The 142,348-nt window shown below is 42.3% G+C and overlaps 9 protein-coding genes and 1 long non-coding RNA gene across 15 annotated transcripts in view; 6 read left to right on the forward strand and 4 right to left on the reverse strand.

Annotated features, from left to right (window-relative positions):
* Positions 1-486: 486 nt before the first annotated feature.
* On the forward strand, positions 487-7,484 carry vsig8b (V-set and immunoglobulin domain containing 8b). The gene is made up of 10 exons (XM_053420060.1): positions 487-542; positions 658-729; positions 1,118-1,282; positions 1,618-1,697; positions 3,263-3,432; positions 3,581-3,782; positions 4,036-4,188; positions 4,276-4,398; positions 4,543-4,681; positions 5,611-7,484. Exons 4-10 carry the CDS (start codon positions 1,625-1,627, stop codon positions 5,831-5,833), a joined length of 1,083 nt encoding a protein of 360 aa, XP_053276035.1. The 5' UTR covers positions 487-542; positions 658-729; positions 1,118-1,282; positions 1,618-1,624; the 3' UTR covers positions 5,834-7,484.
* A 1,054-nt stretch (positions 7,485-8,538) lies between these two features.
* LOC128437797 (uncharacterized) lies at positions 8,539-10,329 on the forward strand. Its single transcript, XM_053420062.1, has 2 exons — positions 8,539-8,758; positions 8,932-10,329. The coding sequence occupies exon 2, from the start codon at positions 9,147-9,149 to the stop codon at positions 10,128-10,130; it is 984 nt and encodes a 327-aa protein (XP_053276037.1). The 5' UTR covers positions 8,539-8,758; positions 8,932-9,146; the 3' UTR covers positions 10,131-10,329.
* Positions 10,330-15,328: 4,999 nt separating this feature from the next.
* On the reverse strand, positions 15,329-48,290 carry dock5 (dedicator of cytokinesis 5). 2 transcript variants are annotated; one of them, XM_053420057.1, is made up of 51 exons: positions 48,104-48,290; positions 40,915-40,998; positions 40,647-40,687; positions 40,479-40,534; positions 40,112-40,208; positions 39,809-39,957; positions 39,530-39,665; positions 39,263-39,420; positions 37,781-37,862; positions 36,828-36,957; positions 36,091-36,163; positions 33,949-34,091; positions 33,661-33,786; positions 33,414-33,538; positions 32,170-32,268; positions 31,869-31,941; positions 31,641-31,744; positions 31,215-31,395; positions 30,804-30,901; positions 30,365-30,454; positions 28,969-29,069; positions 28,693-28,827; positions 28,480-28,591; positions 27,998-28,068; positions 27,652-27,758; positions 27,334-27,470; positions 25,421-25,516; positions 25,133-25,231; positions 24,303-24,473; positions 24,065-24,165; positions 23,922-23,980; positions 23,522-23,676; positions 23,333-23,418; positions 22,785-22,941; positions 22,661-22,701; positions 22,490-22,580; positions 22,250-22,369; positions 21,551-21,640; positions 20,962-21,066; positions 20,574-20,715; positions 20,132-20,213; positions 19,934-20,018; positions 19,690-19,776; positions 19,422-19,598; positions 18,224-18,307; positions 18,009-18,146; positions 17,603-17,775; positions 17,287-17,410; positions 17,007-17,157; positions 16,690-16,808; positions 15,329-16,563 (listed from the first exon to the last, which is right to left on the reverse strand). In XM_053420057.1, exons 1-51 carry the CDS (start codon positions 48,144-48,146, stop codon positions 16,462-16,464), a joined length of 5,586 nt encoding a protein of 1,861 aa, XP_053276032.1. In that variant the 5' UTR covers positions 48,147-48,290; the 3' UTR covers positions 15,329-16,461. The 2 variants fall into 2 exon arrangements, 1 of the variants encoding a protein (XP_053276032.1); XR_008338264.1 differs by lacking the exons at positions 15,329-16,563; positions 16,690-16,808; positions 17,603-17,775 and having other exon boundaries at positions 17,019-17,157.
* Positions 48,291-56,302: 8,012 nt separating this feature from the next.
* Positions 56,303-58,901, reverse strand: LOC128438421 (neurofilament light polypeptide). The gene is made up of 4 exons (XM_053420995.1): positions 57,750-58,901; positions 57,503-57,627; positions 56,984-57,408; positions 56,303-56,904 (listed from the first exon to the last, which is right to left on the reverse strand). Exons 1-4 carry the CDS (start codon positions 58,884-58,886, stop codon positions 56,717-56,719), a joined length of 1,875 nt encoding a protein of 624 aa, XP_053276970.1. The 5' UTR covers positions 58,887-58,901; the 3' UTR covers positions 56,303-56,716.
* Positions 58,902-60,139: 1,238 nt separating this feature from the next.
* On the forward strand, positions 60,140-104,685 carry cabin1 (calcineurin binding protein 1). Of its 4 annotated transcripts, none has more exons than XM_053420512.1 (39): positions 60,140-60,319; positions 61,343-61,401; positions 61,561-61,653; positions 61,757-61,870; positions 62,489-62,623; positions 62,768-62,948; positions 63,058-63,187; positions 63,304-63,453; positions 63,686-63,993; positions 64,120-64,297; positions 64,389-64,522; positions 64,607-64,824; positions 65,411-65,483; positions 65,710-65,897; positions 66,026-66,163; positions 66,436-66,624; positions 66,712-66,954; positions 67,068-67,221; positions 67,303-67,418; positions 67,616-67,777; positions 69,224-69,430; positions 70,285-70,430; positions 71,164-71,425; positions 71,673-71,843; positions 72,137-72,226; positions 73,198-73,358; positions 73,454-73,665; positions 75,886-75,951; positions 76,641-76,820; positions 78,431-78,816; positions 81,039-81,152; positions 90,684-90,847; positions 90,936-91,032; positions 91,144-91,818; positions 95,447-95,521; positions 99,274-99,532; positions 101,890-102,048; positions 102,142-102,344; positions 102,452-104,685. In XM_053420512.1, the coding sequence occupies exons 2-39, from the start codon at positions 61,399-61,401 to the stop codon at positions 102,635-102,637; spliced, it is 6,720 nt and encodes a 2,239-aa protein (XP_053276487.1). In that variant the 5' UTR covers positions 60,140-60,319; positions 61,343-61,398; the 3' UTR covers positions 102,638-104,685. The 4 variants fall into 4 exon arrangements, with proteins under 4 accessions (XP_053276487.1, XP_053276488.1, XP_053276489.1 ...); XM_053420513.1 differs by having other exon boundaries at positions 102,479-104,685; XM_053420514.1 differs by lacking the exon at positions 75,886-75,951.
* Positions 76,531-78,542, reverse strand: LOC128438115 (uncharacterized). The gene is made up of 2 exons (XR_008338288.1): positions 78,421-78,542; positions 76,531-76,808 (listed from the first exon to the last, which is right to left on the reverse strand). It is a non-coding gene; the product is annotated as an uncharacterized LOC128438115 (long non-coding RNA).
* Positions 104,686-108,543: 3,858 nt separating the features above from the next.
* Positions 108,544-111,262, forward strand: tbx16 (T-box transcription factor 16). The gene is made up of 9 exons (XM_053421556.1): positions 108,544-108,559; positions 108,692-108,848; positions 108,958-109,060; positions 109,573-109,737; positions 109,900-110,046; positions 110,136-110,206; positions 110,349-110,437; positions 110,519-110,732; positions 110,821-111,262. Exons 1-9 carry the CDS (start codon positions 108,544-108,546, stop codon positions 111,260-111,262), a joined length of 1,404 nt encoding a protein of 467 aa, XP_053277531.1.
* Positions 111,263-124,310: 13,048 nt separating this feature from the next.
* Positions 124,311-129,400, forward strand: LOC128438166 (gastrula zinc finger protein XlCGF57.1). Its single transcript, XM_053420605.1, has 2 exons — positions 124,311-124,766; positions 126,857-129,400. Exons 1-2 carry the CDS (start codon positions 124,481-124,483, stop codon positions 128,104-128,106), a joined length of 1,536 nt encoding a protein of 511 aa, XP_053276580.1. The 5' UTR covers positions 124,311-124,480; the 3' UTR covers positions 128,107-129,400.
* A 4,413-nt stretch (positions 129,401-133,813) lies between these two features.
* LOC128437968 (zinc finger protein OZF-like) lies at positions 133,814-139,377 on the forward strand. Its single transcript, XM_053420289.1, has 2 exons — positions 133,814-134,108; positions 137,674-139,377. Exons 1-2 carry the CDS (start codon positions 133,814-133,816, stop codon positions 138,744-138,746), a joined length of 1,368 nt encoding a protein of 455 aa, XP_053276264.1. The 3' UTR covers positions 138,747-139,377.
* Positions 139,378-140,400: 1,023 nt separating this feature from the next.
* The window catches only part of klhl22 (kelch-like family member 22), a 7,417-nt gene continuing 5,469 nt past the window's right edge, over positions 140,401-142,348 (reverse strand). For both annotated transcript variants that reach the window (XM_053420604.1, XM_053420603.1), the window contains exon 7: positions 140,401-142,348. This exon is cut by the window's right edge and continues 484 nt beyond it. The gene's annotated coding sequence lies outside the window, so the exon portion shown is untranslated.

The raw sequence follows: 142,348 nt of genomic DNA on the forward strand, positions 1-142,348 counted from the left end.
ACTGCAAATCAACGCTCTCTTCATGTTGGTAAATCATTCGTAAGCGTGAGCTGGTTCAGATTACTCGCCGTTTGGGGATTTGTATGATGAGCTTAATCATCCAATAAAAACTCTATATTTACAGCCTGGACGTTTCGGAAGTTGCAGCAGTCGCAGTAGAAGCGCTACACTTTGCAGCAGTGATGACACCAAAGTACAAATACACAACTCATTGACAGTGGTTGAATGTAACTAAGTACATTTGCTTAGTTACTGTAATTCAGTAAAATGTTCATGTATCTGTACTTTAATTGTTCTACTTTACTCAATGATTCGATGCATTGCGTTGCGTGTTCACATTACTTTCTTTTATGTATATTTTAAATAATTAATATAATAATTATGAGAGATGTAAATCAGTCCACTGATCTAATCAGAGCAGACAGGGAACATTAGACCCCGCCTCCTGCAGCAAGGTCACTGGTGAAGAAGAAGAAAGACTTGAAATGGATTTGGAAGAGTCACTGATGTAATGGAGCTGTACATTAGGCCACACCCAGCAAGTACGTTTACCTTTAATAACGTATATTTACTCAAGTAAAAAGGTAAATGAGTTACTTTTGTCCGTTTATTGTGCTTTTATATCAGTAAAATATTTGGCTACTTCTTCCATCACAGCTTGCTTCCCGATCTGACTCTGAGCAGCAGCAGTGTGTTGTCCTGGGTGTGTGAGGAGGGTGTGTCGTTAAGGTGTGTAGGGGGAGGGGCTTAGCAGGAGAAAAGGAACAATTTGTTTTCATTCACACAGAACTGGCTCATCTGTTCATCTTCCCTTAAAGCATTCCATTACATTCTAACTAAATTACAGCAAAACACAGTCATTGTTGTGCACAGAACGCTCAGACATGTTGACCAGTATTTTTTTTTAAAGTAGTGCAGCAACATAGTTGATGAACTACTCAACAATGGAAGGTAATCATTAATCTCATCAACTACTGTACACAAGTGTGTGAGTAGAAAACACAACCCCGGTTACCTTAAACTCTTTGTTTTAGTTTCGTTTCCTTTCCTTTTTTAAAATATAAAAGAATGAACATGTTTTCGACCCACATACCTAAGTTTCTTAATGCCATTACAGGAGCTTTGACATGTTTCCAACTCTAGGAGTGGCCAACACACGCACTATGGACAGACAGGGTGTGGCCATAGTAACTGCTGCTGAGTTTCACTTGAGAGCAAAATAGGAAGCAGTGCTGAAACACTCAGGAGTTACGTTTGCTTTGGACTCTCTCTTCTTTTGAAGGTAAGTCTGAGCTGTTTTATATTTTCTCTTTAAGCCTCCATCGCTCCACAGAAGTACACTTGATTTTCACTGTTGTTTGTACTTAGAGAATAAACTAGTGCTGCTGCTTGTTTCACATTGACAGTCACTTTACTGTCTCTAAATCCAGATAAGAGCAGTAATTCTTCTACACCAACATGCATGTTAGAGTTAAGGTAAACAACTCTATTAGAGATGTATACAGTAGAGATCTTTTCTCTTAATGTAATTAGAGTTGAAATAAGAGCATTCAAAGACAGTCAATCAAAGGATGTTGTGTGAATATTGTCTTCACTTCACGTTTTGTTAACTCTCAGGTTCACAATGGAGCCTGTATTCACAAGTATGAGGCTAAAGGTGGCCGTGCTGTGGATTCTAACAACTCTGCTGAAGACAAGTGAGTCTAATAGCGTTTCTCGGCTTCTCTTTTTCCGCTTTCTGATAAGTGAAGGGCCAGGCAAACATCATATCTGACACGTGTTTGATTGGCCCTTTCTTTACCAGTTGACTGCTTTTATCAGTGTGACCTAAATATTCTGAACATGGAGCGTAGAAAATAGCCGACGTCTGATTCGACGATCTGACAGTAACAATACTGAGTAGATTACATTGCAGACGCTCCATGAACCATGAATACATAATGTGTGTGGCAGGCAGGGCCCCCCTGCATAACATTTATATATCTGTTGCTGCTGCAACAGATTCAAGCTGCTGTGTGCATTTGTTGAGTCAGACCCGAACAGTCTTTACAGTCACCGGTAGGGAAATTAGTGTTGGGCCGCCATCCAAGCTGCCGGGTTTAATATATGAAGAACATAAAAACAGAGGTAGAATTAAATCAAATGCATGCAGCTGAGAGAAAATAAACACTGTGCATAGAGACTACACTCAAAACTCTGATCGTGTTCCACAAAAACTTCCTAAACCCTAATTTTGCACGTCCTCCTCATCGTATCAGAGGTTTACTGCTGGCCATTACGAGCCTGGATTGACTTCCAACAGTAAATTGAGAGGGAAGTGTTCTGCACCTGTCGTCTGGGCCAATGAGGAAGTGCACGGGATTTGAACACTTTTAGCCTTTAACATTAAGCTCAGTGACTGTGCTGGCTGCCAAGTTAGCTTAACTGCCGCTCCACTTCTTCACTTGGATCACAGCGTTTTTGTCCCTGAGGGGTCTTTCACTGTGTAAACATTTGACTGACTAATTTGAGCTTTTTTCAGCCTCCCTTCATCACATCTGCCACTTAAAGGAATTTCGAAAATACCTGCTTTGTTTTTGCAGCAGTGACATTAAAGTGCACAGTGGATTTAATGATGAGCTGTGTCAAAAGAGGGTCTCATCTGTTTTATCATCACGCTCCATTTAGATGTTTAGCGAACGTAAATCATCTAAATGGGAAGGAGATGACATTTTCTGAGACATTAAATGGCAATTTTGCCAAGATAAATAACTCGTGCTGAAACGTGTTGCTGCGTTATAATAATCGGCGCAGAGCTCTCACTACAATTGTCGGGCCATCAGGGATAATGACAAATCTGTGGCCATAAAGAGTGAGTCAGCAGGGCGTGTGTCACCTCAGAGACAGCTTTAAACTGCCACTCGTCAAGTGCGCTTCTCATGTTTGCTCATCTACTCACTTTTCTCCATCATTTCCCATTCATATTTTTGGGAGAATTAATGAGCCTCCAGAGATTTAACACTTAACACTTTTTTTGCCAAATATCCCACTTTCCCTGTTCTTCCTGTAAGTCCTCAGTTTGACTTAAAGGGCCGATTAGACTCAGATCACCACTCCTACTCCACCCTGAGAGTGTTGCATTTGAGAGTGAAATTAGTTTCGTTCTGTTGTTGTTGTTGTTCCTTTATTTGCCTGGGAAGATGATTATGAACACCACAGGAAGGAATGCTTCTAGTATGTTATCAAATAAACAAATCTGATCAAAATGTTTCTGTCCCTTCAGATGTGATGGAGGCGCTGGACATAACATCCTCAGGGCCACAAACCATTCAACAGCCCCTGGGCGTGACAGTCACCCTGGGGTGCACCTACACCCCCAGCCCCCAAGACACTGGTGACTTGGACATCGAGTGGTCCGACCTCAGCCCGGACATGACGCAGAAAGACCAACTGGTAGGTTTACCTTAGAGGACACGGAGGTAATTAGACATAAGCTTTCAGTAAACAACCAAGAGTGAGGCTTTCATTGTTTTTTACCTTTGGGCATTGTATGTGGAAAAACCTGCTTTGAAGATTACTCAATACACTCTTTGCATCTCAGATGATGTCCTATACAGGGGGTCATACGCACTACTACGGCGACCCCAGCAACTCCAAAAGGATCCGCTTCATAGGGGACCCCAAGGTGGGGGACGCCTCCGTCTCCATCTCGAACGTGTTGCCCTCAGACACAGGCACCTACCAGTGTAAAGTCAAGAAAGCGCCGGGTGTCGACACACGGAAAGTCACACTGGTGGTAATGGGTGAGGAGAAATACCTGAATTCCAGTTCTACCTGCTCATTCTCTCAGTCCTCTTATTCTTCCATCAGACGTTGCTCTCACCTGCTCGGAATGTCCCTTCTAGTTTCTCAGTCGGTGATCACACCTTTTGTCTCCTTTGCCGAAACCAGCCTCATTCTGCTCTTCCCCCCCCCCCCCCCCCCCACCCTCCAAGAAAAACACATCTAAATAAAAGGTTTTGTGCCATGTGTTTATATTGTTTCCTTCCTCTATAGTTCCCCCCTCAGTGCCAAAGTGTTGGGTTGATGGTGGAGAGGAGAAAGGGGGTCCTGTCTCCCTCCGCTGTGCAGATTCTCGAGGATCCAGTCCTCTCACTTATACGTGGACGAGAGAGAGCGGGGGTGCAATACCAGTCGATTCAACCCAAAGTAAGGAAAGAGCTCTTAAAAACACGTAAAGGCTTTTTCCATTAGCAGACATTCATGATGCTGAATTCACTCTCTTCTCTCCTTCAGACCAGCAGTCTGGGGAGCTGTTGATAAGAAACCACACAGAAAGCAACGTTGGAACTTATGTTTGTGAGGTGAAAAACGCTGTGGGCAAAGAACAGTGTAAATATGAGCTGCATGCATACAACCGTAAGTCTATAAAAACATCAACTCATTTCACTTTCAAGTTCGTATCCTGGAGGAAGTTTGTTTTCCTCTTTCTGCTGAACTTTGAGTGTCAGCTGCATGTGGTTAAATCACATGTACAGTCAGCTTCAATGTCATCTCTTGCAGCAACCAATAAGGCGGGTGTGATAGCCGGGGCGGTGATCGGGGCTCTGCTGCTGCTGCTGCTCCTGCTGCTTCTCATCTGGCTCCTGATCTGCTGCTGCCACAAGCGTCGCTATGAGAAGGAGGTGGCCAATGAAATAAGGTGCAGTTTTTAACTATTTCAAACAGTGCCTACTCTTAACCTGCCTGTTTGGAGAGCACTGTTCGCTTGTCCTATAAAAATCGCTCCAGATTAGCAATTATTCCTTGTCATTAGTGAGTCCCCATCAAACTGTTCCACAATACACTGTCACTTCTAATCGTTTGTGTGCTGGATGTTCTGTGCAGAGCTTTTTATAAACAGTCTGTGGTGCAGAGTGAAGTTAGAAAACGTTGTGTTCATCCTTCCTGGTTTGTCTGCAGGGGAGATTTTATAGTTAATGTTCTTCATCAAATTTTAAACTGAATTTCCTGTTTTATTGTTCACATGAGTGGTTTATATATACGTTTGAATGATTTACTGAACTGGTGTTATTTTTTAGCTCATTATATGTCAGCTATCTCAGAGGTCTGTTAATCAACTGACACAATCTTCAGACCAAAGTTCACAGCTCTCCAAAATAAATGTTTTGTAAATGCGCTCATAAAGCATTGCAGCAACGAAACGAATGTGGAGCTTTTACTTTGAAGACAAATTGCAAAAACAGGGACACATTCTGTTGTCATGACAGAGATCAGCTCATGGTTTGAACCAGTTGTCCCCTGCAGCTGTAGTTTAACAGAGGACGTAGAGGAAGACGTGTCCACAGACTGATGGCACACTTCCCTACCCCCCACTGACTTCGACAGAGAGCTGATCGCCTGTTTGTTTAATTTTGTTAATAATGAACTTTACATGGGACCAAATGGCACCACATTTTGACAACGCTCTTCCCATGACCACTAAGAAAACGTATGTGGAGTGTGAAGCCGATAAAATTAAAGTTTTGCGAGACATGCGTTCCACATACAGACAGATGTATTGTAGTAGGTAGATAATAATCCAGATTCAAAGGGTTAACAGATTGATGCCTGATTGACTTGTCTCTGCAGGGAGGACGTCCAGGCCCCAGACAGCCGACCCACCAGCAGGAACTCCAGCTTACGCTCAGTCATGGGGTACCGCACTCACCCCGGGGTGGTCTACAGCTCCGTGAGGAGCAACCTGCCCAAAAGCAGTGCAAAGAGAGGCATTGATGGGATGTTATCACCGGCCACTGCAGGACACAAATCTGCTGAGCTCCAGTACGACCATAAATATGGGTACCCTGTGTAGCTGCACAGACTTCCTGTCTTTGGTAGAAAGCTGAAGAAGAGACTTGTAAAGATTATTAAGGTGCCTTGTAATGAATGTAAAGTATGTCTGTGACAAATTGTGCAATACAATATATTTAACTGGAGAACAATGGGAGTGTTGGTATACAGCTACTGGGTACTCTTGCCTCAGCCTTTCGACAAATATAAATCTGCAACTGGTTGAACTTTCATGCTGATCTGATTTTACGCACAACAACACAAATGTAAAAGCCACTCAACTGTAACACAACAGCAGTGAGCGACAACGCATGTTGACAAAGACAATGGACAGTCCATGCGTCCTTTTCGGGAGCTCCAAGCACCTGTGCCCTAACACCTTAAATAGACAAGCATCCATATTTTAGCGGTGAATGACTTCAATGGGTTTTCCCAAATGAGAGCTCACTTGGCCACAGTGTCTAACTCTGCATGTTTCATTGTCGACACGTGTGGCTTTGTAGTTGTGTGATGGCTTTTACAATCGTGTTTTGCGTCAGTGCACTTGTGTGAGAAGTCTCGGCCACTGCCTTTGTATATAAGAATAGTTCTAATAATTCAAAGTCATTGTTACACTGATTATTAATTAAGCTAAAACCGTTGTGAATGTACACATTAAGAGACTTGTATTATTTTATTTTTTTCTATCATGTTGATGAAGCTCAATTCGTTGAGCACTTTTTTAAATAAGATAAATAAGAACAAAACTCAGTGGAACAAAGTTTGAAAGATGCAGGATGTGAGAGCTGTGACAACTTTTTTTAGCATCATAATAAAATCATACGATTTGTTTTGACATGCAAAATAAAGACAAAAAACAATTATCAATGTGATCAAATACGACTTAATTAAAGAGGATCCAAAAGTAGTAAACTGGATACTGACGGAGATGTTACTGATTATAATAAATTACTGAGCTACTCACGAGTCAGACTCCTGGCAGGCGCTGAAATCAATTTTTCATGTGATTTTCATTCTTGTGTGAATTTTCCCTCTGGAAGTTTTCTGCCGAACAAATTGCTGTACACTTGCTATGTTTGCGTTGTGTGTTTGCAGCCGGTAAACTAGTCATCAGACTAACAGCTGGTAGTTCAGTCACTAACCACCAGCACGGGGCCTGCAGCCTCGCCTCGCTTCAAAAGAGCCTGCGTTGGCCTGAGTCCCTCTTCAAACTGTGTGTTGAATTAATAAGAGCTGCTGGGAGGTGTTAAGGTTGATGGGCCTCCAGTGATAAAGTTCTGCCCAGGCCCTTTATTAAGGGCAGGGGCCGGTCGAGGGTGGGCATTTATTCGGAAACAGTGTTAATATTTCATAGGATTACAAATAATAAGAATCATCAAGGTTTTAAATATTTCACTTGCATGCTTCTCTTTTAAAGTAGCTTTACTTTAGAGCCACACAACCACACACACACAGCACTCACAAGTACTGTATCTGCCTCTGCTGTGTTTGTCTTGTCAGTCACTCTCTGTGTGCACATGCATGTCAACATCTGTATCTGTCTCATTGCTCAATTCAATCCCAAGCCTTTATTTCCACTGTTTTTATTCTACATTGGACTTTTTTTTTAAATCGTGTCCAGTCTAACATGTGTTCTACTGTTGAATGTACAAATAAAAGTGTTTGTAATACCAGTTTAATACCATTTTGTGAAAACTGCAAACATGAAATGTAATTCCTTTCTATATGTTCTAAAACAAACTGCTCTTGGCTGGAAAAACCGCCCAGACGACACTTTGTTGGATTTCAGAGAAAGTTCTGCCTTCTAAGAAACTTAACATAAAAAGACGGCTGCCAGACAAATATTTGTAATTAATTATTGTTTTATCTATTTCTCCAGTCCATGCATGGATTAAAGGGAAAGACTTGCATGTGCAGAAGGCTTTTGTTCACAGAGAACTGGTCGTGGACACATACACTCTGCAGAGGGAGCAAAGGCTCGCACTGAAGATATGAGTCTCACTGACTGAGCATTCACATCTAGACTCTGAAAGCTCCTGCATGAAAAATAACCTTTCTGTTAGTTTGCAAAAAGGAAAAATACGGCTTTGAAATTTGACGATTCATACTCTTGACTAAGTCAAGGTTCGGGATGAAAACTCAAGGACAAGGACCTTGGAAAGACACGGTCAATGTAATTAAGGTCCTGTTTTGACAAGATAGTTGTGTCCTAAATCATGGGAGAAAGAGGAAATATAAATTACACGGAAAGTGGACGTGGTCTTAAATGTCTGTCGACTAAGTTTGTGTCCTCCACAGCACAAACTACAGTGATAAGGTTCTGCATTAGTGAAGCTCCTGAAGGTGATTCAAAGGTGAGTTGCTTTCCTTATCAGGTAAATACATGCGTGCGTGTGTTTTTGTGTGTGTGTGTGTATGTGTGCATGTGCGGGTGTGGGTGTGTGGGTGTGGGTGTGTGGGTGTGGGTGTTGGTGTGTGGGTGTGGGTGGTGCGGTTTAGCGTTTTTTAATATGCGACCGAGCTGCAGGAATAAGCATTTGCATGTGTTATGCTGCACAGAACAACATACTGTACAGTAAAGTCACTGAATATCCATAATGGGCACATGTCCTGCCCACCTCATGTCACCTAATGCAAATAAAGCTCCACCACTACCTGCTTTCGTAACTGATGCAAATTTTCCCATATTCTCATGTATATATATCCCAGTCAAGGAACGCTGAAATCCGACGGCTTCTCCTTGCTGTGTGCATCCTAAAGCCGTCTCCAGGCTAGACGTAATGCTCGGATAAACAAAAGGAAACAGAGGATTCTTCAGCTGAAGCCAGAGATATTGAGTCAGATAGCACATTGAGGCGACTCGCAGGCAAAAGAATGTAAGCAGAAACCATGAGTAGGATTCAGAGGGAGAGAAATCGCCATCCAACCCAGGGGAGCTTTGTTTGAGGTAAAATGACAGATGTTTCTGACTCTTAACTTCTTCACAGATTAGCTGCACATTGCATGTGACCACCCAAATGGTGGGTTTCACTGTATGTTTTCACCAAAATAGATTTTATCGAGCCCATTTGGTTATGTTGTGTGTATTATAAAAGCTGAATGTGTGAATCTTCTCCCCAGGCCTCAATGACAAACTGCGACTGATTCCATTCTGTGGAAGAAACCACGAATCGTCTGGTTTGGAGTATTCACGAATAATTTCAAGCCTCTTCTCTGAAAACAGCAAAATAAAACTCTCCCCACACACTCTGAGGCGGTGCGGTGCACTGGTTTAAAGATTGATTTATTCTCCTAAAAGTTTCATTTCAGATATCTTCAGAGTGAAGATTATTATTATGTTGGGGACAAGTAAATTGGTGATCTGGGTGATGACAGGTCTATTTGCTGTCACCACTGTTTTCTTCAATGTTTACATCTTCTTGATGAGTCTATTGAGATACAGGCAGAAAAAGCAGTGGAGTCCCAGTGAAACCATCATCATGGCTCTGTCCGTGGCCAACGTGGCCCACCAGGTGGTCTGTTACATCTGGATGACCATGGATGAGGTGGACAGCAAGTGTCTCATCCCTCCAAAGCCCTACACCATCGTTCTGCTCATCATCTTCAGCCTCAAGTTCACCATCATGTGGGACACCAGCTTCCTCACCTTCTACTACAGCACCAAGCTGGTGAACACGCCCAACGCCTGCTACACGCACATCCAGACCACCATCCTCAAGCACGTAACCTTGGCAGTTTTCCTCATCGTGCTCTGCGGCCTGGGTACCTGTATGCCAATGTTTGTGGTGTTCCACGCTGACAACCAAACCAAGACGAACAAAGATTGCGGCATTTTGGTGCCCGACACCCAGCCTGGCAAGATTTACGAAGTCATCTATCTGCTCTTTTCTGACGTGTTCCCAGGGTTGCTCATGGCGAAATGCTGCATCTCCATCTCTTTGCACCTGGCCATCCACCTCCGTAACATGAAAGCCAGCAGCAACGGAGCCCACCGCCCAAAACTGGGCTCTCAGATGAGAGTGATCCAGATGGCTTTATCTCTAGTGGCCATCTTCACTGTCTTCCTTGTGGTCGACCTGTACGTGAACTACCAGATAGCTGTGAACCACGAGAGCGCCATCGGGCTCACGCTCTTTTTCACATCCATCTACACGACCGGCACTGCCATGGTGCTGATCTACGGGAAAAAGACTATGTGGAAACCTCTGATTCACGACTTCAACATGTGCCTGGATATATTTCCTTGTCTGTCTTGTCTGAAGGTGCCTGAAGGAAAAGCTACACCCATAAATGAAGCTACACCCAGCGCTCCTGCATAAGTAGAAAAGTGAAGTGAGGAAAATGTGTTTTGCAATCAGTCTTTGCAATATTTTTTTTCATCTTTTGTGCTCGCAGTTTGACCCTGTCCTTACCGTCACCATCTCTTTACAATCTTCTTAAACCAACAAGCTTTTTTAGCTGGGTACCTGCCTCATCGTCCAAATCATGAGCTCATCTCACTACACCTTTGAATATCCCTATTTCACGAGAGCAAATACTAGTCAGACCTGCAAAATAGCTCCCCGAGCATTGCTTCCTGGACATGATGTAACTCTATACCCATCTCAAAACTTTGAAAAATACATGTGACTGTGGTGAGAGTACAAAGCATATCAATAAAACAAGAACTAATCCACAACCTGAATTCCTTTTTTTCACTTTTGCATCACTTTTAAAGTATTGAGTCAGGTTGCACGTGGTTAAAGCTGCTCTATGGGGATAGAGTGTGTGTGTTTGTTACTGGAAGGCACCAGCCATGAACTTGACAAAGGGAAAACCCTTAAAGTCAGTTCCTTATCTTGTGTATCTGCTCAATGGTCCTGAACAGAGGTCTTTGTGTGCGTCTCGTTCGACTGCTTCCAGGTGTGACTGTGTGTAACTGTACCTGTGTGGGTGTGTGTGTGTTTGACTGGGTGTGAAGCTGGGCGTTCCTAGAAAGTGCACTTAGTGGCCGGCAACCCTTACCCCGAGTAAAAAGAGGTCTAGAAAGACGCAGCAGACCTCTTTGCAATGCTCCATTAGTTCACACCCTCTGGCACCACCTAGTGAGGTTCAAAGCAGAGATACGACAGTGCAGCTAATCCCACTCCACACAGGGGCTCAGGATCCCTCCAGCTGCTCAATGGACAAAGTGAGAAAAGGCATATTTTCCTTTGATGCAGGGGAGTTAAGTCGCGCCAAGGCCTCGGCTTCAACTACTATCTGTCTCTGTGTGTGTGGGAGGGAGCTGGCTTTAGCGTGACAGGGGGGAGAACAGTTCATTATGACTAAATAGTGGCCAATATGGATGCAATACTCATGAGGGAATATTTCATTTCGAGAAGTATTAGTATCATTACCTCTGCAACAAAAGTTATGTTTTCATCACTGTTGGTCTGTTTGTTTATCAGCAAAATCTACTAAATCGATTTAAAAAAAATCTTGGTGGAAGGACGGGACATGAACCAAGAAAAACAATCATTAAATCCAGAGAAAGGGGCAAGTTCAGAAATCATTTATCCCTTTTTACAATATTTACAATTATCACTGACTTCCCAGGTAAAAATTAATGAATCTTCATGGGGAAAAAAATCATATTGAGGGGACTGGTAACTTTTGAACAGTTGTGGAGGTATGCGCTCTCCCATTATAGTTTGTAGAAAAACAAGTAAAAGTCCTTCATTCAGAACTCTTCAGTTCAGAAGTATTATCTGCAAAATGTACTTTTTTCAATTAAGTGGGACCATGATTCACAAAATAAGCATCATACTTTAAACTACCTATTAAGAAAATATAGTGCTGTTATACAGTTTTTCACAATTGTTAACACACGTTTTTCAAAACAATAACGGCTTTCTCAAAACTGCACACAGACAACTGAAAACCTCACACACAAAATGCAAAACCTGACACTCCCTTTGCAAGATGACTCTTTGCCATCAAAACTGTTAACTGTTCACAAAATGGAACTCGTGTTTTCATTTGGTACACACAGCCATATTTTCAAATGACACACACATACCAATCATTGAGTGCACACAACTAAGCATTTGCTTGCACACTACCAAGCATTTACAGCACACTGAAGTGCAAAATTGAAAACACAATTATCGAAATGGAACACACCATATGAATGACAATGACTCTGGAGAATGAGCCATTTCTCCTTTTGTCAAATGTCTCAGTGTAGGCCTACTTTTTTCATAGTCAAACATAAAACAGCACACAAATATGCAGCATAAAAAGGTTTATTTTGGTACACACAGAGAACAGTATTGTAAACCGGCCTGCTCAACCCCCCCCCCCCCCTTCACAAAAATGACAGTTTTTCACGATTGTTAACACACGTTTTCAAAACAATAACGGCTTTCTCAAAACTGCACACAGTAAACTAAAAACCTCACACACAAAATGCTGACAGGCCTCGACACTCACGTCGCCACAAGCCTCCTCCATGGCCTGGAGCAGTGGGACCCGGTCCTGTGGGTTCCGTTCATATACCTTCCACCTCCAAGCTGAAAATAATTCCTCAATGGGATTCAGGAAAGGAGAATAAGGTGGAAGGTATAGAACGGAAAAAATGTGGGTGGTCCTGGAACCACTCACGCACTTGAGCAGCCCGGTGGAAGCTCACATCGTCCCAGATGACAATGTGATCGATCCGCTGTGGGTCATCTACCTGGCCAGGTGGTACCAGCAGGTCATGCAGGCCAGCGTTATAGGCCCCTAGGTGGGCATGATGGTGCAAGACCCCATGGGGATTCATTGCAGCACACATTGTGATGTTCCCACCACGCTGGCCAGGGACCTCAACAATGGCCCGCTGGCCAATGACGTTTCTGCCCCGTCGCCTCCTCTTCACCAGGTTGAATCCTACCTCATCAATAAAAATGTACTGGTACAACACATCAGCTGTGTCATGCTCCTGGATCCGCTGACACAGACAGCATGAGAATGCAAGTTACAGTATGGACACAGAGAGGTCAACACAGTGGGCTACAGTGAGACACTCTAGAAAAGGAACAATATTGGATTACAGGTACAATACATGCATGTGTCAGTGCTGAATGTATGGTACTTACAAGCACAAACTCTTGCCGTAACTCCTTCATGCCTGTGTTCCGTTCTAATGGGAACCTGAACACTTGTTTCATCCACATGGCATTTCTATGAAGAACACGGTCCAATGTAGAGAGGCTGAGGGTCTGGACGTTTTGTAAATGTAGCACGGTCAGCCAGGATCCTATTTTTTATTTGTCTGAGTGGGATAGAGTTGTTCTCACGAACCATATCTACAATTTCAGTCTCCTGTTCGGCTGTGTTAATGCGGTGAAATTGCTGAACAGACCTGAATGTTTAGAGATTTGAGTATTTGTGTGTTGTAGGTTGATGCTTTGAGATTTTATTTGAGAAGTGTGTGCAACAACTGAACATTGTGTGTAGTGTTTTGACCACAAGGTGATGTGTAATTGACATCAGAGTGTAAAGAAGGAAAGTCAGAGTCTAATGCAGATAAGGGAGTGTGAAGTAGTGCCAAATTGGGTCGAGCGATTGGTACATGAAGTGAAGGTTGTGCAAATTGTGCAGAATTGAAGTGAGAAGTGAGGCTGTCTCCTCCTAGACTTCTGCAGAAACCGACCTGTTTTTGCAACCAGTGGAGTAGCCCTCCACTGGTCGTTTGAGAGAATACAGGTTTCAGGCACCTGCACATTGGCTTCACTTTCCAGACCTTTACATCCATTTTTATACACCTCTACTCACCAGATAAATCTGAGTAGTTGTGATGTAACAAATTAATTCGTATTATTTCAGTTGTATTTATTGTGTATTTGTTGCTTTCTTTTCTCTCAGTGGACATTGGATAATTTGACCCACTCGGGCTTAAAACATCTCGGACTAAATACTGGTTTGACAGAACAGTTAACAACTCAAAGACGTCTGAGAGGTAATAAGGACCAAGCGCTTCTTTTTCACGAGGGTTCACGTGCCAAAAAGGTTTGGATGCGCTGGTTTCATCTCAGTGCATCGTACTGTATTTCATGTTTTTATGTGAAAGCTTAATCTGGAGAGTAGCTGTCAGATATAAACGTAGTGGAGTAGAAAGTACAGTATTTCCCTCTGGATTTTAGTGGGGTAACACAGCTATATAAAAACTGCACTTAGGTATATGAGAGTTCGCAACAATCTGCAGGAAGGAGAATTGCTTTCCATAAGGGCTGTTTGAAGGTGATGCAAAGTGTGTGATGTAAACAATACACACTGGACATATACAGTAAAAGTGTCACCAGCCTATTGTCGGTTAAAGGGAAGCTGGAGCGACGTGAGAAATAAAATTGAAGGAAGGAAGCTGTAGTGATTGATGGCCCCAGATTATTTACGGCATGAAGTTGTAAACATATCAACAGTATGGAGATTGTTTCCATGGAGACGTTCCCGAGCATCCAGCTGAAGCAACGCGGCTCTCGCTTCTCGGGGGAACATCACTTGTAATTCAAGTCATTGCTCCTGAGACGTGTGCGAAGAGCAATATCCCGTCGCTCACAATCTGACAGGAAGGAACAGGCAATTAACAATCCAGATTAGCAAGAGCAGCACCCATCAAACAACTCCTGTAAACATCTCGTAAACTCCTCCTTCTGCACAGCTTCCCCAGATAATGTGTCTTTAGCTCGTGCATCAGAGCTGGAGGCCTCGTTTTCCTGCACCTCGTTGTTTTTGAAATACATAAATCAGCAGTTTTCATGGCAGCGTGTTGGATGTTTGGAGCTTGAAAATGTAATTTGTTTGTGCCATCAACAGCATCAAAATAACTGTTTCCATGTGGGAACACAGAGTTGTCTGTTTACTCCTTATGACAGGATTGTACTTAAGAGACGCCTTTCCAAAATGATCGATGACACCAAATCACAGGAGACACAGGTCTTTCAACACGTCTTTATTTTTGTTCAGTCAACAACGTTTGTTCATAAAAAGGAATCATAAAAAAGGATCACTATATATCTCTTGAGGCATTTTATGTCTAATGTTTCTTAAATCCTTGATCAGAAATTGTGTACTGTACAAAAACAGTTAATCCCTTGAATAGCAATTTAAAAAATCTAAAAAATAAACCTATATTATCATAATTGAAATTTCAATCTGATCATTTTCAGAACATGCATAGATTTGGCACTGTTAAGTCATATACAAATTTTTGAAAAATATCAGCAGTGCACATTAGAGCCATTTGCTGAAATTAGACCTAAGTTACTCTGGATACAAATAAACCATCGGTATCCACACTACGTGTGCAAAGATAATGGAGACATTAAAATTCAATGAATAGCAATAATTTAAATTTCAATAATGAACTGATAAAAAAAAAGAAAATGGAGGAACTCCTGAAATATAAAACTACAGTGAACTTCGAAGACACTTTTACAGCGGTTCCCATTGGTTAGAGGACCAGTTCGACATTTCCCTTCCTTACACAGAGTTACATGAGTAGATTGATGTAGATTGATACCTATACCTATTTAATGTCTGCATATAAAATACATAGCTGGATGTGACAGCCTGTAAACTTAGCTTAGCATAAAGACCAGAACTCTTTATCATACAGAAGAAAAATCATCTACTGGCGCTGATTAATTACACCTTTTTGTAAAAATATCAGGTTGTGGATTTAGAGTTGGGTGGTTATGTTCGGATCTAATTCAGTTACATTTTTTTTATACAGTTTCCCTCCATTTCCAGGCTAAGCTAAGCTGACCTGTTGCTAGCTCCAGCTCTGCATTTATCATACACATATGAGAGTGGTATCCATCTAACTCTTGACAGGAAAGGAAACAAAGATGTTTCCCGAAAATGGCGAACTATTCCTTTAAGGAGAAATGAACTTCCACTGAACATCAACATCAATGTGACGCAGTGGAGAAGCATCAGTTACAGTATTCAGTTGATCATAAACATCGCAACACAGTTCGTACCACATTCAATAATGCCATCCAGTGTTTTTGAAACATCGCGCTTTAGAAAAATTCTGCTTGATCATAATGTGACTCAACGTCATCATCAAACACAAAAGAGACAAATATCAGTTACATTCTGTGCATTGTATTCCCTGCTCTCGAACAAGTTTAACACGTGTCTACCGCAGCTTTATCCTGTTCAATATGGAATGCCAGTGAACAGAGAGTGGGGGGGAAATAAGTCATCCAGTGTCACTCCAACACATAAAAACTAAACAATACATGGCAACATTGGTCGTGCCTTTTCCCTGCGAGTGTTAACAACACCATGGCAACTTTCTTCCAGAATAAAAACATCTAATCAATGTCTCATTATCTCTTAAAATGCAAACTGAATCCAAGGCTGGAGTGACCTCGTGCTCCCGACATCTTTGTTCTATTTTTGCCCGTAAATATCTTTCCTCGCGGCTTCGAAAACAAAACAGCTAAAACTCGACAACAAAGCACTGCTTGGAATTATAACCGACTTGCATCAGAAAGATTTTCTGCTGAGACTCCTGCGCGCAGCCCACGTAGACGTTCCAGCATCTGTACACTGCTGTGGCATTTCCTCAGTGCACTTTCACCACTGCCAAATCATAGCATTAGTGACACTTTCGTACTTTGAGACGTAGGTGTCTCCTTACTGCGGGGTGGGGTCATACGCCGGGAACATGGACTTCCGCGTCTTCGGAGGAGGTGGCGGTGGCTTGCTCTCAATTTTCATCGGCAGCGGAGGAGTAAACTGTGGGGGGAAAAAAGAGTTTAAGTTAGGACTTCAAATAAAGAATAAAAAAATGAATATTTTAACGTTTACCCGCCATTAAATATGCAATAGTGTGGCGGTGCTATTTTCTGCCAGCAGATGTACCTCTGAAGAGAACCTTGTGCTGTCAATCTCGTGTGGGTGTTTCTTCGGAGGCATGGGTGGGGGGGTCCCTGGGGTGTCGAAGGTATTGGTATCACTGTCGCTGAGAAGTGACGAAAAGCCTAACACATGGGAGTGAGGAAACAAAAGCTTTTCAAACAGCATGCATCTGTGAATATGCCCGTGTGTGTGTGTTTGTGTGTGTGTAGACCAGAATGTGATTACACAACGTTGGCAGGCATGATATCCCTCCTTTTCTGTGTGTGAGGTGTAATTCTTGAGAGTGATGCAGTGTGTGTGTTTGTCACAAGAGTACGTACTGGAGCTGCGTGGTGTGTGCGGTGTGTTCGGGGAGGCAGGTAGCGGGCTGAGAGGGATAGAGATGCTGAGCTTGGACGAAACCCCCTGGAACAGCGAGAGTGGAAGACGTTTGTCTCCAAACTGTAAGCTCTTGGGCCTCTCTGGAGGCGTCTGGAATAAAAGTAGGAAAACAAAGATATGAGCATCCATGCTATTCCCCCATTCACAAATAAATCACAGAAACATTTAAGATGACAAGTGTTCTTATTTAAAAAATTGCTCCTGCACATAAGGTTTTACCTCATCAGTGTCGGACTGCCTCTCCAGTAAGACCTGAGATTTGCTCACACTCCACTCCTTCCTGTTCTTTCGAGCAATCCTGTTGTCCTCCTCAGAGCGGGACAGGATGGAGGCCCTGCGATTGCTGGGACGGGACAACAAGGCACTGCTTGTGAATAATCAGACATAAGAGAATCAGAAAGACAAACAATGCTTCAGTGATAGATGTAAGTCGTCTCTTATAGGGAGGGCAACACAGGCACACAATATGAAAAGCAGACAGGTAGAGAGGTAGACTAAAGGAGCAGGGAGAGGATAAACTGATGCGGGGACTGACTCTTGGGAGGAAATGCCGGAGGGTCCGTCTGAGGATGCAGAGCCGCTGGAGAGGCCTGAGGAGGCGGAGGAGAGGGTAGAAATAGTGGACATGCGGCGCAGGGTGGAGGACAGGATGTAGGGCATCACCACTGAGCCCACGCGGCTCTTCTTCTTTTCAGCGAGCGAACAGGGCTGGGACACACAAATGGGATTAAGCATCATCAGGGAATCTTGGCAGGGGAGGAGCACAGTGACAGGCAAAAGCACAGGTCACACCAGGCTGGCTAAAGGAAGATTTATGGTCTCGGGCTAATATAATGTACACTCCGCTTTGAATGAGAAGAATTTGATAGGAAGGCAACAGGGCCAATATCTAAAGTTGGCACCCTTTTTACATTAAATTGAGTTTGGAGTTGGCAACACACCAAGGTTATGACGCCATAGTGCTTCTCCACTTTCTCCCGAAGGTCTTGGAAGCAGGTAACCATTCGGTTGTGTAAGGGCTTCAGCTGCTCCGTCGTCTTCTCCCCATGGATGCGAATCCCATCTGCCAACAGAGGGATCTGGAGGGGGGGGGACATAAGTGTCATAAACCGCCTTCTGCTTCTGGGTCAAGGGCTGCGATGGTGGAGGGATTTACCTGCAGAGCGATGAGCTGTTTAAGGATCTCAATACTCTCGTGTTCCTCTGGATGCTCTTGCATGTAGGTGTCTGTGAAGAACGCCTACAAGAGGATAGAAAAACAGGATGAATAGGTTTCGAAAAAAACAGGCTTTAAACAAATATCGCCACAAACAACAATGAACAGGTTGACACAGCATGACAGAGAGGCCACAGTGGTTCCCTTAGGCATAAAACTCTGTAACAGGCCTGAAGCCAGGTTCAAGTCATGAAGAGGAGATCAAACATTTATATTATGTTTGCAGTTGTATGATTTAGCTTTGTTCTTTAATAGCAGTTTATGGTTTTCCACATTAATAATTTAAACGAACTGTGCCCACAGCCAAAACCTGATTTAGTAAACAGCTACACCCTGCAGAGGCACAGTGACATCATTTTTGTGGTTGATGGTTGTGACAAGGGGGTTATACTTCATCTGTGGTTATTTATTTGTTTGTCTGTTAACAGGAGTACACAAACAACTACTGGACTGACGAAGGATCTAGTATGGGTGAGGGGAGAAGCCATTTACAGTTCTGGATCAGGGGGCGGATCCAGGCTTTTTTTATTCACTTTTTTTACAATTGTGATTTCGTGAACAACATCAAAATCCAAATCTAGTGAATTTAAATGTGTTTTCATAGGGAGACTGGGCTTGAGGTGCCCTCTTGACTGAGAGTCATTCTAGTTTCATCTACATATATTTGTAATTTAGCGGGATTAGGCAAACACTACGAGACAGATTACCACGCAACTTGTTGGATGTGGTATGGGTCTGGGAGGAATTATCAAATGTTGGTGCGAAACCAGATAACGGAATTATTGTCCAGTTTCATGGACATCGGGAGATAGAGCTTCTTTTTGACATTGTCACTTATTTCCTATGAAATAATTCATATATTTTACAGAAATTGTTCTTACAATTAGAGAAGCCTTATTTATCAGTGTGAGCAATTTGGTGCAGCTTGATTGAATCTAAGGGCAATGTTGGGCCTTGGTCGAGGTATGTGCTCTTCTGAGTGTAATTCTAGGTTCTCTATCATTCTGAATGACGCATTTTAAATAATGGTCTTTTTCACATTCGTTAGCTCAGAGGATACAAGAAGGCCTTATCCCAATGACACGACCTGATTAAATAACAGACAAAGAAAAATTCACATTGAAGACATAAATCAGACCTTCTCATAGTTGGAGAAGCCGCCCATGACTGCTGGGTCAACGATGCCGCTGAGCATCATGGACAGTGGGTTGATGGACAGTGAGCGATCGCAGGCTTGCTGCTGCACCAGGTTACTCAGCTTTTCATTAGCCATCTCCATTGTTTCGATGGCGTTCTCCAGAGGACTGATCTCCTCCTGCCCATCAGGAGAGTCACATAAAGAATGATGTGAGTTAGAGGAATGTTTACTATGAAAATAGAGTCTGAGCATTGAGTCTGCCTCTTACCACTGACACAGATTTGACTTCAAACCATTTGAGAATCCCTGGGAAGCGATAGGCAGTTATGTAAGTTGTTCTCTCAATCCACATGGTCTGTTGGGCAGAATATCAATAAAACAATAAAGGCTGACATTTTAACATCTTTAATCTTCAGGGGTGAGGTATTTGCAAACACAGGGGGGGTTTATGCTCTTTTGTATATTTACATGTATAAGCCTCGTTTCCTAAAAGTTAACTAAAAAGGGCTCACCGCAAATTCATTGTCTGGGTCCTTTTCACCTTTCCGGAAGGGCCTTGAATACTGGAACTTGTCCACTTCATTGGTTCTGTAATAGCTGCGAGAGAACAGCGAAGAACAGCAATGAGTTAGTGGTTAGACCACAGAACTATAAATCCCATGGTGCATTCACGAGAAAATAAATTAGCCTTTAAGTGTTCTGTTACGCACTTTAATATCTGCTCTGGAACCCCCTTGTCTTTAAACTGCAGCGGCACAGTGAGAACAGGCTTGACAGTAAAGCACTGGATATCTGGGAATTTCAACTAAGGACAAGAGCAGTAATAGTGTGGATGTAGAGATAGAGACAGGTCTCACTGGATCCGATTTTCTTAAATCTGTAAGTGTGAAACAAGCCCAGAGCCATGTTAGAAGCTTTGTGAGGCTAAAATTGGGCACAGCGATGCTTTGAGCTACATACTAATATCACACAGACAAAACTTAAATACTCATGTTAAACAGTAGTAATATTTTTCATGTTCATCATCTTAATAAAGCATATTAGGACGCTAATTAGCAAACCTCACTGCCATCCCTGGAGCCAAGTTGTTAACATCGCTTAAAATATGGAATATTAAATAGCTTTTATGTGTGGCTAATTAATTAAGGATACGCTGTCCAGGGGAGTTGATGATGTTGTCTCCAGGGGGCGCTGTGCTGGTCATCCGGACTGCGATTGGGAACTGAGAGAGCAACTTCAAGCTGAAGTCTTCAAGCCACTCGTACTCTTTGCCTCGGAAGATGAACATCTTGTTCTGCAGCGGAAACATTTCATCTTATTTTCCCTGATATATGAGAGGTACGTCAGTGCAGCTTCTTGACAGGCCTGTTTTAAGTCTGACATTCTCTTGTGTCATCAAAAAGCCAATAACCTTTATCTGCATTATTGCAAATTGTCCAGAGAAATGCTTCAAAATGCCAGCTCACTGCATAAGCACAGGCATATTGAGGTCTCTCTAAGTCTCTATTTATTGAAATACAGCAGGTAATCACTTTCTTACCCGGAGGAAGGAAGGGAATCCGAGGCCATAATATCCTACAGCAAAGTACTCTGGCTGTGGCCGCATCGCATGCATTATGTTCTCATAGAACTGGGCTTGTTGTTTCTGTGACAGGGAACAGAGAAGATGAGCTGCATTATTGGACATATACACTTATTGGACTTGAAATTAGTCTTTTACTAATTACAAAAATGTTTATTAATTACGAACAAACAGATTCACAATTAATTAATTCAAATAGCAATAGCAATGTATGACAACTGCCATTTCATTTTGTCAAGTGTTGGAGCACAATCATAGCAAAGACTTAAATACATAATAGATTCTAACTCAGAAAATGAGACAATAGGCAAACACAAATTTGTTTCTTGTCCGCTTCCTCTAACCAATTGTGCAGAATTCTCATCCACTATTAATCATCTGACCAATTTCTATAGTGCTAACAAGGAACCAACAATAAAAACCACCTCCATTGAAGATCTTTTCATGTCATTTCATACAGCTGCCTTGTTACGAGGCATTTTAATGTTTTAGGGATGAAAGTATTTTTTGTTTGCGTGGCTGAATTGCAGCGCGTGCATCCTCTTACCAGAAGCTGGCTGAGCTCCATGAAGTCAAACATGTGGGTCTCGTGCATCTTGGCCAGCTGCTTGCCCAGCTCAATGGCCTTCTCCCACATCTGACAAGACATGTACAAGGCTCAGTTAAAAGGGGGACATAAAATATGAACACAAACACACAGGAGCACAAGTTGAACTTTGGCACTTGTCTCTTATGGTTGTCCTCTGAGCTCACAGCTTAGAGGGGGAAACTGTTGATGTGGATGTTGCAGCCAGAGAAGAATCCTTAACACTTACACAACTAGAATGACACTCAGAGCATATACTCTCACCAAGGATCATTGGCCACTTATCACCATATTGTATACACATCAGATACATAAACCATGTACACATATATTTTCTGCAAACTCTCCAGATTAAAGGCAGGAAAAGTATCCTGATATAGGTGAAAGGAACAAACCAAAGGATAAAAATGCGGGTAAATTATATATCTCAAAATATCAAAGAACTAATTTGAAAATCCATGACATGAGACACTTAAAAACTGAAATGTACAGGGACATAGTGCAAATGTGTCATGGCTACTTTAAAGTAACTGGATAAAGATCACTCCCCTAAAAATAATAATTTTGATTCAGAAAACATTGATAATTATCTGCATCCAAAATAAATCTCTGTAAGTGTTCTTTCAACAGCAGATCACAGACAAGGCAGTGGACACTCACCTTGCCCTTGTCAAAGTAACAAATGATCTCCTGGAAGAGCCGCTCTTTCAGCTCCTGTTGGGTCCACACACGGTCCCCATCTCGAGGGATGAGGTGAGATGCACAGGGTTTGTCAGACCACTGAGGAGGCAAATCAATTCACTTAGAATGTATCACTCACTGAACATTTAGAAACATGGTGATATAAGCACAGGTGAAACAGCTTAAGCTAACAAAAAAATACTGTGATGTGTAAGAGACCTCCAGTATTTCGGCGTGTAGTAGCAGAGTGTAGGATGCCTCTGTGTAATTCTCACAGTCCAGGTGCAGATCTCTCAGCTTGTACAAGTACCTGATCACATGAGTACATAAGTACATCATTCAGAAAAAGTTCGGCCCTGAAACCACGAACCCTGTCTCTGTATAACTCACCGGATGTAAATGTCCTCCCTCTTTTTCTCTTTGTAGAAGTTCTACAGAAAAAAATAATAAATATCTACTTTCTGAAAACTGCTTAATGTACATGTACAAACTGCGAACATAATTCGGAGCATACCAGCACATTGACAGTGCAGCTCATTCGGTGCTCTGTACTTTCATCATGTGTGATGGTGCGGTACGCCAGGAGATTCTCCAGCAGGCTGCTGAGCAGCAGAGCCAGCTCCTCCCCCGACTGTGACAGGTATCTGTGGCGTCTGCAGTGCTCCAGTAACCTGCACATATAAACAAATGTCCTTCACAACTAATCCTCAGCTGTAATGGGCTATTTTTATTTTATCAGTTCCCCAAAGCCTTCCTTTGAATCTGACCAGAAAACTAAAACCTGTTTTTGCAGTTGTCTGGGACCGACAAATTCTGTCCTCAAGAGTTTTCTATTGATTAGAGGTTGTTTACAATTCCAGTAGACCATCTTGTCCTTCTGGCTCCTTGTGGACTTTCTAAAAAAACTCAATCAGAAAACCTGCTCTGTGTTTCATAAGCAATCCTATGTGAATTTCCTTTTACACAGTATTGAAGAGTGTTTTATCGGTGTGCTGCATTACTTGATGAAGTCTAAGCGTAAAATTAATATTTTTGTCTTGTTGATCTGCTCCTGAGCCTTACGTTTTTTCCAGCAGGACTTTGTACTGCTCGTCCCCTTGACCTCCTTCCACCTCTTGATCCAGCTTTGTTATCAGTTCATTCTCAAACTGCAAAGACAAGAAGGTGATTTAAAGAAAAACACAAACACAGCATTATAAAAACAAAGGTCTTATTTATCCAGGAGAAGTGTGGCTTTTCAGAGCTTTTTACCGTCTCAAATGTCCGTCCGGGGTTGAAGTTGTGCTCACACTGCATCATATCAAAGAAGATGGGGATGGTAGCTTTCCTCAGTTCAGGCTGAGGCACCAGTGTGACCGCAAGGATGGGCCCGACCATGGCTGGGATGAACTTCATTTTGTGGGGGCCTGGGGACAACAGAACATTATCACACCAAAATATCATAGCATGATTTGAGAAGGCAATAAGCTGCATCTGCGTCATTCAACAAACACAGGCCAAATCTAATAATATAGTAAACAAAACAACAATACACTGTGAAAATGACAAAAAAAAAATATTGTCCTGTTTTTCCACTTGATATGTACCGAATAAACAATCCCACTAACTCTGTGATGATAGTAGCTTTATCAGATGGTGCAAAAACACTCACCGAGATTGTACCACATGTCTCTTATTTTAAACCCAAAAGTCTTCCTCATGTCTCCATATCTGTGGTAAAATGAAATGAAAGAGCTGTACATTACAGTTTCTGATATTACAATAATCTTTTTGATGAGCTGGGAGTCGACTCACTTGTTCAGTATCTTATTCCGCTTCTCCTGAGAGAAGGATTCCAGCTGCAGTGTCTTGTGGGTGAGGAATGCCACAGTCAAATGAAAGTAGTTATTCCAAAGCTGCGAGGGGGAAGCAGGGTTTTCAAATATTAATGACATGATTACCGTCTCATAATATTGGCTTTTGATTTTGTGTTGAATAAGAAATGTGACCTCTACTCAGAGGAGGGAGAGAGGAGGGAGGAGAGGCGACGCACCTGTAGTTCGAAATGTGCCTGGTCCAAGAAGTACATGTTGAGGACGTCCGAGTACTGGTCGATGGCCCTGAGGAAGACCTGCATCTGCACCAGGTTCATGATCATCCAGTCAGCCGGGAAGACGTTTCCCATGAGGTCTTTAAACATGATGAATGTCTCCATGAGAAAGTCCTGAGGGCAGAGAGGAAGCTTTACTGCAAGTGTGCACTCTCGCTTTGAAAGAACTACAATAATATCTGAAAGATAAGTAATTGAACCAAACTAAAGCCTCTTTTCCACTGGTCTAAAAACCCACTAACATCTGGCTTCTGTCTGCAATGAGAATGGATACAATCAGCATTTACTCCAGAGTCAAATGACCCTGAAATGACACAGGTTTTTAATCGGCTGCGGCTCCGATCGGCAGTGATGGAAACAACCGGGTGAACATGCTAATTTGACAGCGAGGAGAAAGCTCCTCATTTTTTGGTGCATTGGGGATGTTGAACATGGTGCACTGGGGGGAAACAAACTTAAAGGCAGGCATCTCTGCTGTTAACTCTAATCACCTTTTTTAACGGGTTAACCTACATTTAAAAAACCTGTCTATTTTGGTGTATACGAGGCCTAAGCAAATCCACAGCAGTGCTGCAACATGTCAGGCACACACAATGCTCCTTAATGGAAGCCTTACAGACATCCTCATCATGTCACCCCAATCCACTGAGTAAAATATCTGTAATCAATATTCTCTTAAGGAGCAGTAAGCGACATGGGTGGTTTAATGCCTGTTATTGATGAGATCTTTCAGCGGGAGCTGTAGGCAACAGGGGAGCAACAGGGACACTTACTATGATATCCTGTCTCGTCTTGAAGGTGCTGATGTAGTGGGCGTAATGCATGTCATCCATTTGCTTCAGGATGGCGGTCATGCAGGCGAGATAGTGACCCTGCCAAAGAGAAGTCCACTATCACTCACACAGTAAAATATCAGTTAACAAAAAAATTCACCCCAGCACATTCTTTGTTGCTTTTAGTGTATTGTTTTAGGTGATTTCACACTCATTAATGCTAAGATAAAGGCTGAGGTTGCAATCGTCAAGGATTTATTTCGACTCCAACATCACACTGGGTCTTACAATGAGAAGGGACGACCTGTCCATGCTGATGACTGTGCGATTAACCCTGCGAAGAAGCCGCTCCATTATCAGCTGAACGTGCCCTCTGGTTGGACCCTGCAAAGACAGAGAGCGCCTCAGGTACAGTTGAAACATGGTGGCACAGATATGTTATACGGCGCTGTCGCTATTAAAGGACCCAATTCAGCCAAATTACAAAACCCCTATTTTGCTCCTTTATTTTTAGTGCTGGCTTTATTTGCCAAGGTCAGTGCATACAGTGGAGGGGAATGGAATTTCTTTTGTGATGGTCTGAGATCTGACAAAAATACAGCAACATGTCTTCCTACAAAGACTGTCCAAATTACTATAGATAACCCTAGTTCTTCAGGTGAAATGGAAACAATCAAATTACAAAAAATGAAACTACAACCATTTAAATAATTGATTATTAAAAAAATGTCATCATCTACATGGCAACGCACCATTAATTATCTAGACTGTGGCGACCTGTGACTGTTTCATTATGAAAAGAAATACGGCAGATGTTGTAAGCCTCCTCCAACCAGTGCAGTTTCCGTCTCCATCAATTTTTATTTCCAGATTCATATCAGGTCATTATGACCTTAACCTTTGCCACTGAAATCTAATCGGTTCATCAGTTCAAGTTGAACAAATTTCCTCAAGGCAGTCTGATCACATTCAAGAGGCCCAATCATGTTTTGTCTTTTTGTCAAAATCTAATCAGTTGGTCGTTGAGTGCAAGTTAATATGGTTGCAAAAATGTGAAAACATTTACTAAATGCGTTCCAGAGATATGGCATTCACTAGGCTAAAAATGTGCTAAAGGCTAAAAATGTGCTAGGTTAGGTCACCTTTGACCACCAAATCTAAATCAGAGCATTCTTGAGTCCAAGTGAATATTTGTGCTGAGGAAAGTCCATTTGGGCATTCCTGAAATATTGTATTCACAATCAAGTGAGGTCATGGGACCTTGATCATTTGACCTTCATACTTAAATCAGTTCATCTTTGAGTCAAAGTGATATGTTTAAGAAACGATTTCCTCCGGCCACAGGCTGTCGCGGAGGCATAACACATTTGTTTACACTTCTCATTGTAACAAATAAGATCTCCGTGTTTTGCTCAGTTGCTGCATTGTATAGCTGTGTGCAGGGCTATTTGCAGAGAAAATTATAAAGTTGTTACTGTCAACACAGTCTGACCTCATATTGTGCGCGCAACTGCAAATGGCAGGCAATGCACCCGAGAGCTTGTCTTTCAAACCTTAGTCTATGTACCTATCAGTGGTTGCCTGTGAGTGACGTTCGTGCGGAAAGGCAGACCACCCTCTAATTAGTGTACTTAATGAGGACTTTCCCTGAGCTAAATTACAGTAAGGTAAATATCTTTGGGTTTGGACTGACAAAAGTTTTTAATTGGAATTTGTTTAAGTAAGGTCTCCTCTCGAGATTCAATGCCTTCATCGTATTGTGGTGGTGAAAACAGATGAAAACCCGCGTAAATAATACAAAAATCAGTGGGAAGGGGCTAAACAGTGCAGCCCAGAAGTTTTCTACCCCTCCAGGGGAGACCCAGTGAAGCTCCCAGGCATGATGGGATATGTAATTTGAAAGGGACAGCTCTCTGGATCTGCCCCAGGAATTCCTTTCAGCTGAATGTGCCTTGAAAACCTCCATATAGATGCCAGAATCACCTCAACTGGCTCCTTTCCATAATAACCTGCGGCTTTGCTACCACTTCCCCACTGATTCCTAATCTCATTAGTTTATCTCTGCCAACTTGTGCATGAAACCCATTTTTCTGATTTGCATCCAAAACCTCAATGGGATTTTTCTCCCCCTGTAATTTGAGTGTAATGAACCTTTAAAGTTATTATCTTTGCGTGTCTGAAAGTGAATTTGTTCTCCTTACCACGTCCTTGCGGTCAAGGTTGTCCAACACTGTGCTGAGCAGCTGGACGCAGGCCTCGTGGTCGGGTTTACACGAGTGGTCGTCCAGCTGCCCACTCAGCTGGTCAGTGACAAGTGGCAGGAGTACATCTCGACAATCTGCCGCAAAGGAGTGGAGAAGAAAAAGAAAAAACAGAGCTTGTTGGATCAAACATCACATTTTCTGTTAATGGAGCTGACTTGACAAACAGGTACGTAGGTGTAATGTGGAGCAACGCATTGTTCCCTTCATCTTGTATGAAATGTCATTATGTGGTTTTTGAGCCTCGAGGACTCCTACCTGGCTGCCTGAAAAGGTCACTCTCCACCATTTTACACATGCAGCCCAGCTTCTGACGCACGAGCTGCGAGTCTGGAATGCTCTCGATGAACTTTGCTAGGAGAACGCTGTTTAAGGAAATGAAAGAAAGGACCCAAAAGAGCAGTGGGGACATTTTTTTATGTTATTCACATTTCACATCTGGTAATTATTGTCATAGAGGACTAATGAGCAACACACATTATGGGTTAACTCTACGGCGTCAAGAAAGGAGAAGCATAACCCCTTAACTCTAAAAAGAATATGATTATTTGCACTGAGGCAGGCAATTATCATTTCCTGCTGTGCAAACCCTCTGGAGACTTACCTGAGCTCCACGGGATCAAACGCAGACTGGATGTCATTAATGATGCTGGGGAGGTATTTTAATATTGCCCCCTGAAAAAACAAAGAATCAGGTCTCATCAGGCTGGAGCGTAGTGATGTTGTTTATTCTCTTGTAAACAAGCTTTTCCTCGACTTACAGAAGCTGCCAACGGGGAGCCTACACTCATACTGCAGTTAATTTGTAAAACTTTTCAGTAATTTGTCCATAAAACAGTGCCACAGATTTTCACAGCTTGACTGATGAAGTCCATGAAATTTATATGCAGCACTGAAAGATGATGAGACTGAAGATTAAAGCATCTTTATAGTGTCTGACTGAGCCGCAATTTAGTCTTATTCTCAAGACTAAAACACAAAAGAAAATGTAGTGAAATGTTTATCAGATAAATTACAAGAATCAAACTAATAAGAGACATAAGCAGTTCCTGGAAACACTAACTACTCAGCTGTGATTCAATTTACCTTTATCTTCACTCCCTCATCAAGAGGTCTGTCCATGAGAGTGTTGAAAGACAAGAAAAGGGTGCGAATGGAGTTGAGGAAAGCATCCCCATCTTCACTGTTCCCATAGAATCTGAGAATCAAGGGCAGGATTTGGATCACAAGAAGCAAGCCTTTGAATATGAGAATGCAAAGTGGATTATTTTTTTCTTTTATGACAATGTCTCTTGATACCTGAGATAGAGGACCCGGGACTGTACAATAAACCTGAAGAGGTATTTTAGAGCTTTGAGTGCCATGTAGAGCCTCTCTGTCAGGGCAGGCAACTCGGCATGGCTCACGTAGTAGTTAAGCACCTTAGTTAGCTTCCTGAAAAGGTAAATGAGTCAAGTATTAACGTCCTCTGGTAATTTCTGGCGTGGGTGGAGAAGAAGCGCAAATGGAGTACTAAAAATAAACAGCATGCAGGTGCATAAGCCATCAAAGGTGGAAAAGAGAGGGGAGACTCACATGTAAGCCAAAGTGGCACTGAAGTGCTTGTTGATGTAGGTTTCCAAGACTGGATTGAAGTGCTGGAATTTGATGTCTCCAATAAGTGTGATTATAAATACCTGGTAATAAAAAAAGAGAAGGAAACAAAATGAGAAACTGGTGCAAGTTGACACATGTACAGAACTCTATATTACTGGTTCCAGATGTTTCTTATCTAAAATACCTAGAATGATATCTTATTCACGTATTTCATGTTCATGTATTTGTAGTCAAACCTTAACATGTAGGATATGCATGATGTAAGCCTTTAATACTGTTTAAAGTTCTAATCTTTACACAGTCTGTGTCACATAAAGATTATTATTCTTATTGCAAAGAAGTCACGAATGAGTACTTTGAATCTTCCGCTGTTGCCATGGTAATCAACATCCAAATAGTATTTCAATGTTGCATGTTTCATTTATAAGTAATATCACATATGCATTGCCCAACATACCTCAATTGCCAATGAAATGAGAAACAGTAATTCAACATTATTCATTATACATCTACAGGAATTATTATTAGTTGTTTTCAGACAAGGACCTTTTTTATCTACGTGATAGCTTTGTGAGGTGCAGTTGTCATCTAACGTTACCAGCACTGACACAAAACACTCACATGCTTACAAGCTGTAACAGTGCAAGAGAGGAGTCAACTAACTGTAGGAAAAAAAATAACAACCCCTAGAAAGTTAAAATGAAACTGCCATATGTGAAATCTATAAGTTTGGCACTTCAATGAAAAATTGTAGGCAAGCCGCCTTACAACTTCAGAAGTGCTGCAAGCTAACAAAGTAAAATAATATTCAGGTCAGTTCTAATGTGTTGTTCAACCATGTACAAAGCCAAATGTGGTTTAAGAGGTGGCTACTGATGTTTTCATTTATTTTTGTGGTTAGCGCTGATTGCAATTGTTTATCAAAAATGTGTCATGATCGTTTATTTAAATGTAATGTTAATTAATGGCTTTTTCAGAACAAAAGTCATGGCTGATATGATGTACGAGGATTGTACCTGTTACAGCTGTAAATGACTGTATGTATACTTATAATGGTGTTTGCTTTTTAACATTTGTTCCCACATTTTTGTCAATGCAGGAGACCTATCAACATCTGGCAAAGGGACTGGAGAAAAGGTTAGCCTTTCATTTACATTCGTAGGAATGCTTATTAATTGTCCCAATTAAAGAATTCAATAAAGTGTTTGTAAAATATTTTCTCATATGTTTTTGTGGCACAATTCAGTTTCATATCCCTGTGACCCTTTGGACAAATGTTGTGACCCTTTGTGGGGTTGTGTCATGCCGTCCTGTCTTGGACACTTGTGCACTGCATAATAAAATTGATCACACAATGGCTTCACCACAAACTAACCAATGCATTGAAGACCAGGTGGTCATAGGTGTCCTTCTCTGAGGTCTCCATCATTATGTTGAACAGGGCATCCAGAGTGTCCTGGAGAAACTGTGGACAAAACAGAAGCATGTCACATAACTCCCATTATAGAAGACATTTTACATAATTTATTAAATCGATCAGAATGTTATCTAAGCTGTTTTCACACATGGATTCTGGAGAATCGCCGCAAAATTTGGTATGGACTTTCTCAATGTGAATCCTAAGTTTTTTTTTACCAGAGTTTTACTAGTGGTGCTGGCAAGAGAAATTCCAAAGAAAGTCTGGAGTCTTTTAATTAGACATTTGTGTTCTTGCATACAGCCCCTCCAGAGAATTTTCGGATATTTCCGGAGTTGCGTGCATGTCTGAAAGCAGCTGCACTTAGTGCAGTATTTGTGACACAATGGTAACTCACTTTCACTATCTCCCCACCCTCGACCTCCATCAGTCTCTGAAGAATCTGGTCCAGATCTCCGGGGTTAGACCTCCAGTTTAACAGGCCGAGAAGATCAACTGGGAAAATAAAAAAAATCCACAATCAGAATAAATTCTGCAGTAGTAACAGCTCATGTGCTACAACATCAGTTAGAGATAATTGTGTTAAAAGCGGATTAGATTCGCGTCAATCAACTTTCCATATATCAGCAAAATATTTGCAACAAATAATTTAAATAATTTAAAATATGATCTGAGGGGAGGAAACAATGAGGCCAGTGCACCTCAATCCGCTGCTGTAGAATTAGTTTCATCTCTTAAAAACTGTGACATGACATCTTTTAATTATCTCAGAGTTATGTGGGCAAAACAGAAACGTTCCCTGCAGTACCGTTCTGGGTGAGTTTAGTGGAGCAGGTGAGTGATGCAATCTGGAAGCTGTCTTTAGTCACAGGAATGGCTCCTGAATGGTGGAACTGCTTCCCCGTCTGCTTCTCCTTCTCCGCCACTTCATGCCAGGTCGCCGGCAGGGTAAGATAGACCTTTGCATCCTCAGCCTTTTTCACATCAACCTGACAAATTCATAAAACAGGCAATGAATCATGAAGCATATTGATCGATGGAGATCTAATGTCATATTTATTGACTGTGGAGGGGATTCATAGATAATCTCTCTGCCAACTGTCAGCTTTTCAGGACATATTTTTTGTGTAATTAGATAAAAGTAATAAATAATATCCTGTTTATTTTAAAGATAGATGCAATGAGATACACTTCATACAAGATACACTTCATACAAGAAATAAAAAAACAGCACCTTATAGACGATGAGTTCATGTATGCCGTCTTTTAGCGTGGTCCCATCTACTCTCATGAGCCGCACGAAGGCCATTCCAAAGGGCTTCTCCGATTTGTCTCTAGCTGAGGGATGCACAGAAACATGACAGACAGGAGCAGATCCACCAACAGTCACTCCAACTGTATTTACCACAGTGACAGGTTTACATGTGGGTGTTTGCCATACAAATAAGTCACAGTGACTCACAGTCCTGGGAAGACCTGTGTCGAAACATCACCCTGAGGTGACAGCGGCACACGTCTTCAATGGGAATTGTGACCTTGCAGGGGAGGGGGAGAAATGAAGGAGAGTGTGAATACAGGATTATAAAGTGGAAGAAATGTTATCTGGTGTGAGATTTGTATGAGTATCACATTCTGAGCCAGTATCCTCCCCAGAAGATTATTTCATTATATTGAGCCACAGTAAATCCATTTTAAGAACTAATTAGAGAATGTAAGATATCGTGTTGGAAGTTGCACATGTGGGTCCTTGACATGAGCCTCACCTTCACAGTTTCATTCCAGCAAGGCTGCTTCACCTGGTAGTATATGACGGACTTGTACTCTGTGATACCATCATAACCGGCCCCCGGAAATATGGCTTTCTACAGATGTTGAAGGACAGAGATTTAACGACATGATAGGAACATCAATTCGCTCTTCATTGGAAATCAGAAAAGTACCACAGTCACAGAAGTGCAAGATAATGATCCAAAAATGAGTCATATAACCTTTAAGAATAAGAATCGACTGTATATGAAGATGGATGACGTGTCTTCACTTCCTCCCAGTATCCAGAAATGAAGCACAATTATCCCTAATAAGAATGCTGCCATATTATGCAGTTGAAGCCAGAGTCTGTGCTGTAATAATCAGGGGACGGAGAAGCTATAGCAAATTCCCGTCAATATACACAAGCTCAACCAATCCTGAGTCAGTCTCAGCTGTCAACCATGACATTTCACTCTGTTTCAATATCATCAAATGACTAAATAAAACCAAACTTCCCCAAAAATGTACTGTGTGATAATGTCCAATCATATAACATGTAGGAGGCAGGATGTATGACCTATACTGCAGCCAGCCTACAGGTGGCGATCGTGATGCTTTGGCTTCACCATTGGGGAGCTGACATGTTGTCCATCTTTATATACAGTCTTTGATCGACAACCATGAAAACATCTCGGTGAGGATGTACCAAGCTAATTGCTACCATTAGTAGGCTAACATGCTTACAATGAAGATACTGATATACTAATGTTTTACATGATTAAGTTTAGTGCCAGTTAGCACGTTAGCATTTGCTGATGAGCTCTTTATAACATTGTGAGTCAAAGTATCGAACAAACTGAAATTTTGATCTGATAAAAGTGCAAATTTAAATGTTAGAAATTCATTCTTGTAATAATTCACCCGGTGTGGCATATCTGTCTGTATAAAATCTGATCCTAAATTTGTTAGGAGTTAACTTAAAACAAAAAATAATAAACCTTGTGGAAGAGCTAGAGGAAAGGTCAGGGATCAATATGGTCAGTTGAATTTATCCTCTGAAGACAATGAATGTTGGTACAACATTTAGTAGAAATCCATCCAGGGGGTAGATATTTTAATCCATTATTTATGCTGCTAACAAGGCTGAAACACTACAATATTTGCAGCAAAACTATAAGAATAGCTATGAATAGATGCTATCATAGTCACATAAAGCTTGATTAGAAAATTATTTGTTGAATTTACTCGTCTGTTTTACCTCCATGGGATTGCCTTCATCATCGTGCACAGTCAGTATGACCTCTACGTTTTTCGGGGTCTTTTTTTTGCCTCGGTCAAACTCTCCCTGCAGCAGGGTTACGTAAATATCATTCCTCACATTACCTAGAGAAAGTAGAACAGATGATTAGGTGGATGCGCTGGCAATTTACGAGCCATTTCATGCTATTTTGCAAGCAAGTACAAAAGACACGATCATGGCACATGCAGAGCAGACTTTGATCCACCTGGGAGGATGATTTCTGGAAAGCCCATTTTCCTGACGATAGCCGTGCTGCGGTCCACAAAGTGGGGGTAGTCCTTTCTGACCTGGGCGAGATCCCCGGGGAGGAGTTTCAGGGTCACAAACAGCCCTGCCAGGAAACATGGAAGGAAATTCAATGAGGCAGACGCCGCAAGCATACACCCTACAAACCCCTCATACATCATTTATTCTCCTCAAAACAAAAGGGTCAATTTGGAGTGACCCTCCCCAATCACCGGGGGACACACTGTCAGAGAGCACTTCATTTTACCCTGGCCTTTGTGATTGACCTCCCGCGTGGCAATGACTTTGTTGAAGACAGCAGTGAGCGGCTCATTCTCTCCTATGACTCGGGATGGCATGAGCGGAGACATGATGAGTTGCCTCTGACGGATGTAGGTTTCCATTGCTATCCTGAGTGAGAGGCATCGGGAGAATAAGAACAATCAGATGACAGCATCTCTGACAGGTGACAAACACACGGACGGAGGAGCAGCAAAAAGGCAAAGTTAAGAGGTCTGGATCTCTTGACAAGCTGCACCATTTTTATTTCCTCACACCCCAGTGACTACTACAGAACTGACTAACACAGTGTACTGGTGCTATACTGACTTTATTAAGCACAAGACTGCATGTGAGTGTCTTTTAACAACTTAATTACCAGTTGAAATATATCAGAGTCAGGTTAAGATATTTCTTCATACGCGTCTTTGATGCAATTGTCAAATAGTGTGTAATTTGTTAATCCACAGTTCATGTCCTGTCATCAGTCGATGCTTTCTTGTTTCTTTACTGCATAATTCAGAAATATGAGACAGATGTTACAGATAATGCACATCTTTCAATGTGCACTGAAGTTCAAACATTTTCCTGACGTTTTCCACAGGGTCTGTTTGTGAGAACAAAAATGTCTCAGTCAGTTACTCCACACATATCACAGAATTTTTCCGGCCAGGCCTCCGGAAAAACGTACAGAGAATGTAGGAGTGAGCCCATGTGAGAACACAGCAGGAGCATTTCCAGAAAACTCTCAGAAAGTGAGTGACCATGGTTGATGACATATCTAACCTAAAACAGACGTGAATACAAATATTCCAGGATGAAAAAGAAATGCCAGACACATAGGAGACATGGACAAAGATGTCAAATCTGAAAGACAATAAGATTTGAGAGGTTTTGATGAGAAGGGCCGACGCTGTTGTGGATGTGCTGTAAACAAAAACACTGTGCTTTCCACAGTAGTGATTAGATGTCATGTCCCGTTTTCTGATTTGATGTGGGTGTGTGAACACTGTGCAACAGATTTCTTCCTTCTACCTTTTTTCTACAATGAATGTTACAGAATGCTCCTGTTGTTCTGTACACAATCTCACCCCCTGTAGAGTTCTGTACAATCTCCTGCTGCATTCTTCATATGTGAGAGATATACCCCTGAAAATGTCTCGACCCAATTTTCCGGACATTTTCGAGGGTTCGTGTCTGAAAGCAGCTTTACATTGATCCAGTGGTGCATCAATTCATCTTGGTGAACATCTGAATTACACAATTTTCCAATGAACTCATGGTGACGGAGATGCTTTTTTAGAAAATGCTCATGCAAAACCTTTTGCACAACTGTTCTAAACCTTTTAATCTCAGTAACCTTGTAGAATCACAACAAATCAGCAGGCATGTTAATGGCGCTGAGAGGCTTCGCTTTGATCTAAATGCTAATGTCAGCATGATTACATGATGACGACGATACAAAGATATGATATTTACCATGGTCAGCATCGCAATACAGCGTGTTAGCATGTAGATAAGCACATACAGAGAGGAATAATTTAATGTTAATGGAATCTAAACTCATGTGTCAAGGCTGGGGAGCTTAACAAGCTGTTCTGTGTGTTCTGAAGGGAACACACTTAGACGAGTGGCAGTGACTGAAGAGTAGAAAAGACTTTACAATAATCCTCCAGACATTCAATGAGTCCTTTTTTTGTCTGTAGCTCTTCAAGAAGACAGTGAACTGTGACACAGTGAGCAGAGACAAATGGAGAATAAAATTTGGTTCACATGTCAGGAAACAGTCGAGATATTTTTAGGGGCTCTTCCATGCAGGATCCCTGTATTGAGCATTATCGCCCTCATACCCCCACTGTGCGGATGCTATGGGAACACAGCCTTGAAGCCTGCCTTTGAGAACACTCTGTATTGTTATTTATTTCGATATTTGCCCTTGAACTGCATATAAAAAAATAGCTGAATTGTAACCTTGAAGTAATCGTGTGACTAAACGCAGTAAGCAGCTATAACTTGAATCTTGTTTTTTTCGAGTCCAATTATTTTCCATTATTCGTGCTTAATTGTGTTGCTTTACAAAACATGGCAGAGCCTGTTAACAGCAGGAGTGTGACAGCATCAAAAGACTCACTGCTGAAATGGGATGAAGTGCTGTTTGTCCTCATCGTCGGTTTTGCCATGGGCGACATCTGTAATGTCCATCACTGCAAACACAGACATTAGGAGCATCACAGTGTGGCCAAAGACTCAAGGGTAAACAAACCTTTCAGAGGAAATACAGTCTTTAGTTGTTGCCAAAACAACAGTCAAATGGGAATTCGCTGGATTTGAGAAACGTTAATTAGCTTTTAGTTCTGCTGGGAAAGTTCTGTTTGTTCTACTTTTGAAACAGGAGCCGATCCAAGTATTGGATCTCACTCACCTGTTGCCTGGCACGGCAGACAGCCGCCACAATGAGACAGATTGAGGGTTCTTGATCTCCAGCTTGCAAAATGCCTCAGAGCTGTTTATTCTACCCAGCTCTAATCCTAAACAGTTCATTTTTTTCTGGCTAAAAACAATTTGACTTCTGTGTTAAACATTCTTTGGGACTCTGGTTTCAGTCCATTTGCTCCAACACCCGAGGAAACCATTCCTCATAAAACCCACTAATCATCTGGCCAAAAACAAAGACCATTGCTAAACCAATTTCCAGCCACTCTCTTTGCCAAGGCAGAGCGGAAATTTTTCCGGAGCAGAAAGCAGGTGTTCCCGTTTCATTCAGCACAACGATCCCTTCTTTTTTATACCTCAACAGAACTGTTAAAGCAACTGAATAGACTTTCATATTCCTTAACCAAAAACTGGGACAGTAGAAAAGCAGCTCACCGGCCACACCGAAAGGCCTCCTCAGTCCACTGGTGTGTTTCTTGCCCTCTTTCAGCTCCATGCTGCCCACTCTGATGATCTGACACACCAGGAACAGTCGCTGCCTCATTAAGTCGCTGCTGCTCAGGTCCTGGATGCAATGAAAAACAAAGTTAATTTATTATGGGATGTTAACTGATAAGACGGATACAAAAGGCAGTGGACTGTGGCTACATCCGTACTACTGTGTTTTAGTTTGAAAATGGCATTTTTCTCTCCAAACAAGTGATTTGGCTCCTAATCACTTTCAATCACATGACCACTAACAAACACTGGGCATGTGCACGATAGCGTTTTCAAACTTCTCTGTTTTAGCGGCTCTAAAAACGAGTGTGGATGCAGGCGTATCCATAGCAGAGTGGCTGACTTTTCACATGAAATAGTTTGGCTGTAGCATGTATCACTAGCCTGTCATTATGTGCATTCACAGGGATGGAGCTGCAGACCAGATGGCAAATATTGCAGGGTGAAAGAATGCAGGGAAACTCTCTCTGACATATCACCTCTCCAACATCTTAATGCGTTTGTTTTTCTAGACGCTTTTTCAAGTCAAGGAGTCTATTGTGCTTCGAGGAAGCATATCTAACCATAAAATGTCAGCTCCTTGCCTTGATTCATGTGCTTTCATTACACTCTGAACCACTAATTCCCAGTGGCACACATGCAGGATAAAACAATGACATGTTTACGGGGCAACGGCTGCCTGTGTCATTAACATAAACGGCAGCATTATAACTGAGGCAAATGTATTATAATTTCCAAAGATGTGCTGTGAATGTGAGCCGTTCACTGGAAACCTTTAGTAAATTAGGAGCAATCCACGAGTAAATTGTCCTCTTTGTCACAGATTCCAAGCAGCGTGTGGATTGTTTCAATCCAGAGCGGAGGGAACACAGTCAGTGGGATTCAGTTACCGTGAATAGCGCTGGCAGGTTGTTGAGTTTTTCAATTTCTTTGGGCATCCCCATACTGTCCCAGCGCACCAGGAAGTTCTCACTGCATGAATTGAAATAAGAGTCACAGTTAGAGATCACATTATCTGAGGTATCAGGAGAAATAGAAAATAGAAAAGTCACTAACGTGAAAACTCTGCATGGTGTAAGCAGTTTTATCAGATACAATCCAAAGAGTCAAAAACATTTGGTATGGTCTATTGATTCTTATAGACATTTCTCATATTAGATGTGTTTATATACAGAGGTAATAGATGAAATGCCTGACTAAGACACACAATCATTAGTAATGCTTATTTATTATCTAGGTATCAGTTAGACTTGTAATGTTTCTACCCAATTTGAAATTTCCGATTGTCTGTTGTGATGACTGCCCCTTCAGGGAGGTCAAAGGTCATCTTACAAACAGCACCCAGAATGAAAGCTGGAGTTTGAGATATAAATTAATGAATGACACATGCATGTCCTTGTCAAAGGAGTGTACACAAAGCTAAATCTCTCTGCATTTTGCGGCACAAAAAGGTTTTATCTCTGCACTGGCCCACTAACAAAGGTGCATTTAACGTCAACCCAAATGAGTGGTTGGCAAGCTGTAAGGAGGGGAGCAGCGGTGGGCTCCTGTGGGCTATACAACTATGAGTATGTTGCAGTCTATAGTGGAAAAACTTGGAAACCATCCAAGGAAAAGTTTCTGATGCTCAAGATAAAAAAGAATCTTGGTGAACAGTGATCAATGGCGCGGACAAACCCGGATTATTACTGGTTGGAGAGCACTATTTGTGTAATTACTCACACTGCCAGAAGAGGGAGATAACAGTTTAACATTCAAAATACTTAATTTGTAATAGATTTGACATCTTATTAAAAGAATTCTGTTCTTGTTATCATTTCTAATATTTATGCTTGCACCAATTATACAATGATTGGAACAGACACACTACTTTTCTACTACAGCAAGAAGGGGAAGAGAAAGCTTATTATTATTCTTCATTCCCTTTCTCATAATATAACTTCTCATTATTCAGAAATGTTCACCTTGTCATGATAAGTAACTAAGTAAGAATACTACCAATTATGGTAGTAGTTTTCAAAAGTAGTCTTCAACCCTTCCTAATCACCCATCTGGTAGACGTCAGCATCACATTGTGATAAATTCTATTGTGCAAAGTTTTCATTTCGTCTGCATCATGCTGGAATAAACATAACTTTTCCATGTCACATAACATAGTGTAAAGATTTTCTGCTTGCTGGCTTCAAAAATGGAAATCTGTGCCCTGCAACTCCCCAGGGAGTTTAATGGTTTTTGTAACAAAAAACGTTTATAACAGTGAATTGCACGACTTGCTGGTTGCATATAAAAACTCCACTTACAAATTTAATGAACCAAAAAGACAAATAGCCTTGGCTTGATACTTAATTGTAGAATTAAAGTGAGTAGCAAACCTGATGAATTCAGACTGGTCGGGGTCATACAGAGACATGAGCAGCTCAGCGTCCTCTCCAATGTTGCATACAAAGTTCTTCAGGTTCATGAGCAGACTGTAGGTGTGCACTGTACTGAACAGAGTCTGACGCCTCATTTCCAGGTTTTGTTGCCGCGTCTGCAAGAAAAAAAGGCCCCAGGCAGTGCAAGGACATAGATATGAGTTGAAAATGACGGACACTGTGGAGTAAAGAAAGTGATCCGTATCAAAACAATTAGAATCATGCCTTCTCTTCTTGTATCCTGTCATCAACGCTACGGGATGCAGTCTCGTGTGCCCGGAACAGACTGACCGTACTGGTCCAGTCAGGATCCAGCGTGTTCCCTGCATCATCTCGCACCACCAGGTCCAGCCCCAGAATCCTGAGCGGCACAGGGCGCCAGACCGCATCAAACAAGTTTGCAGAGACAATCTCAGAGTTATGAGCCAAGCACATAAAACTTCACGATGGTGTTTATGTCAGAAGGCATTTCATTGCAGTACAAGAAGGCAGCAGGACTCATACCGGTTTCCATAATCAATCTTTGCTGTTACTTTCTTTTTCAGCTCTACAAGGTCATCCTTGGGCAGTGTTCCTGACACTATCTGAGATCGATATTCGATGAGGCTGTAGGCCATCTGCTGAACACCGCGGAACAGTGTTGTCTTGTTCGCCTGTCAGATAAAACAGGAATATGCTTAAAGCAATAGAGCCATCAGAGGAATGAAACAAAACAAAAATGATTAAAAGTGATGAGAATCAGGGACGAGAGGCATGTGGATACTAGAAACAAAAGAGGATTCTAAAGGAGAGCCAGCCTACACATACCACAAAGAGATTGTGCCATATCTGGGACCATTCTCTTAGAGTAGCTCCAAGTTCCAGGACCAGGGGTAAATCTGCTGGAACAATTATTTCCTGCTGGCTACCAGCCACGAGGAGAGAAGAATAAGACTTTGTAAAACAGTAGCTCATCACTCATAGATCATGTCATTTAACTTGGACAGACACAAGTGCAGTTCTATGCATGATAAATAGATGGATGGTTTCTCTTCACAGCCAAGTAAAGCATTACAGAATCTACACTTTCTAAAATTACAACTGCACTGCCGTGTTATTAGTAGAAAGGCAGGCTATATCAAAAATCAAAGCAGATTATCATCAGGATGATATGTTTACTGATATGTGATCTCACCCTATTCCCTCAACCGTAGCCTCCTTTAAGTGGATGTAGGAAGCCGGGAAAATACCCTGAGGAAACAAAGAGGTAATGTCAGAGTGTGTGTATATGAGTTTGTGTATGTGAACAAATATAAGTAACAGTGTGGAATATAAGATAACACGGAGCTAATTAAACCCTTACCCTCTGTGATTTCTTGCGTAGCGTGTAGCCCCTATACCAGCCTGAGGAAATACAAATTAATAGAGAAACATACAACAGTGAGGGGGGGGCGAGAAAAATCCAACCTGTCAGGAGGACAATGTGATGAACTAATTTATATTATTACGTGCTGCATATTAAGCACTGGTGCTAGTTTAACATTTTATCTAAGTTCCCAGAGTCATATTGCATGGAAGACGGATGTGTCGGGCGATGTGTCCGGGCGTGTTGTGCGTTCAGCTTCACTCACCTTCCAATTTCTCAAGTATGTGCACCGTGTCCCCGACCTGAAGACAGAGCTCCTGCTCACCACTGGGAGCATAATTGTAGATTGCTGAAGGACAAAGCAGGACCGTCTCATTATGAGTGGAAAACACAACATTCAGAAACGTACTGAAGTTTGACTGACAAGTTTTTGTTCCTCCTTAAGGTCCAGTGGATTAAGAAAAAAAACTCAGAATCCCCTTTTCAATCACTCACAGAGGAGAAAGTACGTTTTTTTTGTTAAGTTTTGGATCAGAGGTAATTGCAGTCTCCCCCTGGAAACGGAAAACAATTCACCCTCCCAAGCACAGAACTCGGACGTGCAGGCGACGAGGATCTTGATCTTGGATTTATTCCTCATCTGACAGCGTGTGTTTGTGCAGGAGGACTGTGTGACTCAAACCTCTAAAGCATTTTGATGATTCTTAATTGAAACGGATGCCCCGAGGCTGTGTTTAACATTCCAGTAAATGGACTGTTCTGGAGCAGGTATCCTCAGTGTCAACAGTGAGGGGAAGAGCTAAAAAAAGGTGATGGTATCACATTCGTACAGCTGTGGCCTTTAGTCACACTCCGCATGATGTGTTCCAGCCAAATGGCCAACCTGCAAGAAGACCTGCTTTTCCCTTATTTTAGTTATTAACAGCTTTCATTGACACTCCTCCTGTCATTCATTTGTTTACTCTCTAAGCAAGACATGTAAGGGAGAGATCACACAAACACACACATGCAAAACCCGGACAGACATTGCAAAAGAGACACCTTGCCAAACAACACTGTAGCTAAGGTCTAGTCACGACTTGAGGAAGCTGCAATAGCATGCAGCCACTCATACTCATGGCGAGATAGAGGAACTATGAAGAGAGCTATGCCCTGACTTGCATGGTGATAATGCTTCTTGCTGGAGGCCAGATTGCAAAGCACGCTTCAACTGGCTCAGCTTATCACACCTCCGTCTGAATACCAAAACTTGACAATACATTGAATGCCACTACCCTTCCCGCACCATGACTTCCTCCTCAACGATATATTACTCTAACTTCCCCATAAAACTAATTTGCACAGACAGACATCACCGTAAAAATCTGATTTTAAGCTCAAATGGGCTCTTAAAGTACTTGGTTAGGCCCATGTTGGATATGTTTAAAGTCTCACCTGTACAGGTTCCTTTAAAAGATTGTTGAGGCCCTTTACCACTGGTCCAAAACCCACTAACACTCACAGACATCTGGCTTTTAGTCACCGGAACACATAGTTTCACCAGTCAGAGCAATATTGAATGAAACATGCACTGAAGAATTTACATCTTCCTCTGGTCAAGCTGAGAGTGACAATGGTCCAATTCACAAACTTGACAGTGTGACAACAGCATGGAAATACGCCAATGACTGAAAAGCAGTTGAGCGCGTTGTGATGCCACACTGGGCCTAGGCAGCACCGCTCATCTGGTACAACTCTGAGACACACTATCTCCCTCTTCAACTCGAAATACTGACGGCAGAGCTGTTGTTGTGAATTCCGATAAAGCCCCTATCTGCTCAGGTTTAACTTAATGTGCATACTAATGGTGAATCCAAGTCGGCCTGATTCACTCTGAATGATTTATCACATAAGTGGATTTGATTAAATTAAAGTATTGAAGAAACACCAAGGCTGAGCTTTTTGAGCAGCTGCTGGCAGCTCATCAACGTCAACACAATGCAATGACAGACTATTGTTCTCATCACTCACTGAATGTGAAAAGCAAAACCTGAACAAATATTACCAGTTGTGACTATGATAGAAAGCAGACACAAAAAAGTGGGTAATGGTACAAACTTCAGGAATCAACATTGAAACAGAGATGTTCAAATACCAGAACCAGCATCGGACATGATACCCCCAAAAATGTCAGTGATCGGCAAAAATGCAAATGGATCCTGTACCATGCCTATAAAGTATTTATAGGCATAGGCTTCTACGCTTTTCCGAGATAAGTGTACTGCCACTGACAAGTCCTGATTTCAGAGTAGCAAAAAATAAGTGATTTCCAGTAGTGTAGTATTAGCCAGAGCTAGCTAAAATCTGCTATTTGGTTATATTTGACGCTGGAAAGTCCCACAAATAAAACTGCAATGTGTACCATATTACAACACTAGCAATAGGCAATAATCACTCACTTCCATAAAAGGTTAGTAGCATTACAATGTTAAAAATATTTTATGTAAGTTGTAATTTTCTCAAATCGATGGGATGGGTACTGAGTATCGACTCCAGGTATCAGGAAGAGAAAAATGGTACTAGAACCTCTCTAACACTTAATTCATTCTCATTATCAGGTGCAAAACCTTCAGTCTATAACATGAAGGAAGCTAGAGGGGGACTCAGAGAGCTGATTGGTCACTTTATAACCATATCCTTATACAAGGTGTTGAGATCAGACACATCATACACAGACCTGTTCTACCCACTGCTAACATTAAACGCAGGCAAAGTATCCATTCTCTCTGTGTTAACGTAGAGTAACTGAATAAAGATTACCTTCCGCCAAAATACTTATTCTGATTCACAAAATCCAGATCATTGTCAGATTATTGGAGTTGCACCAAATGTTACCAGTTCATTCCGATATTAGCACATGCCAGATTTTTTCCCATGGAGGTCTCTGCATTTTTGTTGAAAATTTGACATAACACTTATAAAACACTTCCTGTCTATATAGGTGACAAATTATTTGCCTGGACATCACCCTTAATAGAATCTGCTCTGAAATGTCATGCCCATACCCAACCCTTCCAGTAAGGTTTAATACAATTGGTTTAGTAGTTTTTGTGTAACTTTGCTAACAGTCAGACAAACAGCAATAAAAACCTAACCTCACATATGCCATGCAGCAGCAGCACAAACAAACTCAAACTCTATCATTTTCTATGTACCGAAGAATTACAAAAACAAAATCGTTTAACAGACTAAACTAACAAACTAAAAATCCCAATTGAAAACACTGTATTACACTTCACACCAACTGGAGACAGGTATTAAATAAAACCTGATTAGAGCTATGAATATGTTCAGGTCCTCAGCTATTTCAGTGAAGTTTAACTCATATCTTATAAAACCTGTGTATCACTGCGTATTAGATGACTAATTTCAAAGGCTAAGAAAAGTAGGGAGAGGTATGGTATCTCTACAAGAATCATTAGGTAAAAAGCAAGTCTATTAATGTTGGTTTTTGAGCCAATTCTCCTCAGGCACGACATTTAAAAAAGAAAGCCTTTCACCTCCTCTCCACTGTCTAGACAGCCAGCATGATCTGTAGCTCTTAAAACAGAGCTCCAGCTGATAAGACCAGTGTGGGCTCAGATTTAAATTCTGTTTAAGACCCTGCTTCAACAGAAAGAAAATGTGTGTTATCTAAACGGGAAGAAGTTCCAGGGTCCTTAAAGAATTAAAAGAATGATTCGGAAATCTCTGGTCAGTGCCATCAAATCTGTTGACTGAGGTCAAGGTCAACACTAATCATCATCCGCTATCAGGTCTGACATCCAAGATGAGCTATCAAGGATGTGAAGATTTGGACCAATGGGGCTTTAGATTTTTTTTTCACGCCCATGCAGATTGTAACAGAGATCGAATTACAGTTGCTTTCATTTTAAGGAAACTCATTTACTATTCACTGCATAATTTCACCAAGTGGAAGTTGTGGTTGAGCAATTGCAACACAGTTCCCACGACACTGTGGACGAGCAAGATTCAGTCTTCGTGACCGGAATGGTTTGAATGCCGGCTCCCTGCAGAAAACCTGTGGTTATTATAGGAGGCAGCGGCACTGCTTGTTAAGTATTACAATACTACCCAGGCTTTCTAATCATAACAGTACAGTACAATTTATATATACAATATTACACAAGTAAACCCCATGAATAATTTGAACAATTACATATCACAGGTCCTCTTCCACTCAGACATGTCTTTTTTCATATTCACTTATCATATTCCCAGAGTATATAATGCAGAATGATGTTTGTGCAAAGGTTGACAGTTGGAGCGCGTCTTCACCTTCATCTGCTGAAAGGACAGCGTCTCGCTGCACACACTCTAAATCTGAGCTTATATGATGTTTATGTGGGAGGAGGATTTATGACATCGTAACTAGTTCTGTAGCCAATCAGGGTCCAACTGAAACATGCAGAAACCTGATATCTCCAGCGCACCCACACTGACACTCCACATTTCAGTGTTGAAGGAGAACCCAAAGATTTAGATTTTTTTAAATGAGGGCGAAGAAGCAGGTGTGAATTTAGAATTTGTTGGGAATTTTTAAAAGGCTATATACAGCACATTATTTAGCATTATCTGTAAAGTTGTAAGATTAAAGATACAGGTTTTGGAAAAGGGAGGAAAATCGATACAACAAGACCAGATATACGTCTTTTTTTATTCCACACATTTTTCGTCCTCATGAAGACCTGGCACTTACATTAAGGTTCAGTGTGTAAGATTTAGGTGAAAGGGATCTATTGGCAGAAATGTGTGGAATGATCTAAAGTCTTCACATTGTGGTTTTCTTTACCCTAGAATGTGCCCTGTGTTTCTACACAAGAGGAGTAGAAACACTCTTTCATGTTTGGAAGGGGAGGGTGAGGTGAGCGGTATTCAGCTGCAAGATACAAATCCACCACTAAAGTCTACACACTGAACCTTTAGGGGTTGACCATACTTTCAAATTTCAATCTCAGAGGTCACCACATCTTTGCATACTCTAGCAGATGTGGTCGGATGACAACATTCATATTTTGATGACCACAGCGGATCTTATCAGACTGATGGTTGCAGAAACTATGAATCGGCCATTACCCACAATGCTATCGGATGCTTGTGTAGCCTCAAGCCTAAAGCAGAACTGAGGAGCCTGCTATATCAGTCAGGTCACTTTCTTACTCTGGATCAATTTTTTTTTTTTATTCGCCAATTTATAATCTTCAGCTTCAGCCAATGCTGATTTAAGTGTCATTACTTGAGGTGATTTATCAAACTTCACAGAGCTCCCTCTGGAGCACCAAAAGGCTTAAAACAACTTTTCTTACATATGCAGTAAAATTGCCCAACACCTCTAAACACACTTCACGTGTAAAATTCCTTTCCCTTGATCACTGTTCTTCAGTCTGGACATCTGTGGGCCATAAATGTGTAAGGTTCATGCAGGCTGTCATAGAAAAGGGGGGGGGGGGGGGGGGGGGTGTTATCTGTTAAAAATCTTAGCAGCATTTACACGACCGATTAACAAAAAAGCTTTGACCTGAAATTTTAGAAAGCCTCAGGATGCCATTAGGGACACAAATAATGTATGACTGCAATAAACAAACCAGGGACTGCACATGTTCTTCACCTGATGATTTCACTGCCTCATTTCAGCCTCTGGTGCAGTGCTTGAAAATTAGGGAGCTATCCTAATTTAATGGTGTCACAAATCTTAAGCTCCATATCTGCATTTCCCTGTTAGCTAGCATGATATAGCTGATATGATCAGGATCAGTGATCTCCTCTGTCATCCCCAATGTAGTTGCCTGTACTCGAGCACAGCCTGGCTTGACTAATCGGATTAAAAATGTAAAACCTGGTACAGGGTCCGATGGCATTTTAAGGATTAAGCACAATGTAAGTGACTCCTGCCCTGTTTCTGAGGTGACTGACAGGAGAGGAGCTCAGTCTACAGAATCAAGCAGAGTTACTGTGTTGAATGCCATACTGTGATCGAAAAGGATTAACACACAAAAAAAGCCTCACCATCAGCTCCTAAAACCAGGACATATATGACCAAAAGGGAGGTGTTTCTACTGCACACTGGTACATATCCACCGGAATATGTGTGTTAAAAATATTGCTGCGTCACAACAGCAAAGAAAAAGCCCAAATCACTTTCTGTAAAACCTGAGATGAAGTCAACGAGAGGATCCAGGTGAGAACACAGCCGAGGTGTTTTCAGTGCGGGCCTCTGATTCACACCCACACTCCACAACGAAGAACCCTGTTCACTGGGCGTATTCAATTTAACACATCTACTGCAGACCAGGACACCTTGTGTGTGCAAGTGTCTGTAGCTTTAAGCTCAGGGGTGAGTCAGAATGGTAACTGATGACCAGCCAGCCTGCACTGACTGTAAAGTCAATGCAGTAAACCACAGAGGGGATTGAGCCAACAGTTGTGCTGATTTACCTTGAGGGTGTGGAGATCTACCTGATAGCATGCACACGCATGCATGGTAGTTTGCGAGCCCACAAACTCACACAGATTCACAGGTGGTGGAGCCACACCTTGTTGCAAGTAAAAAAAAAAAACAGCTGCTCTATAAAGTTGGAAGGAGCAGGGCCTGGGGAGCGATACACCAATATTGATAATCATCAGAATATCATTTTCATAAATAGCCATAAAGAAAAAGACGATATAAGGCGTATGCATTGTGTAAGCACAGTGAGGAGGTATAATATTTCATTGATCTACCTCAGATCTGAACAATGTTGTGTTTGTCATTCCCCCAGGAGCCAAAATCTGACTTATAACCTAAAAAGGAATGATAATGTGGCATTAATCGTGATAACTACAGATATCGATTGGTATGAAAATCCTTATCTAGCTACAATCTTTGGCCAAAGTGACTAGCTCTATAAAGGAAGACATAAATATGATTCGTTGTTCTCCACAGTGGTTCCTACACACTGGTGCAGGGGAGCTCTAAAGAGTACAGTTAATACCCCTGGAGTACCCAGTGTCTCTGAAGCCCATGTGGGGCCCTACAGGATCCCCCAGGGGACTTTGAGGGACCGTCCAGCTCAGGGAGGATTCACGTAAGTCCACAGTAACTCCAGCAAGTCTGCTCAGGGAGACTGAGAGCAACAACGACTGGAATGCTCCTTGAACTCTTGGCTTCTTTTTTTGTGCACATGTTTTCCTCCCCTCCACTTCAGGGCAGCAGCACAACTCATTGCTTATTAAACGTGTGGAGCCCCTGACACAACACGGAGGTTGTAAAAAGTGGAAGTTGAGAGAACCCCCGGTAGCAGCCTCCACACACCTCGGGAACAACAACAACAACAACAGAGTTGTTGAGTCCTAACTTCACTCTGTCCCGTTTTCCTCCTGAAGTTACCGCAGTAACTCGGTTGGCTCTCTCCAAAAGTCACGCAGCCGCAACTTACCGACTCCGTACTTCTCTTTCTTGGTGGGAATCCAGCGGGTCATTGCGAGGAGGGTAAAAAGATGGTGGTGGAGCTGGCGGGATAAATAAATTAACTATGTACAGTTGTAGTTAACCGAGGGACGGGCGGCGCGATACCTCCTGCTCGTACCGAGGGCTATAGTTCCGCCATCATGACTCTCAGTGAGGGGAGGGGAGGGGGGAGGACAAACACGGCTGTGGGTGAGGAGAGGGGGGAGAGGCGTGAACCACTACTAACACCACCACACACACACACACACACACACACACACACACACACACACACACACATTCTTATCTTAGTAAGGACATTCAAAGGCATAATGCATGTGCCAGCCCCTTACCCTAACCTTAACCATCACAAATAAATACCTTACCTAAACATAATCCTATAACCCTAACCGAAACATAATTCTAACCCTAACCTAAACTTAATTCTAGCCCCAATATAACCCTAATTCTAACCCTAACCAAAATCGTATTCTCTCCCTAATCCAACACTTACCAAAACCTTATTCTAACCCTAATTCTAACCCAAAACTTAACCTAATTCTAACCCTAACCTAAACTTAAACCTAATTCTAAACCTAACTATAACCATAACCCTAACCTAAACTTAATTGTAACCCTAACCCTAAAATCATGTCTTAACCCTCTAACAACCAAAGTCAAAATATCAATTTCCAAAAACTTACCTCACTCTGTAAGGTCTTACCTACAAGTACACACACACACACACACAGACACAGACACACACACACACACACACAATTTATTTCATCAGAGGGTCGTCTCTAAGAAGCTATTTTGCCCCAGACACCAGTCAGTCGATAGCTGTAATAATTGCTCATAAATCCTCCAATGAGCTAAAATTGAATTCAGAGAAATTACAGTGAGACTGAGTGGACTGGCCCTCGCATTGCTTCAATGACTCCTCATGCTGTTCAACAACCACATATGTGACAACGTGAAGGAGGGTTTAATTATTGTGAACCCTAGCTATAAATCAACTGGTGTGTCGTTAATAAATAATCACCAGGTTATTGTTTTTATCTAAAATGAGGTTGAATTGCAAACTCTATGAATGCTTCACACTCTGGCTGACTTCAATGAGCCCCTATTGTGGTACATATGAGGGTGTCGACCTGAGGCATTTTAATTAAAAAATAAGTATGTGTTTTAATTAACCACACTGTTTCTTACAAGCAACCCAAGTATTTGTATGGTAAAGTAAACGGCCAGAAACGATTGTGTTGGAATCCACCAATAAGACTGTTGGCTTTAATTTAAATGTCATTTAATCATGGTCAGTATATCATAAGTGAAGCTCAGCGCCCTTTGTCCCTGAAGTAATTTACAGCTGTTAGCCGAGACCTGGTTGCCCACTTAGCCTTCTGTTTGCCCATGTTATGTGTGTGTGTGTGTCCGTGTGTGTGTGTGTTCTGCTGCAACTGGTCAGCCAAATGGTGCTGTCAATAATGTTCAGCCATCCACTGCTTATGTTGTTGTTCACCTTTGACGGATTGATGTCAGTTTTTTCCATCTATTGTGTTGTGGCTGCTTTAAAATACAGCTCATCCTCAACACAACACAACACAACAGGGTCTGACTAAAAACTCAAATAGAATTGTGTTATTTTGCAGGATATAGCCATTAAACAAATGGAAAATGCTAAATAGCATTGTGACAGACTTTTTACAGGCTAAACCTTAAATGGGAAGATTGAAATTCTAACTTGCAAATAATGACAAACTAGAATGACGCACAGCCGAGTGCATACCTCTGTCAAGGCCCAACTGACCCCACATGAAACTACATTTAAATTATCTAAATCCGGATTTTTATCTGGATGTGCAGCAAATGGCACACGCTCTTAGGCTCCCCAAATATGCATGATTTCTTTTATCAAGATCCATGAATTACTCTCTGAGAAATCCACAAAATGTTGAAAAACATCCTAGCTCACCATGTAGTGTGAATGTAAAGAAAGTGGATTTCTGGATACTTAGTTCTGTGGTTATCCATACTTTAGTCGTTACGTATTCTTGCTAACAAACAAACCAGCAAACAAATGGACAAAGGTGAAAACATAACCTCATGTGCCTTATGTTTTCCCCACAACATACACAAAAATCTGACACAAAACAGCAAATCTGTGATCCTGATCCTCTGACCTATCAGTGCCTTGTCTTTCTGGGACACGTTTGACAGATCTTACACGACCAAAGAAATTCACATTGATTGAGCACATCCTGGAAATCTGCTAAATGAGGTGTAATCTGCAAGAACATTTCTAAGGTAATAGGACTTGAGCTGCTATACCCAAGATTACAGTGACCTACTTCTGGCTTAGCTGTAGGAGCTCACTGTGTAGTTGAATTTAGTTGAATAGGGGTCCTCTGGTATGCTTGGGCTTTTATCACCCCTGATTCTCCTCAGTCCTTTTGCAGAATCTCTCACAACTCATTTCAAAAGTGAAAAGTTATTAGAAGTTTAAAAAATCAAATCTCTAAAAAGGAATACAATATTGCCATCACCTGACTGCATTGTGCTATTGCATATAAAAGAATGGCGTGTGATACATAATGCTGTGCCACCGTGTTATAAATGTCTGCCTCAATAAAATAACTCTTGACTCTTCTCCCCACAGAATCATTAAAGATAAATCATTAAATTCAGGTGGCATTTTTAACAAGCAAAGTTGAACGTTCATTAATTGGAGTCGAGAACCTGAGCCTCTGCAGGAAATCCACACACATCTAATTTAGATCTGATTGTGTCGCAATCAGCTTTTAAAAGAAAAGAAAAGAAAATGTATCGCCCATGTGCAAAACCATGCACCTGAATGTGCAATCATGTTTGGATGGATGGATGGATGGATGGATGGATGGATGGATGGATGGATGGATGGATAGATAGATAGATAGATAGATAGATAGATAGATAGATAGATAGATAGATGGATAGATTCAAAAAGCTAAGAGGTTGATAAAAAGAAGATGAAGCTGCATGCTGCGTCTGTCCTGAAACAAGTTTATCCTGTTTACTTTGCCTCAGGTCTCCTCAGTGTGTCGCCTAACAGAAACACATATAAATGAACATTTAAAATGAAAACTGAAATAGTAATGCATTTGCTTCATACCCCCCACCTTCCTGCACTGTAGAGCAATTTGTGTTCTTATATGCTTGACTGCGTGTGCTTCTCCCTTCTTCTCTCAGTGTGTTTTGTATGTAGGAAGGTAGGTGGTAGGTAGGTAGGAAGGTCGGAATAGGTAAATAGGCACTGTTAGGTAGGTAATTATTTAGGAGATAGGTATTTATTTAGGGAACTAGGTAGGTAGGTAGGTAGGTAGGTAGGTAGTTTTGTAGGAGCTAGCTAGATGTAGGCAGGTATGTAGGTAGGTAGTTATTTAGGAGCTAGGTAGGTAAGGGTAGGTAGGTAGCTGGGTAGGGGGGCGTGTCACCAAACATACACACATATAAATGCTCATTTAAAAAGAAAACTGAAATAATAATACATTTGCCCCCTACCCTCCACCTCCTTGCACTCTAGCGCATTTGATTAGTGTTTGTGTGCGTACATGCTTGACTGCATGTGCCTCTCCCTTCTTCTCTCTGTGTGTGAGCTTTGTTTTTATGGGATCCTCAAAGATGAAGCACACCGAGCATCCGCGTGAAATGTACCATATAAATAAACCTTGACCTGCCTGCACTGTTATTCAATGGCTTACATTACTAAAGCCAGTGAACTGTGATGGTAAATGGACTGCATATATAGCACTATTCTACTGGTAACAACCATCTTTTTTCTACAGATCACATCCGCCCATTCACAGACTGAGGGACATCTTAAGGATGAGGACACACAAGAAGAGCTGGGGATCAGACCCACTGACCTTCTGATTAACGACCAACCCACTCTACCTCCTGAGCCAAAGCCATCCACATAATGCAAGGAGCTGTACGAGACTTGAAATGCCTTTGAGAGGTAGGGCTCTAAACGCCGGTTGTAGCTCCCTCCGAGGTGAGACAACAGCAGACTAAAGGCCTAATGGATTTATGGGTCGGCTGCCAGGACTTCAGGACGCAGAAGCAAAAGGGGGCTCAGCATCCACCTGGCTCTCTAGCAGCAGAATCAGGTGATAGCTGAGCTGTCATGTGGATAGGTCAATGCACTATCTGTGGACAAAGAGTCAACATCCTGTGGCAGTTGATTTGCATTTAACTTTTGTGGCAGGAAGTCAAATCCAAACTTTTTTTTGCTTTTATAGAATATGTGTTTTTCTAGTTCTAGGTGCATGCAGTCTGATATTGCACATGTGTCACCGTGTTGACTGGGTGATGAAGCAAGCCATTCATATTTTTCTTCACTTCTATTAAAGAACAGATTTTTGAACACTTATCTTTTGCATTTTATTTGTCAGAGAATTGCAGCCTGAATAAACACCGTCAGCATGACTTAGTGTTAATGAATATGATTACAGCACCAGCCTTCTGCAGGTTTGCCGGGGTGACCATATTTATATCGTAATATCTAATTTCAAGGCTGTGATGCATGAGTGAGGATGTGCCCTGAGGCCCCCCCCCCCATCCCCACATTTGTCTCCATCTGACTCAGTGAAGCATCCTTTGTAACACAGCGGTGGGTTTGCACCCCAGGTAAAGCAATTACCTATTTTTAGAGGCAGAGTGCCATATCTTTAAATGAAACAGTCTGATGTCTTCTGTCTTCGGGCCCATGCAAAGGCTTATTTGACAGAGGCTTTTAATTAGGTGGCTCCCTGAGATCAGCAGAGGGAGCCACAACTCTTATCGGAGACTACCTTTTCTCTCTGTGGAAACAAAGCGTGGGCCATGTGACAGGCTGAGAGGCGGACTGCAGCGTGACCAGCCGTGTCTGCAGTCTGGACAACAGCCTGAGAGGAGTGCACACACCGCACCCATAATAAAAAATAACATAATGAGGACAAGTGTTTCCCTCAAGGTGAAGAAGAGATAATCTCCCCCAGGGAAAGCATTAACTTTGTTTGTTTAATGTCGTCCCCTATTATTGATTAAAACTTATGAATATAAATAAATGTTTTCTTGTGCCGGTCTCTACATCAGGGTACGACAAACTTGGCTACAAACTTAAATGTTGTCATATGGGCCTGACTGCAAAACTTAAAAACAAGCAGCTGCTGTTTCTCAGAATTGCAGATCAGATTTCGGACTTAATCCGTGTTTCATTGTATCTGTATCCTCCTGAAATGTAATATGCATTTGTTGCAATGGAAAGCTAATATTCTTTTCCTTATAAATATAGTGTTTCATGACTCCAGGACCAAACCCATCATTAGATGTGCTCAGAAATTCTCCTAGGCATTTAATTGCCAAAACTAGTCTCTTAAAAGACTTCTGAATCCATGGATCAATATAAAAGTGTAGCTTTTTTATTATACTGTTGCTATAACAGACCGCCCTACATATTTACATAATGTATTAATATCTGCTTAATGTGACAGTGTGAGTGCTGACCATGAGAGAAACCAATCATGATCAATTATTTGACACTGTGAGGCCCTCAGGAGGTGGTGACCTCAGTGGAATGGGAGGCATGGGCATGTGGCGGGCATCAGGTGGGAGTAAGGGGAACGGTTCAACTCCAGGAGGGGGGTGGGACTGGCAGTGTCGCTTTCTCCATTTTGAAGGGAAACTACAGTAAGAACTGTTTTGTCCGGCGAACTTTATAGGGTCGTCCACTAACCAGAAGGTCAGTGGTTCGATGCCAGTCTTCCCCATTCTGCATGTCCACTAAACTCCCAAATTGCCCCTGATGGTTGTGTGGATGTATGATAGAGCAAGTGCTGCACAGAGATGCACTGTTTGATTGTGTGTATTTGAATGCTAGGAAGTTATGAAAGTCAGTTTCTGAGTTTATTTAAAAATAATTAATTTAATACATTTCCTTGCCTTACTTTAACAGCAGGGGTCTTCAACGTTTTTCAGGCCAAGGACCCCCAAACTGGTGGAGAGATGGAGCAGGGACCCCATACTATACATATTGTCAAAAATTGTGTTTTATAATGAATTGGGCCTAGTGCCATGTAGCTACCCTGTTATTGTGCATTCAATACTAAATTATTCAAATATTACACAGTTTCATATATTCAAGTTTTTAATTTAAACATGTGCAAGGTACAGGGTGGCCATGCCACTGCCTTTTATAAACATACATCTTGCATACAACACTGGGCTATAACAATATTTCACAGATTCATGTTTTTATTTTTAACATACATGTAGAAGAGACAGTGAATCCTCAAGGTAAATATACATTTCTGTCACTTTTATTTCTGTTCTATCTTTTTACGAGACTCCCAGCTGCTGCTGAAGCCTCCTGCTGCATCTTCAGCTTTTTGTTTCCATCAAACGAGGGATGCATATTGGATGTCTTGGTGAGACTCAGTGTTTCTCAGTGATGGGCCTCTGTGCCTCTGACATAGTGTGTGCCCACAAGAGGCAGAGAGTTATGAGATTTATGTACCGGCCTGTTCACATCTCAAAATAGGTGGGGAAACTCAATATCTGAGGGTTGAAAGGTGATAAAAAAGAATACAGCATTTGCTTTGATATGCTACGTTTGCAGGGGATCTGTGTCCCACTGTGCCCTGAGACACACACACACACACACACACACACACACACACACCTGCAAGCCTCCCTTAACTGTATGCAACACCAGTGATAGATATGCTCACCTGAGGGAGTATCTATGCATCCTGCTGGTGGTTACAGTTAGTATTTTGCAGAGCTCTCAGCTTTTGCTCTCGGCATTACATCATTAGTACACTTTCAATCAATAAGGAAACATTTGCAATATTGGTCTCTGTTCCATTGGTGAGAGGTGTGTGTAAGAGGAGCCAAATTCGATGCAAAGCAGCGTTTCTAATGATTAAACTGAGTGCTCTGCTGGACTGGCTCTGGTCTCATACTGTAGCAGCCGGCAGCAACAGAAGGAGGAGGATAATGTAGTCTAGCTCTGGGCGGGGTTAACTGAGGACATGGGGGATGGAGGGGGGAGGGGGGGCATGGAGAAGCAGAATGCATATAGTTTTGGGCATTGCCTTGACACATGCAAGGTTGGCTAGAACAGGTCCTGTGTGTGTGTGTGTGTGTGTGTGTGTGTGTGTGTGTGTGTGTGTGTGTGTGTGTGTGTGTGTGTGTGTGTGCGTGTGTGTATGTTTGTGTGTGTCTGTGTGTGTGTGTGTGTTTGTGTGCTTGGGCTTCATTATTTGTGTGACAGGGATTGAATCTCTGCAGGTGCCTTAAGGAAGCCCCTGGCCTCTCCACCACTTTGTTGAGTAAAAAATCGTCTCTTTCAAGGTTTAGTGCAGTTAGCACTTCACTCTCTCTCTCTCTCTCTCTCTCTCTCTCTCTCTCTCTCTCTCTCTCTCTCTCTCCCCCTGATTTGTCCTCAATCTCTCTCCTCCTCTCCCCTAATGAAATCATGAAATTACTCTCTTCCTCTCTCTCTCTCTTGCTGTCCTGCGTGAGTTGACACTTGGCCAGATTCTTTGGTGCAGCAGACTAGCTGAGTCATAAAGGTTTCAGTGCGGCCTGATTAATGGACAGTGGGGTGGACGAGGGTGAGGCAGCAGGAGAAAAACACTGGTGTCAGCTCCGGCGATCACACAGGAGACCGTACACAGGCGCAGAATGAGACAGGGACGACCTGCTGACTTGAGATAAAGACTGCAATTCACCTCTTTCAGACCAGACTTGGAGTTAGCTGAGTCGAGAGAAATATAATGAGGCTTTATTGGTAGGTCATGTCGATGTTGTGAAGTTTTATTCTGTCTGAAAGTGATACAGGGATTTCATGCTTCATTAGCTGTTGTTTATGTGTGTTATTTTTTTTCATTTCAAACAATCCAGACTTGCTGACTATGCTGCAGCCCTCTCTTCTGATCAGATTTATCAATGAATATAAACCAACTGTGCACTTCGGCTGCAATGTGCTTTTCCCATTTACCCCAACGGGCACTAAATAAAAAAAAAATATCACAAATTGCTTTTAAAAGTAAGTCATAACGCTGAAACATTGGAGACGATTTCTGCTGTTGTCTTTATTTGTTTTGCTAAACTTAACTGTAATAGTTCCTATATGTACATGAAATGAAAAGTTCGATTCAAACTCTATGGTTGACAAGGCTTCAAGGCTTTATTGGAAATCATGACAGCACATCATGGTCACACAGTGAGGACTTGAAGTATAAGGCATTTCAAGCTTGGTATTGCATAAACAGAAAGTCGTACAGGCGTGTTATTGGTGGAAGTAACGCACACAGGTGTTTGCAAACAAATCTCCACAAAGCAGAAATTCTACTCCAGACATGTCCCTGTTTTTGTCAATTAGTTAGATTTGCTTTTAAGTTGTTTCTTTGCCCGTATGCATGTGTGCGTACATGCAATGTATCAATCAGATTAATCATATTCAGGTGAGGTTCACTTATTTGGAGATATTCTAATTTGGTCGCAACAACATCACTGTGATGGATTTTCTTTTAGCTGGAAGCTAGCAGGTGTTTTTCTTTTTATAAAGCAGGTACATTTAAACTTTTTTATCTGTTGCTTTCTCCACCACCTCTTTTTTCTCAGTTTCCAGCTCCTTCTTCTCACCCTCTTCATCACCCTCTTCCCCCTTCTGCTCAGCATCATCCTCTTCCTCAGGTTGGCTCTCCTCTCCTCCTTGCACCTCGTCTTCCTTGGCTTCATCCTCTGCTTCCCCCTCTTCATCACCTAAAGAAGGAATAAAAGTTAGAATTAGCTCACGTCTACACACGTGCATGTGACAGTTCAAAATAATTACTACGCCCACCTTGTTCATCTGCTTCTTCCTCTCCCTCCTTCTTCTCCTCCATCTCTTCTTCCCCTTCTTCTCCCTGCTCCTCTCCCTCCTCTTCCTCCTCCTTCTCTTCTTCTCCGTGCTCCTCTTCCTCCTCCTTTTCTTCTTTTTCCACCTGATCCTCCTCCTCTTCCTCTTCCACCTGCTCTTCCTCCTCCTCTTGAGGAGGGCTGGCCTCAGCTTGATGTGCTTGGCTTGCAGATATTGTCTCCTCTCTGGAGAAGGATGGAGAATAAAAGCGGGAGCTCAGCAGGTAAGGCGGTGCCGAGCTCAGCTGAGACTGCATGGAGATCTGTGTTCTTCCATACGATGGAGCACCATACATGGCCTGGGAGTAAACACTGATGGATCCGGGGCTCGCCACATTGAAACGGTTCTCTTCTCCTTCAAGGAGCTTCCTAATGGAATAAGAGACACATGTAGAAGATAGTTAACTTTTTATTCCCCAAAAAAGGAAAGAGTCAAATATTAATCTATCATACTATATTATACCTGTAGGCTGCTATTTCAATATCCAAGGCCATCTTCACATTCAAGAGGTCCTGATAATCTTTCAAATAGCGAGCCATGTCATTCTTGTTTGCCCTCAACTCGTCCTCCAGCTGACTTATTGCATCCTGTATAGAGAAAAAATAAAGGGATATTAGTGGCATATTATGGGATGATTGCCATCTGAGTAAGCTACATTTTCAAAGATACTTTCAGCCCTGTTATTTATTTATGTCTCTCTGTTGCTCACCTGCAGTGCAGAGATCTCAGCACTCTGTTTTTCCTCCACTTCCTGCAGTTGATTTTCAAGAGCATGGTTCATGTCACGGCCGGCATCAATCTCAAGCATCCTGGCTTTGAGGAGCCGGCGGTATTCTCCAGCCTCGTCCTTGCCTTTTTTTATGCTCTCAGTGTTGCGAGCGGAGCCAACTGTCATCACATTCATCTTGTTGCAGAACCACTCTTCAGCTGACTGCAGGTTGTGTTGTGCCAGCTTTTCATACTGCACCCGGATGTCCCGGAGTGCGGCAGATAGGTCAGGTTTGGCAACCTCCATCTCCACCGACACCTCAGCGCTGTAATGTATTTGGGCCTGCAGCTCTGCAATTTCACTCTCGCAGAGGCGCTTCAGGAAGGCCAGCTCATCCAGCAGGGTACCGACTCTTTTCTCGAGCTCGGCCTGGATCAGAGCAGCATCATCTGTTCCCTTTCTGGCATCGAGGAGCCTTCCCTCTGCTTCTGCTCTCCCCATCACTTCATCCTCGTAGCATTTTTCCAGGTTTCTCAGCACATCCTTCATCTCATCCCTGCGATCTTGGGCTGCTTGCTTCTCATGGCGAGCATCTTCCACAGCGGCATGGAGCTGGCGGAGCTCATGGTCATACAGGGCTCGGATGTTGGATGGCTGTGTCTGCCTCTGCCTGAGCAGCAGAAGCTCAGTCTCCAGCAACTTGTTCTGCTGCTCCAACTCATGGACCCGGTCAATGAAGTTTACAAAGCGGTCATTCAGGCCCTGCAGCTCAGCCTTCTCCTGGGTCCTCAAGGTTTTGAACTCAGAGCTGACCTGGGCTGCTTGCTCAAGGCGTAGCTCAGTTGCAGCTGCAGACACCGGAGCAGAAAGCGCAGAGGAGTAGCTGGAGTTAACTCGGGAGTAGGCTGGATAACTTCTGCGTGAGGATGCATAGGAAGATATTGGGGCAGAGTGGCTTGAGTAGGCAGACCTAGATCCAATTCCTCCACCTCCTCCATAACCTGCACTGCGCACCGCCACTTTCCTCTTGTAAGTGGAAGGAAAATAAGGGTCAAAGCCGATGGAAGTCATGATTTCAGAGACAGGCTGCTCCGTGTCTGGGAATGTAGCTGGGTTGTCTGCACAGTGAATCTGCATTACTCTGGCTTTTATAGAGCCAATAATGACTGTGACGTAAGCTATTTTTTTTTTTGCAGGCATGCTGACAGAAGGAATTGATAACGGTGCCAGCCAGCCAGTCTCAGCCAAAGAAGAGATGGGGTGTGGTTAGAGTGAGTGTGCGGGATGGAGGAGGCGGGGATGGGCGGTGGACAAACACAGGACTGCAACACACAGGGTCAGTGAGGACAGTTTACTGTTACTCCTAAAACTGCAGGAAACTGTTACTATTTGCCAACATAAATCTTGACAAAGACATAAAGTATCTGTACTTGAACAGTGATAACTCCTCAAAGAGAGCATGATGGAGGAGGAGGAGGGAGGAAAAACACCTTTTGTAGAAGAGTACAATGAGTTGCACTGCAATGCATCAACTGCTGTAATTAAGAATATTAATAATAATATATAATTGTGATCTCAGTATCGAAGTTAAAAGACATAGTCACTGCAAAGCAACACAGCTGAAGATGTAACAGTGTGAAAGACCTTGTGAATAATTAAAGAACCATCTCTAAGTCAGCGACAACGTCTAAGAACTATGGTTATTATAATTAAAGTTCGCCCTCTAGTGGTCATCTATTTTCCGTGCAAGTTACACATAATAATTCCTACTCTATTGATTCAGTCCATAATAACTACATATTTGACCTTACGTCTCAGAAACTGTATTGAGGCTGTATCCTACATGCCGTAGAAGTAATGTAGCTTTAGAAGAAGTTGTTGCATGATAGAACATTTTGAACAAAATAAATAATTAAAAAGACATGATATTGTTTATATAGACTCGAACTTTCTAAATAGATATAGCTTTATGGATTGGTTCAGGCTGCAGATATTCCACTCCCCACCACAGTGAGAATTGAATGAAAGCTGCTGATTTAATTCAGTTTGTTCTTAACATTGTGTGTATACAACAATAAAGGCAAATAATTAATAACTAATTTCCCAGATTTGAAAAATGGACACGTGAAAATAAAATATACAAATGAAAAAGTTTGAATTAGTTTTATTAAGAAACGATTTCAAAACTTAATTTGGGCTGCATTTATTTGATCTACTCATTTAAAATGTGTTTAGTGACTTAAATGAATTTACCTGTGTTGGTAAGTGACTTTTCAGGGACGTGTGTGAGAGGCTGCGCCTTCACCTAACATCCACATTCGCGATTGGTCACATGAATACACCAGACAGTGTCCTGACCAATGAGAAAAGACTTAACTACTTGGCGGTTAGCGGGTGCCGTTGTGACGCAAATCGCTTCCTAACATTGACAACAACAAAGGATGATGAATAAATGAAGTTTGAAACTTGCTTTGTGCTTCATCAGCACTAATAGCCGCAGTGTTAACGGGATGTGCCCCAGTGCTTCAGTGATAGCGTCGCAGCTAGCGCAGTGAAACCGGGAATGAGCGGTGAGTGGTTGAGCTTTGCAGGTGATGGTCAGCCGGTGAAACGGGAGCTAATGCTAGCTACTGTGATGGGTCAGCTTATGTCAGCCTGCTGAGGTTGGAGGGAGCTGTTAGCTAAGTTGAGGCTGCTAGCTCCTCGGTGAAATGCACGTAGCCACAGCTGTAAGATGTGTTTGAGTTGTTCACCGGTGGAGCTGAACACCAGCACCCGACAAAGTGCAGCACCGTCCCGCTGCAGAGCTAAGCTAACCGATTGACACCGTGCTAAATTGAGCTAGTCTGTCATAACTACACTGCATCGCTGTCGTCTCTGTTGAATAAAGGCTTATTTATTTCACTCAGCGCAGTTCGAGGTTGTTCGGCTTGGTGTGACGGAAGGCAGCGGCCTGGGTCAGTCTTTGTAGGAAGCTGATAACAATATATTATTGATCACTAACAACACAACAAAAGTATTTTTTATATGACGGTTTTGACGTGTGAAGCACAGTAGGGTTCCCATCATTGAAAACCTGGAAATGTAGTGAGTACTTTTTTAGTCATGAAAACAATCTGTCCTTTGATTCAAATGGCCAAATATCCTGCAAGTAATATTTATTCTCCTTGAAATGTTCTTAAAATTATGCATCGTCTACGTCAACTTCAGTGCCTCATTTTATAAACTAAACTAAAAGGAAAACTCCAGATCTTATAACTGAATTGATGACATTATAATGTGAGCTACACGGTAACACAAGTTTAAATACAGCCTTCTCAGCTCCGATCTCTTAGACAGAGCGGTCTAATGTGAGCATGACTCCTGGGTAGGTTCTGAAAACTTTAGAATAGTGGGAACTCTGACAGAGAGGAGGAGGAATAACACAGAATTGATTGAACTTAACTGTTCAAACTAATTTAATTTATCCTAATAATTATTGACGTCAACTGATCGAACATTTTTTATCAAGATAGAATTTCTGCCGTTATCACCTGGCCCTCTGTCTCACATGTTTTTATTTGTCTGTGTCTTGTTTTCATTCATTTCTATAGATCCAGTCGCAGTCTGCAAACCGTGAGAGTGGAAGCTCTGCTTTCCTGATATCAAAATGGTATATGTTGTTTTATCGTTGAATGCATAGCTTGATAGCTCTTTGTTTTAAATCATACATCGTAGACTGGGATTATGCTGCTCTTACGAGCTCCACTTCCTGAGTGATATACCTGCTTGCTAAAAGATTTTGCATCTTCTCTTTTGTTTTTCTTTACAGATTCGTATAGCAGCGCTGAATGCTGCCGCCGCAGCTTTAGATGAGTCTCAAGACCCCTTGAGAAGTAGCAAGAGTCAGACGAAAGAGGCTCAGGTACAGAGTATATAATAATGAATCAGCAATATATGTCATCTTCACTGGCGCATCCATTTTTTTTCTGTTGAATAAATGTGTTATTTTTTATTTTTGTCCACAGGAAGCCGAAGCTTTTGCTTTATATCACAAAGCTTTAGATCTTCAAAAACATGACATGTTTGAGGAGTCCAGCAAAGCCTATCATGAGCTTCTTAAAACTCCACTGCTCCAAGAGGTGAACTATCACAATGTACATGGACCCATCAAGGCTGACAAAATATGATTGTTAATAATGCTGTGCTGAAGACACAACATGCTGTGTATCTTCAAATTAGTGTGCTCACATAATCACAGTTTTACACCCATTTGAAATGGTGCGGAGGATCAACTGCTTTGATAACGTACCTAATTTATATAATATGAAAAAAAATCAAATTTTACCTACATAAACAAATAATTCACATTGGTAACATTTAGCTCTTAAACTTTAAAAATAAATTAAAATACTGATCAGAAATACATTTTCTCACATATTGGAACAGTCATTTTTAAATTTTGTATGTAATAAAAAATTATAATAAAAGTATGAAAGCACATAGAATTATTTTCTGTAGCTACATTGTTCGTATAGGAATTCATTTGTTTTTTTTTATTGGAGAGATGATTGTTAAACATTCAGCTTTGCTGTTAAAATGAAATTTGCAATATGCACTTAAAATGTACCTTAATGGAAGCACACACCCTGCCCAGTAACAGCAGCTGTGTGTGTTGTTATTCATATTGCTTGACAGCCTTATGATGAATCTGTGTTACACTGATTGTTTTTAAATTTTGATGTGTCCTGCTATTGTAGGCTCTGCCCTCAGATGATCAGAGGGTGGGTCTGAAACATCCTGGACTGATGTTAAAATACTCCACATTTAAAAACTTGGCCACTATGTCTGCATTGCGGGATGATCTGGAGACTGCTATGGAGTTTTATTTGGAGGTAAAACAACAACAAAACAGTGCCAGTTTAAAGAATAATTATCAGTCTTGATATTGCACTGCTCTGTTCAAAGAAATGCTTTTTTTTATGTATATGTATAACACTGCATTAATGTTCATATTTTCTTCTTGTTTCTTTTCTCAGGCTGTTATATTGGATTCCACTGATGTGAACATGTGGTATAAAATCGGTCAGGTTGCTGTGCGACTGGTGCGCATTCCTCTGGCTCGACATGCCTTTGAGGAGGGATTGCACTGTAACCCAGATCACTGGCCCTGCCTGGACAACCTCATAACTATTCTTTACACACTCAGTGACTACACTTGTAAGTAATACATCATCACAAGCTTTTTTCCCTCTGTATCCACTGTTATTATCAGTGCGAGAACTGAAGTATAGAAATAGAAGTAAGTCATCTCTGCACTTTCCTCTAGGCTGTTTGTACTTCATCGCCAAAGCCCTCGAGAAGGATCATTGTTACACTAAAGGCCTGGTGCTGAAGGAGAAAATCTTCGTGGAGCAGCCATGTCTGAAGAGAGACACAATGCAGATGTTCATGAAATGGTGAAGCCAGCTCTCTTTTTATTCCTCCATCTGTTTAGAATGTGTTCTAGCTGCAGGTTTCCCCATATTTTCACATCACTGACGGAACTCTGTGCTATGGTGTGGTTTGTTTGCAGCGATATGTCCATTCACTATGTGGATGTGGAGGAAGAGGAGCGCAAATCCATTGTGGAAGAGGCCCTGGAGATACGGAAACGCAGGCAGGCTCTTTCTCACTGTGAACCTAAACCCGACCTTGTCCTGATTCAGCCAATCCGGTCCCTCTCGTGAGTGCTGTGCTGTTTTGTTCCTGTTACTGTTCATTAAGACACCACTTATCGTGATCCTGTTGGTCCCTGGCCAGAATGATCACTGTTAGTGGTTGTTTACTATAAACAAATTGTGTAGCATCCATATGATAGACAATTTTCTAAACCCTTCCTAACATTTACTGCTGAGGGTTGTAATACCTGGTTTAAGCTAATACCAATGACCACCTTTTGTTTTTTCAAATTTCAGATGGAAGCATTTGGGTGAAAGCCTTCTTGCAATGTACAGACATCAGACCACATGTGAGTCACCACGTCCGAGTCTCGGCCGCAGGATCGACTTGTCAGAGTACTCAGACCCGAACTGCCTCCAGAACCTCCCCCAACCCAGCAGTCCTGTTACTATGGGCCAAACCACGGTGCTGAGCAGCAGTCCCAGCTCATCCCTGCCGCCAGTCATTCTCTCTGAGCCAGTAATGCTACCCCAGCCCGGCATGCAGCCTCAGATTGCCCCCAGTCAGACCACTGTGGAGATCACCACTTCTGCTCACATTGTTGGTCAGTTGTTCACTAAAAGATATTGAAGTCTCTTTTTGCCTTTTATATGATAAGTAATTATACACTTTTTTTTAAGCAGTTACTGTCACAATATAAAAAAAAAAGTATCCTACTGTGTGTTCACAGCTACAGCCATAGACGTTTCAATGACAGATAAAGTGAAGAAAGCGCCAAAAAGGAAGCGTGTGATTGAAGATAGCGGGGAGACGGCCAAGCGACGCTCGGCACGTGTGCGGAACACAAAATGCAAGAAGGAGGAGAAGATTGATTTTCAGGAACTGCTTTTTAAATATCTTCCCTCCAGGTAATTCACACTAAACTTAAGACATACTCTATGGATACATAGATCAACACAGTCATTGAGATTAAAATGCTGTTTGACTGATTTGTCTCAGGCTAAAGAAGTTTGATCCTGATAACGATGATGAGAGCTTGAGTAATCTGGAGCCACAGTGTGATGGGAAGGAGGAGAAACAGCCTCTACATGGGAGTTGCCTAGCTGTAGACTCAATTGAATACATGGAATCTGGTATGAAGTGCATCATGTATATGTATTTACAATACACTGTTGTTCTGTTTGTCATACTGAAAAAGTGTGTTTACTTATTTGTAGAGCAACAAGATGTCCACAACTTCCTGCTCAACAATATGAGCAATGGTGGTATACTGGAGCTGATGATGCGCTACCTGAAAGCAGCGGGTCAGAAGTTCCTGAAGGAGTGGCCTCGGGGGCTGACGTCTGTGGTGCTGGAAGTCTATCAGACCTGGAGGAAGCACAGCAGCGGTCTGCCTAACCCTTTGCTCCGGGACTGCAGCAACCAACACATCAGGGTAAACGAAAGGAAAACACACATTTCTTGGTCAAATGTGATTTGAAATTGATTTCGTTTAATTCAGAGACTCGCGAGACAGAAAATATCACTGGCTGCAATATGTACAATAGTGTCAGGGCACAGCCTTACATCTTCTGGCAAGTCTTTACCTACTTTTCTAAACTCCAGATTATATTACAAAAAGCTTCACAGATGCTTTTACGTCTATTTTAAAAACACACTTTTAGATGTGTTTTAAATTTTCCCTATTGATCTCTTTTCTTTTCCTGTTAACTGTTTTCCTCTGGGTATAACAAAGTATTGTAAACAGAAAAATGTAGTGATTATTATTATTTTTTGTTTTTGTGAATGTTTTGTTGGTGCTATTATTCCCAAAGATAGATTTTTTGTATGTTAAAATAAAAAATGTCTGGACTCACTCTGGACCCAGATTTGGAGCAGCCCGTGGCCTCCAGGGTCTAATCAAAATTTAAATGTTCTGAATTTGCAACGATACCATTGTAAATACAGATGTTCATTGTAAATGGCCTCTTATGCTGTACCCACAATCACCTCTAATAAATGTTTATCTGCCACATGTTTAGGAAATGTTGGCGATGAGTCTCGCTTGTATGGAGTTGCAGTTGGAGCAGTGGTTACACAAGAAAGGCAAGAATGGTAAATACCCTTATCTTTCCTGATTTGATTCTGAAAAAGCATGGTTGAGGGATGGAATATAGTAAAGTACTGTGCCACAGTATTTTGAAGCAACAGATTTAAGGGTGCACTCTGATTACACCATTAAACACAATGATGTACAGAAGGTGTTAAATAGTAGAAGGTCACTTGTAGAGAATAGCATGTTTACACTTGACTCATTATTATACTGTTCCCACTTATCCAGTCTCTCCAAGAAGAAGCAGCATTGGTCCTGGCAGTGATACAGCAGACTCAGAATTCCCTGGACAGCACTTCCAGAGTGATTTATTGCTTCTGGCCTTGGGTTCGTCCCAAAGAGACCTGTTTGAGAACGACTGGCTGGATGTCATGGTGCGGGTCTACTGGCTCAAGGCACGATTCTTGGCTCTAGAGGTACAGTGGCTCTCCTTCGTTCTTTTATTTAAACATTTTTTGGTTGCCTTTTTTTAATTATTTATTATTATTCCATGGGATTTTACCACCTAGCTCATCCAGTCTGTCTGTCTGTCTTTCTTTGTCAGGGGGACATGGAGTTGGCACTGGAGAGCTACGATGTGTGTACAGGCCTGTTGCAGAGCAAACCAAAGTCCCTTGAACAGAAAAATTACACCATCAATTTGCCTAACCTACGTGTAGACGCAGCGATCTCTGTGGAGGAGGTTGGTGTTACCTTTACTTCAAACATTTAGAATTATGTTAATATACAATTAATAGAAATGTAATATAAGGTGTTCATTTTTTTTAATATGCTTCCAAGACAAATAGTTCAATACACAACACAAATAATCAGATTAATCTTATACGACCTGTTTTTTTATTTATAGAGTTATAATAAATTACTTTTAAAAGTCAACCATTGGCAAGTTAACAAGGGTTTCTAGCTGGTTTGCCTGTTGGTTTAATTTAGTTTTTTCTTTTTCTTCTCCAACAGATCGACAAGAGATTGAAGTCTCTGGAGCGTTGTCAGTCTTTGGAAGAGATCCAGCGGCTCTTTGAGTCTGCAGACTTTGAGTCTGTTGTGCGTCTGCTGCAGCCCACTCTTAATTATGGCAGCAGGAGCAAACCTCTGGAGTTTGTGAGCTCAGCACCAGAGCGGCCTGCTCAGCTAATGCTACTGCAGGTTAGATGGGCTTTAACAATACTAATGAGCCTGTATATGTTTTGAATTGTGAGATTTCATTTTCTGAATTTAAATGTTCTGTCCTAGAATTCTCTGTTGAAGCTGCAGGACTACCAGCAGTGTTTGGAGTGCAGCGATCTGGCTCTGAACGAAGCGCTGCAGCAGCTCAACTCTGCCTTAAACCCCTCTCCCCCAAGTAAGGAGGAGTGGGTCAGCACAATTGGAACACTGCTGGACGGCATCGAGCTCTGCTTCACTAAGGACTCGGAGCTGCTCAGCAATGTACCCCGATTCTCTAGCATGGCTCGTCTGGCAAACAACCTAATTCAGGTCAGGGGAGAGCTAAAGGCAACATTGGGGTTCATTAAGAAACCATTAAACTGATACTATCAGAGGCCTTTTTGGAAATGTTATTGATTGTTTGGTTGGTGTTGTGTTTTCAGCTGATTGATCTCAGCATGAGCACATCCGACGATCCCAAGGAGCCTTATTTCTTCTCGGTTCTCCCATGGATTACACTGTATCGCATTATCAAACACGAGGAGGCTGCGTTTGACTGTATGCTCAGACAGCATATGTCTGTAGGGGATGATGAAGGTTTGTTTACTTCAGTTTTCCCTTGGCGTTATTGCCATGATAGTTGTTGCAGTGAGTGACCCTATCAAGTCTCATTTGCAGATGACTCAGACACTCCGATGCTGCCCTCCTCCCTGATGCTTCTAAACACAGCCCATGAGTATCTGGGCCGTCGCTCCATGTGCTGCAGCTCAGACGGGGCTCTCCTCAAGTTCTTTGTAAGTTTATTTGTCGAATTCTCTCTGCAAATACTGTATTCTGATGAAGGTGATGTGTGAATGTATAGCCTTCATGAATTCCTTTCAATTGAAAGAATGGCAATCATTCCATATGCTATGCATTGCTCTTGAACATTTACATTTACACTCAGTTAGACCATTTGAACACTTTGAGCTTTACTCTTACAATGTTGCAGCTTCGAGTTTTGGAAAAAGAGTTTGCAGCCTCTTCCAGCGTTGGCTCTCATCCGTACAAAGAGGAGTTGGAGATGGCATTGGAGCAGTGTTTCTTCTGCCTCTTTGCCTACCCCAGTAAGAAGAGCAAGGCCCGCTACCTGGAGGATCACACATCTCCACAGGTCTGATCCTTCTCTAAAACATATCACTTGTCACCGTGTCTTGTTGTGTCACCTTATTTCACTAATTAAATCTGCTTTCAGACATGCACTGAACTCTGGATAAATTAGAGGGGCTGTATGTTAGAATGCAAATGTATGCGTTAGTGTCTCCTGCCAGCCCCCTAGTTAAAACTCTGGATAGTATCTGAGTGAGAATGCAGTAGGAGATTATACAGATGATTCACCGCGAGCAAGCTGGCTGGTTGATGATGTTTACAGCAGACGACAAATGCAAAACTGCAAAATGAAAAATACAACAATTATCTCAGGATGAAAAAAAGGGGCCATACACGTAGAGACACCAAAGAAGATGTTAACTCGGAAAGACGATGAGAAACAGGAGTTTTTGTTCATAAGGGCAACCATTGGTGTTGTTGTGCTGTAAACTAAAGCTGTGACCTGTGCAGTGGAGTTCATACGTTACATCCTTCTGCTACGTTCCTCATATGTTAAAGGCAAACTTTTTTAGAGGTCAAGGTCACTCTGCCATTCAGACGTTAGTCAAATTAGTTGCAGAGCACAAAAGTCATTCCCAGCTAAGCTTGCTTGGGCCATTTTTTATTCAATATATTATTTAATTGAAAATGTAAAACAAGAAACTACAAATGCGGCTGAACAGATTTTTACATTCTATCCAAACAATGGAGCAGAAATAAAGAGGTGAAGATAATGGCTTTGTGTAATTCATAATTTCTAACATTTGGTGACAAACCAACATAACTAGAGCAAACTGTCGATGACGCACACATTTGCCCTCATTAAGCCTCATAATGCAGAGGAAGTCTGCTTTTCCATTAATGTTGTTATGTTGGTTTGCACAGTGCACATGTCTGGTGTCATTGAAACAAATTGAGGCCGTGAAATTGCATTAATGGTATAATAGCATTCATTTACTGAGTGAGAAATGTGAACACATTGACATACACCACAAACAACATTTGCAGTAATTTATTCTCTCCCTGTTTATGTACTGTTTCTTCTTTCTCTGCCTTTAGGAGCCTTTTCTTTTCTGCTAAGAACAAAATAGTTTTGTCAATCTAGAATTTGTTAACTTAAAGAGCTATTTCTCAAATTATTCTTTGAACAGCTAGATTAGATCTAAAATTAACACAGTTAAGATTATGAGAATATAACCACTAGAGTGACTTGTTGTACTGGGAAGCTTTGTGCCTACAGCCATTGGTCTCTAATATTTCTGTAATGTATGTGTCTTGCCACCAGGAGGGTGTCACTACCATAGCCAAGTGTCATTGCATTTAAGGACATTCCGAGGTATGCATTATTATGCAATACCAGAGTGCTAGAGAGGCGTCCTCAGGAGACCTTGTTTCCAGTCTTTGGCTCTGGCTCTGTGTGTAGTTATATTCTGACACTATGCACGACACTAACATTTCTTGTTTTTTGCAGGTTGACCTGCTGTGGAGTGATGCTCTCTTCATGTTCCAGTATTTAAAACCAAAGACACTGCCTGAGTTCGACAGCTATAAGACGAGCACAGTGTCTGCAGAGTTGGCTAATCTGCTGAGGAGGTTCACTGGCATCACACCCCCAAGTGACACTCCCATCCTCACCATGGATGAAGTGGCAGCCTACATTGAGGGCATGACGGAAAAGGTCAGTCTCTGGGTTCACACTGAATGTGAGGAGCACAAATGAGTCAGATACAGTTTCCTTAGTTCAGGCTGTTTCCAAGTCTCTGCGCCAGCCACGGCCGGTGCCCATATGTCTGCAATAGGGATTTTACGATACCAAAAATCTGGTAGTCTATACCGGAACCATGACATTTTCCATGATTCAGAATACCTCATTCGATACCACAGCAAAAAGCAACTCTCCAAATCCCCACACACAGAGCCGAGCAGCATAACAACCTGTTGAACTCACATCCATGCAACACCGAAGTTAAAACACCATGTTGCGTCACTAGCATGTCCCCGAATTTAACCGAGATTTAGAGAATATATTCTTGATACGAGGCTATGTTAGTGAGTGAGTGAATATCAGAAGGTCACCCTTCGCCTGTGTTTAAAGTGAGGAATGTGGAGTATCTTGTTGAGGTATACTTTCATATATGTTTCATAAATGACAAAGAACTTTGCCTCATCATGTTTGTCTCTCTTTCCGTCTCTTTCTTGTTCACGTGACATCTCCGGGAAGAAGCCTTAAGGGAATTCCTACAAATTTGGGAGAAATATTTAATTTGCCGAAATGTTAGGCCCCTTTGACCTCACAATGTTTTTGGACATAACTCAAAAATGCATGTTTATATTTTCACAGAATATTGACATTTTAATGTCTCTCTACATATATGACAAGTCTAAACTGACATGGATGTTAACGTGACTTATTAGCATTTGAATATGCCCATGAGCTTTTAATTCTAGTTTAAGTTTTGCTCGACTTATTTCACCCTAAATTTCATTTGCAAATTTGTACTTAAATCATGACAATTTTTTCTTTTCTTCAAGGCCCCATGCCTTCCTGAAGGCAGCGCCCCAGCACCTGCAATCATTGATGAGATCTTCTACCTGCTGGCTGATTACCATTTCAAGAACAAGGAGCAGTCCAAGGCCATCAAGTTCTATATGCACGACATCTGTGTGTGTCCCAACAGGTAACCCATTGAACTACACCAGTGTCAATGCTTGTCAAATTATATTGTGAATATTAGCAATTAAATACAAGGATTGAGGGCTGTTCACATTTGAACCGGTCCCATCAGTACTTTTTTCATTACTTTATTGTTCGAAATGTCAACACAATATCAACTCTGATCATCGCATAATGATCGATACTTTTCTTCATGAGTCAAATCTTTCTTAATAGCTAGGCATTCATTCATTGATAATTCAGCTGGTCTCACGCTGACACGCACTCACACACACAAATAGTGTTACCGGACACATGTAAACTCAGAATGGTTAAGAACAACAGAAATTGAGAATTTAGACAATGTACGGACAGCCGGAGGTAATTGGTTGCCAGTGCGAATGAAAGAGACACAAAGAAGAGCATTAAATTACTGACAGAGCCAGTAAAAACATGTATGAAAAGACCTAAATCAACACTGTAAGCGAACACAGTGGACTGTATGCACTGATCAGAGATGTGCCTGGCTTGATCAGGTTCCAGGGTTGAGTCACATGGTCTTGCTTTCTCGCATACTCTCTCTTTCACTCTCACTCACGAATACATACTCTCTCCTCCAGATGTGCTCACAGGACCCGAATTTTGAGTTCGGTTCCCAACCCTGATAAATGCTTGTGTGGTCTTTTGATTTCTTGTGTTTCACACTAGCACATCAACCACAGTGACTTTTGATAGAGCTGTGTATCTTTCCTCCTCAGGTTTGACTCCTGGGCAGGTATGGCGTTAGCTAGAGCCAGTCGTATCCAGGACAAGCTCAACTCTAACGAGCTGAAAAGTGACGTTCCCATATGGAAACACTCTCAGGCTGTGCTTAGCTGCTTTAAGAGGGCCCTGGAGATAGACCGCTCCAACCTGTCCCTGTGGATCGAGTATGGTACAATATCATATTCTCTGCATTCGTTTGCTTCGCGGCAGCTCAAGCAGTGGCGCAATGAGCTCCCCACAGATGTGGTTAAACAGGTGAGACACATGTTAACACGAGCAGAGTTACATTGTTGCTTGTCTACATTCCCTGTCAATTTATGTTAACTCAGCTTTTTCTTATTGTTAGATTTGCCATGTAAGCTAAACAGATGTCACATCCTGTCACTTTTGCTTGTTATGTATGTGAATTTCCTGTAGAGTCAATTAAACTCCCGCCTTGAGCTAAATCACTCATGAAGGTTCCACTTTGTGTGTGTGCGCGTGTTTATGCCTGTTGTTCCAGATGGAAGAAAGGAGAGACTCCATGTTGGAGACAGCGTCCCAGTGTTTCCAGGGTGCGTCCCGTTGCGAGGGTGACAGTGATGAAGAAGAGTGGCTCATTCACTACATGCTCGGGAAAATAGCAGAGAAACGCAAACAGCCTCCAGTGGAATATCTGCAGCTTTATAATAAGGTAAACAGTTGTGGAGACTTCAGGCGACACATTAATCAAAGTAGCTCAATCAGCAGTTTATGTTTGATAATGAATGTTGATTCTGAGGTGATCATTTAATTTGGAAGCAGCTATAATCTGTCAGTTTCTAAGTATGTTGACTGAATCCTGTTTTAAAGGTTTAATAATGCGCCTATGGGAACAAAGATCAATTAGTCATAGCTCTGTTGTTCGTTCCATTTAACTGGCCTATATTGAATTAATATCACCAGATGACTGTGTTCAATTATTGACACCATTGTTTGTTTTCATAGGCAGCGCATTATCTGCATGAAGAAGCTGCCAGGTACCCCCGCAAAATCCATTACCATAATCCTCCTGACTTGGCCATGGAGGCCTTGGAGGTAAGTAACCTGTGGCTGGAGCTCAAATAGTATCTAGTTACAAAATGTCTGGTCACTTTACCTTGTCGAAGGGATAGTTTGCCAAAAATCTAAATTCACTCATTATCTACTCACCACCATGCGGATGGAGGGATGGATGGGGGGACCAACACTTTAGGAGTTTCAGGGGTAAACTTTGTTGCAGCAGAATCCAATACAATTGAAGTAACTGGTCTCACAATTAACTAGCCTCCATACTGCTCATGTGGTGTAATCTTAGTGTCTGCAAGCCCCGTGTGGCTACCTGCTAGCTTAGCCACTTCCTGTGGACTTCTAGGCTTAAAAAAGGCGTAAATGATCTTGTTTCGAGTCAATATGAATGTCGAGGGGTACAGATTCTGCTCTAACAAAGTTCACCCCTGAGAAGTATTTTGTGGACTCAAACACCTCACTCACCCTCCATCTGCATAGTGGTGAGCAGATGAGGGAATTTTCCGGTAAACCATCCCTTTAAGACTTGACGTCCATACTGAGAGATCCAATCAAGTGGACAGCGCAAAGTTTCTGTTCACACCTGTCACCAAAATGTGTTTACTGTGACCACTTCCCCACATATTTATCATTATGGGGTGATCAGTGTTGATATTGTAGCGGGGGCTTTAAACAAATGGACAATGCATTTAAAGATGCAGCGGGTCAGAGGACGCCCGCTTAATAGGAGGCCCCTCATATATGCGTTCATACAGCAAAAAGAATGCGGGTCCCAGACCACCTGTAAATATGGTGATCGAATCTCAGGAGGCATTTTGGTACATTCAAACCTGCAATCTAGCGATGACCACTTGTGATCAGATTACTCAGAATGGATGTTGATACCAGGTCTGAGCAGGGGCTTGTAGTGTTCAATGAGATGAGTGTCTAAAAGCATTCACTGAACAACATTGTTAACATACCTGTGAACCATTCATTTTTTTTTTACTTCTTTCCTCTAGTTGCATTTCCGTTTGGGCGCCACCATTCTAAAACTACTAGAGGCTCTGAAGCCTGATCTGGAACATGAGCATTTGTTCAATTTGCTGGTCGAGGCAGCTACAGGGCCGTTTGCGAGGGGGGAAGAGAAGAGTATGCCAAGCATGCCGAGGTCCAATGAAAAGTAAGCTTTACAGTTATAACCTTGCAAGAGTTATGATAATAATTAGATTTTATGGCCAAATATTCATAATCAACGTTCTTCTTGGTTCATTCCAGGGAGAAACCCCCCTCCATGATGGATGAAGACTTTAACTGCTCTTCAGTTTGCATAGGGAACGTCCTCCGCTCCTCCCCCCCATCAGCTGCCACCCCAGGTCTGGCATGCCCTCCTTTCGTGGCCACGCCGTTTGACCACGATTACGCCAAACGCAAAACACTTCGACGGCAGCAGTGGCAGCAGCAGCGGCATGAGGAGCAGCAGGCTGATGGTACAGTCCAAGTCCTAGACACTGTCTCTGGGGTTGGGCTTTCTGATCTCTCTGCACTGGGACAGGAAGCCCACCGGGGAGTGCTCCAATCGCTAATCACCATGCTTAATGGCTTCCCTTTCAGTTCCGATGATCCCCATGCACCGGGTGATTGGGATGTGGTGAAATGGGCAATATGGCTACTGATTATTTGACTAAGTTGCTATGCCTGAGAAAACCGCAATGTTTACACAAAAAGATTAAGTGTGTGTGTGTGTGTGTGTGTGTGTGTGTGTGTGTGTGTGTGTGTGTGTGTGTGTGTGTGTGTGTGTGTGTGTGTGTGTGTGTGTGTGTGTGTGTGTGTGTGTGTGTGTGTGTGTGTGTGTGTGTGTGTGTGTGTGTGTGTGTCCACATGTAAGTGTGTTTGAGTAACATCCATTTCTTGTTTCTGCTTTGTTGCTGGACATATTTTCTTTCCTTACCAATCACCTTTCCTCTCCTATTTCACATTTGTTCCTTTGTTCTAACTTCCCCATAACCTCATGTGGATTTGTGCAGTTTGGGGCTTGTGTGTTTTTGTTTTAGTCTTAATCAGGTGATGTAGATTTAGTGTCACACCAAAAAAGTTAAGAGTCCATGTGCTAATAAGGAGTATTTTTCTAATAATTTTCAAGTGTCAGTTAGATTGTTTACAAATTAATCAGTAAAATGATAATAACAATAATAATTCACTTTATTTATACAGCACTTTTCACAGTCACTGCATTACCTGGTTGCAACAGGATTGAAACATTTCAGGACTAAGGCAAATAAGATCAGGGAATAAAATAACACAGAAACAAACATTTAACATTCAAAATTAATGAGAAATAAAATAATAAGGCACACTACACTTGTCAGTGAAAAAGTATAATAGGATGCTGGATATGAAAATATAAAATGTGCGTTTTTGTCTTAGAATCGGACTATAATTGCAAACAGTAATGTGCTGGATGCACATGATTGCTTTCGGTGATGAACATCCAGTGCAGATGGTAGAAAGAACATTAAGTCTGGCCTGTTTGATTCATGCACATTAACTATCTTTTATGTAAGCTGTTGTTCTTGCAGTGTTCAAGCCATAACTGTCGCTGTTTGAACATTTAAGTATGCCTGAGTTTGAGCTTGTGTTTTAACCAGGATGTCAGAATGAACCAAAAGGAGCTCCACATAATCATAATGCTGTGTGGAGAACATAAGTGCTGACCCTTATTTACAGTGACATCTGTCCATGCAACCTTTTTGTTATATTTAGCTTGAATGTGCAAATAACGCAGCCATATTGCCCATGTTGCCAGTTTTGTCACCCTCTCCAGATTCCTTCCTATGCCTACCTGCCTACCTGCCTGCTACCTCTTTGCCTGCTTGCTTTTTACCACCTGCTTTGCCATTTATATGCATGTAGTTCTAATGGGGTGAATGTCTTCACGACTGGACAACGTCAGTCCTCTGTCACAATGCACTAAATTCTCTGGTGTATCATGTGGTCTACTTCTATCTGACTTTGGTGCGGTCCTCATTTGACGAAAAAGTCAAACTCCTCTGAGATGTTCAAAAATCTCGTCTGAATCATGTGTTTGCTACTTTCCACTAATTGCGTGTGATTTCCAATTATGGCCAATTAGTGGAGAAAATGTCAAGTCAGGAATGTGGCTGGCCTGTGATTGGCTTACGACTGCAGTAAGGAAATATCCCACCATGCACATGTTTGCTTGTTGGTGTCTAATCTCTCTGGCTGGAGTCCTGCTTAAAGCACATCATGGTGGTTCTACTGTAGGGCCAGATTCAGACATGCATTTATAATTATTATTATTAGCAAAAATCCTCATTTTATAATCTCATCATCATCTGCAATTTATTTTTATTATTTCTAAATTTGAGAAAAGAAAAATTTGGCCAAAAGAAGAAGCAGTTCAACTTTTGATTCACTGATCATATCCCAGAGTATGATCTTAATTTGCAGGCTGCCGGGATGCTTATGTTAGTCCTTGTACAAACTGAGCTGAAGACCTTCAGAAACTTAACTCACTGCACATTTTGTGTGGTCTCACAGAAAGAAATGTCTGTCTGAATTAAGTCCTACAGTTTTAAGGGAGTGGCATTAAATCTGTACTGCAGGCAATTGCTAATTTCTTTAAATAAGTTTGGAGGTTCAGTTTTGCTTGAATATATTTTAAAACCAGCTCCCCATATCTCCAACAGCCTCACCAGAGTTTGACCATGATTACTGCCTGCCCAGGTCTTCAATGTGGCTGGCTTCCCTGAATGGTACTGATCTTCAAACCCACCAGACTCTTTAGAGGCTATGCTTTGTGATCCAAAAGAAAGTGTATTCTCTTAAAACGCACTGAATACACAGCTGCCAGCTTTACACAAATCTTACAGTACCATAGATTCTTTGCTGTGAACTCATGTTTGTGAATCTTGTGGAAAGTCCCATGTGTGTATTATTCTCTGGAAAAAGCAAAAGCTTGTTGCCCCGTTGATTCTGTTATTTTCAAATCCTGCCAGAGACTATTTATTTTTTGCTGATGCTGCACAGCACGGCAATTAAGAGGAATGCTGGCATTTAGATTTTTGGACCACTTACAAAAACAAATCAGATTTCCTTCACAACACTGAGTCATAAGTAATGCACTAATAAGGATTTGTGGCTCACGACCTACTGTACTCGCCCCTCTACCCCAGCCCACTCACATGCACACACGCACATCAACTGGAATTTTTTTGCTTGGAAAAGGCCCACACAGAATGCTAGGGTTTGTTATCCTGGATTCAAATTTTTTAAGGATATCAAACCTGAAATTACAGTTTAACCCATTTCTTAAAAATAGTCACACATTGACAATCATTTTCTATGTTTTTATTTACAATATTCCACATTTTAAGGTTATTTTGTCTCTTATCTGCAGCCATGTTATTGGCAGCATGACCCATGTTGTCTTTTGTTTTGACAGAGCGAAGTCAGGACAGTGAGGTGGTGTTGCTCTCTGACTCCAACTCCACCCAGGATGCTTTCACAGATCCCACCAGCTCCCAGGACAGCAGCCACAAACCGGGCTCTGGGAAAGTTGGCCCATTATTGTCAGAGAGTCCGACCACTGTGAAGGATGGTCAGCATACGTCTGAAGACACAGGTATAGAGGGATTTAAAGGATTGAACAAATTCTGGTTGTGTTAACATGCACAGTTGCATTGTTTTTGCTCAGTGTAATTGATCTGTATGACAGTCTGCACTAAATTAAATGGTCAGAGATGGTGTTAAAGGGCTCCACATTAGGGCTGAACGATTTGGGAAAATAATCTAATTGCGATTTTTTTCCCAAAATATTGCGATTGCGATTTAATATGCGATTTATTTTTATTTTATCCTCTTCCCCCCCCCCCCCCCCAAAAAACCGTAATGAATGATTTAAATATGACCAACACAATATAAGTTACTCTTACTGTACAATATTCTTTCCCACATTTTTATTTATCTTCTCATTACAGAAACAAGAACAACAAATCGGTGTGCATTTAAGTAATTTAATCAAAGTCATTGTAAGTATAAACACAAGCCATGCACTTTTTAAAACCTGTGTGCAAAATTTACCATCTTGAGAAAAACATTTTTTAAATTATAGGTGTCTGACTGCTCCCAAGTCAGTAACATTGCCAGTGTTGGGAAGGATACTTTCAAAACGTATTCCGTTACAGAATATAGAATACATGCCTAAAATGTAATCTGTAACGTATTCCGTTAGATTAACTAATCTGAGTAACATATTCTGAATTCTAGGATTACTTCCACATTGAATTGCATTTTATAAGTGTATGAATGCGGCGTTGTTATAGTAAGTGGAGCAGCAGCAGTTTAAGCTCTGTGTCCGCGGATGCGGCAGGCCAGCTGGATGCGCTGGAAGGGCAGCTTGCGGATCAGTAGCTCCGTAGATTCCCGTTCATGTCCGGGTGGTCGTGCAGCAGTATAGAGGCGCCGGGCCTCAGCAGGAACACCCCCATGCTGAACACCTCCGTCTCGCAGATGTGCATGTAGGTGACCGGGGGGCTCTGGAGCCGAGCCGCCCCGGAGCTCGGCTTGCTTTTCCGGGGAGCAATTTTCAGGTCCGCCGCCCGCACCGTGGCCACCGGCGAGATGAGCTCGCTCTGTGAGTCCGACACGTCGGCCGAAGACTTTGGGACCCTGTAGGTGATGCAGGCCTGCTTCGCTATCTTCTGGATCAGAGGAGTTTTGTGGTCCCGCGGCATTCTTGCTGCGGGTGAGGACAGCATCCCAGAGCCCTACTCTCTTTCGCACGTTTTAATCGCGCACGTTGCGATTAGAAAATCGCGTTTTATCATATCGCGATTTTATCGCAAATGCAATTAATCGTTCAGCCCTACTCCACATTAATAAAACGGGAAACTGGTTTTCCATGACAGACTTTTAAAATATTGACAGTTTATTCTCAGCGAGTTTACACACTGCCCTTATAGACAAAAGCTTTTGAATCTGATCTCTGAGATATCATTTTGGGTTGTTTTTTGCATCCGTGTTAGAATCGTCATAATCGCATCCTCTCGCTCGCTTTGAATCCTGCGGACAATCTCCTGCTGTATTCTTCCATTGACTCATTTGGACATTATCCAGAGTTTTTACAGAGGGGCTGGCAGGAACAACTTTGGAGAACCAGCCCCTCCACATAATTATCATGTCTGTCTTTCAGTCTGTCCTCAAGTCTTAAATTGAATTCTAACCTCACTTCAGCATCACGTGGAGAGCATACTGGCATCCAAACAGAAGAAAAAGTTATCGTAGAAGCTGTGGTGGTGACAATCCCTGAGCTGTCAGCCTCCAAGGTCTCTGCGGACACTTGTCCTCATCCGCTTCCTGTCCCAGCAACGCCTCCAAAGCCAGCCCCCTCTCAACAGGCCACTCCTCAGACCCCAGCCAGCGAGGGGAAGAGGAAGCCGGAGCTCCCCCCTGAGGTGATCGAGGTGCCCCAGGCCCTTCCCACAGAACGCAACGACCAGAGGAAGATGCTGGTGGAGATGTGTGTCCGTTCTCTCTTCCTCTGCCTCAGCCGCTTCCCTCAGCATTACAAGAGTCTGTATCGCCTGGCCTTCTTCTACTCCAGCAGCAAGACGCATCAGGTCTGTCCATCCCCTGTGAACTGCTAGTTATAGTTCATTCTCATTGAATTTCAAAGGTCAGGTCATCTATAAAACCCATTATAGGTGTATGGAACATGTAATCAGTCTCCTCTGCCTCCTGCCAATAATGGTGACTTTTACAGAAGATGAATCTCACAAAAAATTCTTCCTCAGAAGTCACACTTACCTTTACATTGACTGTATCAAGTATATCCGGCCTGTTGTGGCCATATTTTTTTCTTGGATTTTCTGGTAGATCTGTAAGGTCTCAGGGTTTTTCACTCGTGCAATCGCTACACATTTTTCCATGCTTCCTTCTTTTTTATATAATGTGGAGGTGGTAATAAACTGCATTTAAATTAGCAGAATACTTTTACCGTTTAATGATATACAGCTATGGACTATTAGCAGAGCTGCTGCTAACATTAGCTCAGCTTGTTTCTAAGTTAGGATTCCTGGGAATCTGTGATTTTCATTGAGAAGGTTTTTACTGGGAGATGAATTATCTGCAGACATCTCATTCTCTCCAAAAAAAAGGTGATTCAAACCAGGTAAAAACATTTACAGTACCAGTCAAAAGTTTGGACACACCTTCTCACTCAATGGTTTTTCTTTATTTGTATTTCTTTCTACATTGCAGATTAATATTGAAGACATCCAAACTATGAAGGAACACAAAAATGCTCAACAAACAAGAATATGTTTTTTATTTTAGATTCTTCAAAGTAGCCACCTTTTGCTTTGATGACAGCTTTGCATACTCTTGGCCTTCTTTCAGTCAGCTTCATAAGGTACATTGGTAGACTACCTTATTTACCACATACCTTGTTTACCACATAATTCCATATTTGTGCCTTCACTATTAATCTGCAATGTAGAAAGAAATAAAAAGAAAAGAAAAACCATGGAAGGAGAAGGTGTGTCCAAACTTTTGACTGGTACTATATGTGACAAAAATATCAGTGTTTGTCTGACAATATTGGGCAATCACAGGATGTGGGAAGGGACTGTTTGCTCAGCTTGTGTCTCTTGTAACTTAAGATGCAGACGTCCAATGACTAAAATCATTCATCGAGTCAAAGTTTGTTGTCAAAATCAACTGCGATATGACAGTGAAACGAGTCGTCTGGAAAATGTTGTAATTTCCGGGCTTCTAACGAACAGCTGGCGCTTATGGAAAACTCTACAGTGATACACGAGTATCTGAAACAGCCTGTGTTGGCTATAAGACTCTGTGGGCAGAGGTATGTGTGGGTGGTAGCGCAGTGCTCTCTCAGCCAGCTTGGCACAGGGAGGTTGTGTTGAGCTTTACTGTGGTAGCATCCTTCTGTCAGCACTCTGTCGAACCTTTTTAAATTCAGCCTTTTCTCCACAAATCGACTTAATAGGGCTGATTTGGCCATGGAGACGTCCTAGCTCTTTTATATTTTGTTCTGCCGTCTGCTCATTTGACCTTAAATTTCCCTATTTGAAGCATCATTGCTTTTATTGCTCTCAGAAGTGGTGTCTAAAGAAAATACCAGTATTTCTCTTTAGTCTATATTAATTCTCTCAGCAGTCATAAGCTCTGAAGTTCTGGAATGATCATTTACTTGAGGCTCTATGAAGTATTGAGTAAGTTTTGATTGAGGCGTACACAGTTGATAAGGTTTCCCTCAGTGTCAGCCTCCAGTGAAGACACAGCAGTGTGCCTGGCTGAAAGCAAATTGCCTTCTGCCAGTGACTTGATGAAAGAGTCACTTGATGTGATCTTGATGAAACCTGAACATTGAGAAGTAAAAGCCTCTGTGTCCCATTCATTCTCAAGACGAACTGCTCCTCTCACATCGACTGACCATCTTTATCCCCACATCCAAACATGGAGGGAGAGGGAGCTGGAGATTCATGCTATAGGCTGGTGGAGTAATGGTAAAGATAACAAGTGTTGTGAGCTTGCTATCTTTTGAGAGAGGGCACTGCCACGGATTTGTGAGTCATCATGCTGTGAAAAGAGGTCTGCGTTTTCCTGATTGCAAATGAGCCAAATTTTCTTATTTTTTCCCCTCGACAGGAATGAAATACAGTACGCTATGATGTGTTTATCATTTCTGTCAGTCTATTCGAGTGAAAGAGGGTAACCCCCTAGTTTTCCCGTAAGGGACTCTATTGTGTAATATATAGGAAAAGGTTTACATTCAAATGTGTGCGTTTTTTTTTATTCATTTTTTTTTTTTTCAACACAGAACCTACAGTGGGCCCGAGATGTGTTGCTAGGAAGCAGTGTCCCATGGCAACAGCTGAAGCACATGCCAGCACAAGGACTTTTCTGTGAAAGAAACAAGACGAACCTGTTCAACGTAAGTCCGAGTTCATCATACCTACATGTTATTTTTTTCTGCTCTCCATATCATTATTTCACCACGCATATCACTTAATGATGACACCTGTCGCCACTGGAATTATTGGCATTCCAGAACAAGGATGCCTAAAATCTAGAAATGTTTTACTATATGAAAGAACTGAAAGGTGATGAAAATTCAGCCATCTGAAAATGTATCATCTGATAAATTAATATCATTTTTAACAATGATCAAATTTGTAATGACAGTGCAGGACCTTTTAAGGACACTAGCAAATAAAGATGATCTAGTTATTGACATATATGTATATGTATATATATATATATATATATATGTGTGTATATGTATATATATATTGTAATTAATCTGCCTTAATTTCTGCAGTAATCCAAATGCCAAAAGAAGATGCGTCATTCCATCTGCGTGTCTAGAAATACATTTGATTTCTTTGTTTCCTATCATAAAATATTCAGATACTAACTTTATTGTTTAAATTTGATACTGATATACTGATATTAAGCAAATACACCCCTCCCTTTATTGACCTTTAAGAAGCCCCACCCCCCATGGACATGCATTGCCAAGCCAAAGTTACAGTGGTGTAATTCAGAGCGTCTCATATGGCCTGGGAAGGATCTTTCTCATAGCTGAAGCAAAACTAACCTTATAAGTTGTCATCAAACTAACAACATGCGTAACGACGCTTGAGACACAAATATGACAACAGTACAAAACCATAAACAAAACTGACCTATTGCCTCTGTGAAATTTACAGAGGCAAGGGTTTGTCGAGACATGTTTCCCTAACACAGACAGGACATAACACAGTTGAAACAAAAAGCTTGTTGGATAAGAACAAATACACCCATTAAAGTTAAAAAGGATGCTGGTCCATTCTAAGGTTATTTGATAGACAATTCAGTAGCTATCACGTGACTCAGTAGATGTTTCCATAAGTGATCTTTTATTTAACAGTATATGAAACATTGTGGCTTTGGTACATGGCACATTTCTGTGCTCTGCTGTCAGGTCAGTACGTGTTAGTTTTCCTTCTGGACTAACTCTCTATCACCTGTGCAGGTTGCTGGGTAAGTGTGTTCACACTGAAGTCATTCTACTGGTTCTTTTTAAACCTCTGCTCACCTCCGGCTGCTTGTCAAAGCACAGATGTAGCAATTTCACACCTGCTAGAAGGTTTGGAAATAATGTGATCTCAACCGGATCTTTTTCCCTATTGGATACAAAAAGTACAATTTTTTTTAAATCCCTGAAGTATGACCACATGTATGTATGACCACATGCTGGTGGCTAGTGATCTGTCTGTATGATCGCTGAGCATGAACAATTTGTGCACTACTGTCAGATTTAAGCTTTTCCTCATATTATTGACATAATTCAGATAGATGAAAGAATTCAGTCTTAAATACAGATCAGTAGACCCAAATGCTGCTATAAATTGAATCACACCGTGTGAGATAGAATTATCAGCCTCTCAAGGCCTCTGTTGGGTTCCAGTGGAGGAGATTACTCCGCATCTGTGATCTGCTTTGCTTGTTGTCTACTTTATTTACCTCTTTCCACTTGAAGCAAATATAACGTGATTTTCAACGTGTGCACAAATAGGCTTACTATTTCATTTGCTCGGTGTGATTCGTCAGAACCTAAATGTGCTCACTTTTGTTACAGAGCAGATAACACCAGCAGAATGTCAGATTAGGTCAGGACGTTGTATCAGTCACATGTCAGGGTGTATTTTGGGAGTGCATATGATTTTGGACATGTAGAGTCAAACGCTGACTCCAACAGGCGGCTAACAGACTGTAGAAGAGATGTGGGTCAGGTCTGAGCTGGAGGAGAGCTCTGCAGTGCTCTGGCTCCCGCTGGGTTCTCACAGAGCCCCGTCTGGAGGCAAACCTGCCACCCTGGCATACCAACTGTTGGAGATTTACTGTTCTCCACCATAGGACAATGCAAACCCTTCTAGAAGCTGTTCAAACCCGCCTGTTTTCCAAGAGTCTGTGAGGACAGGGCTGTTGTTGTCTCAATGAAGGATTTATGGTTATGTTTTCATCTGTTTGTTTTTTTTACCCTTGTCCGCTTTTTATTCCCTTTTTAAACAAGATTACAAAAATGACTACTCAACCACAAAACTTGGTGGAAGGACACAGTATGCGTTGGTATGGGTCCAGATCAGGGGGTGGAGCCTCAAACACTAAGACATTTTTTTACATTTTCCATGATTTCTCAGAGAATAATCTAAATCAAGGTGGTTTCTAAAGAGGACTGTTGAGCTTTGACAGAGTTATGAACTCTACCATTGCCATTCTAGTTGCATTATTTCCATGCATTGTTAGGGCCTTACTCATTTATTTATTTTTCATCAAGTGAAGGATCAAGTCACTGTTTTTACAGGTAAAAGTAGATTTTGAACCAAAAGCCTTTAAGTTAGCTTTTTACTCTTGATACTTCAGACAGGTCACTCTCAAGCCGACAGCTGCATTTGAGCCTAACTAATATCTCTATCAGTTCCATTAATTAGGGATGCACCGATATGGAAATTCTTGGCTGATACCGATACTTAAAATAACAATCTGGCCAATAGCCGATACCGATACCGATATTTGTTTATTTTCTTTTTGTTGTTATTCATTCACCCTTTTGTGCCAGAAATATAATGAAATCATTATTTAAAAAGCACTATTCATCACTCTTATCTTTTAATGAGCACAAATTGAATCAGATTTATGAAACAATCTTTGATTTAACTAAACTTTATTTAACAGAGACATATTAGGCCCATTTTACCGCAAGTTGAAATGGTTCCTTGGGATCTTAATGAAATGTCTGTAACATATTTTGGTCAAAATACCACAAGGATAATTTAAAACAGCACCTTTTTACCCTGTCTAAAACAGCCCTGTTAATGTATCATTATAGAGAACGCTCTTCTCATTGATTTACGGTACCAGTATTGCCCGTTTATTAGAGTTGTTACGGCTTCTGTGTGTATGACGTATGTTGTCAGTTCCCTTGTTACCTGTGCATGAGACGGATGAATAGAGCCAGTGCACATGAGAATAAAGTACTTTAACAGACGCTACGCTCATACTTTTTACGCCAAGTTACACTGCGTGAGTCAAGATAACTTAACAAGCCCTCCTCAGTTTTACCTGTTTTTAGTGTCGGGCAGAAATCACATCGCGTCAACACCCACCGTGGCCCTTCGCGATGCTTGTTTTAATTAAATAGTCGGATTCCCCTGGTCCGCACCAGTTCTCAGTCAGCTGCTAGGCGCCAGCCGGGGCGCACCGCAGGGTGCCCCCCCCACCCCACCCACCCCCCGCGCCAACAGAGGGTTCCCCCAGCGGTCGCCGTAGCTGAGGTGATCGGCGAGAAGGGCCCGACACGCGTCCAGAGTCGCCGCCGCTGACCGCGTACCCGGTCCCCTCCAACGGCCCGCCTTCCGCGCCGGCAATGGACACCGCCCCGCGGTCCAAGAGAAAGAAAGCCCCCGCACCAGTGACGCCGTGAGGTGCCACCGGATGAGGACCTCCCGGTGCCGCACACTGAGCGGGCGACGTAGCGACTGCTCCCCCAGCCGCGGCACGTGCCCAGCGGTTTTACCACAAATATGAACATCGGCCAATGATATCGGTGAAAGTCAAGTTTATTACCGATAAGCCGATATCAGTAAACGAGGCGAATATCGGCCGCTACCGATGTTCGGCCGATAAATCGGTGCATCCATACCATTAATACATTCATTGTATATCAGTAATTTCTTCAGTGACAGAGTGACCATATGAGTCCAACATATGGTACAAATCACACAGCACCTTGAAGTCAAAGAGACTTGACTGCCGGCTGAGTGTGCTCCTCAGTGAGACTATTAGTGAATAGTAAGTTCCCTAATGTAGGTCATGATGCCCTACTTTTAAAGCCCTCCTGCTTTGGCTGGGTTACATGAACTGGGACCTACATTAAGTAACCTATATACTGCAGATAAAATATGATCCAGATGAGGTTGTGCGCAATCATTTATTGATGTGGGTATCTCCTGCTGCATTGTTCATGTGTAAAAGGCAACCTCCGCAGAAAGTCTGGACCCAGTTCTCTGGTCTTCCTCGGGAGGTAATGTCTAAAAATGGCTATAAAGTGTTGTTTATTTTAAAAAAAACAAAAAAAAAACGATCGATCCTATCATTAGTGTGGTTCTAGGGTGTGAGATGGGTGTTTGTTGATTTCACGTTCAAATTTTGTAATGCTTTCACTCAATACCCTGCGCAGTGTAATATACCCTTCTTCTTGTGCTTGGATTTACTCTACTCGTGCTCAAGCTGTGCATCTGCACTCAGATATTTACTTGCCTCATCAGATTATCTGCGCTCCAGCTTCATTCTTCTCCTCGTGCTCACACTTCTTCTGTGAATCACGTGTAACGTCTGCTCTCAAATGTTCTTCTTCAACAAGTCTAAATTCCCCAACCAATGGAATGCCAGGTGTACTGTTGACTAATGTAATTGTCCGTTGTGATTGTGTTAAGTCATCCACTGCTTCATTACGTTTACACCAGTTTACTGTTCGTGTGTTGGAAGGAAAAACAGAACATTCATGGAGCAGCAATAAAGCCAGATCAAGGGCGGTACAATTCCATTTGTCAACACCACACCTGGCATTCTATTTCTTGGGGAACACACAAAAAATGAAAGCATCACAAAATCTGATGGTGAAATCAACAAGTCCTGCTCTCACACGGAAAGACCACACTCTTAAATTAAGAGGAGAGAAAAACTTAAATTAAAATCATAATGACAAAAATGAAGTGAAGTTAATATTTTCAGATATTGGATGGAAAGGTTTTTGCTATGCTGCGTTGGCTATTTGATACTTTTATAAAAACTATGAAGGTATATCTTCCCCTGAAATAATAAAGACGGTGTAGCATAGCATGCTTCCGCTCAAATTGCAAAATCACCCTGTGCTTCAATAAAGTCATTGATTATTTAGTGGAATCATTAGCTCATTATTGCCTTTGTATGAGAAGGCTGTATCTAATGTTCTTGGTTTTGACGCTGCCGTCATGCCAGAGCACCTATAGCTGCTCAGAACTGCAGTTAAGGGAGCGTGTGGAGTTTCCCGTGTGTTCACTCAGGCTCAGCGTTACCTCCTTCCTGTGCCCCCGCCCCAACCCGACACACATACTCTTGCTTACATATTCTTCCACCCACTCACTCGTTCACTCTCCGCAAAGCTCCAGAGAAAAAAAACGTCCTTGTTGATACATTTAATACAAACATAAATCCATCTTGGTCATGTAACTTTTCACAGAACGTGTTTTGATCTGATACTGTCTATTCATAACAAGCGATCATGTTTGATTCCCCTGCTTGAATGCTACTTTGCCCATAGGTAGGCCACTGCGTCTTGTTTTATTAAGTTAGAACGGTCTTCTGGGAAATGGTTCCACTTGCATTACTTCCCTCGGTTTGATGTATGACTTGAACCTTTGTGTGTTCAGCTGTGCAATTTGCTGTAGGTGGAGCCCCAGAACCTTGTTTTTAGATATTTTTTTCATATGAAGAGGCGTATTTGTCCAATGAAAATATTTTGTAGATTCTGATTAACATCTTCAAGGGTAACCCTGGCTCTCAGTATGCTTCTCACTGCCTGCCCTGCGGTCTTTACAGCCTGACATTTTTCAGCAGGTTTTTTCTCCTCACTAACAAAACAGGAAGCAGGAAAAACAAGGTGTGTTTTCTCAGTATGTTTGTGCTGTTGACCAGCTGGAGAGACACAAGCAGAGTTGAAAAAGAGGAAAGGAGAAAGGTGAGGGCTGTTGTCACTGATCTGCTGGCTGAGGAAATACTGCGAGTGTGTCTGTGTGTGTGTGTCTCATAAGCGTATCTGCTCTGCAGTCTGGGTTTTCTCTGGTTAATGGAGACTTTTATACAAACCTGTCTTTTTTCCCTTTTATGGTTCTGCTCCACTATCGGTGTGCCGTCCTCTTCGTGCATCCCACCACATTGATTTTGATGAGTTGATTGTTCAGCCAGTTCTTTGCGCTCATGTTCTTTTCCTGTTGCTCAGTCTTAAGGGCGATCACGCTTTACCCCTCCCCCTGGCTTTTATTCGCCCTGCTCATCTCTCCTCTCTCTGTTGCACTCGCTCTGTTTCCTCATTACTCTCTCACTCCTCTGTTTGTGTGTATACTGTGTGGGTGTGCACTAATGGGCGGGAGTTTCTCAGATCGCTCTCCATTGGCTGGCAGAGGCCTAGGAGGATTGGCTGTGTGCTGTGTATAGTGAGAGAGAGAAGGCAAGAGAGAAGGGGGGGGGGACAACTCCAGCAAGCCGGGGTCAGGGGAGAGCGGCGATAGAGTGCGTGGGTGTTTTTGTTTTGAGATGGCAGTGTTTGAAAGCAGGGGAGAAGCGAGTCAGCTTGTCAGTCAGTGGCATACTGAGCTTATAGGCCCCGACTCCAGTGCTACTTCTCCTCTTCTCCAGGCAGCTGCCATTCTTCCCCTCATCTTCTTCCTCTCCTCCTCCTCTTCTTTCTTCTTCTTCTATTCCTGTCCTACCGTGTGCAGCTGTGCTTCCGTCCTCTCCTCTCCTGCTGCTGTCGCTGCCCTAGCACCCAAATGCAGCCCACCCTTTGCTCTCAAAGCCTGAACCTCTCTCAGGGTGGAGGCGCTGCTAGGGCTGCTGGTGCCGCTGCCGCCAGCAGGAAAACTGTCCGAGAGAAATACTAACGCTGGTGTCGTGGAGTAGCTTTCTTTGGTGATGGTGAGTGGCTTTCTCTCTCGCTTTCTGAAAAGTTGGTTTTGATTTTGGTTTGAGCATTGTTCCTGTATCAATTGGTGAGAGTTTGCTTCGTACCTGGACTGCCTCAAAATAGTTGTACTGTAGAATTGGCCAGATGCTGGTCGCACTAGCAGTTAACCAATTATTGCTGATGGTTAATCTGAAGTTGTATCTCACTGGCAACATGTTGACATTGTAGTTTGTAAAGATGCAGTTGTGACTGCTGGTTACTACTAGACATTTGGATGCACAGAGTGTGCAACTTTCCTGGAGTTAATATTTTAGGTCTGTGGCTTTCCTGTCATTGATGCATGTGAATTCATGAGTAGATGAAGCAGATAAGACGAGGTCCTTCCTGCAGATAGCAGGCAGCATGTTGTTTTGGTTCAGCGTTGCCCCTGCTCCTTTCTGGCATCCTGTAGCAGTCTTCACGTCATAGTTGAGTATGGCCAAAACCATCTAGCGTTTTGGCTCTTTATCATTTTGAAATCCCGTCCATACTAACGCATTGCGGGGCATGCCAGTGTTAATGGTAAGGCATGCCCGGGCTGGTTTACACTGGAAGCATTTAGTTGTTAGGTGCAGAAAGAACTAGGCTACAAACTAGAAGCAGGGATTTCTTTTCCGGACAACAGCGATGCTTGTAATTGATCATCCATGTTGCGCTCTCCACTGGTGGCCGAGGTTAATGTTGGTTGTTTTCTTCCGGAAGTGGGTCATGTCAATCAACAAGCAGTTGTGAGTGTCTATTTTACTTCATCTCTGTTTCAACCCGTCCACTTAAAAACACTGCACAGGAGGTTTCAAACTAAAAAAGGCCAGCAGCATTTTCAGATGTGTGGATGAGAGGCGTATCTGTGGCAGAGTTTGTGCATTGTCAAACTTCAATGCAGTTTTAGGATGTATTGTCTGATTGGGATAAGAACTTTATAATAAGGCCATAAATTGTTCAATGTTTCTTCTCATACCATACAAACAAATACATTATTATTTGGGACCTGAAAATAGTTTAAGGAAAGAGCACTTTAATTTTGTACATTTTCTAATCATATATTCATCTCTTTTTCATTCCTGGTTCACTATGCATTTTAATTTCTCCCTGTGTTTGTGATGTATCGGCCACGTCTGTGCCAAAGCTGTTGCTCCAGATATCAAGCAATGGTAATATTTTCTCTCATAAAAAGGGGGGGGGGGGAGATGCTTAAAATCATTGCAGTTAAAGTCTTATAAATCTGCTTTAGCTGTTGTGCTACAGCATAATCTGTGTAAAGCCATGGCTCTGCTTTCCCTAAACAGATTTGCTGTGGTTGGATGGCTGTCTGTTGAAGAACAGCTCTCCTGCTTTAGAAATGTCTTTCTAAGTGAGTGCAGCCCACCCTCTCATCAGACTTTTGTTAATCTGTGCATTGAAAGGTTAAAACCTTCCCAAGGCCTGGCTGATTGCATCATATAAAAACAAATCTTTGCTCACACGCAGGCATGAGAGCCATTTGCTTGTTCTTCATAACCACTGGCTGTCTGAAGCCGGATCATTATACCAGCTTGATCCTGTAACATTTGAACAATTAACGAAAAATCGGCATATTTACTGGGAATTCTTTGAATTACACACTAGCAGCATACTTTTTCTGTGACCATTTTAGATGGTCAGATATAGGTCTGTCCTGAGGAATGTGTTTTGTTTTGTCTCTTGCTGTTTTCCTCTACAAAGGCTCTGAAAATCCCCCAATAATCTGGAGGTGTCTAATTAGGAGGAGCGTCAGCCTCCTCTGGGCCTTCAGCGGCTGGTAGAGCCAACTCATTTTTGTTTTTGTTCCTCCATCTCAATATGGTCATCTTTGTCTGGTCTCACCCACGTTTTTTTCCGTGGCCTTGGCTATACTCTGTGCCATGTGCTTTGTGACGTTACACAGCCTAGGCTACCATCTGCACTCGCTTCAGTAACTTCAGAGCGCAGGAGCTTGCCTCGCTGCACCTGCTGAGAGGACATGTGCTCGCTGAAAAAGCTAGACCCATCAAAAACACACCTCCTCGCGCTCTCTGCAAAGGAGGACTGTGTTTGTTGGCAGCCAGTCTGCTGCTCTGTAGCATTGCTTGGACAGAGCTGAACACTAATGAGGCTGCATATCATGTGTGCCTAGAGAGAAACCCTCCCACCCCCTCTTCCTCAACAGCTCCTACATGGTCAGTCAGCCTGCAAGATCTCTCCTGCAGCCTCTCCATTCCCTCTTCAAGGCTTTCTTCTTTGAATGCCAGATCCATAACTATGGGTTTGGATCTGGCTCTAGTTTTCTCTCAGGCCCGGGTCAGATTTGGACAAAAAAATGTGGCCCCAGCCGCTCTCTATTCTTTAGAAGTGACATCTACGGAAGAGTTTCATCTCCTCCCACCTGGGGTGTCATTCTGTGAGCAGGATGAAACGTAGACCAGTTTTTTTTTTTTTGTTCATTTAGCATATGACCCCACCCCCTGCCGCAATCAGTCGTAGTTGTAGTTGTAGTATGAATGTGAATTCATACTACACGAGATGGCGTCAACTGTAAACTTAGCTTAACTGAACCATGTTTAGAAATATTCTTTTTTAAATTATTTCTAAACTTAAAAACAAAGAAGACTGTTTGTGTCATGTTCCATTTCCAGTTTATTGAAAAACAAGTATTTTCTTTTTTCGTTGTGCACAGTCTGACTCTGCCTCTTTTTCTTTTTCTTTCTTCTTTGTCCCTTCCAGGGAATCTGGCGAATTCCAGTAGATGAGATTGATCGCCCGGGAAGTTTTGCATCTCATATGAACCGATCTATTGTCCTCTTGCTGGAGGTGCTGTCTCAGCTTAAGGATCACGATACTCTGCTGAAAGTCTCTTTCATGCTGCAGAGAACCCCTGACCAGGGAAAGTAAGGACCAACTTTGTATGCAACGACTGTTTTGATGTTTTATGTATTTGTTCCATCTATCCTCACTTCTTCTTTTCTTTCATTGAAGGAAGTATTTACGGGATGTTGATCGCCAGGTTTTGGCCAAGAGAGCATTTTTCCTGAATGTAAAAGTCCTGGAGGACAATCTGAACAGTCTCACTGGGGTAAGAAAGCACAACTCACAGACATGCACTCTTAAAGATGAGAGCTGCTCAATATTTCAGAAGTTTGCCATGCACGCTCCACATTGTTTGACATGTTTTGTTCTCTGTCAGGTGTCTGAGCAGCTTCTCAAAGCGCCTGCGCCCTCCATGGGGGAGATGACAACAACAGACACATCCAACAGGCCCAGTTCAGAGGACAGCAAGCATGCACTGCCGAAGAAGCCTGTGCTCACTGAGGGAGCCACTGACACAGGGCCCAGGGATCCCTTACAGACACAACTTACCCCAACGCCACCATCCACAGATAAAGGGAGTAATGTGCAGGAGACCTTCCCTGGGAAGGTGGAGACCGCTGGGAGTGTGGAGCACAAGTCCGGTCCTGAAGAACCCATGGATTTAGACACTGGCCACTGGAAGTCCTCCACCACCACTGACTCACAGGGCAACCTGATGGAGGCTGGGACCTCCCTGAATGCTGTGGAGCCCCATCAGAAAATGATGGACAGCAACAGGACACCAGAGCTGTCTCTGGAGGAGCTAAGTATCAGTTCCAGGCAACAGCAGCTACAAGCTTCAGCACCCAAGGTCACTCTGGCAGCCAGTGGGACGGATCAGGGGCTGCTACGGAGGCCGAACAGGAAAAGGAAGCTTCTGGAGGACGTGGAATCTGGAAAAACGTTACTGCTTGATGCCTATAGGGTCTGGCAGCAAGGCCAGAAGGTCATGACCTATGATCTGGCACGCATTGAGAAGATCATGTCAGAGACTTATATGCTCATAAAACAGGTATTCCTCATTCCATATATCACACCGGATCCCTGTGCTGTATACACACAAATAACATTATTACTGCTGGTATATGTGCTGCTGAAATTTGTCTCTCTTTTTAGCTGTTGTGCGACATGAGTGAGTGAGTGATACTCCTTTGCCTGTTGCCAGTAGAGACGTTTGCCTTCCTGGGTTATTTTGGTTTATTATTGAGTCATGTTTGATGCCATGAAAGTGCTGGAAACCAAAAAGCTCTCGTGCTGGGTGCTGCATGACGGACTGAAGTTAGACTATTGGTCAGCTGGCTGATTTGGTGCAAACAGTCTCAATCATCAGACCTTTTGAACAAACCTAAGCTACTTTCCATGGAAGAGTCACCAGTAGCCTACTATTCGCAAGTGAGAGGTATGTCTCTCTTGGTGTCTACCCTGCTAAGTGATACCCAGAGATGTGGGGAAGCAGTTTGTTACCTGTTTTGGTGTAAGAAACAAAAGCTGCAATCACACATATACTTCAACGCTGCAATGTTCTAGACATTACCAAGAGGAGCTTTAGATGCAAAATTCACTGTTCAACTTAGTTAAACTGGACATTAAACAGACTTTACTCTGACAGATGCCATGTGCAGTCTGTGTAATGTATGATGGAGTCAATGTACAAACAGATAAAGGACTGAAACAGACTGATACTAGACAGATTGCAAATAATATGCGAATCAATCACGAATGCTTCTGCCATGCTTCTGCCAACGTCCTCAATTTAGCATATTGACCACACGCGTTCCAGCAATATTCTAGGTTTTTACTTAATCTTGCTATTTTGCAGAGTCATGTGTGGTTTATACGAACCACTCTAAAATAAGTTGGGAAACCCCTCTTCTAACTGAACTAGTTACAGGAAACCCACTACACAACAGGGACTTCCCCTCTTTACATTTCAGACATTTCAAGAAACCGGCTCAAAGGGTTGTTGTGCTTTGACTCTCAATAGCCTATATTAAACCTCTTTGACTGAGGTCTCTCTGCTGTTTCTTGTTGCCAACTCTAATTTAAGCACCACTGAGTATTTTTAAGATTACATCTTTCTTAGTGATGTCACTTGTTTTTAGTAAAAGTCAAAATATTGATGCATCTGCGGAAACTGCATTCCCACAATTTATACATTTCCCTGATTGGCCCTGAGATAGAATTTTGTGGCCTGTTCATACGTGGTGTTTTCATCCGTCTCACAAGGTATCAGCTCTATCTTCAGGTGTGAACACACCCAAAATGCATTTAGGACACTTTGAGATCATCACTCGGACCACATTCTTAAATAGTCTGGACACATTGTTGTCACTGTGAGAACACAAATGCATGACTTTCTCTGGCCTGCTCCGTTTCATAATAGACCGAATATATTTTTATACTTCTCAGTCTTTTTATTACATTGATTTATTTGTGGCCTCCACAATATCTACACCACATTTAAATTTTCGATCTTTTTCTAATGGATAAAATCTTATTTCATTGTAAAACGTGCTTAGAGATAATATCCACCTCCCATCACATCACAGGAGACACATGTTCATACCAGTTCTGAACAGGGCTGCTGATGAATGTTCTGTCAATATCAGCCGGTTATTGCTCTAATTTAAAGACCGTTGAATGGTGAAAGAAATGCTACTTTAAATGTGAAAACAATGACCTAATTCTCTCATTTCACTAACATAATCCTGTCCCTGGATGTGTCTTAGATTTCCAGCATTGCATATCAGCAACTAGATAATGTAGAGTTGGAATCACTGACTGTACTGACAAACTACAACTAGCTAGATACCTCGCTAAAATAGCAAACAGATGTGAGGACCATGAATGATATTGGGGTTGCCAGGCACAGGTTTCTCTTGCAGAGACCAGTTTTATATATGTATCAAATAATCAGTCAATCTCTGAAATTTGTATCTGCATTGGCTCCATAACTCCAGTATTGGTGTGGCTCTATTAAGCATGTGCAATAATACTTTACTGTATTCTGACTACCCATAGTTCATAGTAGGAGCAGGGAAAGGGCTACTATTTGTATATTTATGATTATTGTTTGAAACAATCAGTGTGTTAACACTCATTCATTCTCAATAGAAAGTTTCTTTGTTCCTCAGTTAATGAAAGTCAAGTTTCAAGTGCTTTCTCTGGCACTGATGAGGTATTTGTACAGAAGCCCACATCAGTCCATGAGGCCATATTGACGTGTAAATCAATGTTCCATACAGAAGTTGCCATGTCACTGACAGTGTAATACCACAGCTGTAGCTCTGTGAGGGACAGTAGAGTAGACATAAGAAATCTGAGGACATGTTTCAGCCTCAGCAGCATTTGGCCATTGTTTTTTTTAAATGTTTCTGGTACAATATATAATAAATATTGTGTCAGACACACCCTGGGAGAGAATCCAGAACCAGCCATGACATGTTTCCTGCAGCCAGATGAGCTATACAATTAATATGCCTGGACATTTTCCAGAGGCATCTTCTGAGTGTGCACCTCCTCGCACAAACAGCAGATGCTTTTGTGGTTGTATGGTCTGCTGCTTTGCACAGCTGCACATAGTCGAACTTTAAATCTGTACTGTGCATCGTTTTCAGTCTGGTTTTCTCAGGACAGCTGCATATTTCAGGCTGATAATTCTCTTTCTAACAGCTCACCACTAAGGTGGTAAAATTCAAAGAGCCTCTAAATTGTGTATTCTAGACAGACAGGTGGAGAAGTGGCCGCCCGCCATCACAGTATTTTTTTAACTTGACATTTGAAGCATAAATTCTGCTCAATTGTGCCTTTTTAGAGGTTCAGCTACGTGTCATCATGCCGGTCACTACTACTACTATACCTTTTACAGCCTAGAACAGTGCATCAAAAAGTGTTGTAATAATATCTTGTGGGTGTTATCAAACACTGCCTGTTAATAACTGCATTGTTTTAAAGGTCCCTCCATTTCTAAAAAAAAACATGTTAATCCTTCAGACCTCCCTGAGGCTTCTCTGTCTCCAGTCCGATACAGATCACTAGTCTCATTCTAATAGTAATCATTATGTAACACTGAGAAGTGCGCACTGGAAAGTCTGTGTGTTTTGAAAGGGAAAGTTTGCAGCGAGCCAGAGTGAATAGAATAGAATAGAATAGAAAGCAGAGCACCGTCCAGTCCTGCGTGACGCACTGGAGCTCGACTCAGTCCATTTAACAATTGGCATAATTTGCAAAGTAGAATGTTGCTGCTGTAAAATCCCTCCCCTTGGGGGGTCCCTGAATCGCTGCGTTTAACAGGCACATAACAGCTGTGTGAACAACAGCTAAGCTCACCAACTCACTGAACTGGGTCCTAATGTGAGGCTTTCTTTTTCTGCTGCTATGATCAGACGCAGGAGCTCAGAGGATAGTTCCTACCGGCTCACACAGCATCAGGAGAATTTGTTGTTAGTTTGGCATCAGTGTGGAGATGTAACGTGATGCGTACACAAGACAGGTCCCTTCACAAATATATGATGAATTTGCAGCTGTGCCTTCACTGCTCCACTGTCAGTTGAGGAAGTTTGTAAAAAGATTTGACACTGTTGAATATGAAGCTCCGTAGCTCCACCCTAACGTCCTTGTTTGGCTTGTTCTCCCGACAGGTTGATGAGGATGTAGCTCTGGACCAAGCCGTGAAGTTCTGCCAGATACAGTTGGCCACTTCAGCCCAAAGACAGGTAAATTCATGTTGACTTTTCTGCTCGTCTGCCATTTTTTCTGCTTCCTCAACAGTTTCTTTTCCTCCTGTGCATTAATGTAGATTATACAGAGAGTGGAACGTGAATTTTGTGAATACCTGCACGTTGAGGCCAAATAGGCCAAATACTTGCTTTTTCCATCTTGTAATGGTATTAGATTTTTCATGGTGAAGTTTCAATTGTTAAAGGCAGTCAACAGTTATGTGTAGGGTTTGTTAATCCTGGAAACACTCGTGAGAGCAGGCTACACTTTAAAAACAGCTCCATCATTTCAATAGGACTGATTTGTCTTGATTCTTACAGTGCTCCCACAGATATCGTCATTTTTCCAGCTTTTTCTGACAACCGTATTTATTGACTGAACGTTGAGAGGATTTCCACAAATAAGAAAGTGTTACAGAATCAAGTTACCGATCCTACCTTCAATGATACAGCAGCATTGTTTTAGTGACTTGATGAAGACTTTAATGGATAAAAAGATAAGCTGTCCTCGTGAATTATCGTTAAAAACATTATGCTTGCATTTGCAGCAGGTAAATGTTTAGCCAAGCTTATATTTTATTATAAGACGTTACTACTTTGGCACTGAACTGACAAACTATAGATTGATTAAAGTGTTGTCTCCAGCAAACATATCCTTAACTAACCAGGCTGAAATGATCTATCAGAGGTTGTACACCCCACTCACCTGTGATTACTAGTAGTAAGTAAAATGCTTACTTTACCTGCTTTACATCTCATGATAGCCAGTGTAAGGATTGATGCTCTGTAGTTTGTTTAATATGTGTGGACGTAACATGTAGCATCTGTAGTAAAATGTGCCAAACTGATGAGTAACTCGGTAATTCCCAGACTTATTCAAGTCTATCCTACTCCAGCGTGCCAGGACTAAATATAGCTCAAAGTGTGATGTAAATACTCCCTTGTCCCTTTAGCTCCACTCGCTTGTTGCCCAATTTATCATCGGTTTCCGCTGAGCATTGATATGCATGTTGCCTAATAGCATGGACAACGTGCGTGTGATTTAAAGGGCAAAACAACAGGGTAATCTGAAAACAAAAATAAACATAAACTAAATAAGTGTGTCTAATTGTAGTATAGTGCTTTGTCCTCAGAACTCATAATCGTCATCAAAACATGAATTGCTCGGGCTCATCCTGTGACTCCCTCTTCCTCACATCCCTCCTCCTGCCCACACAGGCATCAAGGGTCTCTCTGCCCACATCTTGTTGTCACGGTGATGTTCCCCCTGAAACCTCCGGCTCATGAGAAGTAGCTAAATAAAATCTCTGTTTCTCTCGTTCACTTATCATATCATCTTGTTTTCCGCGTGATCCTCTTTGTCGCCTTTTGTTCATTGTGTCTTTTCATTTATTTGTCAAATTGTCACGCCTTAACCGATGGCATGGAGATTATGGTGCAGCGGAGGCTTCCTCTGCACACAGGCTCGATCTGCAGTGTAATCAAACTGCTGTTTATGTGTAATTATTGTGCGAAAGGCTGATGTCGTGGTTTGCATTCACTTGTAATTGTATGTATTAGGAAATGTGAGTAGGCATGTTGGAGATCTCAGCTTGTGAATATGAAAAAGTCTTGCCTGCTTCTTACGGATTCACACGTTCCTTCAAGCCCCCACAAGAGCAGAGGCAGATCAGCCTGTATGGTGCTGAGCCGGAAAATCGACTGTGTCGTGCTCTGTGTTTTGTCTGCTCCCACAGTTTGATGCCACTTCAGGGAGAAAGAATGTTCAGGTTGAATGACCTGTGCTCTTTGTTACTGTCGAGCTGTGAATATCTGATTTATTTCCAGAATCCCTTTGGTTTTGACTCACTTTTTGAGGAGAGGGTTCGCTTTCCAAAGAGACGTGATGATAAAACATTCTAGTCCAACCCTCTGTATATTTAATAAATATTTGTCACAACATTATCAACATCAGCTCAAGGTATCAAGCATATCCTATTTGATGTAATTGTATTAAGGATTTGGTTGTGAAAGAATTTGGATGTTTGCTTCACAAAGTTGCTCCAGTCTTCTTTGAGCAGTCAATTTAATTAACATGTTCTTTCAATTGTGTTGGAAAGATGACCCAAACTGCACACAACGTTTTACAGCTGCTCCAAGCGGATTTAAAAGCCAATCTCAATAATTGCAAAGAAGTATCTCTTAATTCACTTTGTGGGTTCTCCGTCCAGTTGCCAGCAGCCCACTCGCACCACTCTGAACACTCGAGGAACCTGCATGCTGGCTGCATGCCATGTGTTGCAATTTTCTCAGGTACACTGTATTTTCTTATGCACATGGTCCTGCCGACTTGTTGGTGTCTTTTGTTGGTGATGTTTAATTCATGACATGAAGCATCAAAGCTGACTTTGGAGTTGTGGTGCGTACTGGAAGCTGCTGTGCTGCTCTGCGTTGGACTTATCTGTTGCGGTCTCAGGTTTTGTGAGGCTACCATTGTTTGTTTGATTTGCCTGTTCTCGGCTCTGCGTCAATCCCCCGGGAGCTTCATCAGTCACCGTTCTGATTCAGAGCACAATTTGACTTCATCTCCCAGCCGAGAAAAAATGCTATGATAGCTCTGTTCCTGCCAAATTACCTTGTGCTAATACAGTATCTGTCAGAGGCAGCTCATCATGAAAGGAGAGTAATATGCCCCTCACCACTGCCTCAAGGTTTTTGAAATGACAGAGACCGTAGCAGGTCTAATCATCACATCTCGCTCAAAAGCTTTCAGTGTGGCACATATCATTTTCTGTCTGTGACATTGTGTGTTGCCATATAGAAACCATTATTTCTTGAGCTTGTTAAAGCTTTTATATAAGGTAGTAACAGCCACTAGGTGTCGCACTGGTACTAGCATTACTGTACACACCTCTTTCGCTTTACAGTCTGTTGTTGTTGTGAAGCCCAGTGAACGTTTTCACAGGGAGGGACTCTCATGCACTTATATGAACCTGTAGTAAGATAAACATGTGCCCACATCTGCTAACAAAACAAAGAACACAAAGCAGAACGCACAGAGGGAGAGCGACTTCAGTCTCTTCTCAGGATGCCATTACTCCACTATATCTTTATGTAGAAAACAGTTGGCTGCTAAAATAGTGTTTACAATCTCATATAACATGACCACAGTTAATATGTCTGTAGATCTTGGTTTTAAGGCTTAGAAAGTTCTTCGTCCAGCTTGTGATCTATTTGAAATTGAAAACTAGGGAAGGTGCATACTATTCACTTCTTTTACCTGTGCTGCTCTGTGTTGCCATGACAGCTGCCGTGGGAGCCGGGTGCCTGTTGTCACAGGTTGTTTGTGCAGCTCTTGTGTTTGTAAGTGCTCCTCAAAAGGACGCCCTGTAAGGGGGCTCAGAAGGATCTAGTGTGGTGTAGGGCTGTGTACTGGGTGCTGGGGTGAAGCACAGCCCCAGCACCCAACGCCCAGCAAACTGCCCTGTGTACAAGAAAGCCTGTGAGCCCCTGAGGAACGACATCACAACTCAGTTTAGGATAGCATTATCTTGTGAAGGAGATGTGTGTTGTTTGGAAAGTTCATCAGTATCGACTGTGGCTCACTCTGTTTTTCTGCCGCGGAGCCTCGAAGCCGATTCGGTCTCCGGGGAGGATGATGAGCTCTTCTCCGAAATATACCTGAGCAGAGGATGGTTTATTACTGCAGATCGATCTCCAGGTTCAGTTTCACCTCCTCACGACCCCTGGTCTTCCTCTGTTTCCAACAGTCTGCAGGAGATGCCCCGACCACCCCTAAGTACCCCAAGGATCACAGAGACCTATTCTTCCCCGCCTCCTTGCCGACGCCAGTCCTTCTCAGCCACTCCGTCTGCCACCCGCTGTCCATCCAGGACGGCCAAGCCAAAGTGGTGTACGAGCCCCTGAGCAAGGTGTCCAGGCCTCAAGCCTCGAGCTTCCACGATCAGCAACAGCACAGGAGAGCAGCGAGCCACCCTGCTGCAGCCATGGCCTTCCTACCACACACAGGTACAGCGACCCTCATTCACACCATCTGTCATCACTTCATGGTATCAGTTAATTAAATGCACATACACTTTAACAAATGTTAATACTCCCTCTATACACATGTCATTGAACGCTCGTATCCTAGAAGGATTTCACTAATTAAATGCTCTGTTTTGTTAACATTGTACTCCTGCTGATGTGGAGCTCTGCTGTTGTCAGCTCACTTTGTAAAGATCCTAATAGTCCTGGAGATCAGCAGGGGGCGCCTGTCGACTGGCTCTGTTATATAACAGCACTCTCTGGCCTGGTTATGTTTTGCCTTTTGGGTTTTGTCAGCTCCCCAGTTTTAGAAATCAATGTCCTCCAGATTGTGAGTCTTCTCTCTGCCTTCACAAGCTTCTGTCACAATCCATGCTCATCATCATAATGACTTTTCTGCTTGATAAATATTATGTCTGCGTCATGTTTAATATCTGAAGATGTAATTCATACACTTGTGTCTTAATCCTGAGTTCCTTTTGTACTCTGGATGGCATGAAATGGAAAAATAAAACCACCAGATGAACATATGAGGCTGAATCTCCACCATGTAGTAATTGGTTGTGAATTCTTCCTAATATTTGCCCCCCGTCTTTTACATTATTAGATGTAATTGATATTTACAATGTTTTAATAATTATTTGCTTTTCTGTATGAGGCCAGAAGAGCCACTAGAGGGCGATAAACAACATTTAGTAAGTGAAGTCAATCCTGTTGTTGTTGAGGCTGTCTTAATTTTTTTTTCTTTCCTGTCTGATACCGTAAGTGCTCAGTAAGTGGAGCTGTTGCATTTGACTCTCAACCAGGTGTCTCCTCTGGGTTTCTCTTTTGTTACGGTAGTCGCGCTCTGAATCATTACCTTTACATCCGATATCTGCAGATATATTTTGTGGGTTACAAACTTCATATAGGTGTTGCTTCATATTGAATACGCCCCAGAGGAAGATCCTTAAATCATGTAGCCAAACATGTAGAATCCTATGGTCGCTGTTCTTATATGAATATATTTAATATAAAACAATAACTTATATCAACATTTCCTGTTAACCATTCATATTATAATTCAGATATAGATACAAAACAATCTTTATTGAGATCAGTGGCAGATGACAAGATTGTGTCCATGTCCTGATTTTTTATATTTAAATTTACATAGACATGTAGGTCTCTGAATTGTGCCCTGTGACGGTCTGTAAGGCTGATCTCTACAAACTGAAATTCACAAATCAAATGTAATCATAGTTTTAGAATAAACTCCACTCTCACAATCTGAAGTTCCTCATTATTTTGTGTTCTTTGTTCAGTTTCCTCTCCAGTGTAATTAATATTTCAGAATATTTAAGTGAAAAATCGGCCCAAAAAACAATGAGCTACACTTGAATTAATGAGCTGTCGGAAGTCTGCAACAGGGCGAAGGCACTGAAATGTGTTTTTCTCCTTAATTGGAAAAACAAGACAGAACTGAGCTGAGAGAGAAAAGTCAATTGTATCATCTTTCACACCAACAGTGTTTCACGGCAGCCATTTTGACATGAAACATAGATACACTCTGGCGTTTCAGATGATATTAATTCAAACTCTTTACATAAATAAATCATAATGTTGGTTAATGTGATCTGTGTCTGTGTGAAGAAGCTCTGACAAACTAAAACTGTCTGCTAGCTTTATGACAATCAATCAATCATTATATATCTTTATATCTGCAGACACTGAATAGATCCAGAAATTTTGAGTTAAACAAAAGTCTGTAACCTCCAGCTGCCCTGGTTTGTGAGAAAGGGTGTAGAATCAAGTTTGCCTACTAACACACACACACACACACACGTGCACACACACAGAGGTTAGTATCAAGCGACGCTGCACCAGTTTGTGTTATGTAACTGTTTCCAAGGCAACATTAATGGTGAAGCCTGAAAGAGTGTCAGAATGTTTTTGTCTGCCTGAGCTTAAGGAATGCAGTACCTTGTAACCTTACTGGCATTACAAGTAGTACATAGACAGTTCAGTTAATATAGATATGGGAATAATCTTTTAGTCTCTCATCGTTCCTTAAAATAAAACAACTTTGTTTTACTCATGTGGTTTTATGTCCAATAAGACAATTTGTGCAGCCTCAACATCTTGATTCAATAGAAAATAATGCATACAAATTGTAATGCCATGATATTCATTGGGTTCTCCCTCGTCTTATAACAAAAGATAACATTGAACTCCACTTGCAATGTTATAAATGTATTTTCAAATTAAAAAACTACAAAGCTGCCTGGATTGTTTTTTCCGATGTTGAGGTTTTAACCTGTATTTTTTTGTTGTGTGTGTTTTTTTGTTTTTGCCCACAGAGGAGCGGGAGGAGTCCACCGAGGGACTCGTGTACCGTCAGCAGGAGTCGCACCTTTGTCAGCAGATGAAACTCGCCACTGTGTCCCAAGGACAAGACTCCACAGTGGGCTGGTTCCAGGAGGAAACTGCCACATGTAGCACAGCACAACCTTGTCCAGGTCTGAAGCTCTGAACCAAAAGCATGACAGGAATGCAGCTCTTCCCTAAACGTGTAAATATTTAGAAAATGTCATCTCCTCCTCCTCTCACAGATCAGCAGCAGTATGCAGGCAACGACCAATCCAAGCTTCCAGACCCCGGCCGAATCCGCTCCCGTGTCCCCCCCAACATGCCAAAGCTTTTCATCCCTGCCACAGTAACCAAGTTCCCGCCAGAAATCACAGTAACACCTCCGACACCCACTCTTCTCTCCCCCAAAGGCAGCATCTCAGAGGAAACCAAACAAAGACTTAAGGTACGCAGTCTGCCTGTAAACATGTTCATCTGTGAGTGTTTCTGTGTGTGTTTGTGAATATAACCCTACACTCAGTACAGTATCTGACTGAGCTGTAGTCTCAACAGTGCCCCCTGCTGTCTGCTCCCGTACAGAACGTCATCCTGTCGTCTCAGTCTGCAGCCACAGTCAAAAAGGACACTCTGAGCCAGCCGGCGCTGGAGGTGCAGGAGACGTCGAGCCAGGAGTCGTCTCTGGAGAGCGAGTCTGACGAGGAGGAGGAGGAGGAGGAGGAGGATTACATGGACATCTGAGCCTCTGGAGGCCTCGTGCACACACTGAAACTGAACTTTACTCAGCCTGACTGCCAAACCCTCTGCCCCCGTCTTTATAAACAACCCAAGAAAAAAATAAGTGCTGCACATCACTGCAGCTGTGTTTGTTGATGCTTTTGTATCCTCTCATGCAAACACGCAGTGTTGTCATTGGCTGTCATGTCACTGTGTTGCTGTGCTTGTCAGCAGTGATGGTGTGCATGACAGACGACGGCTGCAGCGGCTTTAGTCTCACAGCATGTCTGTAACGTGCCAGTTATGCATATCACTCATCAGCTTAGTGAGCTCTGGTGCACCAGGCCGTACGCTGGATCTTGAGTGAACGACTTGTCGGTGGCTGAAGCCGGCCTCTCGCGTGTTGATGCATCTTTCTCACTGTCGTGTGCTGACCTTGTCTCACAGCTGCAGCTAAATCCCCCATAACTCCCCGATCTGAGGTGCCTCAGTGTGGACTGACGCTCAGCAGCACGGACCTGCTGTCCTCCACTTCGACCTTTCCCTCCAGCATGAGATTTTAATCTGCAACACACAGTTTTTGATGATTGACATATTTCAATGTACACAAAGGTGAAATGAGGACATCGGATGCAATCGAGGGTCGTCTGTGGAGCCTCACAGCCTGTAGCAGATTGGAAATGTTTACACTTAATATTTGGGATGTTTCTTTCAGTTAGCACTTAACTTTGTGCTATTTTTGTATGCACTGTATTTCTTGTAATAATAATTGTCCTGATGTATATTTTTCTTTTTGTTCTGTGTGCATTTGTAGCGAAGACGAGCAGTTCTTGTACCAGGAAGACTTCCTGTCACCAGCACTGATCTGAATGATATGGAAAATTGCATTTAGCTTATTATGGAATTAGATTTTTTACATATCACAATCCAAATATCTTTCCATACGTTTTGGCTTTAATGGGTGGAGGAGTAAGCTTGAGGAGTGTGTGCATGTGTGAGAGTCGGGTTGAGCTAAAGGCCGCTTAGATTCCAGTCAACTCAGGAAACGACTCGGCGTTAACAGACTCTTTCCTGACTTGAGTGGAATTGAGACGCATGCTGGGGCAGACTCTTGATTACAGATGCCTTTACATTCGAAACCACTTTGGTAAATTTGTCACAATTCTAGCTTAACTCAGAGGAAGACAATAGAATGTTTTTTACAGGTTATTTTCTAAAGAGATATTTACTGATTTTTGAAAGATGTCTAAAAAATTATTTTTAAAGCAACACACAACTGACTACGTGTTAACTATTACCCTTGATGGAGGAAAAAAATTGTTTTGTATTTGATTTCATTGTTTTGTTTTTTGTTTTTAGTGTTATAGTTTTTTTACTATTCCGCTGCCTTTCAGCGAATGTACCGCGGCTCAAGAGGAGACCAGGGGAAGGCTTAAACTAGTCTCCCCTGGCTCAGGCTGCTGGAAGGGAACTGTTCTCTGTGTCTGGGCTGAATGCATTATCCATGTCAAACCAAAATATATATTTGAGAAAAACATTTGTTCCGTTTGCTCCTGAGAATATTAAACCACAGAGTTCCTTGCATCAGATAAGACGGTGGTTTATGAGCCGTCAGCAGAAGGCTCCTGAGCTCAGAAAGACAGTAAGGGTTAAAAGCACCATCTGTTACTCTTACATCTATTGTTTTTTTATACAATCTAATCACGCAAAATTCAAACAGATTCTGGAAATCCACATCTACAACAATATACAACACTCGCATGCACTTTTTCTTTCACTGGGATCATCCTTAAAGATCAAGCTTTGTAGTTTGGCACCACCGACACTTGTTACCTGTACAGTGTTTCAGGAAAGTGAATATAATGCATGAGCAGACACTCCATGTTGTTTTAAATTCTTATTAATGTATTAAAACCTACTGCATCACTCTTAATAATTCACTGCAGATGTGGTTGACGTTTTCCTGCCTATGTGAGCACCTCTAACACAGTTTACAGCTCATGAAGAAGACTAAACGTGACGACTTTATCCACCCAACAGGAATTAAATGCATAAATTGCAGATTTACCTTATCATGGGTCAGTGATTTATTTTTCTGTAACTACAACCCTCTGTTTTCAATCAGAATGGAAGGCGGTTGTAAGAATTACTTGAATATACACTAGTTATTTAGTTGTCAGCGTGGTAGCAGCAGCAAAACAGAGTCTCGTTTATGTGAAGCAAGTGTCGCCTGAGAAACTGAAACCATGTTATTTAAGTTAATCACCAGCACTGATCCTGACAGTGAATTTCATTGCTGCCGAAAAACTCCACAATAGACTGACTTGTCGCTGACAAACCCTAAAATGTTTGATTACAGTGTGAGATAGTGCCAATGATCTCTCCTTGAAATGATTTTGAACTCCAGACTTAACATCAGGCAAAGTCCCTCACTCTGGTCCCCGTGCTGTATCTGTAGGACCACCCCGCTGACCACAGGCCCTGCGGTCAAAGGGCTCGTACACTCTGGTGTGAAGTCTCCGACACGAGGGAAGTCATTAGTCTTCATTAGCAACTTCCAGGAGTGTCTTATGAAGTTGCTGTGAAGTTGTCATTTGGCCCCTTTACCGGGCAAGCTAGATTTGAGGTTTGTTTTCTTATGGGCTCGACCAAATGTGAACCCGCCCGGCCCCTTTTAGTCTGTGTGCGTGAGATCATGGTCCCTCTGCATTAAGGACAGGGAAGCTGCATCTCCCTTTTTTATATATTTTTTATTTGTATTTTCAAAGCTTCTGCAGTTTATAAAGAAAATGATGAATTCAGGTTTCATTTATTGAGATTTGACAAAGAACAGCACAGAAAGTTCTCAGCCAACAGAGCCCCTCAAATGAAACTAATAAACAATATAAAAAAACAACTAATAATGATAATGATCATAGAGAAGAGAGTAGGTACTCATATATTTTTTATTTAATCAAGGGCAGGGGTGATAATACCACAATTGTCTAAATTTGATCAATTCTTACTAATAAAAGTTCGGAAAAGAGAAAAATATAGAACATGCATTGGTGCCATCTGGGGGATTTGCATTTGCTGTTGCAACACAACCGCTCTAAGCATATAAAGTAAATATGTAATGGACTTGTCAGGTGAAGGCATTTTTCCTGTCGTGTGATATTGTGCAGTCTCCTGTGACATCATGTTTCCAGCCACGGGGCCGCTATCTCTACGAACCCCTCAAAGTGGCCAATTAAGCATCAAAAGGGCATGCTGCATGGCTAATGTGAGCGAAAGGTGTGAGATTTCTCGTCAGTCCACTCCGGGGGCTCTTTATTGGGCTGCTGCAGAGCCGTCTGATCCCCGGGCCTGGCTGTATATTGGCAGCTGTTAAATGTGGAGCACAAGGGAGATCTGTGCAGTTAAAGCAAATGGCCAAAGACTGACACCTGAGAGGTGGAACGCCACAGCTACTGAAGATGGTCGGGTGGGGGGGGGGATGCAGGGGGAATGCAGTGGAGTCAGGCAGGAGATGTGTGGATTCAAGGGACCAGGGGGTATGAGCGGTGTAACATGCCTGAAGATGTTTCTCATAGTCCCTTTAAATAAGTATCCTCCTTCATAAAACATAGTTGGACATTAAATAAAATCCGCCTCCTCCTCTCTCCGTCCTCTGCGACCTCCCTGATGTGTCATCCGCCTCATCTCGACCCCAGGCCGCCTCGTTACACACGTAGCATCGCTCCCTCCGTCCCCCCAGGCCACGCACCGAGGCCTTTTACCAGTCACACCTGTCACCTCCAGAGCCACTGTGTAATGGGATTGACACGGCTGCTGCTGAAACGTACACCTCAGCTCTGACACTGACATGCTTCCCCCCCCCCCCCTCTGCTGCTGAGATCTGAAGCTAATTTGCATGGAGTTCATCAGCGGAATCTCTCAGTATTTTGTGGCATCTACCCCTTTCCCCCCAAAAAAGAAGCTGTGTGACCTCTCTGGCTCATGTGAAACAGCTTAAGCGGGACCCCAGCATTCAGGGCTGGTGAGGAGAGCCACACTGAACCTGTGACTACTAACTCCTCCACAACAACTGGCTTCACATAAGGTGGATAAAAACACATCCTCAAGGCCAATGTTGTGCCGTCACGCTCGGACAAGGGAGGAGGTGTCGGGGGGGGGGCATCGGGGGCCATTAACATACTAAAAAACTAAAGTAGCTCTCTGCTTCCTTAAGTGCATCATTAAAGCCCCGATGTTATTATCCTGTTTTATTCTGCATTGACCCGGCACTAGAGGACCTGGTCAATATTTTCACAGGAAAGACTTTCTTGCTGTAAACGTGTCGTTATGCACACTTCAGTGCTGATGCGACAGCTTGTTGCACCTCCTTAAAAAAAACAGGCGACCATTTATCTTCAGTGAAAAGTCGACATTGTGAGTTACACGTGGTTTGTGATCCAGGAGACTGAAAGCAAAGGATGCGGTACCTTTAGTGTGTGGCTGTCGGTGAGCAGAGTGGACAGAGGGCACTGTATGCAACGCACAGACATGAGAATACAATGAAAAGTGGATGTTGAATGAGATGTGTAAGACGCCTCAATTCAAATTTTCACGTCAGTGGCAACAGGAAAGCAAACTGAGCTTTAATTATGTTCCCTTCCATGCAAACACTTCCAGAATTTCATTTTCATTTGCATTCATTAGTTTCCTCTGCAGTGAGGCGGTAAGTTCCGGGCTTGAGACAGACCCGTGAATATAAAGTGACGGCCGTGGATTCTGCGCTGGATGTGGAGGGTAGGGGGGGGAACGACCTGGGTTTGTTGCAGCATGGTCTTTATGCCCTGACCCCTCCTGTCCCATTCAAGGCCGACTTGGGCCTGTGGTGCTAACTGGCTGTTAATTGCCTGCCTATACACGGGGGCCTCTCTCCACATGCAGAAACCAGCTCCTTCAAGGGGAAACCAGCTTAATGAGATTATCTATCAGAGCAGGGGCCTGTCTAGACACCCCAATACACAACCCCCCACCTACACATGCATCCACCACCTCCAGCACAGTCCTGCAGGCCTCTGAGGACGCCCCCAGGTAAAAGTTACCTGCAGAAAGAGTGTGCATGTTATCATCACACCATGATGGGTTTACACAGCGTTTCCCACCCACTGCGTCATTTCTCTCATGGAGAAAGCTGAGAAGAGGATTAAGGTAATTGTTTAAAAACTCTATTAGTTTATGCATTTTAATCTAAATTTATTGTCCGGTAAGTGTGAGAGCAATACTTTAAAAGCCTGTTTTGACTTGAAAATACTGAGGTGCCCACATAAATCCCAGTGGATCATTCTGTCAAAGGCACCCTCCCCTGCTTTTCTCCCACTTGTGTCAAATAGATCACACTGGGTGTTTAGCACATTGCACAAACACACTAAATAGCATTTTCACGTGTGGTTGCATGTGTGTGAATGGTATTGACACAGACTCTGGTGCCGCTGCGAGCCTCGCTCTGCAGCAGGGGACTGCATCCATATTTGTTTTAAAGTCTCTTAGCAGTTAATAAAGATGCATTTCCTCCGCAGCCCTTCCTGTGGGGATGGTATCAAGGCTCTGTTAAGTCTCTTTGATTTCCAGCCCCCTCCAATCACAGCGGGGCATTGACTCATGATTGTGCCACTTCAAAGCTTGGGAATGGTCCTCCTGACCCCACCCACCCCAGGTCTCCCCTTAAAAGTCATGGTCACCCAGTCCTGCAGGACTTTAGATCCGTGAACAGCTCCTGCAACACCACTGAGACTGAGTGACCTCTTCCCTTCGCTGCTGGATTTCTATTCTCTTTGATTTTGCTCTCAATGTGAAGGAGGGCGAGTAGAGGAAACACTGTGGATATCGCTGATACTTGGATTTTTCACTGACCCTGCATGAACCCTTTCAAATTTCTTCTGTGCTGCTCCTGATCCTGAAATATGCAGTCCATCAGAGGTGAGTTATTTTTATTTATTTATTTACAAAGGGATTCTCCAATTTAAAGCAGTGTTTTACTTTATCAGATCTCAGGATCACATTTCACTCTTTGGTGAAGCAATCCTAAGAGTAATCATTTTTATTTTGTAGACTTGAAGCCTAACTTCGGCGGACCTCCTCCTTCCTCCATGGCTGCCGGCCCTGATGCTTATCTCCAGGGTAACCTCAGGCTGACTCTGGAGGACCCTGAACTCTGGAAGTCCTTTCATGAAATAGGGACAGAGATGATCATCACTAAACCTGGAAGGTAAGAAAAACATATATGAAATGCAAAATGCTGGTAAAGGAGCCCCCCCCCGTGTTTCTGTGTCTGCTTCTTCTTATACTCATCATGTGTTCACCTCTGTGTTCTACAGGAGGATGTTTCCACACTGTAAAGTGAATCTCTCCGGCCTGATTCCATGTGCCAAATACATCCTGCTGGTTGACATGGTCCCCGAGGACGGATTCAGGTATAAGGTGAGACCGAAATTCATCAATCTCTCATTTATATATACATCAAGAGTTAAATTAAGTATTTCCATCTATTGCACTTCTGTCCGCCCTGGAGAGGGACCCCTCATGCGTGACTCTATCTAAGGTCTCTACAGTTGATTCCATGTTAAAGTTATAACTCTTGTTGAGGGTTAAGTTTTTATTATGAGCTATATAAATAAAGTTTAATTTATTAATGTGCAGCAGTCATGGCTTTGGCCCGAGAACTCACGGAGGGGTTACCACAATCCCCCAGACAAGACCCCCCCCTGTTTATCACCCCCTCCTGACATTGTACATCAAAGGCTCCTATCTCTTCCTGTTTTCTATTCCCTGCTGGGAGCCCACTGTACCGGCCCCTATCTCTGTGGGTGGTACCTGCCGGCCGTCACTCTCCACTCTACCGTGCTCCTCACACTGTGGGAATGGAGCAGCCTGTAAATGGCTTGTTTTTCTATTATGACAGACTGACTGACTATCTGTCCCTCTTCCCACAGTGGAATAAAGAGAAATGGGAGGTGGCAGGAAAAGCGGAGCCCCAGCCTCCCTGCAGGACCTACCTCCACCCCGACTCTCCGGCCCCGGGGAGCCACTGGATGAAGCAATCCGTCTCCTTCCTCAAGCTCAAACTCACCAACAACACGCTCGACCAGCACGGCCATGTAAGTAGGAGCACTCAGAGGTGGGGTGCTAGACCGCAACTTTGTATTTCATGATGATTCCACGTGGCCTCTTTTGAAGGATTTCAGGTTCGAGGCTAGAGTAGGAGCAAAAAGTGATTGAAAGGATAAATCTAAATTGAATCACTCTCTTCTCCTCTGCAGATCATTTTGCACTCCATGCATCGCTACCACCCGCGCTTCCACATCGTCCAGGCAGACGACCTGTTCAGCGTCCGCTGGAGCGTTTTCCAGACCTTCACCTTCCCAGAGACTTCGTTCACAGCTGTCACCGCCTACCAGAACACCAGGGTCAGTTCCCAGTACTTAAATTAAACCAACATAAGCGGCAACATGACTGCTACAGATTTTTAACTGAACTGACATCTATTCTCTTGCAGATTACAAAGCTGAAGATCGATCACAACCCTTTCGCCAAAGGTTTCCGGGAGGAAGGCACCAATAAGAAACGGTGGGTTTCCCACTGGTCAGATGCATGCAGTAACTGGGGCCCCCGCAGCTGCAGAGGGCCTCCGTTTTCCCAGAAATGCATCTGCAGTATATCACATTGAATGCCTCATATGCAGAACTGTTCTAATGATGTTCCTCTACAGGCGTGCAAACAAGAACCCAGGCTGCCCCGAGAAGAGACCAAAGGCGTCAGACATCTCGGACAGGGACTCGGAGGAGGACAGTCCACAAGGTTCGTACTCTAGACTCTCTTCCTCCTCCTCTCATGTACCTGCTTGTCCTGTAGTTGAGCTAATGATTGTTGTCTCTTTAGATTTCTGCCAGTCATCCTATGAGGCTTATGATGGAGAGGAAGGAGAGCTGCCCAAAAGGAAAGGGGTCAGTGAGGTCAAAGAGGAGCGCTACTCCCCGTGGGCCGCTGACAGGGAGCACAGAGCGAGGACTGAATCTCCAGCTGGGGCGGACACCAGAGATGTGTACAACGCAGAGCAGCTGGTTCCTGCTCCTGCTTCCTACCAGCCGTACAGGTGAATACCAGTCAAGTTGTGTGACATTACAGAGCGTTAACTCATCTTGATCAGCAAGTCACTGACCACCTTCCTTCTTCCTCCTCAGGTTCCACGAGTACGGGAAGTCTCCCTCTCCTTCCTCCAGCATCGGCAGCAGCAACAGTGGCACAGAGCGCAGCAGCTTTGAGTCCAGGGTCCCTGATGTCGCCACCGTCCCCGAGCACGACTCTTCCAAGCCCCGCACACAAGAGATCGGGCCCTCCCCCTGCGGCCCCCAGCCCCTCCCTGCCCCCCAGGACTACACCCCAGGGGTCCTCAACATGACCATGGCCCAGGCGGGCAAGCCCGGTGTCATTGGCCACCACATCTACAGCCCCTACGGCGCTGAGCAGCCCTTGGGCCAGTGGAGTGGTCCCGGCCCCGCTCAGTACCCAGCTCCTCACCACCTGCCCGCCGACTACACCACGCAAGCTGTGCACCACGGCTATCACCATGGCAACGTGGCAGAGTGGAGCCAGTACCCGCTGTTCTCTTACTCTTGCTGGTGAAAGGATCCTCGACGTCATCTGACAGAGTGACCTTAAGTGATGCTGTGGCGCCATCTTGCCAGAATGCTGATCCAGCGCTCGCAGCGAGGAAGTGCATGTCCAGACGAGGCTGAGGGCCCGGGGCCTGCGACCACGATAGTAAAAGTGAAAGATGAAAAGTGTGAGGAGGGACTGTCGCTTTCTTGTCTTCAGACCGGCAGGATTCAGACTTCTGTTACTGTGCTGCTGCGCCCTGCTGATGGATTGTTGAGTTAACTGTCTATTTATTTTGTATTTCATCTCTCGTTCAAGTGTAAATAATATTTTTGTAAAGAAAAGAGAGAATAAAGCATAAGTGTGTAAGTAATATCTTCAAGTTGTGATGTGATCTGAAAATAAAAGACTAAAAGTTACATGATTCTGCCTCGTGTGATTAAATAAACATAACATTTTAATGTAATTTCAGAGTAAGCATTTTGTTAATTCGACAGCTGTGTGTTAGGTTATGAAAACAAATCATGTGATAAATTATCCAAACAGGTAGAACCTTCTAGTTTATTTATTTGACTGGAATGACAAATACTCCAGACAAATAGATGGATGGTTTAAATTGTAGCCAAGTACAGAAAACATCCTGGGTTTTCCTTGTAATAATATTTGAATTCAAACATGGTGATATAAGTTTAACTCAAGGGCACACAAACATCTACATGATTTGACAGACAAGCAGATGGCATCATCATTTGTTTTCTTGAACATATGACTAAAAAATAAAACACAGGACTTAACAAAAGAACTTTTGACAAAACTCCTTGTCACTTCGTGCGAGGTGCGTGTGAAAGGAAGTGAATGAAAAGGGCCAAAATCTTGAAATACGAAAGCTTGTCCATAAGGATGTAAGTTAATCTTTCAAAATGAAGTGTATTTGTGATGTCCCTAAGCCACATCTCAATTTTAGGGACCTCTTTCCCCCCCCCCCCCAGTGAGTAAGACGTAGCTTCTTTGCAATAATGAGTCTATAACAAAAGTACGGAAGAGGATTAGGGCCACTGTGGAAAAAACAAGTGAGTTCTGAGTTTAAACTCAGAATTCTGACTTTTTTCTCAGAATTCTGAGTTTAAAGTCAGAAGTATTGGTGCCTGTAGCGAACCAACTTCGGGGCTCAGAGCAACACAACATAGGCTACTACTTTCCCACTTTCCCGCGGACCCAAAATGTCGGACCTCAGTGAGTTTTTTCGTGCTCGAAGCGTCCCAGAAGAAGCCATTTCATTCATGGAAGAGCAGAAGGTGAGTGAAGAAGATATGTATTGGTTTGGGGCTTGGTGTTTGCAAAAACGAAGAAATGGCTGCAGATATGATGTATGTTACAAGCTCGTTAACTCATTGCATGTTTGTTAGCTTAAGTGATTGTGCTACTGCTACCGGACAATATCCATAAGTGATCTGCCGCTGTGAGGAACACTGCTCGCTGTCTACACCGGTCTACACCGGGCACTGGTAGGGATGTAACGATCGTGAATGCATCGGTTAAATAAAAAAATAATCACGTGACAAGGCTTAAGGAGTAGGCTACGTGGGGCGGTCGGCGGTGTTTAGGCTGCGGAGCCAACGTTTACGTTATCTTCGTCTGCTTTATAGGCAGCCCTCTCTCTCCTTCAGTTCACTCTCTGTGTGGCTGTAGGTGTGTGTTCTAGTGATGTGTCGGTCGTGAACGATTCGTTCGTTTTGAACGAATCCTTACAAGGACTCGGGAGTAACGAGTCCCCTCAAAGAGAGATTCGTTCATTTTCTCGTGGCCGCGCATCGGGACTGTTGCATAGGCTGATGCAGGTCACGTGAAAAAGGATCCAAAGACTCGTATCCGGCAGATGAACGAATCACTGATCCGAAGACTCTGTTGGCAGAAGAACGAAACACTGATCTGAAGACACGGTCGGGAGGTGAACGATTCGTTCATCTGCCGGGTACGAGTCTTTGGATCATTTTCTACATGACCTCCATAGGCTCAGAAGAGGAAACAGTTACCTCATCCCCTTTCGCGTGACCGCTGTTAAAAAGCAGCCATGACTGACAGCTTTTGTGTGGCAGATCATATATTTTTTAAGAAAACCTCCTCTATTAAATACAGTAAAACATGACAGTTTGTATAGTTTTAAATTGTCATTTATTGTCACACTGGCATTTAATTATCACGGGAAATAATTACACTGCACTAAACTGTAAGTGTAAATGTAAAGTGAAAATAACAAAACCAGTCATTATGACTTGTGAATAGGGCTGAACGATTAAGATTTAATATGAGATTCTTTTATTTTATCCTCTCCCCCCCCCCCCCCCCCCCCCCCCCCCCAAAAAAAATAATGAATGATTTAAATATGACCAACACAATATTAGATACTGTACAATATTCTTTCCCACATTTTTATTTGAATGCGGCGTTGTTATAGTCAGTGGATCAGCAGCAGATTAAGCTCTGTGTCCGCGGATGCGGCGGGCCAGCTGGATGTGCTGGCAGCGTGCGAATCAGCAGCTCCATAGATTCCCGTTCATGTCCGGGTGGACGTGCAGCGGTATGGAGGTGCCGGGCGATTTTCCCGTGCGCCGCCCGCACCGCGGTCACCGGCGAGATGAGCTCGCTCTGTGTGGCCGACACGTCGGCCGAAGACTCTGTGGGCAGATGAACCCGATCATTGATCCAAACACACGGTCGGGAGTTGAACGATTCGTTCATCTGCCGGGTACGAGTCTTTGGATCGTTTGCACCCCCCCCCCCCCCCCCCCCCCCCCCTTGAAACGAACGAATGACTCAAAAAGAGATTCGTTCATTTTACTGAACGAGATTCAAAGAATCGACACGGTAAAAAGATCCGAACTTCCCATCACTAGTGTGTTCACATGTGTTTGTTTATGTGTACGTCGGTGCGGAGCTCCGCCCTTCGTCAAACAGAGAGATGCACGACGATGATGCTATATGCTGCTTTATACTATATAAATAGTAGGGGAAACACTGGCAGATGCTCCCAGCACTTTCAAATCAGCCGTATGGCATCATTTTGGATTCCCAGTTTACACAAATACAAACGCGCGAAATAGACAGACAAGACTAAAACAGAAGACATTACATGACTTCGTGTTTATGTAAATTCATGTGCAGGCATTGCACTCCCTAGGATCAATTAGCCTGTTGATTTATTGTTTGAACCATAAACAGAACAGTGCTTACAAGGGCTAGATGTATATATAATGATTTAGCCAGCTCTATTCATCCCATTCTCTCAAGTCTGACAGATGTTTAGTAGTACTAGTTTCACTTAAGTCAACGCAAAGGCTTTTCCTACATGCATGGAAAGGGTCGAGAATACAGTAACCTAGATGATTGCAGGCAACATCTCTGAAATCTGTCTCACAGTGAGAGCATGTAATATCACTTGAAAATTTGTGCATGTGCCCATTGAAAAAAAAATCATTGTCTCTTATTTTATGTCCTCCTCTGTGCAGATCGACCATGATGTCATTGTACTCATGGATGATGCAACTCTGGAAAATTACATTCCATCCTACGGTGACCGAATTGCTGTCTTCAATTTCTGCAGAAGTAAAAAGTCCCTCCCCAAACGAAAGCAAGGGCTTTTGGAGAGACTTCGTGAGAAAATGAGAGTCAGAAAGGAAAGCACGAAGGAGAAGACATTACATGAAGACACAAAAACAACAGACACAAAGAAGCTAAAAACTAAACGATATGTAGAGATAGGATGGATTCATGATGATGGTAAGGGAGCCAAACAGGTGAGGACAAAACAGGGCGGTGGCACTAGAAAGATACAGTTGCCAACTGATGCTGGATTAAAAGCTATTGTTGAAGAAGGACAGAAACTTTTCTTTCCTGGTGGGATCTCTCCTAAAGGACCAGTGTCTGATTTTCAGTTTGAGGTGTGGGATTTCAAACAGAACCGCCTCACCGATGAAACTTGCCAGTCTATTGGCATTATGTACATGACTACAAAGCTGAGTATGTTACGCTTTTACGTTGCAACCAGGCCAAAAGAAGTTGAAGATGATGCCAGCGAGACATCTGATGTGGTTTTTGTCTCATCCAACAGCAGCAATGAAACCAGTACAGCACAACTAAAAGTGGGAGATGCCACAGTTGATTTTGATGTCCAGTCTGCTTTAGAGATGTCTGTTGAGGCTGAAATTACCTTCGGTCCCCTTCATGATGTTGTCGAAGACACAGACGACACGTTGATTTATGAGGGTTTTCTCATACCCACTAGTCCACCTAATCCAGAGGATGTAATAACAATCGTTATACATCATGCTAACACTTTACATGACATGATCATCGCTTTCTCTGATGCAGAGATATTGAACAAAGCAGTGAATGTGAAACGCATACTTCCAGACAACACTGAAGAGGCAGGAAGTGGATCCGGGGTCATGAGAGATGTTCTCAGCTGCTTCTGGCATGAATTCTACGAGCGATGCACACTTGGTACAGCAGTTAAAGTGCCCTTCATTCGGCATGATTTTCCTGCTGAAACATGGAAGGCAATTGGTAGAATCCTTTTAAAAGGTTACCAAGACTGTCAGTATCTACCAAACAAACTCGCACTCCCCTGCCTTGAGCAAGTGCTTTTTAACTGTGTGTACAGTGACCTGAAAGTAAATTTTCTACAGTTTGTATTGTAAGCAGGGAAGAACGTGACATTTTCATGCAAGCAATGAGTGATTTCTCCACGGTTGACTGTGATGACCTTGTTGAGATTCTTGACAGCTATGGATGCAGGAGGAGAATCACAGCCAAGACTCTTCCTACAATTCTTGACGAAATAGCACACATAGACCTTGTCCAAAAACCGATGTTCGTCATTGACTGCTGGAGAGAGATTACCCATCATCAACTGACCTGCAACCAACCTCAAAAAAGGTCTGTCAGCTGCTGAAATTTGAAAATGATTTGACTCCAAAACAAAAGGAAGTGAGAAATCATCTGAAAAGATTCATCAGAGAGCTCGATGAAATTAAACTGCAGAAATTTCTGCGGTTCTGCACCGGATCTGATCTTGTAATAACAGACAGCATCTATGTGGAATTTATTGAAATGAGTGAGTTCAGCAGAAGACCAATTGGTCACACATGCGGAAAGATTCTGCACATAGCTGCAAGCTATGACAACTTCCTGGATTGCCGTTCAGAATTTAATGCAGTTCTTGAAAGCAATGTCTGGGTAATGGACATTGTTTAGATTCCCACAACCATTACCAGAACAATCCTCACTGCAGGATTGCAGGGACCATATTGCAAAGAATGGAGACAATAACATTTTTCATTTTTTATTATTTTTTTATTTTGGACTTTTAATACGTGCACTTCAACATGCACTTCTGCACTGTCCCTAAAACAGAGATATATACGCAGCTGTGAAGGAGGAAGCCCAGTCTTGGCTAGAAAACCTGTAGTTTTTGGTAGCCAAAACTTGTAGTTTTGCCCTGTAATATGTATTGTGTTATCCATTACTTATGCATAAGCAAAATGTTCCATTGTATGCCATTGCTTAGTTGAATTGAGTTCAGGTCTTTGGAAGTTTAGACACTTTCTGGTGATTGCTAATATTTCACCTCCAAACTCATTGAAAGAATGTCTGGAGAGTATTTAGTGTTATGAAGTGTTTTTAGTAAATACTGATGCTGTTCTGATGTTTCTCAGATGCCATGTTGTCCTGATAACACACATCTTGTTAACCAACAATTTAATAATACTTCTTACAGTATCTTGTGACACAAACTTGTTGCAGACTTATAGCTTGGGATTTTACCATGTTATTGGTATAAAAAAGAAAAATGGTTTATTTTCATGAAAATTTATTGTGAATAAAATGTTACTTCTTCTACCACAGTTGTTGTTTTTTTTCCAGATAACAGGGCTGTGACATTATGTGACACCCTGGATAATGCATTGGTATTATTTATGTTATTAACTGGGCCACCCCCTTAATTTTTCTGATTATTATTTCATTGTTTGTGGAGACACTCACCTGATTTTGGGCTGGAGTAGTATAGTTGCTACTTTTCGCCAATAGATAGCAGTAGCCGCCTGGTAACGTGCCTTGTTGTCATGGCGACCGCTGTAGTTCTAAACTCAGAGGAGGTCCCGTCAGCCCAAAAATCGCTACAGTTTAACCTTTTACTCATGGTATTTTATCTGTTTGTGTGTTTGCAGATAAGTTAAGTATGTTTACACAAGCGACAACATGTTTATTTATTTTCTGTTTAGGGGAGAGCGGGGTAATGTGGGAATTTTTTTTTACATTTGCTCCCCTCTAGGCGAGCTAAACTGATATATCAGTAAAATTTACACATTTCCCATTAATTCAGGATATTTTCTAGCAATGGAAATGATCAGAATGTCTTCAGGACAAAGGGCAGTGAAAATATGATTGTTTTAAAAAAAGTGGTCTTGTGTCCCACTTTACCCCAGCTACGGGGTAAAGTGGGACACTTACTTTTTCCACTTTAAAACTACCATAACAACACATGTTGTAAGAGTTAAAATCCCGACAGCTAGATGGACAACCACTAATATCGGACTAGTAACAGAATCATGGGGATTGGTCAATTAAGCACATTTAGGATTATTATGATTCATGTGATCTCTTGCAGACCCTAGCTTACCGGCACATTGTTTCTCTGTCCAATTGGCAGGGACAGGGTTATTGTTTTTCTCTGCGTATTCAAATCCCAGTTCACGGCACTTAACTGGAGCAAGGCCATGGAACTGGACAGCTAGTTGTTTCAAGTATTTGGCAAGCTCCTCCTCCATCTCATCTGTGAATATTCTCTTTACCTCAGCTACTGCACCCCAGGCTACTGATTTTACTTTCCCTTTCTCTTTTTCTTTATGAATCTTTTGAGGGTTGTCTTATCAATATTTCTATCCCTTCCAGCTTTTCTTAAGGACTTCTTTCCTTGCATGACCTCAGCGGCTGCACTCTCCATCTCTGGGAGGGGAGGGGTGGTTGGCCCCAGGTTGTCTTCCTGGTGTAGTTTCTTGGCATGATGGCTTTTCTACAATGTTTATGACATTAAAAATAAAACATATATAATGTAATATAACACTAAAATATGTTTAAGACTAAACTTAACTTGTGCTTCATGGTGGGGTAAAGTGAGACACTGTCCCACTTTACCCCACAGCATTTGTCCCACTTTACCCCGAAGCCACAATTTTAGAAAAACAACATCTCTTATCAATTCAGGCTAATCTTCAGCTAGCTTCAGTCACATGGTTTTATATGTTGGAAGTTCACCAACATGTATGATATAAGTTTTTCTACCTGATTCAATTTGTTTTGACACAACAGTTGATTAAGTTCAAAGCAAGAAAATTTACTTTTACATGCAAAAAACACATTTTTGTGAAAAAACATACTTTCCACAGCACCTGCACCAACTTATCCTTCATTGCAAGGGGGGAATGGGAGGGGCTTTTAAACATAATAGTCACATGACCACAAATGTGTTCCATTGCCTAGATACAGGGGGTGTTTCACATCACCCGATGTCCCACATTACCCCGCTCTCCCCTACCAGCTTCCCCGTGTGGAGATCCAACGCCTCGTCACGCGAGTGTCACCACACATCCAGAGGGAAACCCGCTGCAATTTTGCCCTCAGCCCGGAGGTGCAGCTCCTGGCCGAGTTGCGTTTTTACGCAGTGGGGAGCTTCCTGGAGATGGTGGGGGACGGCACCCGGAGTGTGGCAGCCGTGACACCAATCCTCCTGCCAAAATAATAATCTAGATAAGACAAGTAATTTCACATTATGTGACTGGGAAAAACTTCATGTTTTTATTTAGATGTCTTCCATTTCTCAAATTATTTGCAGCAGTTCGTCTCTTAACATGATGTACAGATCAGCCGCAGCAAGTGGATCTGCAGGAGCATCCCACCCATTCTCCTCCATCAGGAGACAACACAGTTCAAAAACGGTTTCATCACAAGGAAACTCGCCCTTGGGAGGGCACTCTTCCATACACACAGTGACCTCCTCCATGGAAACAGGTTTGAGTCTATCCTCAGCACCGTGCAGCTCTGGGAATGAATACATCACAACTGGCCGACCCGATGCCATGTCACCACTTGATCTTGGTCTGATTTTGTGTGAATTCCAGGTGGTGACAACTTCGTCAAGTTCATCCTGCATAGAAAGAAGCACAGTACATACAGAAATGTGAAATAGGTTTTGCAACACTTAACTGTTGCCGGTCTATACTGAGGCCTAGGTTGCTGTGTTGTATTGTATATGGAGGGGTAGAAAATGGCAAAAATAATTTAATGAATAATTACAAACAACAGCAACTACTACAATTCCAATACAACCTACAGCAACTTCATTTCAGAGGTTGAGGAAAGATTTTTACCTGAACAAGATTCATGAAACAGAACTGGATTAGACTTTTGTCCAAAAAGTCTCCTGTGAAATGACCATCATCCTGGAAAGTTTGAAATAAGTTCATCCAGAACTGCGCACTCTGTTTGCGAAGGGTACCCCACCATCCTTCAATGCGCTGGTTTGCTGTGCTTCTTCCATAAAGGAAACTCTTCTCTCCTCCAAAACTGTCTGGATGGTTTCTCCGCAAAAGCATCACCATAACACATAGCGGCTGAAACCATCTATGCAGCCATTGATGGCAATGCCATAGGGTCTTAGCTTGTCATAGCCGTCCATGTGCCAAAGGGCATTTGGCCCTCTGCAGCTGTACTGACGTCTTCTCAAGCGCTGTGCTCTTCTCAATTCTACACCTTGTGGATCAACCTGTTTGATGATGCGTCTTATGGTGTCTTGTGACACAACAAATCCTCGCTGAACTGCTCGAAGATGTAGCCAGCGATAACCTTGCATCTGTCCATTGGTCATAACCTCATGTTGGACAAAAGAAAGCACTTCTTCCATGTCAGACTGGTTCTTTCTCCTAAACAGACCAAGTATTCTACAAACTCTCTTTAAAGTTCTGACACTTATCACTGTCTGGTTGTAATGAGCTAAAATTGCAAGTATTTCCTTGTTACTGAAAGAAAGTCTGAAGTACAATTTGATTTGGTCCTCCAAATCAGGCACTGCAGGCATTGTTGTGAAAAGGAAATTGAAGGGTTCTATTGTTCTGCATCATCCATGAGTACAATGACATCGTGGTCGATCTGCACAGAGGAGGAGATCAATTTGGACATGATTTGAAAGTGCTGGGAGCATCTGCCAGTGTTTCCCCTACTATTTATATAGTATAAAGCAGCATATAGCATCATCGTCGTGCATCTCTCTGTTTGACGAAGGGCGGAGCTCCGCACCGACGCACGCAAAAACTCACTGAGGTCCGACCTTCTCGGTCCGCGGGAAAGTGGGAAAGTAGTAGCCTATGTTGTGTTGCTCTGAGCCCCGAAGTTGGTTCGCTACAGGCTTCTGACTTTAAACTCAGAATTCTGAGAAAAAAGTCAGAATTCTGAGAAAAAAGTACGAGTTCTGAGATTTAAGTCAGAATTCTGAGTTTAAGGTCAGAATTCTGAGTTTAAACTCAGAATTCTGAGATTAAAGTCAGAATTCTGAGAAAAAAGTCAGAATTCTGAGTTTAAACTCAGAATTCTGAGATTAAAGTCAGAATTCTGAGAAAAAAGTCAGAATTCTGAGTTTAAACTCAGAACTCACTTGTTTTTTCCACAGTGGCCCTAATCCTCTTCCGTACAAAAGAAACACTGTTGTGTATTGCCTGATTTTTTAGGTCTTGGATATACCCAGGGTGATCATGAGGGGACTGGTTTTAATCGTATTTGGAGTAATAAATTGGTAATAAAAGGTGGTGTAAACTTTTAAATTGAATTATACAATACCTAGGAAGGATTGTTTTTTGAACATCTGCATTCTTTGCACAGGGTCAACTCTGATAAGCAGCATATTGGGTGGTGGTGATTGTTTGTATTTGCTCTTTGTTGATGTAATGGGGACCACTCTGTAGTTAGGACAAGCCCAGCATGCATTAAAGACGTTGTGTTACTGTGACTGCGGCTCACCTGCTGGGGTTTACCCACCAACATCATAAAACACTGCAGGACTCTCGTTCTCCATCTCAATGAGCCTTTAGAAGCATGAAAATGGGGGATCGTCTGCTCCCTTTAACCACTAAAAAAGACAGACTGGGCTCCGTCAGGGATGGATATGAACTTCTAATTACTGTTGTAAAGTTCAGGGGGAGGAAAGGGGAGGAGGAGGAGGAGGAGGAGGAGGAGGAGGAGGAGCAGGAGGTGGAGGTGGAGGAGGAGGTCATCCTTCAGGAACAATCCCGGCCTGATGTAGATTTACTTTTCATGGGATTCATTATCTCTCAAAGGCCTCTTGAACCAGTACATCCCTAACCCTAACCCAACACATAATGCACACACTTCATAGGCTCATTTTAATGAGGAAGAGGAGGCGGATACAGTATCTGCATCACTGGGTGAGACGGTCACTGAGAGGAAGTTCACATTTAAAAAATAGTGAGATTACTTCTCCAAGAAGCCAATTTTTTAATTAAACCCAGTGAAGGTACAATCATGTAGTAAGAAACTGGGGAAATGAAACCCTGGTTAAGATATTTAAAAGCTTGTGACACAGAATATTGATCAGAATAATACATAATCACGGTTTTGTCCCCATTCCCTTAATGTGGGTTACAGACACTGGTGGAAATTTCTGTATATATAAGAATAAGCTAAATCAACACTGGTCTTTCTGAGATTTGATTCTGCACCAGCAGATGGACTCACAACACATTTCCCATGATGTGAGCAAAGTGAAGTTGATGATTTATACCAGTGACTTAGTTTACACATGATCTTACATAGATTCATGCACTGTCAACACTTTCAGTACAAAATGATAAAACAGGTTCTTAGGACAATAGAAAACAGAAGTCAGTTTAAACTTGCAAAGTTAGTAGAAGGTTATTTAGCTTGAATGAATTTAAGAAAAATAAAATCTTTTGTTAATTTGATTCTGTGGATTAAGCTGAGAGCGAGCACTATACTTCATTTATATTGATGGAATGAGCATCATTTTATGTAAACACATAGCAAACCACATTGCTAGAGTGTAAAGGATGTGACGTATGCAATAAAAATCAATAGACAGCGTTTGATCACTTTCAGGTAGATGTGAGGACAAAAGACAGACTGAGCAACAGAGGAATTTATCAGGTAAAAGCTGAAATGATGAATCTGCAGTGGAGCATCAGTGATTGAATTGAAGAGCTGCTACTGTAAAATGCGTTTTGAGCACAATGTATTAAGATAACTGAGTTTAACCGGGTTTAATACAGAATTCGACTGGGCTTGACAAATGGGTCTGAAAGATATTTGTAAAGATATGATTGAACATTTTCTGAAAATTGTTCAGGGCCAAGTGAGATCTGTTGAATTGATTCTGTAAAGCTTTAGTTTCTTTTTGTAAAATGTTTCCTCCTGATCTATTAACCATAACATTTTCTTAATATTGTAAATGATTTTTATTGTATTTTCATATATATTGTACAACGTTGTGTTATTGGTACATTTCTGAAATGTGTGTGACAAAGCTGCTGTGTGGAAAACTAGTATAACAACCCGACTTTAATGTGCAAAGTGGCTTGAGATAATGTATGTTGTGATTTGTTGCTTTACATGTCAAAATTGAACTGAATCAAAAGGTCAGTGGGTGCAGCGGTCAGGCTGCTCCACAGATGTTCAGCAGGAACATTGCACTGTATTGTCTGTCACACTCAGAGATGAAGAGCCTCTCTGAGTCCAGATCTTCATCCACAGGTGACTTTCATTGTCCTCTATCGACTCACTGCCAGACGTTGGACCTCCTGCTCTCCTACACAGCAGTAGAAATAAGAATGAAAGCGAGCACTTAGTAAAATTCCTTCGACAGACAACTCCACTGGGCTTAATCTTCATAGCTGCATGTCAATGGGGTAATTTGGGGCTTTTAATTGCTCTGATAATGGTCCGGCAAAGAGCAGAGGATCGACCTGCGCTCAGATGTCTGTGGAGGCCGCTGACGTGGTTAAGTGCAGGACATATGTCTTTAAGTATCCCCCCGGTGGCAGTATGCAGCAGTGGAATGAAAAGGACTGATGCATAAACGAAGCAGACAGTTGATCCTGTGGATGTTCAGTGCTGGTGTCAGCACATCCAGGCAGACAAGCTGGGCGGGGGCTGGCACAGTGGTGTGAAACACAAAGGGGTGGGGGGCCACTCACTTAGGGCCAGCGGGGGGTGACAGATGTAGATGAAAAGGCCTCGCAGAGGAAAGCAGCAGTCGGCCTTCATAAAGCTGACGGTGTGTAGGGACAAATGGAGAGGAACTGGTGGAGACTGGGTGGAATAAAAGGGCACAAGGCAGCTGAGGAGTTCAAACAAGGAAGGTCACCTGTGGAGATTTTACACTGTAGTCATCTCACTGTGAGGTTATATACAAAAAGGTAGTGACATAAACTTTTCATTCAAGAGTGGAGATACAAGTTATACAGTCAAGGGCACAGCAGGGACTTTAATCAACAAATAAAAACTCACTAAAAAACCTTTATATTGTTGCGATTTAAATTTTTAGCTTGTCTCTGTGTGTGTGTCTGTGTAGATGGCAACGGAACTGAACTATAAACAAATGCGGGAACTTGGGGGCAGGAGCAGTTTGGGTCAGATATATGTCTTTCACACAATGACCTTCAATAACCGTTGCTGCTTTGTGTTAATAATTAATGTGTGTGCGTCACAGCGCTGTACAATCTCACACATCTATTGATAAAAGGTCTGATAAGAGCCAACGCCTGTTGTGGTTAACTGTGAATCTGTGACATACCATACACTGTGGTTTAACTTGTTCTCATAATTAACTCTTTATGTTAAAAGCATAACTCCCTTAGATTCATTCCACATCACACAGAGTTCAACCAGCTGCCCCAGAGTCAGGAGGGAAGATGGAAAGGCGTTGTTTTGATTGGAGGATGCGAATGTTTACACAAGCAGAACATACAGCCGATAAGCAGTTACACAATATTCTGTACTCCGATGAACAACACCACTGACCCAAAAGGGCGTCAGTTGAGTCAAGGCTTGTTTATGTGAAGATTTGCCCAGCAACTACCAGAGGAGGAGCGAAACGGAGAGGCTCCTGTTCACTTCCTGATTCTAGTGGGTTGAGACTCAAAGTGCGCAGAAAGGAGCAACATGTCCGCGGTGCAGCTGCTGCGGGTGTCGGTACATGAGCGGATCAGCGCTGCCTCTGAAGACTTCCTGCTGCAGGTGGAGAAAGGAGGAGGAAAGGTTCAAGTCCCGGCGCTGAGAGCGCTGCTCACCGAGCGGCTCACAGCGGCGGGGGAGGAGATCCTCGCGGGGCTTGAGGAAACCTTGGCGGAGTATGAAGACAGAGTGGAGCGGTCGGAGCGGGAGACCTGCCGCCAGAGGGCGCTGCTCGCTGTCGTGATGCAGCCCGTGGTCCGGCTGCACAGAGCAGGTCAGTCCCCATAGGAACCGCTCACAGGCTAGTGTCAGACTGCAGTAAAGTGAGCCGTCATGTGTGAAGCCAATCGCCCCCCGGGTTTTTGTTCCGCGTCTACTTGTGGCTTTACGGTAAAACAGCACGGTTGGTTTTAACGGCCAAAAATTACCCAAAACACAACTATGTTTTATTGGATTAATTTTTTGAACCCTAACCCTAATACACACAAAATTATCTCAGCATAGTCATAGACACCACTAACAGGAATACATTGGAAAGGACTCATAACCTATTAAGGAATATATTTAATCAGCTTCAGAATATGGTTACAATATGAATATATTGATCCTTTTTTACAGACTTGCCCTTCAATTTGCTGTAAAAATACATAATTTACATGAACAGATATGCCATGAAGATAAAAAAATTAATAATCAGAGACTAAAACTAAAATATAGTTGTGTTTTCGTACTTTTTAGGCGCTACAACTATCTATACCACTTTACCGTATAAGGCACGAGTAGACGCGCAACAAAAACCAGAGTGGCGGCTGGCTTCCCATATGATGGCTCACTTTACTGCAGTAACGTTAGCTAGCATCAGCTCGAGCAGCGGAGTTAATACGCCACTTCCTGTCTTTGTTTGCTGCACCCGGCGGCTCCACCTCTCACCTGAATAATGAGGATGATTTAATGCTGTTGTGAAAGAGTCTGTGCAGACAACCCACTGCTGTGTTGCTCATGTCTGAAACAGAAAGTCTGGACACATTTCTCCGTGTTCTACCCACAGGTCTTGTCTGAAAGCAGCTTAACCAACCAACTTCCCCTCACCCTGTTCTCCTCTGTTGGTGACGTTATTGGTTTATTTGGCCTCAAAATGAAAAACTTTTTTACCAGAAACCTACGGTGGCCCTGAGAGCTCAACGAATAGCAGCTTAAGAAAACACATGCAAGTTGACAAAACACAAGCAAAATAAGAAAAACATCTTCATCAATTTCACCACACAACACAACACATTACAGAAACACGCAGCAAGTAGAGAAACACGCTGCAAATAGAGGAGAAACCACAACGGAAGTGTTTCCAGAAGACAGCAAAAGTGATGGACACTACTGCCACAGGAGACACATAAACGTCCAATACATCATACAAATTCCGTTCTACACAGGGTTCGGCCACCCGCGGCTCTTCAGCCCCTCTCCAGTGGCTGTACAGTGTTGTGCATATTTTTCGCGAACGCCGAACTTAACAAATCAGTTTTTATATTATTTACGTGAACGTAACGATGAAAGTGAGTGAACGTCACGTTAATTTTTAAATCATCATCGTATCAGGCCATCATGAAATACCAGGAGCGTGCGTGTGCGTGTGCGTGTGTTGTGTGTGTGTGTGTGTGTGTGTGTGTGTGTGTGTGTGTGTGTGTGTGTGTGTGTGTGTGTGTGTGTGTCGAACTCACCAGCCCCAGGTCGCCCACTCGCTCTTTACAATCAATCTTTCGATAGTAAAGGTTTCCTACCCCTGCACACTATGGACAATACATTGCCTCACAAACAGGGGCTTGCTTGTTAGCGCTGTTTATTCAGTTTAACAGGAGAAGACGGCATGTCTCCAGATCGGACCATCTTCCGTGCTCAGAGCTTTATTGTGGGTCTCTCCGAGCGAGGGGGCGGGGTCGGGGCGCCGACACACACACACACTCCTGTGGCAGCAGTGTCCATCACTTTTAGCTGTCCTCTGGAAACACTTCCATTGTGGTTTCTTCTCTACTTTCAGCGCGTTTCTCTATTTGCTGCGCGTTTCTGTAATGTGTTGTGTTGTGAAATTGATGAAGATGTTTTCTTAATTTGCTTGTGTTTTGTCAACTTGCATGTGTTTTCTTAAGTTGCTGTTCGTTGAGCTCTCCGGGCCACTGTAGAAACCCTTTGTTGTATGCTGCTTCCTTTAAGAGCTGGGTCATAACACCAACCGTAAACGACCTCAACATCTCTACTTCCTGAATGTGATCGTTCAAAAATCACAACAATCGACATTAAACGACACAACACAAGTTTTTCAAAACACTTCAGGAAACTCTGAAATGATAAATATGTGTATTTGTGTTTCAGTGTATCCTGCAGCTGTCCAGCAACTGATGGTGTATAAAGAAGAGGTTCCCCCTGAGCAGCAGCGGTGGAGCCCCCTTGTGGACCAGGAGGACCCAGAGCCCCCCCACATTAAAGAGGAACAGGAGGAACCGTGGACCAATCAGGATGGACAGCAGCTTCTAGGGCTGGAGGAGGCTGATATCAAGTTCACATTGACTCCTGTCGATGTGAAGAGTGAAGAAAATGAAGAGAAACTTAAATCGTCAAAGCTTCATCCGAGTGAGACGAAGGAGAACAGAGCGGACTATGGAGGACCAGAACCATCCAGCAACTCAGGTCCTGATGGACATTTACAACCAGGTCCTGAGGACAAGCCTGAAGACTCTTCTGACACTGAACACAGTGAGGATGATTGGATGGAGACCAGGGAACCTCCGACTGGTTTAAATACAAGAAATAACAAACAGCCTCTAAGGGATATGGGTTGTAGGACAGAAAAAAAATCGTTTAGTTGCTCTGAGTGTGGTAAAAGATTTAACCTAAGGGGCAATCTAAAAAGACATATGATGATTCATACAGGAGAGAAACCGTTTAGTTGCTCTGAGTGTGGTAAAAGATTTAACAAAAAGTGGACTCTAAATTCACACATGAGGCGTCATACAGGAGAGAAACCGTTTAGTTGCTCTGAGTGTGGTAAACGATTTAACCACAGGGGCAATCTAAATTCACACATGAGGAGTCATACAGGAGAGAAACCGTTTAGTTGCTCTGAGTGTGGTAAAAGATTGAGCAGTAAGTCCGATTTAAAGAGACATATGACGCGTCATACAGGAGAGAAACCATTTAGTTGCTCTGAGTGTGGTAAAGGATTTAGCCACAGGGGCCATCTAAATACACATATGAGGAGTCATACAGGAGAGAAACCGTTTAGTTGCTCTGAGTGTGGTAAAAGGTTTAACCTAAAGTGCAATGTAAATAAACATATGATGAGTCATACAGGAGAGAAACCGTTTAGTTGCTCTGAGTGTGTTAAAAGATTTAGCCATAGGGGCAATCTAAATGCACATATGAGGAGTCATACAGGAGAGAAACCGTTTGGTTGCTCTGAGTGTGGTAAAAGATTTATCCAAAGGAGCAATCTAAATACACATATGAGGAGTCATACAGGAGAGAAACCGTTTGGTTGCTCTGAGTGTGGTAAAAGATTTAACCGAAGGGGCCATCTAAATACACATATGACGAGTCATACAGGAGAGAAACCGTTTAGTTGATCTTAGTGTGGTAAAATATTTAAGAGTCCTATAAATTGTAATTTTTGTAATTGTAAACCATTGTTTAATTGTTTTTGTTTTCATCTCAATTTGAAGTTGATCTGATGTGACCACTGGTACAAGTACCTGAAAGTAAAAATGTGGAATATGGCCAAAATGTCCACTAAATGCAAAATGGCGGGCTAACTGTTGTGTTTTTCCTAATGCCCCTTAAGACCTTTTTGTTTTTCTGGTCATTATAGATCGGTCAATGTGAATGCGTTCCAGTGTCATTGTATTTGATTTTTTGTTCACAAAAGTTTGAAATAAGTATTTACTTGGTGCCGTCTAGTGTGTTTTGTTAGGCACAGCTTCAAGAAGAGAAAAGCTCAGCAGTGTTCCTTTTCCAGTGCCATCTTGTTGATGAAACAATATGTTCCCTCAATTTGTAGTTGCAAACTCTAGGAGAATGATAATAATGATGAAATATCTTATTTTCAAGACATCTATGAAAAGAAACTGAGCAGTGGTGGTGTCTGTTTAACTGAGGATTATTTATCAGTGGTCACATCAGGTTTGATTGTCTTATTTATTTCAATAATTTTTGTGATCTAAAAATCCATTTCAAAATGCATCTTAATAGGAGAAATAAGTAACTGAATGAATTATGAATCACTCTCCCTTTTTGCTATTTGCTATTCAACCTGCTGAGTCATTTAGCTTCTCCATTCAACCTCTCAATTCTGTGACACTTTGGGACTTGTTTAATATAGTATCATACAAATTAAACAAACTCACTCAACCAGTCCAATTAAAATCCAACTGGACTTCATATAAAAACACATTTCAGCTCTTTACTTAAATTTGAAACGTTATCTTGAGTACCAATTTAGCATTTTTTGTGTGACGCAAGTACCAACATATTGTTTTCCTTCTTAAGACATAACTCTGAACCTATGAGAAAACAAAACTGAGACTCCACTTGTTCCTGGAGGATTTTCAGTGACAGATACTGTAACAATCTGTTCTGTATGTTTCTGTTTGTATTCACTTCCTGTTTTATTTTGTTGTCCGGGTTCTTGTGTCTAGCTCTACTTCCTGTTGGTTTCCCCACACACCTGTACCTTGTTTGACATTAAGCACTCCCTATTTATACCCTGTGTTTCCCCTCACCCTCTGCCAGATTGTCATTGTCGTGTGTTCATGCTCTCCAGCAATTTCTTCTGTGTGTTTGACTACCTGGATTTTACGACTTTGGATTTTGTGCCTTATCCATGAATGGACTGTTAAAGTAACGTTTTATTTTTATACTTTATTTGCTGTCTCCCGTGCTATTTTTCTGCAACTGAGTCCCAGCCTTTTAAAGGACTGTTACAGAAACAAAAGGTGAATAGTGAGGAAAGTGTAATTTAACACATCTGACTATAATAATAACACTAATAATGTTAACCGTGAACTGAGGCAACAAACAGAAACATTGGAGCAGAGGTAAAATTGACAAATTATAATATTTTACTACTCTTCGGATTCTGCAATGGAATAACACACAGTAAGGAAGTTCAATGGAAACAGAAACAACCTATTAAGATAATGTTTAGGTTTACATCACACACACATAAGGACTTCATTTATAATTAACCTTGAGACGTGGCAACATATTAGGAGTTGGGCTTTTCATCCTGTAGCACCAGTGCTTCATCATCCAGTTAAAAATCACTTCCGAGGCACATTATCTGAGGCTCATCTCCATCTAATCAGACACTGGTAAAGCTATAAATAAAAACTTCACAACACAGATTTGTGTGTTACAGCAGAAAAAAAAGGCACAGTGTTAAAATGCCTTAAATATTATTCGGTATTTTGGAGGTGATGATAACTCAACCATAGCATCAACCAGCAGCTTCTAGGCTGGAAATGAGAACTAAATTGTACTTAAATAATTGACTTCACAGAAATTTGACTAGCTTAAGAATAACATTACAACAGGTAACCCGCTGCCTGTAAAGCTCTGTACCTCTCTCCATATACTGTAGCACCATATTATTGCATAGCCAGTAGTCTACACTGCTTTACTTTGAGGATAGGGGTTCAATGACAAACAACACTGAAACAGCTACAGTAAAAAATTGAGGGATCGGCCAAAAACTGTCGCATTAGCATTTGAGCGGGCAAGGTTTCATGGTCATAGTGGGATTCAGGCCCTGTGCACACCTGGTATTAACATGTGGTTTGTCTGATCTTATCACAACTGGATAGCTCTGAGTGTGTGCGTTCACACCTGGCATTATAATGTGGCCCCACATGTGACTGAACCTGACCGACCGAGATGCTGCCCCTGTCCTACGAGATAGACGGAAACCAGAGGTCCCAAACGAACCGACGAGAAGAGACACAGTCTTGTTCACGCTGCCAAAAGAATGTGGACCCAGACCACTCCAAATGTGGTCTGATGGGATCGGATCTATATCCGATCTGAGTATGTTCACACCTGTATTTAGAGCTGTCCATTTGAGATTGATCACAAGAAGCACATGTTAGCACCAGGTGTGAATGGGGCCTCAGACCTTGTTTCACAGGGAAAGTTAACTGAAACATGAAAATGCTCAACATCTATTCAACAAGCTGTCATCCAAGTGTCCACAAGCCCCGACAAACAATATGTTGTACAAATAACACCGTGTTTTAAACCTAAATGTCTTTAGCCCAAATGCGGACACTTGGAGGACACCACAGGAGCTGTATCCAGGAATGTTCGCTTTTTTCTTTTTTATTACGTCTGAAGTGTTAGGAATTCAAATTTTAGCTGAAGTCTGTGTCTGACTGAAACTCTATATAAAGAAAGGAGGGGGGAAAGCCGGAGCCGCTTGGGCCAGATATAAGGCCTTTATACAAATCATTAATAATAACCTTGTGATCTTTGTGTTTAATATTTGGAATTAGCTAGAAATGTATGTGCGTCAAAAACTCTGGTCAGTCTCACACCTGTCTTGATAAGAGAGCCAAGGGATTTTGTTATGGTTCATTTGGTGCAGCCGAGGGAGCAGGAACATAACATTTTATACTCTAGGTTAATTTATGAGACACAACATCAGACTGTTTGGATAGGGTTGCCTAGCAACCAGCAGATTAGAATAGGAGCGTGACGGAGAGCGGCTTCTTGTCACTTCCGGGATTCCGGGACAAGAGGCGTGTGACTACAGCTGTGGACCAATAAGGGAGAACCAAATTGATTTGCGGTGACACCCCTCAGATTTTTTAACCAATCACATTACTTTCTACTGTTCTAATTATATCAAACGCCTTCTGTTCTGAGCCATTATTTACCACCCCTTGCTAACTGATTAAGCCGAGGCTGTGCATGATTGCCCATAGCTATGTTATTCTTGTTGTACTTTTCATTGTTTCTTAATAAATACTTTAATTAGACCAGACTCTTCTCATCTTTGGGATAAACGAACACGCCGACAGAAGTCTCGGTCACCATTGACTTTAATTGTATCGGATTCAGCTGCTACAAAGTTTACTTATGGGACTCCAGAAGTGTCTTGTGGACTCAAGCACTTCACCCACCCCTCCATCAGCATAGTGGTGACTAGATGATCAGTGCATTAACATTTCTCAGTAAATTATTATTTAACATTTGTGCTGAGTGATCACATCTAAAGTGGTCAGCAGTAAGTACAGGTGTGAGCGCACCCAAATGCATCCTTGGCCAGACATAAAGGACTGCCTACACGGCTGACCTCCTCTGACCTGCTACAGGTTCACAATGAATCAAATTTATATTGAACCTCTCAGTGACCATACATTGGTTCGTTTGTGGCCACGATATAAACATTGACCACCACATTATGACTTCAATTTTGTTTTTCAAATGGATAAAATCTTGTTCCACAGTAGAGCAGATTCCCTGAGCCCCTCCTAACTTCACTCTCTCAGATATGCCAATGCCCGGGCGGCACTGGGTGCGTGAGCAGCGAGTGTGCATCGCGGAAACGTCTTGGTTTTCATTTTGGCGACCATGTTAAGCGTGAGTTGTGCTGCTCCTGAAGAGAGTCAGGGTTTTGTCTATTTCTCCATTTGCTGCGTGAGGTTCACAGCAAAATAGACAGTGAAAATAATCTTTCACCACATGTTTAAACTCTATATATTCAAATATGCTAAATAAATAAATATTCTTCCTTCACTTCCTGTACCAGTTTCAAATAAACCTCACGGAGCAGCTCTGCAGCAGACACAAGCTGTATGCAAACAAGAGACGTCGGCCCTAAGATCAGCACACAGTGTGGCCCGGGTGTTAGACCAGTCCACCAGTGATCGGATCGCTCAGGACAGGTGTTAATACCAGTTCTGAACAGGGGCTAACGTTGTAGCTGAGATGTAACAATAAATGTGCAAAGATCCTGAATGACACTTTGGTTCAGAGGCACTCAAAGTGGTCAACATGCAAAAAGGACATGATGCTGTTATAACCGCTGCCACAACAACATCCTCAAAGCACTTCAACAACACAGCTGCTTCAGTCCTCACTAGACTCCTCTGAGTTGTCGATGTCCACATCTTCCCATGAAGCCTTGGTGCGCTGCTCCCAGCTCCGGCCCAGGGCTATCACATTAGGGGGCATGAGCACCAAACAGGCTGCCATGCCCGAGACACGCTCCTTAAACTCTGTGTCGTTCTCCCACTGGTCTGCGTTGGTGTTGTACACGTGAACATATTTCATCCTGTTACTCTTGTCGTGAGCCCAGGATGTAGATGTAACTGTCCAGCACAGCTTATATCTGTGACTTAGTTTACACATGATCTAACATAGAATCATGCACTGTCAACACTTTAAGAACAAAACAGAAAACAGAAGTCAGTTTAAACTTTCTTAAACCTCACAGAATTAAATCTGAAAGGTAAAATCTGAAATGATGAATCTGCAATGGAGCATCACTGATCGGCTTGAAGAGCTGCTACTGTAAAATGCGTTTTGAGCACAATGTATAAAGATAACTGAGTTTAACCGGGTTTAATACAGAATTCGACTGGGCTTGACAAATGGGTTTAAAAGATATTTGTAAAGATACGTGATGGAACATTTTCTGAAGATTGTTCGGGGCTAAGTGAGATGTGTTGAATTGATTCTGTAAAGCTTTAGTTTCTTTTTGTAAAATATTTCCTCCGGATCTATTTACCATAACATTTTCTTAATATTGTATATGATTTTTATTGTATTTTCATATATATTGTACAATGTTGCGTTATGGGTACATTTCTGAAATGTGTGAAAAAGCTGCTGTGTGGAAAAATAGTATAACAACTCGACCTTAATGTGCAAAGCGGCTTGAGATAATGTATGTTGTGATTTGTTGCTTTACACGTCCAAATTGAACTGAATCAAAAGGTCAGTGGGTGCAGCGGTCAGGCTGCTCCACAGATGTTCAGCAGGAACATTGCACTGTATTGTCTTTGACACTCAGAGATGAGGAGCCTATCTGAGTCCCAGCTTCAGGAGGGAAGAGAGAAAGGCGTTGTTTTGTTTGGAGGATTGGAATGTTTACACAAACAGAACATACAGCCGATAAAGCAGGAACACAATATTCTTATAAGGCGTCAGCTGAGTCAAGGCTTGTTTATGTGAAGATTTGCCCAGCAACTATCAGAGGAGGAGCGATACGGAGAGGCTCCTGTTCACATACTGATTCCAGTGGGTTGAGATTCAAAGTGCGCAGAAAGGAGCAACATGTCTGCCGTGCAGCTGCTGCGGGTGTCGGTACATGAGCGGATCAGCGCTGCCGCTGAAGACTTTCTGCTGCAGGTGGAGAAAGGAGGAGGAAAGGCTCAAGTCCCGGCGCTGAGAGCGCTGCTCACCGAGCGGCTCACAGCGGCGGGGGAGGAGATCCTCGCAGGGCTTGAGGAAACCTTGGCGGAGTATGAAGACAGAGTGGAGCGGTCAGAAAGGTCCGAGCGGGAGATCTGCCGCCAGAGGAGGCTGCTCGATGCCGTGATGCAGCCCGTAGTCCGGCTGCACAGAGCAGGTCAGTCGCTAGAGGAACCAAGTGCTGTGCATGAACGAACGCATAAGAACGGGTTCATTGAACCGTTTCACTTTTATGAGTACGATGAACTGAACGCAACTCAATGACAAATAATGAATTTGAACGGTGAACACGTTCATATTGTAGCGTCCTCGCGTATAGACGACAGGAAACTTCTCTCTTTATGTGTAACTTTATTAAAGTCCAGCGAACACGACACCCTTGTTGTTCATAACTCCGACACTCCTATCATCCACCACTGTATTCATCACTCCCCTTCCTCATTCACCCTTGATACGCCAACTCATCAGCCAATGAGAGCCTGCCATCCCACAAAACCCTACAGCCATTTGCCTAGAACTGTCACGTGACCCACCCCTACCTGTTCTCTGACCCTCAGGACATTTCAATATTTTCTCTTGAGGAGAGACACTGTCTAAATCGAATGCTTGCACCATGTCATTGCTCAGTGCCCATGAAATGTCCGCGATGTAGCCTAACCTGAACCAACTAACCGTTACTTCTCTTTATACACACATATCAGGCTGTACCGGTAATGATCCTTCCGCAGGTTCACCTACGGAAACCTTGTTACGACTTTTACTTCCTCTAGATAGTCAAGTTTGATCGTCTTCTCGGCGCTCCGCCAGGGCCGTTACCGACTCCGGCGGGGCCGATCCGAGGACCTCACTAAACCATCCAATCGGTAGGCCATCTTCAGGCCAGGTAGAGCATGCATAGGCTCAAATAACTTTGAGAACCTGCTGCTTTTGCGGCTGTACAAAGCCTATTGGTAGTATTGTTCTTCATACAGGATTTAGTCCAAGTTCAAGGTCTCTTCCAATAAAATTTATTGATAACATTCCACTGAAGTTTGACTTTTTGTATTATTACAATACTTATTGGCAACTAGTTATGTCTTCCGTTCCATGAAACACATGTTAATGCTCAACAGTAAACATATGGTACTTTAATGTATTTACATAAAAAAATTCCCCTTACATTACTTTTACTTTTATACTTTAAGTAGTTTTGAAACCAGTACTTTTACACTTTTACTTAAGTAAAAAGCTTGAGTTGATACTTCAACTTCTACAGAAGTATTTTTAAACACTAGTATCTGTACTTCTACTTGAGTAATGAATGGGAATACTTTTGACACCTCTGCATAAAAGTATAGTATTATTGTAGAGGAAGTGTTACTTATGAACAAAGTTTGTATCCATATTTTCTTTGGATATTCAACTATGTATTTGAATATGCTTTTGGATTAAACTGTGCACTACCAAGACAATGAATGTACAGTATGGAGTTATTTCACATTAAAAGTATTGCATATATTATTTATCCATTATGTACAATACTTTGCTTTGATTGTTTGTAAGTAATGAAAACAGGTCTGTACCTGGAGTCAGTGTTGAAGTGATGACTCAGTGTTCAGTCTGGTTGGAATCCAGTTGTGTCTCATGTTGGACATCCTAGAGGAACATTCAACACAAATATACAGATATGTTAAGTCATACATGTGCAAGGTTAACTCCTTAACAGACTTTTACATGGTGAAAATAAAAGTTTATTACTTCAAAGTTCATCAGATCTTAATCATTTCAGTTTAGGAAATATGTGGTGGACATCATCCTTAGGTTCTCTATGAGACGGTCTATTCTAGTAAAGTTACACTTCCTATAATTTATCTATATTTAACACAATAATTCAGTGAAGACTGCCTAAGATTAACGATGTAAAAACTGAAGGTAGCAGACAAGTTTAGTTTTCACTGTAGCACGTTACAACACATCTACACTAATACTCTGAATAAAGAGTGTAAGGAGACGTAATGCTACTTTAAACAGCTGCTCTTAAAATGCAGATATGACTTTAAATACTCAGGTTTCAGTTGACCACAGTAAATCTGTTTCTGCAGAATAAGAATCTGTGTAACGCAGTCAAGTCAAATGGTTAGGCGAGTAAAACAACTTTACATAACATTAGATATCTTACATGCTGGAGCTTATTCTCCGGACACACACAGTCGCCTGTCTCAGTTTAAAAGATTCATCATCAAACTCTAGGGTTCTCTCTGCTGGGCGACCGGCTCATGTCGGTGTGTGTCGGTAATAACTCCGGTTCGCATTGCCATTACTGCTTGTATTTTGCCTCCGGGCTAGCGGAGCTAAGCTAACAACCCAGATACAGAGACACCTTTACCTGCAAATCACTTCTAACACATCTAAATAAAAATACTAAACTGTACTTACCACAGAAACGGGAGCGCAGACGTCTTTAACTTGTCCGTCAGGAGAACAAGCAGAACATCCAACCGTGTTATTCATCCGATGTGTGTGTGGAAGCCTCTCCTTGGTCTCATGAGTTGTTCACTGACTGGAGGTTAGGCTGTTAGCTCCGGTAGAGCCGAACAGGCAGCACGCTAGTAGTCACAGTCGTCACGCTGACTGTGACGTCACGTGAATTTCAAACCTCAATATCGCTTAAACAGGGGAGTTAGAAAAAAATTCACTCCCCTCAGAGTTGTCATGAAGGAAGAACCTCACGATTGAGACTAAAACCAAAAGTTGTACCATGCTGTAAACAGGTTTAATTCTGCTTTAAAGTTGGGCATTTTAACATGGGAGTCAATGGGACTTTCTGTTTCTTGGAGCCAGCCTAAAATGGTCACCCAGTGAACTGCAGCTTTTTACACTTCCGTATTGGCCTCATCGCTCAGCCCAGGATGTTGCTCCTTGCTTTTCCCACAATACCCAGGTGCACTACGTCACACACTACAATCTTTCCTTAAAGGGGCAGGCCATACCTGCAACTCAACAGCTCTCGGTCTCATATACAGATGGCAAGTGAAAGCAGAGACGCAGACTCAGCGACTACATCCGATGCACCTTATTATTATCTGAGGGATTTTTACACACTGTCTGATAAAGATTCCGACAGTAAAGGCAAGGGGTAGTGATGGATAAGGTTTTCTTTAAAAAGTTAAGTCTTTCATTCTTACTTTCCACCTTAAAACTATGAAATGAACTGAACTATGAACTAGTTCAGAATTTAAATGGTGAGCTATGAACGAGAACTATTCATGTTTACTTGTATGAACTGAACTTTGAACTAGTTCATGAGAGGTGTGAACTTGCACAAATCTGGAGGAACCGCTCACAGGCTAACGTTAGCTAGCATCAGCTCGAGCAGCGGAGTCAATATGCCACTTCCTGTTTCTGGCTACTCCACCTCTCACCTGAATAATAAAGTCTGGACACATTTCTCTGAGTTTTACCCACAGGTCTTGTCTGAAAGCAGCTTAACCAACTAACTAACTTCCCCTCACCCTGGTTTATTTGGCCTCAAAATGAAAAACATTTTTACTAGAAACGCTCTGGTGTATGCTGCTTCCTTTACGAGCTGCGTCATAAAACCAACCATAAACGACCTCAACATCTCTACTTCCTGAATGTGATCGTTCAAAAATCACAACAGTCGACATTAAACGACACAACATAAGTTTTTCAAAACACTTCAGGAAACTCTGAAATGATAAATGTGTGTATTTGTGTTTCAGTGTGTCCTCCAGCTGTCCAGCAACTGATGTTGTATAAAGAAGAGGTTACCCCTGAGGAGCTGCAGTGGAGCCCCCTTGTGGACCAGGAGGACCCAGAGCCCCCCCACATTAAAGAGGAACAGTGGACCAATCAGGATGGACAGCAGCTTCAAGGACTGGAGGAGGCTGATATCAAGTTCACATTGACTCCTGTCGATGTGAAGAGTGAAGAAGATGAAGAGAAACTTAAATCGTCAAAGCTTCATCCAATTGAGACGAAGGAGAACAGAGCGGACTGTGGAGGACCAGGACCATCCAGCAACTCAGGTCCTGGTGGACATTTACAACCAGGTCCCGAGGACAAGACTGAAGACTCTTCTGACACTGAACACAGTGAGGATGATTGGATGGAAACCAGGGAACCTCAGACTGGTTTAAATACAAAAAATAACAAACAGCCTCTAAGTGATATGGGATGTAAGACAGGAAAAAAATTGTTAAGTTGCTCTGAGTGTGGTAAAAGATTTAACCAAAAGTGCACTCTAAATAGACATATGATGATTCATACAGGAGAGAAACCGTTTAGTTGCTCTGAGTGTGGTAAAAGATTTAACCAAAAGTGGAATCTAAATTTACATATGAGGCATCATACAGGAGAGAAACCGTTTAATTGCTCTGAGTGTGGTAAACGATTTAACCAAAAGTGGAATCTAAATTTACATATGAGGCATCATACAGGAGAGAAATTGTTTAGTTGCTCAGAGTGTGGTAAAAGATTGAGCAGGAAGTCTGATTTAAAGAGACATATGAGGTGTCATACAGGAGAGAAACCGTTCAGTTGCTCTGAGTGTGGTAAAAGATTTACCCACAAGTGGAATCTAAATTTACATATGATGAGTCATACAGGAGAGAAACCGTTTAGTTGCTCTGAGTGTAGTAACAGATTTACCGAAAGGGGCAGTCTTAATAAACATATGAGGACTCATACAGGAGAGAAACCGTTTAGTTGCTCTGAGTGTAGTAAAAGATTTACCGTAAGGAGCAATCTAAATACACATATGAGGAGTCATGCAGGAGAGAAACAGTTTAGTTGATCTTAGTGTGGTAAAAGATTTAAGATCCAGTCCCATTGCACAAAACGTGAGGATTCACAAAGGAGAGAAACCGTTAAGTTGCTCTGAGTGTAGTAAAATATTTACCGTAAGGAGTAATCTAAACACACATATGAGGAGTCATGCAGGAGAGAAACAGTTTGGTTGATCTTAGTGTGGTAAAAGATTTAAGATTCAGTCCCATTGCACGAGACGTGAGGACTCACAAAGGAGAGAAGTGATTCAGTTGCAACCTTTGCAACAAAAGATTCATTAGGATTTATCATCAAATATTCATATTATACATATTCATAGTTCACTGTTTTAAATAGACTATTAACAGTTTTTATGTCCCTAGAAAGTATAACTCATTGAATAACACGAAAGATTTGTGTTTAAACATATTGTTTTTCTACTGATTTCTACATAATTTATCTATTTTTCATAATGTCCTTCATGTCATTTTAAGGTATGTTCCTCGCACAGTATTAATGTGTGTTCTTAACTAGTTCATATGATTAAATATGTTTGTTTTAGAGCAATGGTTTCTTGGTTCGTGATATTCAATGACAGTGTGTGTTCTTATTTATGTATTTAATGTGTTTCCAAGAATAAAAGTCAAATTAAAAGATAATGTCTTCGCCCTCCTCCTCTTTGTTTCTCTGCGAACAGTAGCTGCACTGGCTACAGTTGAATTGTCTCATCACGAGACAAATTAATCAGCTTCTCACAGTCAGACATGTTTGTTTACGTTTTACGTGAAGTCAGAACTGGGCAATTTCAGGTCAGAATATATGACACGAGTCGTCTGGAACGCAGCCTCACACTCACTCACACGGACAGTGAAGCAGCGATGACGGAGGAGCCCTCGTTGACATGAGTGACGGTAAGTGTCAAACAACAGGATTGTTAAATTCAGAGAGAGCTGTGATGTTCCCAATAAAATTTAAGATAATTATTTTGATATGCATGTATATAAAACAACATAGATCATAGGGCAGTGAATCAAAACAAACATATTTAATTGAATGAGCAATTAGCAGGCAAGGATGGACATCACGTGACGGACGCAGGAAGTGAGGTGTTCATCCTTGCCGCAGTGCGCAAAACGCATGCCACTCTTCAAAATGCATGTGATCGGGCCCGTTCAGTGCTGCTTTGCAGTCCTATAAATGTTTAATTGTTTTTGTTTTCATCTCAATTTGAAGTTGATCTGATGTAAGCACTGGTACAAGTACCTGAAAGTAAAAATTGGGAATATGGCCAAAATGGCCACCAAATGCAAAATGGCGGGCTAACTGTTGTGTTTTTCCTAATGCCCCTTGAGACCTTTTTAGTTTTTCCGGTCATGGTAGATCGGTCAATGTGAACGCGTTCCGGTCTCGTTGTATTTGATATTTGTTCACAAAAGTTTGAAATAAGTTTTTACCTGGTGCCGTCTAGTGTGTATGTTAGGCACAGCTTCAAGAAGAGTAAAGCTCAGCAGTGTTTCTTTTCCAGTGCCTTTGTTGATGAAACAATATGTTCCCTAATTTGTAGTTGCAAACTCTAGGAGAATGATAGTAATGATGAAATATCTTATTTTCAAGACATCTATGAAAAGAAACTGAGCAGTGGTGGTGTCTGTTTAACTGAGGATTATTTATCAGTGGTCACATCAGGTTTGATTGTCTTATTTATTTCAATATTTTTCGTGATCTAAAAAAACATTTGAAAATGCATCTTAATAGGAGAAATAAGTAACTGAATGAATTATGAATCACTCTCCCTTTTTCCTATTTGCTATTCAACCTGCTGAGTCATTTAGCTTCTCCATTCAACCTCTCAATTCCTTGACACGTTGGGACTTGTTTAATATAGTAATACACAAATTAAACAAACTCACTCAACCAGTCCAATTAAAATCCAACTGGACTTCATATCAAAACACATTTCAGCTCTTTACTTAAATTTGAAACGTTATCTTGAGTACCAATTTTGCATTTTTTGTGTGATGGCAAGTACCAACACATTGTTTTCCTTCTTAAGACATAACTCTGAACCTATGAGAAAACAAAACTGAGACTCCACTTGTTCCTGGAGGATTTTCAGTGACAGAAACAAAAGGTGCATAGAGAGGAAAGTGTCATTTAACACATCTGACTATAATAATAACACTGATAATGTTAACCCTGAACTTAGGCAACAAACAGAAACATTGGAGCAGAGGTAAAATTAACAAGTTATAATATTCTACTACTCTTCAGATTCTGCCATGGAATAACACACAGTAAGGAAGATCAATAGAAACAGAAACAACCTATTATCATAATGTTTAGGTTTACATCACACACACATAAGGACTTCATTTATAATTAACCTTGAGACGTGGCAACATATTAGGAGTTGGGCTTTTCATCCTGTAGCACCAGTGCTTCATCATCCAGTTAAAAATCACTTCAACGTCTCTGACATCCGAGGCACATTATCTGAGGCTCATCTCCATCGAATCAGACACTGGTAAACATCTAAATAAAAACTTCACAACACAGACTCGTGTTTTACAGCAGAGAAAAAAAAGGCACAGTGCTAAAATGCCTTAAATATTATTCTGTATTTTGGAGGTGATGATAACTCAACCATAGCATCAACCAGTCTCTAGGCTGGAAACGAGAACTAAATTGTACTTAAATAATTGACTTCACAGAAATTTTACTAGCTTGAGAATAACATTACAACAGGTAACCCGCTGCCTGTAAAGCTCTGTACCTCTCTCCATATACTGTACCACCATATTATTGCATAGCCAGTAGTCTACACTGCTTTACTTTGAGGATAGGGGTTCAATGACAAACGACACTGAAACAGCTACAGTGAAAAATTGAGGGATCGGCCAAAAACTGTCGCATTAGCATTTGAGCGGGCAAGGTTTCATGGTCATAGTGGGATTCAGGCCCTGTTTACTACTGGTATTAACATGTGGTTTGTTTGATCCGTGTGTGTTTGTGCGTACACACGTGGCATTATAATGTGGCCCCACATGTGACTGAACCTGACCGACCGAGATGCTGCCCCTGTCCTACGAGATAGACGGAAACCAGAGGTCCCAAACGAACCGACGAGAAGAGACACAATCGTGTTCACGCTGCCAAAAGAATGGGAACACATGTGGCCCAGACCACTCCAAATGTGGTCTGATGGGATCGGATCTATATCCGATCTGAGTATGTTCACAGGTGTATTTGAGATTGATCACAAAAAGCACATGTTAATACCCGTCTTGAATGGGGCCTCGGACCTGGTTTCACAGGGAAAGTTCACTGAAACATGAAAATGCACTCAACATGTACTCAACAAGCTCAGATGCCCAAAAGCGGACACTTGGAGGACACCACAGGAGCCGTATCCAGGCATGTTAGTTTTTTTCTGTTGATTTATTACATCTGAAGTCTTCTAAGATCAGCACCCAGTGTGGCCTGGGTGTTAGACCTGTCCACCAGTGATCGGATCTCTCAGGACAGGTGTTAATCCAGTTCTGAACAGGGGCTAAAGTTGTAGCTGAGATGTAACAATAAATGTGCAAAGATCCTGAATGACACTTTGGTTCAGAGGCACTCAAAGTGGTC

Source organism: Pleuronectes platessa, chromosome 4, assembly GCF_947347685.1.
Source record: "Pleuronectes platessa chromosome 4, fPlePla1.1, whole genome shotgun sequence".
NCBI lineage: Eukaryota > Metazoa > Chordata > Actinopteri > Pleuronectiformes > Pleuronectidae > Pleuronectes > Pleuronectes platessa.

What these genes read in the sequence shown, in the direction of transcription:
- vsig8b (XM_053420060.1), top strand. Translation starts at nt 1,625, where the DNA reads ATGGAGCCTGTATTCACAAGTATGAGGCTAAAGGTGGCCGTGCTGTGG. An exon ending in AACAACTCTGCTGAAGACAA is followed by an intron (nt 1,698 to 3,262) that starts GTGAGTCTAATA and finishes CTGTCCCTTCAG; the next exon opens with ATGTGATGGAGGCGCTGGAC. An exon ending in GAGGTGGCCAATGAAATAAG is followed by an intron (nt 4,682 to 5,610) that starts GTGCAGTTTTTA and finishes TTGTCTCTGCAG; the next exon opens with GGAGGACGTCCAGGCCCCAG.
- dock5 (XM_053420057.1), bottom strand. Translation starts at nt 48,146, where the DNA reads ATGACCCGCTGGATTCCCACCAAGAAAGAGAAGTACGGAGTCG. An exon ending in TCCAGAAATCATCCTCCCAG is followed by an intron (nt 33,539 to 33,660) that starts GTGGATCAAAGT and finishes TACTTTCTCTAG; the next exon opens with GTAATGTGAGGAATGATATT. An exon ending in ATGAGGGAGTGAAGATAAAG is followed by an intron (nt 28,069 to 28,479) that starts GTAAATTGAATC and finishes TTGTTTTTTCAG; the next exon opens with GGGGCAATATTAAAATACCT.
- tbx16 (XM_053421556.1), top strand. An exon ending in ATCATCACTAAACCTGGAAG is followed by an intron (nt 108,849 to 108,957) that starts GTAAGAAAAACA and finishes TGTGTTCTACAG; the next exon opens with GAGGATGTTTCCACACTGTA. An exon ending in CGCTCGACCAGCACGGCCAT is followed by an intron (nt 109,738 to 109,899) that starts GTAAGTAGGAGC and finishes TCTCCTCTGCAG; the next exon opens with ATCATTTTGCACTCCATGCA.
- cabin1 (XM_053420512.1), top strand. An exon ending in GCAGCAACCAACACATCAGG is followed by an intron (nt 64,825 to 65,410) that starts GTAAACGAAAGG and finishes CCACATGTTTAG; the next exon opens with GAAATGTTGGCGATGAGTCT. An exon ending in TGAGGAGCAGCAGGCTGATG is followed by an intron (nt 73,666 to 75,885) that starts GTACAGTCCAAG and finishes TATCTCCAACAG; the next exon opens with CCTCACCAGAGTTTGACCAT.
- LOC128438166 (XM_053420605.1), top strand. Translation starts at nt 124,481, where the DNA reads ATGTCCGCGGTGCAGCTGCTGCGGGTGTCGGTACATGAGCGGATCAGC. An exon ending in GGTCCGGCTGCACAGAGCAG is followed by an intron (nt 124,767 to 126,856) that starts GTCAGTCCCCAT and finishes TTTGTGTTTCAG; the next exon opens with TGTATCCTGCAGCTGTCCAG.
- LOC128437797 (XM_053420062.1), top strand. Translation starts at nt 9,147, where the DNA reads ATGTTGGGGACAAGTAAATTGGTGATCTGGGTGATGACAGGTCTATTT.
- LOC128438421 (XM_053420995.1), bottom strand. Translation starts at nt 58,886, where the DNA reads ATGCAGATTCACTGTGCAGACAACCCAGCTACATTCCCAGACACGGAG. An exon ending in CTGAGATCTCTGCACTGCAG is followed by an intron (nt 57,628 to 57,749) that starts GTGAGCAACAGA and finishes TTCTCTATACAG; the next exon opens with GATGCAATAAGTCAGCTGGA. An exon ending in GGAAGAAGCAGATGAACAAG is followed by an intron (nt 56,905 to 56,983) that starts GTGGGCGTAGTA and finishes TTCCTTCTTTAG; the next exon opens with GTGATGAAGAGGGGGAAGCA.
- LOC128437968 (XM_053420289.1), top strand. Translation starts at nt 133,814, where the DNA reads ATGTCTGCCGTGCAGCTGCTGCGGGTGTCGGTACATGAGCGGATCAGC. An exon ending in AGTCCGGCTGCACAGAGCAG is followed by an intron (nt 134,109 to 137,673) that starts GTCAGTCGCTAG and finishes TTTGTGTTTCAG; the next exon opens with TGTGTCCTCCAGCTGTCCAG.